The sequence below is a fragment of the Gordionus sp. m RMFG-2023 genome, chromosome 2, assembly GCF_954871325.1.
Source record: "Gordionus sp. m RMFG-2023 chromosome 2, tfGorSpeb1-WG-v2, whole genome shotgun sequence".
NCBI classification, from domain to species: Eukaryota; Metazoa; Nematomorpha; class Gordioida; order Chordodea; family Parachordodidae; genus Gordionus; species Gordionus sp. m RMFG-2023.
The window spans coordinates 38,551,393-38,695,571 of NC_088776.1; the positions used below are offsets into that span (position 1 = coordinate 38,551,393).

The window sequence follows — 144,179 nt, forward strand, 5'->3', positions numbered from 1 at the left end:
ATTGCAAAAATATAAATTAAAGCATTTTTATAAAGTTAAATAAAATAAAATCACTAATTGATGTCATAATTCTAGAATTTGCAAAATATATCCTATCTATTAAATTTTTAAGCCTGGTCCTAGCCACACCCAATTTGGGCTGACTTGCTGGGCTTCCATAAAGGTAACAAATTCTCTACCATACTACTTTGCATATGCATGCACAATTAAGAGTAACTATTGACTTACCAGTTTTTTTTGTCAAGTTTTTTCCCCCATTACCAATATAATGTATATTATAACTAATGTAAGAAAATTTCAATTTTTTTAATTATATTTATTTTATTTTTTCCCCTTTAAAATTTGTAAGCACTCTATCACGAAAACTATGACCAATGAAGAAATTTTAGCTGTTATTGCTCATGAGTTAGGACATTGGAAATACAGTCATACCTTAAAACGGTTTGTTATGGGCCAAGTAAATTTATGTTATTTTGATATTTTTTTAAATGTGACGTTTAACACAAAAATTCCTTAACCTTTTTCCACTTTTGATGTTTTAATTTAGTCCCTTGAGAAAAGCCATATAAGCACATTATACTGTAAATTATATATATATATATATCAAAGTTGTTAAGGAGTGACACTACAGGAGCAGCACTAAACTTTTTCAAAAACACTTGGAGTGCTTCCTTTTAAAAATCAGACAGGAGCTAGCTCTTTTTAAAGATGGAGTGGAGGAGCGCTGCTCCACTGCTCTTTTAAATTTAATGTATAAATTATATTATTTTTTAAATATTAATAAATCTATTTGTTAATTAAAATTTAATAAAAATGAAATATTATTTTATTTAAATTTATGCAATATTAAATGTTGAGCCGAGTCTTATATTGGTTTTTCATCAAATCAGTTAAAATATTAAACATCAAGTTTTTCTTTCTTTTTAAATGAAAATTTCTTCGAAAATCTTGTAGGTCATATTAATATTCATTTTATAGATATATGATACAAGATAGTTTTTGATATTTTCAGACATCATAGAAGAAGAAATCGAAATAAAAAAATAAATTATTTATTTAAATAACTTTATTGCAGATATTCAACTTTATAATGATGAAAATATCATTGCGGCTATTATCCATCCTGCATTCAAATTAAATTAGGATTGGATAAAAAATGCACAATATATGGGACTAAAATACAAATTAATTAATTTTTTAAGAAAACAAATTCCTGATGCAAAATAGTGATGTTAAAAGTTACTTTTGAAACATAACTAGTTACTAGTTACATTTTTACAAAAGTAACTAGTTATTAGTTACAGTTATTTTCAAAAATAACTAGTTACTTACTTTATACATCATTCATATGCGCATTATTTATTTATTGAATGCATTTATTTAATATAAAAAAAATTAGGATAAACAAAGTATAATCAGTTATTTAAAATAATATACAATTTATTTGTATAAAAAAATATCGCAAAATTGAATATTTATATCGAATATAAAAATATATATTTGCATTGAAAAAAAAACATTCATTTTTCATAAAAATTAGAATCTAATAAATGTTTATTTGCTTTTAACAACAAATTAATTTCTAAGTTATTATCTAGGAGACGTGCTCGTTTATCTCCAAAAATGAGCTTAACTAGACTGAACAAGCGCTCTACGGGAGCACTTGATGTTAGAACAACATTATATTTAATAAAAAGTAATTTTTACTTTGGAAAATCGTTATATAAAGAAAAAGTGTTGTTATTAGATTTGATAAAGTTTTCTATAAGTTCATTATCCAGAATATTTTGGCGCTTTAGGCCAAAAAATCCAACTACATCAAGTGATGTTGGTTTTGAGCATGATTCATTTGTCTGGGATTCACTTTGAGGTATTCCTCCTTTTTTGCTTTATTCCTTTCTTGCCTCCAAGGCCAGTCAGTTTTAAATAAAGGGTGAAGAATTGCAGCAATGATGTCATTATCATAAAGATTATTAAACCTATAACATGATATTTTTGTTAGACTTGGTTCTTGTAAGTAATGATTAATAATTTAATATTAAATTCTAAAATAATCTGTCTTTGTTTTTCCTTATACTAAATTAAAAATTTTTTTATTACGTATGATATGAAGTTCCAATGCTTGTTACTTGACGGAAAAAAATATATTGTGCTACATTTGTAAATAAATATAATATTAAAATTTATTACTTGAATTTGCTTACAAAATTATGAAGCCCAGCAGCAATGTAACAATTTAAGAAAATAAAATCAATTTGAACGGGAAATTATAACAATCAGACATTTTCACAAAATTTTAAATTAATAAATTTAATTTAAAAAATAAATTTAATTTAAAATTAATTTATCACAACATATTAAAAATAAAATTAATTATTTGAATATATCTTTAAAAGTAACTAGTTACTTTTGGCAGTTACATTTCAAAAATTATAACTAGTTACAATTTTAAAAATATAACTAGTTACAGTTATTTTTTAGCCAAAATGTAACTAGTTACAGGTAACAAACTACTAGTTCATGGGAACCCAGAAATAATTTGGAAGATTTTTTTGGATTCCATGAAATTGATCATCAGGAAAATAATATATTGGACAAATATTTTTAAATCATAATATCAAAATTACTATTTTTGATAAATAATAAAAAATTTTTTATAAAATACAATACCCCGCTTCCCTATATTGTTCCTATTGAGCTTTTGTTTAGTATTGCTAAACAGGTTAGGGGAGAGTCATGGATGTTTGTTAGATTCAAATTTAGAAAATTTATTACTTTTAAAAGCTAATAAAATATAAATATTTTAATATATCATTATAAATAAAACTTTTTTGATAAAAAAATATTATTTTGTTTTATGTACTTTCTAAAAAAAAGAAAATCAAAGGAGCGGTTATGGAGTGGTCTCCATTATTTGGAGCAGGAGCTAGCTCCTTTTAAAAATTTAGTAGCGGGAGTGGGAGCGAGAAGGTAGAAGCGGGAGCTAGCTACTTTTAAAAAGGAGCGTTATGGTGTGGATAAATTTTATTTACCTTTGCCAGAATTTTTATCCACTTTGTATATATATAGTTATAGCACTCAACCTATGAATTTCAAAAAATTTTGCATTTAAGCTAACTTTAATCATAAAAATTTGAGTTGATTTAAATTTGGTTTAAAATTTTATGCCAATATTGTCTGATTCATAGGGTAGCTATTACATACTAGCAGGCTTGTTAATCGATCTTTTTAAAAGGATCGAATCCCGATCACGATCTATTCAAAAAAGAGATCGAAATTCAGGATCGATTTTTTTTTATAATAAGGATCGCCATCACGATCGATTCCTTTTCTTATTTTATAAATATCTGAAGAAAATTTATACTCGTAAAAATAAATTAAATATAGTGTAAATTTATTGTGATAGAATAATAACAATGCATACAAATATAAAAGTAAATAATACAGAATACTTATCCAATATATACAAATAGTTTACATGTACAACTTAAAAATATATTAAATCTAGTATATAAAAATATTTAATTTTGCGTAAATATACATTTTAAAAAAAAATACTGTATTTATAAAAATAATAAATATATATAATTACAATAAAATATAAGTAATTTTTGTTGTACATAACGGAATTTAAGAAAAATATATAATTTAACAATTCTAGAAATTTAAACAACCAACGACTACATAATACAAAGTATAATAATGGAAATATAATTAGTGCAAATGATTACATGAGGAAGAAGGAGGGGGGTGGTTTAAATATTTAGGGAAATGGAAGAAAATCTAGATTAATCAGGCTCCTCGGGGAACGAACCTATGAAGCATGGGAAATTAGATTTTATAATCTGAATTCCTATGCGTTGACGTAAGTAGACGCCTTCTTTTGGGTCTCCTGATTTTGTTCTTAAGGTTCTGCCAATCTTTTTAATTAGGCTAAGAGCCTGACTTCCAAGAGATGTTAAGGTTGTCATGACAACTGGTACGAATTTATACTCATCTGGAATATCCACATATTTATTTGTGTTAAAATCTTCGGTGTATTTTAAAATGTCTTTATTGATGTTGGAGGGTGAGAGGGGGTCAACGCAGGAGAAATCCCACGCTAGAAATCGGTTATTCTCCCAAGGAATTTGTGTAATTCCATCGGGTCGTCTCCCATCCGTAAAGAGACCTGAGGGTTCTAAAGTGGCAGGAAAGCCTGCTGACTGTTATATATTTATTTATAATCAAAATTATCCTATAAATAATAAAGAAAAAATCTAAATTATTATCATTCAAACAGCAATGGTGTTATATTTTTTGTTATCCTACATTAATAGAATCATCATTTGAATAAAAAATGCTAAGATTTTTCCCCAAAGAAAGTATCAGTTTTACCTATACAATCATTTGAATAAGAATCTGTATGTGGTTGATCTTGCAGTTTCCAAATAGGTAATTAACCTTTTTTTTTACCATCAGTTTTTATGTCAGATTGATACAAGGTCAATTAAGTTTAAATTTTGGCTGAATTATTGCTGCTAATATACTGTACTCACACATTGAAGGAAATGTATATTTAAAAAAAATGATAATTAACATTATTATACGGAACTGAGAAAAGGGGTTCACATTTTTATCTATCACTTCAATTATGTATTTTCATTTAGATCTATAATAGTTAGTAAATACCTAAAATTAGTTTATTTTATTTTTAATTGAATAAATAAAACAAACAAATTCTTAAATATTGTCTATATGGTGGAGGATGCTAAATAATGATGGAGATGAATCCCGGAAAAATAATCCCCGAATTTTTCATGTTTATAAAATTTACTTAAGACCTAATAATATAGGCATATTTTTATTTGCATTATAATGTATACTCATCTTTTTAAGGTTTAGGCAAATTTATATTTTAGAAAAAAATATATTTTATTAATAAGCTAAATTTTTTTAATGACCCTAATTCATTATTTAAAGGTTACTCAGACAGCTTCCATAAAAAATGCTTAAACAAGATAAAATGCTGATGTTCAAAGTAGTACTGGGAAAAAAATACTCGCATAAAATAACCCATGTATTTCTTATTTTCGTATTACTATGGTAATAAATACAATATCCATCCACAATTATGATATTAAGACTGAATTTTATAATAAGATATATTTATATACAAATTTAATTTAGAATCTACACACCATCGTTCAAGTTTAGTTTCATTGGTAGCTACCTCGCATTTTATATTTTTGGTCAATATGGGTGTTTATTTCCAACCAGATTAAAACGATGTTCTATCCTTCACATTGATTATTCGTTTCTTCGGATAGAGTGCTCTAATATCAATGCACAATTCGGCTTGTCTGGGATTGAGAATTACTTGTGACCTCCCTTGATACTCCATTGATATAATTTTTATCGAAATAATCAAGAATATCCTAATTATTGCTCGAAGTAGGCCTATTCAAAAAGAATCGAATAGTGCAAATGAATCGAATAATTTACTATTCGTATGAATAATTAAATCTACTATTTGTATTCGATTCGAATAATTGAAATTAATTTTCTTAATAAAATATATCATACTTAAATATATTGACAAATTTGATTTCAAACAGAAAAATTATTATAATAATCTGATAATAAAAAATATGTAATCAATAATCTGATGATAAAAAAATATGTGTAATCAAGTTATAAACAAAATTAGAATGTATATTATTAATTTAATTCTTAATTCTAAGTCAATTTTTAAGGCAAAGAGTTTATCTTATATTTTCTTCCTTATATGACATGCCATTTTTTGACAACAAATTAGTTCCAACTGAGAAAAGTCGTTCACAAGCAGTTGATGTTCCTTGTATAGATAGGTATTCCCTAGATGTGAATGAAACCTATTATAATGATTAATAAGAGGGGATGTTGTTTCGCCTTTACATTTTATAATGCTCATGAAATGATTGAACAGCCTTTTCACCGTCTTTGTTGATTTGATATTGATTCCATATAATCGCTCTTTTTGTGGGGAAATTTTGTCAACTTCAATATCAAGCATAACTATTTCATCAAGCATTCTCTTCTAACATAATTAGGCTACTAACAATAATTAATTGTAGAAATGTATTATATTTTTATATATCTTTGGTTTGGGTAATTTTTTAATATAATTTATTATGAGAATTAAAAAATAAACTTTTCGTGAGATTCGAAAAATACAGGAAATAAAAATTTAAATATTGCTTTAATTTTCACTTCAGAGATTTTTTTAAATTTGTGTTAGTCTTTTTATAAACACATTATCTGTCAGATTGGAAGGTCATCAAATAGAAATAAATTTTAGATTTATTAAATATTCCGAATAATTTCGAATCGAATAAATAATTATTCGTATTCGGATAAAACAAATAATTTATTATTCATATTCGCAATTATTCGAATTTTTTTTTGAATAAGCCTAGCTCGAAGTAACCAATCTCAGGAATGTCATTGCATTGTCATCTCATATCACATAAGTGAACACATGCTAAGCCGTCCATAACTAGATCTTCTAAATTCTCAAGATTTGAAGGCTTGTGCATTGCCTTATGATACCTTAGAGTTCATTTTATTGACTCTTCCGATAACATGTGCTAATTTTACAACTTCCTCTGCATAAATTTGAAGAGGTCTTGCTAAAGAATCTGCACATCGCTTCTTCATGTTAGATATGGATTTCATTGCTACTAGTCCATCAATATTAGATGGATGAGTATGAGTGTTTTAAGTACCGGGTCTTGATTTTCGAGTGTTGATATAATATTGCTCGGCATTTAAAAGATGAATACTTTGAGCCGAGTCATCTTATCTCTTTAAGCATTTTTTTATGGATGGTATATGAGTCATCTTCAAATACGACTTTTCCAGGTTAGATATATAAATACTATAAAAATAATTTTTTTTGTCTTTATTCAACATATAAAAATGATACAAATTAGAGGTCGACGCGGGCCTAATAGTGGCTATAAAAAAATTTACTCCTACCACTAAAATTTTTTTGACTTGCTCACTCACGAAAGGCAATATTTTGATTCACACCCGAAAATTTACGGTGTTTTTAAATTTTTCAAAACTATTGCTATCATTTTACACTTTTTTAAATTTATTCTATTTATTTCTCTAATTTCATAATCCATATTAATAACAAAAAATAAATACAATATATAAATCTAAATTTATTTAGGAAAGAAGTATGTCGATTTTTTTAAATTTCAATTGTGTACGCCTTTCCTCTGATAAGAGATTGGCTACAGAAAATAACCTTTCACTAGAAGCCGAACTTGTCGGGGCTGACAAAATTACTCGCTAATTTTCTCAAAAAAAGGAAATGAATATTCCTGTTTCCAAAACTTCAAAATATTGTCTTATTTGTCTTATGAGCGATGAATCTTTTAAGATCATCCTCACAGCTTTCATCGGTAGATGTTGATGCTTCATCAGAATCATCTATAAATTCCCTAAATTTTTCATTTAAAATATACGGTCTTTTATGAATATAGAATGAATTAGGATAGTTATAAATGATAATTGGCTTGACCATTTAGAATATACGGTTTTTTATGAGCTTAGGATAAATTAGGAAAGTTATAAATGATAGTTGGCATTGACTTATTTATATCATCTAATTTTATATCTTTACCATTTTTAAGGATGTTTTATATATATATCATCCTTTTCTTCTTCTATTAAAAACTTAAGAGTTTTGAAATTCGGATCTAGCATTAAGCCTACCTTATGTAGGGGCTGCATAATAAATCTTTCTTTTAAAAGAAATCTTGTTCTGTTTTTTTAAGGGTTTGTATTGTATCACGTTAAGAAGGTTAACAAAATTTTACTAATTTTTGTTTCCATAGATAAGCTTCATTTATTGTGGAACGAGAATCTGTACTCAGATTATCAGAGTATTCTTTAAATATTGATAAAATTTTATCTAACTCGCGTATGATGTTGATATCATTGTGGCTAATCTATTTAATTCTTGCTTGCTAAACAAGTACACCTGTATTTCAGAATATGATATTAAGAAACTCTGTATCATGATATATACAGAGTTCCATCTCGTTGTTACATCTTTTTTAAGTAGCTGTAGATAGTTTGAAATATTGTACTATTTTTTGTACACCTATTTATATTTAAGGCTATCTCAGTTAAACAATTGTCGAAAATATAATGCATAATATTATGTAGTATATGGCATATACATGCTAGCGTTTCATCATCTTTGAGTGCACTTATAAGATTTGCTCCCTTATCAGTCACAACCACACATTTATTTTAATAATTTTCTACTTTTATGTATTCCTCTAAAATTTAATTGACTACACTTTTAATATTGACGCTTGTTTTCATTTCTCTTGTGGTCAAAACAAATGTTTTTAATTCAAAATCCTTAATGATAATATGTCCAGTAATGGTTAAAAAACTTCGATTTTTATAGTCATCTTTCCAAAAATCAGTGGTTATTGACAAGTAATTATTATTGATCATGCTTATAAATTTTATCTTAGATTTTTGGAGCTATAATAACGAGAGCTTTCCGACTCACAAGTATATCTTTTATATTTTTTTGTCCATATGTAACATCAACATTTATTAACTCTTGGCCTAGCTTGTTTCACTTTCTGTTGTATTTACAGATCGAAGATCTCTACAAATAAAATATAACTGACTTTTCTGTAAAAAGTTTAAGCAAAATTTAGCAAAAAGTCTCGCGATAAAACACCTAAACATAAAACGAAAGTAGAACTAACGGCATGATACCGGATGTTGTTTATAAAATGAGGAAGATTTTTCGTTTTCAAAAATTATTCTTTCTTAAAAAAGGAACTAAATTAAATTAGAAAATATATTTAAAAAAAACAATTTAAAAAATTAAATTTTCCGTGATTCGCTGGAAATTTTTGTTCACGCCCGGTAAAAATGGCACGTCACGCCTAATAATTTAAAATTTATTCACACTCACGCCGTGACACAATGGGTCACGCGTAATTTCACGGTCCTGCGCCTACCTCTAATACAAATTATGAATATAATTGGAATTAAAGCGTTATTTTAACTGATAAACAATTTTTATTCTGTTGATTAAGAATAATTAAACCTTAATGATTAATAATACGATAAAACATCTTAATAGCTGTTCAAAATAAAAATAATATTTATCTCACCCTTTACCCCCCCCCTTTACGTTACCCAATCCCCATATATTATTATTATAAAGCATTCCTAATAATGGCCACCACTCTTCTATTTTCGATTTAAAGAAGATCTCGTGGAAGAAATCCTATGTTATATGAGAGAATTTCAAAAAGCGTTATCTATAAGCGTCAAATTTGATTAAAAAAATAATATTTTTATGTTAAATTTTTAAGGGGGGGTTTTCCGGGGGGGGGGGGAGTTATCACCTATGGAGATAAATTTTTTTTAAAAAATAATATTTTATTTATATAGTTTTTAAGTAAAAAATGAATTTTTATAAATCCGGCTAAATTGCCAAAATTTGTATTAAATCCAGGATCGTCGATCCTTTGATCTTTATCCTTTGACAACTCCGCATACTAGAATGCAATTCTGGCAAAAATCTCTACATATAAATGTATGTTACAAATAATGAATATTTTAAAGATTAGTTCATGTCCTGGTGCAATTATATATAGATATTATTGTTCAGCAAAGAATCATTTTTCGAATTACTAAGTAATTGACAGAGTTGATTGTTATATTTTATAAGGTTATAATATTCAGAATAACATATTTGTCATACAATAATATAACGTATTTATATTTAATATTAAAAGGTCAGTTAAATAGAATAATTATATAATAGTACATATTATATATATACAAGAATTGAGAAATAAAAGTTGCCATATTTTTGATCATATATTCCAGATATAAAAGTCATAATAAATCACATTTCTAAACAAAAATCATATTTTTTATAAAAATAATAAATATTTGATCAAATTGTGATTTTTGATTAAAATAACATTTTGGAAAAATAGACCCTGGAAGAAAATAATTAACAAATCAAAGTTATTTATAGCTATCATAAATATGAGTTAAGTTTCAATTAGTAGTATTATTTGTCCTTTAAGATTGTACACCTTGATAAATTGTTATCACTGTTTAATATGGATAAATAATAAATGAATTTATATAAATAATTAGCGAATAATTTATAAAATACATTTTACTTCTTTTATGAAGGAATTAAGTATTTTCTAACGAGAAATATAAATAGTTTTCAAATGGAAATAGGAAATATGAGAAGGGAATGAGTGTGATATATCATTCTATGATACAATTTTTAAATGTATATTTTTATTATATATTATAATAACCGAGTTTAAAATATTCGGCTTAGTTTGGGTTTTATAATTTTTGCCTGAGTGGGGTTTATAGAAAATATTATTTTTTGGTTATCTTAAAATATATGGCCCTGAGCGTATACACCACCCTGGCATTAAACCAAGCCTACAGGTCTCTTTATATTATTTATCCATTCATGATATTAAAAATACAAATTTATGATTCATCAATGACATATAATAATACCTAGACTAGAGACCTTCATGGGCCTAGATTTTAGGACCAAGTCTGGCCCAGGCCCATCGTAAAAAAAATTTTTAAACCCAGGCCCGGGCCGGCCCGTTTTTAATATTTAAAAAAATTCCCAAGCCCGCTATAATATTTAAAAAATTTCCCAAGCCCATACAATTATTTTATGTATACTTAACTTATGCTAAAGTAATACTAATAGAAATATAATATTTTATTTAGTAATAATATATATATATAATATTAATAAATGATATAAACAAAATTTTAATTTATATTTTCAAATTATCATTTAAAAATAATATATTATCTACAATTTCGTTATTTAAATTTGTTCTTCTTTCTTCAATAACCCTTCCAATAGTACTGAAATTCCGTTCACTGGAAACATTAGATGCTGGAATTGCATGATTTTTTTGGCTAATCTTGCCAATTTTGGCAAGATTTTTTCATGCTTCTTCCACCAATCTAGGATGCAGTCATCATAGTTGATATCCTCTTCATTTAGCTGAATATCCATATATAAATTAATCTCATCAGCATCCGTCTCATTATGAAGTATTGTATCATCCTCCCATGAAGACATATCCAATAATGAGGATGAAGTTAAAAATATTATATAGCTAAAAAAATTTATAAAGAATATGGTAGCTCTAATAATCCTCGAAGTAGGAATAACATGCACATGCACTTCATCCAGACGCTAACTTGGGAAAATATATGTCATATCGAAAATGTTGGCCATCGTTGGGAACATTTTTGGGAATATTCCTTGATTTTCGCTGTTTCTTTTTTCGCTGTTTCGTGCCCAGGCCGTGGTGTTAAGTTAAGTAAAATTATACCAATTTCAGATTTAAAAAATATATACTCTCCCAAGGTGTATAGGAAATTTGATAAATAACACTAATAAAATCAGAATGATTTGTTATATTTGTCCTATTAAATATCCTTTAAATAAGCTAAATTTGAATTTAAAAATTTAGGCCCAAGCCCTATTGCAAAAATTTCCAACGAACCCAAGCCCAGCCCAGGCCCGCTAGAAAATTTATAATTAGGCCCAAGCCCGGCGATGAAGGTCTCTAACCTAGACTGACATTCATTAAAAGTGTACATCAAATAAAAACAGCTGGGAGCGCCTTTTTGATTACCCATATTATTATTCAAAATTTTTAACGAGAGGCCAATTTATTCCTATGTCTGATGCAAACTTTATTAAAGAATTGCCTAATCATCGAGATAATAGGCAAGTTATCAATTTAATAGTAGTTTTTTATGAGAATAATTACTATATGGGTTATCAAAATGGCGGTCCAGCTGATTTGCATTCAACGACGCTTTCAAATACATTATTATGAATGCATCGTCAGTCTAGATATTATTATAAGTCATTGGGATACATCAAAATATTCTTATAAAAATTGACTTGTTTTTTACAAAACCTGGGAGGTCAATTTAGAAAATTAGATTATATCAATTAATCAGTAGGAAAAAACGAAAAAAAATTCCAGACTTGATAAAATGATTTTTAAAGATCCCTGTCTGGCTTGAAAATTTCTTCAAATCCGGGCCAGGCTTAAAATTTTGACCTCCACGTGGTCTCTGAATATTATATAATAACATAAATATCAAAGGCGATTTTTTTTAAAATAAGTCGCCATTTTGTCAGATTGGTTCAAAAAATTGCTAATATCAATCAATATATTTAAATAAATGAATAATCGATCCGATACGTTAAAAAATATCTGTACTTTTCTAGCAAAATATAAGATTTATGCTACCCAAAGTTAAATAAATATAACATAAAAAACGGGAAACGTCATAATTTATAATGAATTATGTTATTGTTTTATCATTTCATTTTTTTATACAAAAACAAGGCCAACTTTTTCTTCTCATTCCTAGTCTTTTCGTATCTAAACAACAACCAAACATTGTACCAAGCCTTCGGGTTTTATGATCAGAAACCGATTCTGATAGGATTTCTGCTCATACTCAACTGCTTCCTTAAACCTTATGAAATTGTATATAAAATTTATTATTTATTTTAATATATATATATATACTATATGGAAATTTACTTCTTTTTTTCTCCCATCTGATATTTGCTGATCATTTAAGCGGATCCTTTCCAGATGTTTATATTATTAATTTTATCCCCATCTTATTTATTTTATTTAAAGATCATAAAAAAACCCAAACTAAACATATATTGGCGATCCCTATAGAAAATTCTAAAATTTGGTTAAATAAATATTAATCCGACTATTCTTATTTATATTATTAACGGATACGGAATAAAAATCAATTTGATTTAAATCCCGAATTAAATCAACTGATTTTTAAATTTTTTTTAGAAATTATATTCTAAATAGAGAATCATATTTATTAAATTTTTTAAAACTTACTCCATTAATTTATGTTTTAACTTTATCTCATAATTTATTAATTTTTTTGGCAATCCAACTTATTAGAGTTATAAAATCTCTTATTAAATTTAAGTGAATTTCATTAATTTTAAATTATTACTAAGTTAATAAATAGATATATATTGGGAAATTTATCAAATTGGTATTTTGTTTATTTTTCATTTGGATAGGCACCGCCAAATTTATTTATAATTTATATGTGAAAATCGTCATTTTCGGAAAGCATTTGTATTTATATTGTTATGTTGACTTGGCAGTATCTATCATTACCTTGGAAATAAGTATACATACGTAATATCAATTTTTATCTTTAGACCTGGCTCCAACCATTTAGATCTCATCAGTATATCATATTGATATCTTGTATGTATATTGGTCATGTCATATTATATAACCATTATAAGTTGGTTATTTTATCGCCTTTTAGCTGAAGAAACTTTAATTTTTTTATAGTAATTTAAAGTTAATAAAGAAGATATTTTATAATTTCTAATACATTGGATTAATTATACCAGATTTATCCTTTGCTTATTTATTAATTTTTTTATTATATATTTGGATGGGATTTTGATTTAAATATTATTTGATTTTATAACGTCAAAAATGATTTTTGGAATGAAAATAATAATATTATTAGATAAACAAATGTATTTTTATTATAATTTTTAGTAAACTTTAAGATTTATCAAACGTAAAGAAGATTCAGCTCGTATTTATTTATTATCATTCATGATCCGCTATCTTAATTCTAGTTGTGCCCTTTTTGTATACTACTCTATCTTTCCTTAAATTTTCTCATTAAAATCCAAATAAGTCACTTTTTATGATGACTGATCATAAACGAAGTAATATTTTACACCTAAAATAAATTAAGTAAAATCATTTACCACTATTATCTATAATAAAGCGATAGCTTTAATTTTTCCAAGAGTTATAAATTAATATTTAAATTTTTTTAACACGAAATTTTTTTAATAATTCATAGAAATGATTTATCAACATTGAATCATAAAGAATCATGACTATTAACAACTCTTTTACCAATACCCGATCTTAATTGTCAATTGGTTCGGTACCGGGTCTTGTTAAAAAATATTTATTAACTCTTTAATATATAATGTAAATTTTATTTAATAAATATATAATGAAATTTATATAAATATAATTTATCAACAATATTCAATATTTTTTTTATCTAGAAACTATTTTATTTATGAATTTCACATATTTAAAAAAATATGTTTAAAAAAAATTGGATTATTCATTTTTTTAAAAATAAATGCGTTAATAAAAATATAAGAGCTGGTCAAGATTCGGCTATTTTGAAAGAACCGGCCGTATTCAAAGAGGGAAGATCGGGGCCTAGATCCATATTAAATAAGGCAGAATTTTTTTTATTTATAACCACTAATTATAAAAATAAAATCCAATTTTAGAAAGTTTGATTTAAATAATCCTAATTTTGAATTTTTAGAAACAATAAAAAATGTTATTTAAACAATTTAATACCAAAAATTAGCATTTAAAAACAAATTAGCTCATTAATGATGGCTCTTATTTCTTGTATAAATTTTTCAAGCATTTTATAACATATGACCCTATTACCATTAGCAATGTAATATATCAGGTTTTTTAAATATAATTACATATATAAAATCATCAAAGAAATTTAATGTTATTTCAATTACTTTATAAACTTGATTTTTTTGACTGATAATCTTTAAGATAAACAAATTATTACTTGAATTGAAACGTAATTAAAATTTATGAAATATCTCTTAGAAGTTTTCCAGGCCAAATATTCTATGGCTTAAGGCATCAATAGAAGATCAAAACGAAAGTTACCTTGTTTCTTTGATTTTTTTATTAGACCGAGTTTTTCTGATAATAGGAATGGAGAAATCTTCTATTCGACTAGAGCATTTTCTCCTGTGGAAGACTGGGATATTCCAAAAAAATTTTAGCATTGGAATAATAAAATCAGTAGTCATTTGATTTGCATAATGTGATAGAATAGAAATTATCTTCGAAAAATAAAGATAAAAAAATTTTGATATATTTTTTCGCCCAGATGATCAAGCGTTCACACTTGAATCTCTTCCTTATTAATTACAGAATAAGAATCGCCTCTTTTTTCTTCAACGAAATTTCATTACTAATAAGTTTGTAATCACAGGAAGATAGAATTATCTACTAAATTGTTCTCTATATCTTCGTGTCTGACAACACTGCATTGCGATGAAAGTATGAATAGTAGGTTCAAAGAAACAATCCTCATAACTTGATGCATTGTGCAAGGGTTTAAAAAAATTCAACATTTTAGCATCGTTTTATAGGAAATAACAAAAAATAATTAATCTCTTATTCAAAAGCAAATTTCATTACTTTATCCGAAAAAAAAATATTTAAGTTTATACCATATCAGTATTGATAAATAATATTCCTGGCACTTTCTTTCCAGTTAATTTTTTTTATTGTGAATAGATTCTGAAAAAGAATGCTTCTTAATTATAAATATAATTCTCAGATTAAAATTTACATATTTTTTTTGCAAAAAATAGGTGATGGAATTTTTGGAAAACGTTTATTCCCGCAAATGCGAATACGACGCCGATGCCTTTGCTACCCTTCAAGGTTTAGGTCAGGAACTTATAACGGGTTTGCAACAGCTCCATAAAGAAAATCTGAGTTTCCCAACTAACGATAAACTATACTCGACCTGGCATTTTTCCCATCCATCCACTGTCGAAAGGATTAGGACCATCAGATCATTAATCGCAAAAGGAGAAGGATGCAAACCAGTGGAAAGCGGTGAGGCTTACAAAGACCCCTACATCGATTGTTTTGATAAGAAATCGGTTTGATAACAAAAAATGGCCTCCCTTCTATTATAGAGAGGAATTTATTTTGTAATATATATATTTTTATTATTTAAATCTTAAATCTCCCCATCTTTTTGCCTGCCATTATTATTTTAAAAGATTTCACATCTTAGCGACAATGACAATCATTTTCATGGTTCTTTGAGCGCTTTCTCTTTACAGTAAATAATGATGAATAAGGATTTATATTTTTCTGTTTATTATTAGTTCATTTATATTATATAATTTTCGTTTATTATTTTTCCTACTTTCATATAAAAAAATGCTTGTTATATTCGCTATCCTTATCTTTTGTCAAATATGTGAAAAGATTTTTTAACTTTTGTCAAATCAACCATAATTCAGCAATTTATATTGCCTTTGCACATACAATATTATATATATTATTTTATAATCAAGTTTTTTTTCCTCCCATTGCATTCGATATGTTGTTGATACCAAACATACTTAATATTAACAAATAGTTTGTCGAATATTACTTTAGTATATCATTTGTGATATTTTTTTAAATTAATTTATACATATTTTTTTTAATATTGAGAATGTATAATGTTTGAAAATATTTTAATTACAAAAATCTTATAAAGTCTAATTATTATAATTTAATTTTCCATTAATAAAATCAAATTTTGTCCATGTACAAACAAATTTTTTTAAAAATCTTAAATGACCTAGTTTCAGTAAAACTTTCTGTTAATCAGACCTCTACCATTAAAATTTTTACAAAATATGGTCTAAAATATATCCAATCCCCTTAAGTGATCATTACATAAGAGGTTTAACTGTTTTTTTTACAGTTTTTTCAATCTTAAATATGTTCATAAGATAAAAGGTTTTCTCGATAGAACTATTAGTGTCTCTCTCTCTCCTTACTATGCATCATTTTAGTATTAAATATAATTCATTATAAAGATATTATTGCATTTCTTTTGAGATCAAAATGATTGTTTAATACTTAGGATTTTACCAAATTTTATGTTTATTATTTGTAAAAATATTTTTTCACATGTGACCCAATAGAGTTCGCTGTATTTCCTAAATAATGGCCCATACCCTGAATCACCATATTATTTATTTCTTATATGTGATTACAAAAAAAATTGGCTTGGTCGGGATCAAAAAATATAATGGCTTAATCTCACAAACGAGAATAGGTCATGTATTTATTATTCACATCGAACAGAATATAAGTTTTAACTCGGATAAAGACATAATTTTATATTCTAGTTTAATTACAGTTCATGTATTCTTTGCAGGGTTGCATAGTCGAATCAATGTTTTTTAATTAACTTTATTTTGTATATAATAGTAAAATGAATCTAATATTAATTTTATAGTATTTTTTAAAATTCATTGTCATTCAATAACTAATGTTTCTCTCCATGGCAGAGTCTTGTTATGATTTATATTCAATATTATCATTTTCTTTAGTATTTTTATATCAATTTTTCTGTTGTCGAGATCTTCTATCGATATCTGTTTAGGAAATTAATAAACCCAAATTGGCCAATTTCTTTCTGAAGAAGTAGAACTAGGAACTCCTAATAGGCATCTAAAGCAAAGCTTATTCCAATAACTTAAAATCTGATTGTTTTCTATGGAAGTTACTGCTTTCCACATAATTTACTAAACATCATGTTTTTACTTCTGAAATTTATGATATAACTTAATATTTTGAGCATCCCCACCTGTAAAATGCCGAATACTTATATTATATCACACACTTCATTAAATTCATTTCAGATGCCCCCTTTATTATGGGGGGGCCCAATAAATAAATAGCATTGCATGTATTTATATCGTTTTTTCTTTTTTCAAACATATTTTTAATTTTTTTTCCTCAGAAATTTTAGAGTACTTTACCATAGTTAATTGATTGAATTTGACCAACATGCTAACCCTGATTCTTTGGAATTATAAAGTAAAGTTATATTAGATAAATTGCTTCTTTATCAGAGATAAATCGACTCTTTTCTGCCAATACTGCTGGGTATGGGAAAATAACATTGATACTTAAAAAATATGATTAAAAAATATATATAATAGCAACCCTATTTTATTTTATTTCTTTTTTTTAAAAAATCTTTGCAATTATTTCTTCATTTGAATAAATGTATCTAATATGTTAAAATTATGATGAAATAAAATGTAAATTATATTTGAGTTTTTTCTTTTCTGATTGTTATTATTATATTTTTTGAATGGTGTCGTCAGTTATGCTACGTAATCGGCTAATTTTAGCCGACTACAAAACGGCTTAGCCGAGATTTTAGGAAAAAAAATCGGCTATTAATTTATTTTTAGTAAAATTTTTTATTTATTTATTGTTATAATATTTTATTATTATCAACAAATAAACATGATATGATTTAATATTTTTTATTTATATTATGAAATGAAATAGAATTATATTATGAAAATGGATTTATTTATTTGATGTTTTTTTTAATTAATAAAAATAATATGCTGCCAGGCGCGTACGCAGGAATTTGGTCTGGGGGTGGGGGATAATAAATTTTTTTAAGAAATATCATTGGGACTAATAACCTTTCTAATACACAATTTTAAATTAATGTGAATTATAAAAAAATTATATATATAAACTGGCATATAAAACACTATAAAATAAATGTGAATTAAAAAATATTAAACGGATATAAATGGCGGCATTGAAAAACTATAAAATAAATGTGAATTATAAAATATAAAGTGAATATATAACCACCATATGAATCACTTAAATTACCCAAAATAGAAATTTGAATTTTAGCCTAGGAATAATTGTATTTTGTATGTTTCGAGCTAATTTTACAATTATCTCATCCTTGCTTGGCGCTAAATACCTATGAATATTCAAAAGATCCAAACCATGCAATCTACTTTTAGAAGTTTTACTTCATAGGTATGTTTTTCAGAGACTTGCAGGCTCGGCCCCCGGGCCGGACCGTATTTTAATTTTTCTTAAATATACCCGGGTCAGGCCCAAATTCTTTTTAAATAAAAACACCCGGGCTGGGCCTGAAAATTTTTTTAAAAAAAATATCCGGGCCGGGCTATATATTTTAAAACCAAATATTTGAAATCGCCATTATTAGCTATAAAAATCGAAAAAATATAATTAATTTTAGAAAAATTCTGGCCGAGCCTGAAAATTTTTTTTTTAAAAAAAAACCTCGGGCATGGCCGAAAAAAATTTTGAAAAATAAAATCCGGGCCGTGCCTGCAAATAGTATCTCTGCAGGGCTCTGTTATTCTTCTTAAAAAGAGAATGTTCTCTCATTAGTTTACTAATGGGAAGAGTTGCTAATATATTTATAACCATTTTAATACATTGGGAATATAATCTAAAATGTGTTTTAAATAATGCAAAGCATCCATAGCATTTTTTGGGACTATATCAACCATAGTTAATCTTTTAATCATAGTTATTCAGCTAATAAGGCATCATAAGATACTTTAACATCTTCATGATAAAAATTTAATAAATATTTATTTTTTTTCTATCACCATCTGAAAAAGGTTGAAGGCTTTTGTGGAAGTTCTGCAGATTGATAAGTGCTGCTTGATGAATTAAAAACCATTCATTTATTTGGGTTATAAATGTATCTAAGAGTTGGGACATTTGTTTTATAATTCTACTGATCCTATATTAATGTTTTGACGATGAGCTTGCTTGCTGCAAGTCAAGGGGGACAAATATTAAACACGTATAGCTGCCTTTGACTCAACAATAATATATAAAATATGAAATTCTTCATCAACATTATCTTTAATTTCCTTGAGTACTAATAAAATGCTCTCCGCTATTCTCATCTTCTTAATCAAGTCAATGTCATGTTTTTAAAAAGTATTACATAAAATAGTTGTATAATTAAATAATACATTCTAATGAGAAAAAAAATTTGGAATAAGTATTGATCCAATAACTTTCTTGCTTTTGAGGAAATATTTCTTTCAAACCATTATGATATTTCAGTAATAGCATTAATAATCGGCTCTTCTAACTCCATAAAAGCTGTTACTACTGGATGGCGGCGACTCGATCTCGTTGGACAAGCTTGCAATTTCTTTCTCCCTGTTAGACAAGGAGTTTCAGAGATAATTATTATTTGACTAGAAATTTAGATAAATATTACGCCACTAATATTTGAAAATAATAGGTAAATAATATGTCAAGGAAAACTTGAAATCGAAATTAATTGATCAAATAACTTAGTAGATGAAAGTGATAAATAAATGTAATTAAATATATATGAGATAGGAATAAAAATTAACAAATATAAATGTATATTAACAATAATATTTTTGAAAAATATAATCCGGCATCTGCATTTTTTGGCTTTGAGAGAGGGGGGGGGGTAGATTTGCCTCCCCCCGTTGCGTACGCGCCTGTATTCTGCTATTGAAATATTATTTTTGTTACAATTTATTAGTGATTTTCACGCCCAAAATTTTAAGCAAAATATATTTTTTGATGTTTAAAAAGATTTTTGAACATATTTTTTGATTTGATAAGAAATTTGAATCTTCTTAGTAAATAAATCTTTTTGAGAAATTCTTTTGTGAATTTTGCTATAAATAAACTATCTTTGAGGTGAAATCTTTTGTAGTTTTTATATAAAATCATCTATGGAAAATTATCTATTTTTTTTAATTTATTAAAAGAGGTGGTTTTTTCTAAATAATTTTTTTAAAATATTAATAAAACTTTTTTATCTTATTTTCAATGATCTTTTTAAGAAAATTATTTTAATGTGTCAATTGTCATATTCGTTATTTTTTAACATTTTTAAAATTTTTTGTCACAAAAGGGTAAATATTTATATTGTTAAGATGTTAAATTATAAATTCAATGAAGATGTTTGTTGGAAAAATAAAATTATCATAATCGGTATTTTTAAACATATTAGATATTTGACGTAAACGGACTAAAATAAGTATTGTTAACATGTTTAAATAAAACTTCAGTAAAGATGTACCATAGATAAGTGACGATTGTCATAATCGTAAAATATAGATTGTAAACTTGTTGAATTAAAATTTCATGAAGAGGTACCATAGAAAAATAACAATTGCAATAATCGTTATTTTTAAAGTTTTTGAAATTTTTTTGAGAGAAATGGGTTAAAATAAGTATTGCTAACATCCTAGATAAGTAATAATTGTCATAATCGTTATTTTTAGAGTTTTTTGAATTTTTTTGACGCAAATGGGTAAAAATATAAAAATTTCATGAAGATATACCATAGATAAGTGACAATAATCATAATAATTTTTTTTGGCGCAAATGGGTAAAAATATAGATCGTAAACATGTTAAATTAAAATTCATTAAGATGTAGCATAGAAATGTGAAAATTGTCATACTCGTTATTTTTAAAGTTTTATGAATTTTTTTTGTTGCAAATGGGATAAAATATAGATTGTAATCTATTTTTACCATATTTTTATAAAATTCAAAATCTTAACATTAAATTTATAGGATGTTGATTGTATCATATTGGTAAATAATATTCATACGGTTTCTAAGTTCTTTTCATAAAAATCTTACCCTGAATTCAGACTCATCACGATTTTGACGTGAATATACAAATTTTTTTGCTAACTGTGAATGCAGGGTTATAGAACTGCAAGGGCTGTCCGTAGCCCGACCCGAAAAATAAATATTAATATAAATAGCCTAAATAATCATTATAATTTATAACGTCAATTATAAAACCATATTATTTTTTATTTATCACATTTTATCCTTAAAATGTCAGTCAGAATAACATGCCAATTTTATAATTTACAAAACAACCATATGTCAAACTATTTTATGTGAATATATTTTAGTACATTGCATTGCATAGTTAACGATATTATTACACAACCACTTTCATCATATTCTATCAAGTTAAATAAAATATATTTTACTAATATCTATTTAATTAAATAGCCTTATATTTTCATATTAAAAAATTATTTCAATAAATGCCAAATTAAAAAAAATTGGTGAAAGATTAAGAGCAATGAATTTGAAGTAAGGGAAATGCCAATGGCAAATCTGAGGTCTGGAAAAAGTGTTAATTTATATAAAAAACATAAAAAAATATAATTATGTAAGTTGCAATTTTTGCAAATATATATGTTTATAATTCTATAACAATAGGTTATATATTTATACATAAAATATATGATATTATTAAATTATTTTAGGCACAAATCAACTAAAAAGGCATAAATGTGTATGTACAATAGAGAGTAAAAAGAGTCAACAATTGATAGCTTTTACTGATCCCAATAAATTTAAAAGTTTTCCAAATTAAAAAAAAGAATGTACAAAGGTGGTTACCATGTTTTGTGGATGTGATTTGAGATCATTTGATACAATTCATGGGGAAGGCTTTGTTGATTGCTGCCAATATTTTGCCAAAATTGGCTCCATATATGGAAATATTGATGTTAAAAGCATCATTCCAAATCCCACGACAATTTCTAGAAATTTAATAGATGCTGCTGATGGTACACGCAATAAGTTATTTTCGAAATTAAACGCATATATGAAAAAGGGTCGATTAATAATAATGAAACTGGTTAAAATATTTATAATTTTTAAATTCGATTGTATTTTAAATTTTTTATAATATTTTCCACAAATTTAATAAAATGAAACATAATTTATATCTTGATTAGATTATAGCCATCAAATAAACTTTTATTTAAGGCGGCGATGAATAAATATACATAAATTTTTTTTGGTTATTATAATATTCAAACACAGTTCACTGGCCGAGTTGGACTAAAAAATGTGTGTTACTGAAATTTTATTTTACATGTTAGCATTTTAAATTTTTTCCCATTTTCATCAAAATTTTTTTAATAATTTTAAAAATAACGATTATGACAATAGTCACTTTTTTATGGTAAATTTTCATGAAATTTTAATTTAACATGTTTACAGTCGATATTTTTATCCATTTGCGTCAAAATAATCCAAAAAACGTGAAAAATGACAATTGTCACATATCTAGGGTGCATTTTCACTGAAATTTTATTTAAACATGTTTTTAGCCCATTTGCGGCAAAATAATTTAAATAACTTTAAAAATAACGATTATGACAATTGTAACTTTATATGGTACATCTTCATGAAATTTTAATTTAACATGTTTACAGTCTATATTACCCATTTGAGTAAAAAAATTATTCAAAAAACTTTAAAAATAACGATTATGACAACTGTCACTCTAGGGTGCATCTTCACTGAAATTTTATTTTAACATGTTAACAATTTATATTTTTGCCCATTTGGGTCAAAAAAATTCAAATAACTTTAAAAATAGCGATTATGACAATCGTCACTTTAATATGGTATATCTTCATGAAATTTTAATTTACCATATTTACAATCTATATTTTTATCCATTTGAGTCAAAAATTCAAAACCTTTAAAAAAACGATTATGACAATTGTCACTTTTATATGATACATCTTATTTGAAAATATAATTTATCATGTTAAAATATTTTTGCCCATTATCGTCAAAAAATCTAATATGTTTAAAGATACCGATTATGATAAATGCCATTTTTCTAAGGAACATCTTCATTGAATTTATAATTTAACATCTTTACAATATAAATAATATTTTTACCCTTTTGTGTAAAAAAATTCCAAAATTATTAAATAATAACGAATAAGACAACTGTACATTAAAATATTATCCTTAAAAAGATCATATAAAATAACATAAAAAGTTTAATATAAATATTTAAAAAAAATTATTTAGAAAAAACACTTCTTTTAATGTACTTAAAAAAATAGATAATTTTACATAAATGATAAAAAAAAATTATAAAAGATTTCATCTAAGATATTTATTTATAATAAAATTCGCAAAAGAATTCCTCAAAAAAGAAATATTTACAAATAAGATTTAAAATTCTTATCAACTTAAAATATCTTCAAAAATCTTTTTGAACTTCAAATTCAAAAATTTTTTTTGCATAAAATTTTGGGCGTGAAAATCACTAATTGTAACAAAAATAATGTTACAATAGTAGCATATCATATTTTTAGATTAAAAAAACATAAATAAAAAACCCATTTTCATAATATAATCATATTTCATTTCATAATAAAATATAATAAGATTGCTGCCTCTCTTCGAGGGGTTATTATTTTTTTTATGCAATTTTTTTTGTTTACATATGTGATGGGGGAAGGAGTGGGGTAGTCAGTGGCGTACCCAGGATTTTCTTATGGGGGGCCCAAACCTCCCTTATCTGGTCTTCGACCAGCTTTCCTCCGGCCTTCGGCCGGGTCTTATGTTTTAGCTATTCCATTAAATTATTCATAATTTAATAATAATTATATTTCTATTTGTAACTATTATTTGCTAATTCGTGCTAATGGATATTACAAGCCTATTTTTTATTATTTTTAGTTAGGTATATTATATTTAATAAAGTTTTTTAAATGTAAAGTTGAAATAAAGTTTAATGTCATTTTTTTTATAAAATTTGCTTTAAAAACTAGCCTCAGCTTAAATTCTCATACAATATAAGTATAATATAATTTTTTTATTGAAAATACTAATAGTAATAGTGTGTATAAAATATTAATGTTGTTAAACGGCTCGTTTTGAGCCGATTTTTAAAAACGGATAACTCAATATTTTCGCCAGAAAAATATTAACTAAGCCTCAAAATTTCGATACTATATGTCTAGATCTTTGCTCCTTCTATGAGCAAAATTTTCAGGCTTGCATAATATTTTTCTGGATAAATAACTGAGTTAGCCGTTTTTAAAAATCGGCTCAAAACGAGGCGTTTAACAACACTATAAAATATTGACTAGAAAATAATTTAAAAAACAAGTTTTTTTTAAACTTCTTATCATATACAATATTATACAATTTTTATTAAATACTATAATTATAACGTGATTTTTAATTTTAGTGGGAATGTTTCCAATTCATCAAGAATTTTGCTTGTCGTTGGAACCAAATCTCTGTGGATATTTAACAGAGCTAACCCATTTAGCCGAGATTCGGAAGTAGAACTTCATAAATATGTTTTCAACCTTCTTAAGTTGGAAAGTCCTTTCATTCGTACATGTTATAATAGGCAAACATGGTAGAATATAAAACAACTTCAAAATATTAGGAATTTGAGCCAAGGTTTCTTTACATCGATTGAGCGCATCAATAGCATGCTCAGGTAAAATAACTAAACGTAGCAAATATTTATACCACAATTCGAATTCACTGATTAAATTTATTTCAGTATCAATATCATAGGAATAAAATTTTGCTAAATATTTAATTTTACCAATAGTGGCATTAGAAAACGAAGATGGATCATTGGGTATTAAAAATTGAAGATTGCTAAAGACTTGTTTTTTTTATCTAAAAACCGTACTTTTATTTGCGATAAAAAAGTATCTAAGAATGGGATGAAAGTGGATATTTTATAATATTCTTCAGTTGAGCCAATATTTATTTTACATCTCAATAATTTCCCAGGTGCAAGACGATTTAATTAGTGTTATACATACGCGTACGCAGGAATTTGGTCTGGGGGGGGGATAATAAAATTTTTTAAGAAATATTAATGTTTTTTAAAAATATCAAGCATAATTTTACTAGGACTAATAACTATTTCTAATACACAATTTTAAATTAATGTAAAATTATAAAAAAATTATATGTAAAGAATCACTTAAATGACCCAAAATAGAAATTTGAATTTTTTGATCTTTAAAATTTATATATAAAGTATAAAAAATTTAAATGTTAGAAATATAAACTAATACACAAAAAGCTTAGGGAATAATTGTATTTTGTATGTTATTTATTTACAATATAAAATCCAATCTTCTTTGGGATTGAGCTAATTTTTCAATTATCTCATCCTTGCTTGTTGTCAAATGCTTATGAATATTCAAAAGATCCGAACCTTTCAATCTACTTTCAAAAGTTGTACTTCTTGGTATGTTTTTCAGAGACCTGCAGGCCCGGCCCCCGGGCCGGACCGTATGGCCGGGCCCGAAATTTAAAAAAAACACCCGGGCTGAGCCTGAATTTTTTAAAAAAATATCCGGGCCGGACTGTATATTTTAAAACAGCCTATATTTGAAATCGTTATTATTAGCTATAAAAATCAAAAATAAATATAATTTATTTAAAAAAAATCCGGTTCGGGCCTGAAAATTTTATTTTAAAAAAAGCCGGGCCGGGCCTAAAAATTGAGCTTAGCCGAAATCTTTAAAAAAATCCGGGTCGTGCCCTGCAAATGGTACTGCAGGGCTCTGTTATTCTTCTTAAAAAAAGAGAATGTTCTCTCATTAGTTTACTATTAGAAAGAGTTGCTAATATATATAAACCCTTTTAATACATTGGGAATATAATCTAAAATGTGTTTGAAATAATGCAGAGCATCCATAGCATTTTTTGGGACTGTATCAACCATAGTTAATCTTATAAACATAGTTATTCAGCTAATAAAGCACCATAAGATACTTTAACATCTTCATGATAAAAATCCAACAAATATTTTTTTTCTATCACCATCTGAAAAAGGTTGGGAAGGCTTTTATGGAAATAATATTTGCAGATTGGTAAGTGCTGCATAATGAATTAAAAACCATTCATTTATTTGGTTTATAAATGTATTTGTATCAAAGATATACTCTTCTACTGATCCTATGTTAATGTTTTAACTATGAGCTTGCCTTGCTGCAAGTCGAGTGAGACAAATATTAAACACGTATAGCTCTGCTTTTGACTTAACAATAACATATAAAACATGAAATTCTTCATAAAGATTAGCCCTAATTTCCTTGAATTCCAATAAAATGCTCTCCGCTATTCTCATCTTCTTAATCAAGTCATCATGTTTTTGAAAAGTAATACATAAAATAGTTGTGCATTCTAATGAGAAAAAAATTTGGAATAAGCATTGAATCCAATAATTTTCTTGCTTCTAAGGAAAAATTTCTTTCAGGCCATTGTGATATGTCAGTAATAGCAAATAATCGGCTCTTCTAACTCCATAAAAGCTGTTACTGCTTGATGGCGGAGACTCTATCTCGTAGGACAAGGTTGCAATTTCTTTCTCCCTGTTGGACAATTTCAGAATAATTATTATTTGACTAGAAATTTAAAAATGGTAGATAAATATTATGCCACTAAAAATTTGAAAATAATAAGATAATATTACGCCGGAAAACTTGAAATCGAAATTAATTGATAAACTTAGTTATGAATGTGATAATAAATGTAATTAAATATATATTTAATATGAGATAGGAATAAATATTAACAAATATAAATTAATATGTACTGTGTAAATTTAATTCAAAACATTTCCATATTTATTTATTTGAAAATAAAATTATTTGACTTGTAAAAAGTTGTTAAAATAACATATTTATATATTCTTATCAATTTTTACAAGTTAAAATTTTTATTTACAAACGAATTAAAAAATATGGAAATGTTTAAATTAAATCTGCACAACACTCTAAACAAAAATATTTTTGAAAAATATATCCGGCATCTGCATTTTTTGGCTTTGCTGCGTACGCCAATGGTGTTATATCATAAAATTTAGCCTTCGATTCAACGTCTATATAAATATTATGAAAATATTCATCTACATTCATTCTTATTGTATCTACCTGTTCATATATATTTTCCGCCAAATCAATAACCTGAACCAAATCTAAATTTGGTTTTTGTAAATTTCTACAAAGTAGTGAGCTATAGGAAAATAATTTATTGATGCAACTAGCAGCAATAATAAACTCTGATTGATTAATTAAATTCAATGATGATATCGCTTCTGACGACACATTACTTTTTTTCATGCTCAGCCTTATTTAACTTTTGTATTTCTATTTCTTCTGTTCTACAAAATCGAAGTAAAAATAAATATTTAAAAAATTATAGATATTTATTAATAATTAATATTAAAATACTTATTAATTCTAACTTACTAATAATTTTGAATTTAATAAAATAATTAAATATAATAATAAAATAAATTACCATTTGATTTCAATCTCTTTGACTTAAAATTTTTCCATTTTATTAATATTTTTGAATAATGTTAATGTACTCACAAGGAAAGGAAATTTTAATAAAATTTATTTATAAAAAATAAGTTTTATGTTGGAAAATTGATAACGGAACGCTGGCGGACGACTAACCGATGCAGAATTTTTGACTAATTTAGTTTTAGTTGATTTTTAGGAAGCCTAATTAAGTTTATCCAATTTATAAGCTAAGCTTAATTAGGCTTAGGGTATTAGTAGCCGATTACGCAACACTAGGTCAGTCAATCGGAAAATATAAAATTTTATTTATCAAAACGAAATGGTAATAAATGCATTTTAAAAAAAAATTAGATACGAGTATCAAAAAATAGATAATTATTGCAATAAATTATTAAAATATTTAATATTATTTTAAAAGAAAATATGACCTTTTTTTAGTATAAAAGACGAAAAATTATTTAACTAGCTTTTAGAGGGTTATATAATTTGGGTATCATCGGCAATATATAAGAAAACAAATCTTTGTATAAAATATATGGGTCCCATAAAAAGTTCCAGATCGAAGAGGGGAGGGGTCGAAGATTTTTTGATGCATATTTAATATAAATTAAAATGGAATAAATAACTTAGAACGAAAAGAAATGAAGGATCTTTTTTTGTCTTGTTCCAGGAATGGATGTCACCACAGGTCTTGGATTAGACGGGTTTTGATACAACTTTGATTTTCTTTACTTATGAATATTCCATACGCCGAGTACAGATTTTATAGGTATCGTGTTTAACCGATTTTGGATTTGTATTCAAATCTATTAAATTATATTTAAAAAGTTAGCCAGTTAAATTTTTCTAAAAGTAACTTGTAATGGTAACTAATTACATTTCGAAAGTAACTGGCTACATTTAAATTTGATTTATAATTTATTAATATAGTTCAACATTTTAATATAATCTTTTTATTAAGCAATATATGCGATTTACCATTTTAATCAATTTAAATGAAATAAAAAATATACTATAATATATGATTTATTTGCCCTGAAAAAAAATATAATCACAATATAAAAGTTATTTGCATTCTAAAATATAAAATATCAATTATTATTTGAATAAATAGGGGTTAAAAGATGTACTCATTTTTTTCTAAAAATAAGCTTCCTTAGACTAAACACAAACTTTCTTCGGACGCTTTTAATGTTAATGAAACGTTGTATTTAATAAAAAGTAATATTGGGAATAATGAATATGATATATCATTTGAAAGCAACTTGTAAACTTTAATAATACTACATCAACATTATCATTCAATAAAAAGATTCATAAAAACGAATAAGACAACCTATGCTTGTTAAAAAGTCCGACTTGGGTCGATTTTTAAAAACGACCGATTAAGATTTTAGCCAAAATAATATTATGCAAGCCTGGAGGTTTTGCTCATAGATGGCAGAAACGTTTTGACTTCTATTTCCAAATTTCGAGGCTTGCAAATATTATTTTGAGCCAAATCTTAATCGGATCGTTTTTAACATCGACCCGAATGGGGCTTTTTAACAACCTTACTTAAACCCAAAAGCCAACGAACGACGGATCGGATTTTTTCAAACCAAATTCAGATATTTGTGTATTATAGTAGATCTAAATATGTATGTATTATCAACATTTGGAATTATTGTTCTTGATTTTACTGGAACTAAAGATGAATCGTTAATAATTCAAAAAATTATCGTGAATGGAAGGTAACTATTCAAACAAAAGTCGTGAACCATTTGTTATTTGCTGTTTTCATGATTCATAGTACTTCATACTCACGACTATAATTATTCATTGGTAATAGCATTATTCAAAAATCAATCATGATGCGCATCTTTAATTAGCTATTCAATTATCACTAGATAATTCTTATTTTATCCATTTGCTAAAGGACTAGAGGTACCATCCTATATACTAATATCTATTATTTGTTAATTCGAATTGAATAATTAGGATAATATATTATTCGTCAAATAATTTAAAGATTGAATTATTCGTAAAATATGTTTTATAATATTCGTAAATAATAATGTTTGAGAAATGGATTCATATATATATGAAACTCTTCATATTTAAAAATATGATCCTTGTGAAGAAACGAACACATTTTACTTTTATTACCTACTTTTACCATTTTGATGCAGTGATAAACCCAAAATAACCAGTAAGATACTTCAAAACTTGATTCATTATGATTAGGATAATCTATTCTATAATAGGTATTTTTAAGTTTATTTTATCTACCAGGATATTAATTTTCTTCTATACCTTATAAATAGAAAAACATTGTCTTGCTTTTATTTCTATCTGTTATAAAATTTGTCCGTCGTTCATATTTTATCTGAAAAGAATAATTTTTTTACAAATTTGGAATGGAAAAATTAAATTTTCAAATCGAATCATTTTATTATTAGGAATAATGAATTAATTATTCATTCGTACGAAAACGAACAACTCAATTATTCTATTTGAATTTTAGAATTAAATTAGAATAATTCAATTATTCAATTAGTATTTAAGTAGATATGAGAGGCCGAAATTTCAGTTCAGCCTAATAAAATATTTTTTTCGGAAGGAAGAAAAAGGCCCGTACGAATATTTTGCACAAGTTATCGGGCCCGAAAATATTTTCGCCCGGTCCATCCCATGGGTCTGGGTTTCAGACCGCGCCTACCGTCCGCGATAAGAAAATGGGTCGATATATTTGTGAAAACACATGGTATAAATTAAATCCTCGAGAAAGATGAGGTACATTTACGTAATTCGGGAGCATCAATGAATGAAGTAATTATCTTTTCGTGCCGTGTTATTTTTATTCCCTTGTAAAATTATGAAAATAATGAAGATGTAAAAAAATTAAATAATAAATCAATGGTAATGAATTTAAGGCCAAAAAATAAGTTTGAACTACTATAAATTAAAAAATTTAATATTATCTATTAAATGACCAATATTTCTAAAGCATGCTCATAATTTTAATTATCATTTCAATCGAAAAGTCAGTAACACAGACTTAAGAACTTTATAACCTGGATTTCTAGATCGAAATCAAACAAATTTGCAAGATTTTTGCCATACCTATAAACATAGGCGTTGCCAAGATTTTGGCAAGGAGGGAAGCACTATTAGGTGGGTTTCCTCCCCATAAATTTTATTGGATGTTTTAAGTACACTTATTGTCGGCTTTTGGCTATACTAGATTTTTATAAAAATTATTTAGGGTTTTTACTTTTTTTTAGAAAAAGGCTTTATTTCTAAAAATTTTGAATTACAGTCGTTATTTTAAAAGTTATTAATGTTTACTAATTTTTCTTTATAGCGATATACTTACATTGTTGGGGCAGAGAGCGGGGATTTTTATTAGATTAAAATGACATTTACGAGAACAGGCAAATTTCCAATGGGAGGGGAATTTCTCCCTGCCCTCCCCCAATTACGCCCATGGTTATACAAATAAGTTATGAAGATCTCAACTAGGATATAACCTGGCCGATTTTGGTTGATAAAATAAATAGATTCCATTCTTAATCTAAATGCAGCCTGTCCCTTTTTTAAAATTTAATGTAGACCGTCGGGACCGGTTCAATTGTCCTTCACTAACACCACTATTTTTTTTGATTCACAACATATTCACGGGTGAAATAATCAAATAATAAATAATTATATTATTTCTTCCCTAAGTGATATAATGAGGAGTTATATCGATTTTTATTGACACTCCATAACAAAACAAAGGTTTTGTGTAGGAGGGGGGGGGGGGTTTGAAATAGATAATAGAAAAAGAAATATGGAATTTTCTATATTTACAAAATATAACAAAAAATAACAATAATATTAAACATTATAAATATAAAACAAATAAAGGGATCATATTTTTTCTTCTTCTTCTTCTCAGTATAGACAAATTGCTCATCTAAAAGGAAGTCGTTCTAAAGTATAGCTTTAGGACGATTAAAATCAAAATCCCGATATGATCACTCGCACGTCAAATTAAAAAGTGAATATTATTAAATTATAAAATGATGCTATTAACGATAAAAATTTTTTAAATATTATAATAGGCTTTTAAACTGGACAAATTTAACTTAAAATTATTTACTATGTCTAAAATCGATAATTGAGTCTATACTATTTATTTATTTTTATTATAATAACATTCTCGATGCTCTTTATATATAAAAAAATGATTTGAGATTATTGAATAAAGTTTTTTAAAAAAAATGATTATTGAAATGGTTATATAATTTTTACTTTTACGTCAATATTTAAAAATATTATAAATCTAAATAAATTATGAATACTGATATAAAACCACTTATTAAATTTTTTAATTATTATTTCAGTATTTTATAAAATTTAACCAAATTTAAATTTATGAAGAATAAACTTTTCATACCCCTGTAATTCAAATAGAAATTTGGCAATTATTCACTTTGTAGCCCGAACTTTATATTAGGGGAAAAAATAACTATGAATCCATATTCATCGATGTTAAGGAAGATCAATAAATATCTTGAATTATTCATCTAAATATATATAATACTACAATTTAAATGAAAACAGTTATAGGATGTCTAAAACCTGTTTGGACTGTTTTAGGGAAAAAAAACACTTTCGATGATTCTAAAACAAGTAAAATCAATTTTCTTTAATTAGATTGTTTGATGCACCTTTTTTAATTGATACTAGCCCCCCCCCCCACACTTTTTAAAAAAAACTATAATTGAAATTATATTATAAGGTTTAAAAAAATTTATGCTTTCATTGCCCAAAAAGGCAACCTCCCATTTCGATTCAAGCTATCATGCTATCGAGTGTTTTTTATTATCATCATCAAAGATTGGTTATATATAAGATTAAATATGTAAAATTCCCCAGGAAAATTTTTAAAGAAACTGATACTGACAAAAAACACTAAAATATTAAGTATAAATGAAAATGAGATATATAAAATATAAAATAAATATATTGTATAAAAGAGTTTAGAATATTGTATTCATTTTTCTATATCCAAAGCAAACAATCTTATAAAAAGACTAGGTTTAACGAACAAGATAAAGGTTTCATCTGCTTTCTAAAAGTCGTTCTGGTCTTCGGGTCAGACAATTTGAGCAAAATATATTAATTGGACGGCCCTTAAAGTCCCCAATATTTTTAAAGTTTACAATTAGACAAATGTATGTCTTTTTACTTCATATTACGGGCCGGGCGGGTTGGACAACTTGTGCAAAATTATTTTGCGGACCAAGCTAAAATTTTAATTTTTACGGGTGAGTTCGGTTCGGGCTGATATCTTCCACCTAATCACACAATAAGAAAAAGGAGACAAAAGCCAAACTAGAATTTTCTTTTATCTTTGAGTTTGACATATGATTGTCTTCATTTCCTGGCTCTTCCTTTCACAGTCAGGTGAAAAGGAAAACTGATCAATATCATAAAACCGTAATTAGGATTTCTTTCTATCCTTGAGTTTGACATATTATTGATTTCATCTGTTAGCCCTTCAAAACCAAATAAGAAGAACGAATTAAGATCTTTGAGAAATGAAATAATAGTCACGATTGGTATTTTTCGGGGGAGGGGGGGGGGTATGCTCGCTTGACCAGGCCTGACTCAATTATATTTTAATCATGAGAATAATTTAATTAATATCATATTTTTAAGAGCTGCCAGATTATAAATAATGAACAATTAATAATTTTTTGAATTCCCCTATCCTGTGCCTGTAATGCAGTTTCCACTTATTTAAAAATTCTGAGAAAAATTCAATTAATTTTTTTTCAGACTTCATAAAAAATAAGTAGACTATTAACATATCAATTTATAAATAATATAATTTTAATATTTTTATAGTTATCTTCTTTTGAGTAGACTCTAAATCACATCTTGAACATCGAGAATAAAGAAATTAGTCAATCGCAGAATTTTTTCAAAAAATTGATTGGATATTTGCTTTTATAGAAACCGGTTTTCAGACCTTCCTTTTTCTAAATTTCATATCGAGATTTTGAATAAATATCTTAGTTGAAACTTATTTATTAAATTTGTGTTTTTTATGAATATTTTTTATAAATAAATCTTTAACAGCAATACTATTAATACTATAGCAACAGGGTTATTAGATTTTAAGATGTATCATCAATATCATTTAGGGCTATGATTTCAAACTCTTCCATTTTCATAAAATAGACAAGAAAAATTTATAACTTTCAGAAAGTTATTAAAAGGGAGTATATAAAAATTGATTTTAGAAACCATTAAATAAAAAATAACTTAGTTAATATAAATTAATTGTCTTTCTGAATATTACGACTGCATAACCTCACATGAGCTATGAAGGATTAATTTATTTATGTATAATAAAAATTTTAAACTAACTTATAAGATTAAAATTAATTTTGATTATATTATACCGATTTTGAGAAAACATATAGCATAAAAATAATCTGTTTAAAATGATTTAATAAATTTAAATTAATATGTTTATGTATATTCAAGCCAAAAATGACATCCTCTTTGAACACGTTAGTCATTAGTTATCTATTTTAGGATTCTAATATCAACCTATAGACATTAATCAATTATGTTATGAAGCTTTAGCTATAAATGATATCTTAATTTGTATATTCTATAGTGTGGCAAGTGTGAGCTCAAGATGCTTAAAATTTAAGTATGTATATAATATTTTATACAATGCCAGAATTAAGCGAAATGAATTATTTCGAACAAATCAACACAATCATAGCGAATTGTATAAAATCTTGGTTTAGGCTAACATGTTTAACAAAAAGCAGTTTGAGTTGTCAAATAAAATACTGTTTCGCTTTTAGCTCGTGGAGCTAGCGATGCCATGATATTAAAATGATCAAAAGAAGAAAATTTAATCAATCATATTTTTATTTTAAAACAAATATGTATTTTCCTATTTTATAAATAACCTTTTAAAATTGTTTTAATATAAAAATAAATAAATAATCAACAAAATTTATTGCCACTTATTAAAAATGAGTATCTGAGTTCTATAAGGAATTATTAAACTGCCAATATTATACCTGAAATATTTCCGAAACCCTATTCTTTCCATATTAATACGAAATCATCTTTTAAAACGGGGATATAGGGAGAAGATAATTAATTATCCTACCTTCGAATATGTAAAGTATAAAATTAAAAAATAAAACCTCAGTTTATTTGTTATTATTATGGCTAAAATTTTTATAAGTGCCTAATTGATATACTATCCCTGTATCTATCACGCTAAGGGAATTAGTTACAATTGCCTAACAAAATGACTCCAAGTATTACTTCTTTATATATGTAACAAGATAAAAATTTATGTTTTTTTGTTATAATCATTATAAATAACTTCATGCCCTGTAATTATATATTTACATGCCATTTTCACCAAGATTTTCTATTTAACATAGTTGCTGCTCGAGATGACTGGTGCATTCCTTTCGAAAAATTGAAAAATATACGCTGGTTAAGCAGTGGCTCTCAGAGTGTTGTTTTTATAGCAAATTACAAAGGACAAATCGTGGCGATCAAAAAAATAGATGTCTGTTTAAGCAAAATTTCTCAAGGTAAAAAAAAAAGGTCAAAGGATAGTATCAATTGTAGCAAAAATAGCAGCAGGAATTGCATGTTAAGCTCGGAGTTTGGATCGCAAATTATGGAAACGAACCTAAAACAATTGAAACACGCAAATGTCATCAAATTTTAGTAATAAGGCTTCTTTTTATACTTTATAAGAAACCTTTTTGTAATATTTCATCTGAGATTAATCGTTAGCTTAAAAACTATTTATGAACTGATTATTAGACTAGCCTAAAATAATGTCCAACGATAAATTCTTGGCTGGCAAAATATCCTGTGGAATAAAAGTATTCTAATCTTAACCAAATAGCAATTTTATGATTATATAACATTTTATTTCGTAATGCATTTCTAACATATTAAAATTTTACATTCCATATTATATAAGTGTCCTTTATCAGAAACATGTGTCTTTTTTTCAATAAAAAAATGCTTAATTTGGATATATTTTAAGAATTAAAAGAAAATTTGATTTGTGATAAAAGGGTCTATTTAAAAATAGTATTATTATTTTTTGACAATAAAAATTGTTAATTAAGCAGGGACGAGAACCCAACCCAAATCCCTGAACCCGAACCCTCAATGTTTAGCTGAACTCAAACCCTTTTTTAAAATTTCGGGTTCAAGATTCCTTCCTTACTCAAATTTAATGATTTATTATTGATTCTGCAGAAGGTCTCCAACAGGGTGACCCATTAGAATCACTACTTTTTTGCTATACCCTTAAACACCTAATAAGTGGTATTGCTCTCTCATGCAAACTCAATCTACACGTTTGGTACCTTGACGATTGATCGGTGACCATTTCTTCAATCCAGAATTGTCTATATATAATCAACAAACACTTTGATGAACTTAATTTATCCTTAAATATAAATAAATGCGAAATTTATCCTTCTCCGCCTCCATCTTACACCATATTAGATAACTTTAGATTGACACCCTTACAAGATTTCAGTATATTAGGAGCCCCATTGGGAGATGCAAAGGGAGTTTTTAATATTTTAAAGAAGCACCTTCAATCACTATTCCCCAAACTATCGATCTTAAAAAAATTACCCATCCATCAAGCATATTACATTCTCAAAAAGGCCCTTTTAATACCACAAATACAGTATTGTTTAAAAACTTCTGGTGCCTTCTGTTTTGAAATTCTTTTAAAAGAATACGAACAAAAGATACTACAAATGATGACAGAGTTAAACCTCAAACTTGATTCTAACTCATGGCTTCAAGCAACTCTCCCTTGTAAATCTGGAGGACTAGGCCTAAGATCGGCATTAAGTATAGCCCTTGTTTTCTTCATATCATCAACCAAATCAGTAAAAAATATTACCTCGCAAATTATTACCATGGATGAAGATAATTTATTAGATGAAGCCTTACATTGTTGGAATATTAATGTCTTGCCAAACACAGCCCCACCAGATTCAACGAAGCAAAAAGATTGGGATCAAGGATTGGTATCTCGTTCCTTAGCTTATCTCAACTTGAGTGATGATCATCAATATAAATCCCTCTAAGATCACTTAATTTCAACAACTCTGGCCATGAATGGTTAGATTCATATCCCTGCATTTTAAATAACTAGCTAATAGATAACGACTTTTTTTGTTATGCAATCAATTTACGCTTGGGCGTACCTTTCCTAGACCATTATATTTGCATTAAATGCAATCAATCGGCAGACGCGTATGATAGACACGCTCTCCACTGTAAATTTATATCAAAAATCAGCCGACATGATAAAATAAATACAATAATAGCTTCTTTTTTAAATAAAGCCAATTTTCCCTGTATTTTAGAACCGACATCTTTTAGATAAAAAACGCACTGACGGCAAAACAATCGTACTTTTTTTAATGGGAAAGCCTTTAATGTGGGAGTTTAACTGCATTGATCCCATGGCCCAATCTAATAATTCGCATGATCCCCTTAACAAAGCCGAATCTCTAAATAATATAAAATACTCACACCTTGACAACCACTTTGTTCCCATAGCAGCTACATCAACCTGCTCTTTTGGACAAGCGGCATTAGATCTCTTCGAAATAATATCCAAATCAATAAAAAAATTATACCTTTCTCCATTTTATAAACTCAAGCAGAAAATTGCCGTATCTATAATTAGATCTAATTATCAAATATTTAAAACATCATGGCCAAGACCTCGCCACTTGATATTTTTTTTTAAAATGTTTTTTCTTTTTATGAAAATATACATTTGTATCAATCTTTTTTTTAACTTATATTTTATTATATTCTTTATATTATAATGTTAATTTTTGAATAATAAGATTTTATCATATTTGTATATGAATTTTAATAAAAAATTGAATTTTTAATTTAAAAAAAACATTTTTTGATCATTTTTTCGTGTAATTATTTTTGTTATATTTAGTAAATTTTTAAATTGTATTGTAATATATTATAATTATGATGATAAATTATTTTTATGGTGATACTAATTAAAATAAATTTTTTAAAAAAAAATGATGTTTAATAAGTCATTATTTTTCTGGTCTCCGAACCCTGAACCCACCTGAACCAACCAAACCCGACCATTTTTTTAGAAGGAGGGTTCTCGTCCCTGTAATTAAGGTCACTACCTGTCAAAAGTGACCACTTTAAGCAATTGTTATTTTTTGGCAATAAAAATATATATTATTTAAATGTTTTTATGAATTTCAATATATTGAGATAATTTAGATCTTTTTGAGATTAGAGCCTATATAATATTATTTTGTAAATTTCTACTATTATTTTATCATTAATTTGGATAAAATATTTTGTCGTTTCTTCTATTTTAATTTTTTTTATTCTTTACTATCTTTAAAGAATAAAAGTGGTCAAATAATGATTTATTACATTTCATAAAATTTATCGTTTTAAAAAACTCTTCAAAATAATTAAGACACTAAACAAATGTTTTTCAAAAAGAAAACACTATGTTTCTCATAAAATGTGACTACTGACTATGTTTCTGAAAAATGTCACTATAGACAAAAAAAAAACTTTTTATATAAGCGGCTTAATATTATGGATATTAATTAAAGTAATGTCAATTAAAAAATATTCAATTAGTGGTTCTTGTTGGTGGTCCTCCAACTACTGTCTTATAATGGAATATTGCCCGCACGGGCAGTTATTTCAGTTTTTGAGGGAAAGTGAAAATGTTTCAAACACAAAATTTATTAAATGGATTCAACAAATAGCTTCTGGGATGAATTATTTACACGAGAATGGGATTGTCCATAGAGATCTTAAATCTCCAAAGTTTAACATACATTTTCCAAATGTTTTTAATAATTTATTTTCCACAGTATATTAGTTTCACACGACGAAATCTTGAAAATTTCAGATTTCGAAGACTCCAAACATTTTGACAAAATCAATAGCGTTAAAATGTCTTTTACTGGCACTGCTGCTTGGATGGCACCGGAAATTATTCGAAATCAAGCTTGTTCAGAAAAAGTGGATGTTTGGTATATATATATTAATTTGGATTTATAAAATAAGTTATATAATTTTTCAAGAGTATTCATTTCTAACAATTATTTTTGAATATATTAATAGGTCCTATGGAATAGTGATATGGGAACTTCTGACATTAGAGATTCCTTATAGAAACTTAGACACCTCCGCTATCATTTGGGGAGTAGGTAATGGAACTCTCTCATTACCTATACCCACGACATGCTTTCCAGGGATTAAGCTACTTTTGATTCAATGTTGGAATAATTTGCCTAGAAATAGACCATCCTTTAAACAGATCCTAATGCATATAGATATTGCTGCTAATGAAATTAATCGCATGAATTCCACAGAATATCTAAATTTACAAGTTCCTTAATATTAAGTTTTAAAAACTATTTGATTTATCATTTTAGAAATGCTGGAAAGAAGAGGTTATCAATTCAAGTTTAGAAAATGAATATCTTAACAAATCTAAATTTAAACCGTTTGTCATGTTAAATCAACCATATAATACGACGAATAGTAAACCCTCGATGCCCGAAAAATCTATCATTTTCACGCATATCAACACAAATGGTGATAAAGACACAGATTGGATGAATATCAGATATAAAACCAGTTTACTACCAGGGCATCGAACCCTAAAATCACATGCCATGCTCAATAATAGAAGAAAATGTAACTACGAAGAAAATACGTTTTGGAACAAATTATTATCGTCATCAAGTGCTGAGATTAAACATAATAAGTCATCAAGTGCTGAGATTAAACATAATAATTGTGATAATGAAGGATTAAGCTTATTATCTCAGACAAACACAAGGAACTACATGGATGAAATAAAATTCATCGACGAAAACAATGATTGTAACTACCCTAATATTTTCATTAAACCTCCACTATTTAGTTCTTGTAAAAATACATTAAACAAAACAAGCAAAAAAGGTATAATGAATAAAAAACTAAGATATTTTATTAGATCTCTTTATAATATATAATACAGATTTAGAAGAAGAGTACAGGATAAAGCTCAAAATGGCTAACCAATTATATAAAGAGCTTAACGAAATCATGAAATCTTTACACGATATAAATTTGAACATAAAGCAACGTAACGGGAAAGAAGATTCAGGTGTAGATCCAAATTCCTCAACAAATTTAAATAAAAAGTTTACATTTTATAACGAACGCTCTATTCATTCTTCATTAAATAACTTATTTAATAATAAAAACTGGTTTGACAAAAAGAATGATGACAAATTCATATTATCATCCTCACCAACAAATTTTGTTGCTAATATGAATCGACCGAGCCTTGATTTACATAAATTTGATAAGCCCGATAAAAATTTTGTCAGCTCAAAAAGATTATCCCAATCAGAAATATTTGTATTTTCCCTAACTCCTTTGTCACAAATAACGAGCCACTCTAACACTGCTCAAGATCAAATCCACCGTTCGTTAAGATTTCGAATACTTGATAATCCGATTTTTGAAGGAAATCCTAGTAACAATTTAAAATTAAGTTGTCCAGTCAATAAACATCAAAATGGACTAACAAATCGATCCGTTTTTTCAGAGCCAGAAGATATAAACACATTTATAGGAGATAGTATTGATATTTGTGTCCCTAAGAGAAAATTTGAAGTGATGCCGTCATATAATGTACTCCACCCTTATAAATGCAAAATGGATACAACTGATGATACTACCGAATCTCGATATACGACTTCCGATAATAACAGTTCGTCACATATGATAGTTGAATCAAATTTCCCGTTAAATGATGCTGAGGATCTCACAATAGACGATCTTGTATCGAAAGAGTCAAATCCCGTCGCACATCACGTGAGAACGTGTTGTATCAATAACAAATATAATCCAAGCATTATAAGATTTTCCAATATCAATACGGCAACGCGCCATCCATGCAATATGACAAGTGCAGAAGCTAAAAAAACTAAATTATTTGGGATAAAACGTTCCAAGCATAAAATCCCGAAAATGAATTTATTAAAAAACCATGACTAAAAAAATAGGTGCCATAGAATACTAGCAAGAGTAGAGAACAATCTTGGGATCTTTCGAAATATCAATAAGTTTAACGATATTCAAGATTAACCATGGGGTCCAATATTGATTTATATAAAGTAATAAACGCTTTTGGGAAAAAAGTAGAAATGATTTAACTCAGGTATTACACATTTAGCAAAACATCAAATTTGTATTTTTAACTATACAATACAGAAGTTGTATTACATTAAAGAACTTTTAATTGTAATAATTTCTAATAAATATGGTGCAACTTTTTAATATAAATGTTAGATTGAAAAATTTTTTAAATTGTTACTTATTTTTCAACAATCTCTTAAAATTTCCTTAATAATAATTCTTTTTTCTGTTATGTCAAAAATTCCCATATTTTTATTAGTAAATTCATTCCTCACTTTTTATTAGCTTTCATAAAGCTGGATATCGGTTATGGATAGTTAAGATCACGATCTCAGGATTGATTCCAATTTTGGCAAAAGCCTGTAGTCGGTACCTTAATAATGAGAATCTTGATAGATACTTATATATTAATCAATGCTAATCCTTTTAATTTTTCCTTTACTTAAACGTAAAAATAAATAAAATATTAGAAATAAATATTTTTTTAAAACGTATGCTCCAAAATTTTTAGGGCAACAAAAATGGCTCATTAAAAAAATATAATATTTTATCTATTGGCTATGTAATTGTAAAAATCTCAATTCTGATCTTATTTTGATTCAATCTTTTCAAAAGGGATCGTTTAACACTGTGGTTTATATATAAAATAAATTTTGAAAATCAAGGGTAACCCGAAAATTATGTGTCTACAATGAGATAAAAATACTTGGATTACCAAATTCTGTGTTTAAATTTAATTTTATGCATAAATCGTAATTGTAACAAATAAATTTTAAGGCATCAGCCAAACAATAGACCCTGTAATGGGAAAAGGTCTTGCGAATCCGAGCTATTTGTATTTGTTAATCTCTTTTAAATATTAACATTTTAGTTAAACTAAAATTTTATTCTACTATGACTGAGTAACGATAAAACGAATATTTAAGTAATAAAAGGACAACTTTGTAATGATCTATAATAAATTTTTTAATAAAAATGATCAAGAGTGATATCTAATTTATATGGCTGGCACCGTCTAAAATTTAATAATTTAAATACAAACCAGGCAAATTTTAGAAAAATACATAATTTCCAAGTGCTATATTTTAAAATTCTAAAATATGTATTTTTTGAAGTGAGGAGTTATAAAAAAATTAAACCATACAAAATCTTATAGCTTCATAACATAATTATTTGATAATTTTCTTGTGGTAAGGAGGTAGAAATGCCAAGGAGCAGATAATAAAAGGTATAGCCAAAACTTTCATATATACCATATCGAAGCTTCATTTATCATCATACCAAACATGAAAACCATTCTCTTATAAAATAACCAGATTTTAAAAGAAAAATATTTAAAAAAAAATTCTACTAAGAACTTTGAAACCGATAAAACGAGAAAACAGAACCGGTATAATTTCATTAAAATGAGTTGCCGTTTTGTGGTAAATATAATAGTTTAATAAGGGAGACCAGGGTTAAAGAACAACTACATTTTATAATACCTTCATAACTTCTAAAATAATATTTTATTTTACATAAATTATTCGTACAGCTAATGGTCATGAGTGATTTAAAGTTTTCAAGGTGCAAACCAACCTCAAACAATAAGCTAAGTCCTACACATTCATTGTCAATTATAAATTTTTCCTATAATATGTCCTCTCATTTGATTTTTTTCCCGTCTGAATTCTGAAATCTCTGAGAATCGGTGCCAATCTAATTCAAAGTCATGTATCGCTCTTATAAATATATTAGTAAGAATAATATTATGCAAGGCTATGTTTTAATTTTCATAGAAAGACCGAACCTACAGAAAAGAGCTTCATAAAGTAATCTACTCCCTCAACGAAATTTTCCATATTTTGAAAATGGGTTGTAGGCAATTAAAAGCAAATATTGGGACGAGTATTAGCAAAAATAGTCACTTGCTACAACTTATTTATCGAAGTCTACATGTTCCTAAATTATCATTTTAAACAGGTTAAATGCCAATTTTTCAAAAAGAAATGCCCGCCAGCGTACTTGTTATAATTTAATTTTTAGTTATATCGAAGGGCATTTCCTTTTTCGCGTAAAATAAAATTTAATAACTGCAAACTGAACACTTTTAGTCAGGCATTATTTTGCTTGATAATAATACGTTAATTCAGTTTAATTTTTTTTTAAAGATTTGACTTCAACTTAATAAGAAAAACAATAAATAAAATATTTCGGGGAGAGTTTAAGACCCTCAAAAAAGTTTTGTTTATAAAACATTCAGTGCGCTGGTAAATATCATACAAAATATTTGCTTAGTACAAAATACTATAACTTTTAAAATTATTTGTAAGTTGGTCACATTAACTGAATGAGGTTCTAATGACTGGAAAGATGCATCGTTATCATCATTAAAAACCTGATATTTAAACGATAAAATTAGACACATGATTTGTATTTTTTCCCAGGGAGAGGATATATTTACTTGATAGGGCATTATGGGCGTCTACAATGGAGAAATATATATGATCAAGTGATTTGCCAAATTTCGTATATAATGATAAATTTTTGATTTTCAAATAGCTATATCCCATTAATTGTTATTAAATGTGATGTAAAATAAATGACTTGAAATTTTTAATTAATATCCCTAACTATCAACTAACAGATTAATCCTAAACCATCCATACCTTCTAATAAATAACCTACAAAATTTAAATAATCAGCCAAATTTTTTTAATTAATGAATATTATTCTATATTCTTGAAGGTAAAAAATTGCATTCGAGAGATGCGATTGAGGAAGAATTCGCGCGATAGTATTTTGCCCAGCAGCAGATAAATCACAATAAATTTTAAAAATACTATATTCAGCCATTTTAAAGAAATGAATATAAAAAAATTATCATTTGAAATATAAATTTATAAAATGGATCGTATAATGTATGATATAAAATCGATTTTTTCAGGTGGATGTATGTGTGGATATAAATATTATAAAAAATATAATTCAATTTAATGCTTTTTTTAAAAAAAAAAATTAAAAATAAAACCACACCAAATATACCCTAAATCTAGACAAAATCATTAATGACTAAATAAGACTTTATCGACAAATAATTGATTCAATTCAAATCTTTAAAATTTTTCTTTATAAAAAATCATTTGTTTAAAATTTAATAAAATAAGGCATAAAAATAAACATTTAAGTACCGTATTATAATCAATAATATACTGCTGTTCCAAGAGATATCTTATATTGTGCATAATAATATTGGTTTAAATATCCCATATACAAATCAGTCGTTTCCTTTAGATATGATAGCGAGGTATTCATTTTTCTTTTCCGCCCAAAATTTATTCATAAAATCAACTAGTCTATTAGTTTCTTCTATGGTTATAGAATTGAAGAGCGATACTCTAACACCACCTACGGATCGGTGTCCTTTCAAGTAGAGCATATTTTCCTCCTTGGCAGTCCGGTTTAAAAACTCATTTTGCCATTGAGCCTGCCCATTTATGGCGAACGATATATTGATTCTACTACGAAAATGGGAAAAATCTAGTTGATCATCTTTGTTTGATTTATTTAATTCTGGACATAAAAGGCTGTAGAATCCTTGCGTAGAGTCAATTACTTGGTAAATTCGAAAGCTTTTCATGTGAGACACAAGTTGCCAATATGTGCTTCTGAAGAGTAAAGGGGAAAATGTTTTTATTTTTAAATTTAATAAATCGTATAATTTGCGTGGTCTATTATATCCGAAAATTTATTTAAAAATAAATAAATTAGCGCATCCCTGTAACTGTAAGGAGTATAAATCAGTTCATGAAAAATCCGTGGATTAAACAGGATAAGATCGAATTAAGTTTATTTTACTATCAGATTGGATATATTTTGTCGGCCCGGACCTTCAAATAAATTTTAAATTGATTAAGTTTAACAAAAAAAATTTATCGGCTCTATCCAATTTGCAAAACTGATCCTATTCATTTTATTTAAAATTACCAGTAATCATAATTGCCAGACCTCTTAAAATCAAATATTTAATATTCAATTCGTTTTATAAAATAAGAATTATGTAATATGCGATAATAAAAAAGATATTACAGAAAAATAATATGAGCAAGGATATGTATAAATTTTATTTAATTTTAGCCGGGTTCATGTTCGAGTTGATACTAAATACTTAAAAAGGTTTGGTTCGGGTTCATTAAAAAATGGTTAGGGGACCTGATTTAGCTCAAATATTTCTAAAAATCAACAAAAAAAATAGATATCATATTTGAACTTAAATTTCTTTTTATCTTTGATAAAATTTATAAAATATATAAATATCTTTTAACACATATTCACATATAATATTCTATAGTAATATAAAAAAATTGTGTTGTTATATACTTTCAAAAAGTTTATCAATTTTTCAATATTTCTTTGTTATTCATTCGCTATTATACGATTATAATATAATTTCAATAAAAAAGGATCCCATACTGAGTTGTGTGGCTGGAACTGCTAAGACTATCTGTAAAAGTTTTAAATTTCAGATTAGGTGTTATTCATTCCTTTCCAATATTTAAGTATATATTGTTCTGGTGTATTCTATCATGATCCAACATACCAAATACAGGGTTTCCTATTCAAAATAGGAAAAGTTTCAATCATGAAAGGAAAAGGACCGATCATAAATGGAAAAGTTTTTATTTTCTTGTCAATATTCCTTAAATTTTTATTATTTCCTTCTTATTTTATTTCCAAATTTTTGCGATTTCTTTAAGTCATTATTAATATTTATTTTTCTTATTATCTTTTTTCAATTTTGATTCCATTTTTGTCATTTTAAAAATAATTTATATATTTTTCCTGTTATTTTTCTTCACTTCTTCTATTTTTTATTTCATTTTTTAACAATTCTTTCCTCTTCAATATTTTAACTTTTTATGATTTTTTCTCCTTATGTAAATGAAAGACTAGTATTAAAAATAATTACAAAAAAATTATTTACTTGCTCAAAAGTATTGAATGCTTCTTGCATAAATATTAAAAATTTAAATATGATTATATTTTATTAATTTACATATCGTTTGGTATTATAGCTCAAACTTATTTATTTAAACAATTAATTTAATTCAGCAATTATAATTAAATAATTTTATATGCAAAAAATTCTAATAAAAAATTGTCTGGCAATAAGAAATAAAAATTAAGTGAAAATTAAAAATGATTACAAAAAAGAATGATCAAAATGAGAAGAAAAAAAAATTGAGAAAGGATCAGAAAAATAAAGATTAAAAACGACTTAAAGAGATTTAAAAAGTTAAAAATATGTAAAAGAACAATATAAGGAGAAAAAAATCATCAAAAGTCAAAATATTGTTATGTAGGATGAAAAAAGAGGAAAGAATTGTTAAAAAATGGAGTATAAAAGTAAAGAAAAATAACAAGGAAAATTAATAAATTATTTTTAAAATTACAAAAAAATTATCAAAAATAAGAAAAATAATTTGAGAAAAGATATAAAAAATAAGAATTAAAAATATAAAATAAGAAGAAATAGTAAAAATAAATAAAAATCTAAGAAAAAATTGACAAGAATTTTTTTTTTTTTAATAAATAACGATTTTACTTTATTGAATGGGAAATTTCCTTTTTGATTGACACTTTTCCCTTTTTGATTGAACCCCTTTTTTGTTTGACACTTTTTTTTTATCGGATTTCTAGGCCTTTGGGACTTTTTCTTTTTTGATTGACACTTTCCCCTTTTGACTGAATCTTTTACTTTTATAATTGACAAGTTTCCTTTTTTTGAATGGGAAACCCTGTAAGAACATATAATTTTTTTATATATTAATGAATATGTCTTTAAATAAGAAAAATAAATAATTTGACCTAAAAAACAAGTTAGTAAGCTCTAAGGTTTTTTCGCCGTTTTGTTGACCGGTATAATGGCTATCTTTTCTTCTCATTTCTTTCTGCCTAACAACACCTTTCCAATTCATCATTAGAAGATGAATTCAAGTCATTTCTAATTTCAATCTCATCTGCAATATTTAATAATATCAAAATCTCTGCATTCTCATCCAAAAATTAATTAAATGGCATTTCGTCAAAAGCCTCTTCCTACGATATTAGAATTTGGAATATAACAGTCAAATACGGGGCAGAAAGAAATATATTCTGTCAAAGATAATCACGTCCTCTTTTTTCATCTGGTTGTATGGCAAAATTAATGTTGATAGTTTAAATCGCTAAGAGACATTTTAACAAGGTACCAAAAATCGATGTTATGACCCACCTTGCTTGATATCTCTTCAAGCCTTTAACACAATATTAATTTTACTTCAACTCCAACTTAACCATTGTTAAATAATAATCATCATCCGAATTTGTTAAACTTTAACAACTTTTAGTGGAGCACTTTCGAGCATGTTATAGGTAAAACTCCATCTATGACCATACAAGAATAGTTTTTTTTATATTTTTATTAATAAGTCTGGCATTTATTTGTTAATTCCTCATCTTTTATAGCAAGTTGTAGCACTAGGTTAAGTTAAGGCACCAAACTTTTTAATCTATTTGTCCCTAACCCGTTTTTTATATTCGGGTTCAAGCCAAATGAAAAAACGATTCAGGTTTAGAAAGAATTATTCGTTTTATAAAAAACTTAAAACGAATATTCAAATTTGAAAAAGAAAAAATCGAATAATACGAATATAGGTCTAGTAGTAACCGCCCAATAATATAATTAATTATTTATTGAAATCAAGAGTGAATTTTTAAAATATGAAAGACTAACCCACTCATGTTTTCCTTTTCGTTCATAATCTCATAACAGCTGCAATCATCGGGATTTCCGTTGGTGACTGAATGCCCATTCTGGATTTTATTTTGGTGTTTACATCTAAAATCCTTATTTTCTTGGTCCAAAATCCATTCTAAAGTAAGGGCTAATGCGTATATACTGTAAACAGGGGGAGTGTTAGGCAGACTATCGGCCTTAGAGACAACCGCGTAATTCATCACACTGGGAACTGGAAAATATGGAGATTGACTATTGATTAAATCTTTCCTAATTATAACCACCGTAATACCAGCGATACCTATGTTCTTTTGAGCACCTGATAATAATAGATTTTAATATTAATAAAATATATTGCCAATAAAAAAAAATTGGGCCGAAGATTTAATCAACTTGAATCTTCGGTTTTTTTACATTTAACTTAAAATTAACTTTTAATAAGTAAATAATTCCAACAAGAACCCTGTATCTGATCTGTTCTCGTAGTAACAGTCAGCTTGAAACATTTTCAGGGAATTCAGTTTGATTTCGAATAAAATTCACAGTATATTAATTTGTTAATGAAGATTAAACATTGAAATTTAAAAACTTTTTTATATAGAATACTATCTAATATATATAATCTCCATAAACATAACACGATCGTTTTCGTATCTCCCTAATGTATTTTAAATTTAAGGAAACTATATAGTGTAATGTTAATTTTATCTCCATAATCAAAAGACGATCGTTTTCGTATCTCCCCAATGTATTTTAAATTTAAGGAGACTATATAGTGTAATGTTAATTTTTTGCCCTCTACAAGGATCGAACTAGAGCCTCCCGTTTTAAAGGCATATGCTTTACCGTATGCACCAACTTGAATATAAATAAATGTAAAATATTAATTATATATATATTAAAGTTTCACGCATGCACCAATTTGAACATAATTAAATTTAAAATATTAATTATATAGATGTTGAAGGGTATTTATTTAGTTTGTGTGTATGGTATTAAATATACTTTATTAATAAATTTTATATAAATATTAAAATTTAAGAGTAAAAGAGGTAAAATTGTTATATGTATTAGAAATATCAAAATTTAAAAATTTGATGGAAATCATATTGAATAAAATTTAAAATAGAGGTGCTTTAAGATTTTTGAATTTTAAATATGGGTTATAGATTGGTCTGAAAATTTTTGTTGCAGACATAGCCAGGCCTGATCAAAAAACCATGGGTTGAAGGGTAATTATTTAGTTTGTGTGTATGGTATTAAATATACTTTATTAATAAATTTTATATAAATATTAAAATTTAAGAGTAAAAGAGGTAAAATTGTTGCAATGTATACTGTGAGCATGTATTAGAAATATCAAGATTTAAAAATCTAATGGAAATCATATTGGATATAATTTAAAATAGAAGTGCTTTAAGATTATTAAATTTTAAATATGGGTTATAGACTGGTCTGAAATTTTTTTGCAGACATGGCAGGCCTGATCAACCAAGGCCCATGCAACTTTCATATTCTGATTGTATTTTTAAATGCATTGTGACTTTTTATATATTATTTCAGTCCTCAACTATCAAAATTATTATGGTCTTTTGCAAGTTTGAGAAAACCAAGTGCGAGGACCTGGCTTGGAAATTTTTTTAATATTAGGCATAGGTGTAATATTTAACACAGAATATTTATATGGCCCTCAGGTAAAATTTAATTTAAATATATTTTTATTCAAAAAAATAGTATTCACTCTTAGTCTTAATGGGTTGGCCTTGGTTGGGGTGAGCTGGGTTAAAATAGACTAAAAAATAGATATGGTTTTTAGAGATTTACCTATCTCCAGACTTGGAAAAAAAATTTAAATTACTATCGGTTGGCCAGGTTTGAGAAATTTTTTTTATAAAATTATTATAGGTTGGGCTGGGCTTGGAAAATATTTTTATAAATTATATTGGGCTGGGCTTGGGGAAAATTTTGCAAAATTATTATGAGCTTGGACGCTTGAGAATTTTTTTTATTATTAATTATAGGTCAAACATTGGCCCAAAACAAATTTATTTGCAGGCCTGAGCTTGACCTGATCAAAAAACCAAGGCCCACGAAAATCTAAATTTTGATTGTATTTTTAAATTCATTATGATTATTTAAATATTTTATTTCAGTTCTTAACTACCAAAATTATTATGATCTTTCATTGGGCTTGGAAGAACTTTTTATAATTAATATGGCTTTGGACTTTGCCTGGGAATTTTTTTTAATAATAAATATTAGGTATAAGTAATCAGTAATATTAAACAAATAATATTGGTAATATCAAGTAAATGCTTTAAATTTATTTTTACTCAAACCATAGCACTTAGTTTTAATGGATTAAACCTGGCCTGAAGGGATGAGGGGGTAAGAAGAATAAAAATTGGATATTATTTTCAAATAACAGGTAACATGCATAAAAGTAAGAAGAAAATTTTCATTTCACGTCATTTTTGACGGGCTATCTACTAGTAATTATAATAAACAGTTAAAATTTAAGTTTTTCTAATTTTATATTACACATTAAATGAGATTCACTAAAGGCAATAAATAGTATTGTTATGTCAAGCTTAAAAAAAATAAAATTTATGCGCCAAAAGATATATATATTTTTGGAACCCCCGAATACTGCTAATTCACAATACAAATATCGAAAATGAATAGGAAAAAATTACAACCACTTGTGTGGTATAATGTAAAGTGCATTTATTATTTGAAAACAAGTTGATTTTTATTATTTAAATATTAATTAAATACAATCTTTGATTATTCCATGTTTAAAAAAAAAATTATGGTGAAGATTAGTGTTATTTAACGGCTCTATTTGAGCTATTTTTTAAAACTGCTAACTCAATATTTTATCCAGTAAAATATTACGCGAACCTGAAGATTTTTATAATAGATGGCACTGGTCATCAATTAGCGATGTCGAAGTTTAGGCAATATTTATGGTTAAAATATTGAGTTAGTCGTTTTTAAAAATCGGCGCAAATCGAGACGTTTAAGTAGTGAAAATAAATATTAAATATAGTATTTAAGGCAATTTCCCTTTATTTTCGACACAAAAAAAAATTATCATTAAATTTTAATAATATTAAATCGTCGAAATTTTATATTTATAATTAATAACAGATTTAAAATAAGGTGAATTACGCCCGTGTTTATTTCTCAACATTAAAGCACAAGGATTAATCAAAAATATTTGATAATAAAGCTAAATTTGACAAAGGAAAAGTATTTGTAAATCCCTGAAAATAGATTTAGGTTTCGGTATTTATAGTCATGACTATCATTTTAAATTTGTCAAAATGTATGAAGGAATGAGAAGAGCAGGGATCCAAACCGAACCTGAACCGAACCGCGGTCCTGTATTTTTTATCGAACCTAAACCGAACCTAAACCTCTAAAAAATTCCTAGCCGAACCTGAACCGAACCGCTAAAATGCCTCTGAACCGGTTCGAGTCTCATAATTTTATGCTTATAAAATAATGTGTAAGTTATTACTAGTAGTATATTGCAAAAATTTTATATATTCAAATTGTTTTAAAAATTATTATCAATCACATTTGATTGATAAACGTCAGTCATAATTTTTATAAACTTTAATATATTGCCATTTTGCAATATTTTAAGCCTATAAATTATAATGCCTAGAAAAAAATTTAATCTAATATATAAATTATTTACATATAGTATTATAAATGACACATCAAATCTGATATCATACTGGCAATGCCAGCTACCCAAGTTAGTGTGGAAGGATGTTTTTCAACAATTAAATTTATATTATCTCCTTATAGATGTAATTTGAGCGAGACGAATTTTGAAAATATATTAATTGTGCAGCTTAGTAAAAAAATCTAAGTAATTGTTCATATTTAAATTAATCATTGATATATTTATTTGTTATATTTGTGCAATTAATAAAAATGAAGGTTTTTATTTTAATTATGAAATAAAAAAATTTTTTTCCTGATACATAATCCTAATGTAGGTTTGAATACAAATGTGTTCAAACCGGTTTTTAGAGGTTCGAACCGAACCGATATTTTTATTTTTTGCGAACCGAACCTGAACCTTGAACCGTTATTTTTATCCGAACCTGAACCAAACCGATATTCGTTTCGGTTTCGATCCCTGGAGAAGAGTAATTAACAAAAAATTATAGTGGGCGTGGCCGGACATGTCAGAGCAAGGCTCTAGTTCTAATCCACTTTATAAGCTCAACTTATGAACATAAAAAAATAACGAAAAGTGTTAATTTTTAAACCTGCGTATATTAGACCGAACCGGGTCAAATCAATCTTTTTTGTGCATAAATTGGATGACATATCGCACACAATAACGGGTTTTTTATAAGAATATCCCTCACCTTTGTCCTCTTTATTCAAATTTTGTGAGTTTAATAAGTCCGATTTCCGTTTATAAGCTCTTTCTAAAATATCCAAAAAGTTGCCAGATTCATCCATAGTAGCATTGCGCACTGTATGCTGGTCATTTATCTCGAATCCCTCTATAGTTTCGTTAGAACAATAGTAGAAATAAGGTGATTCGGGGTTAATTCTATTAATCAAATATCGTTCTAACAGGGAATCAACGTTATATTTATCGTTAAAAACAGTGATTTTATTATTGTCGTATGATGGAGGTGTTGAAGTTAAAATTTGCTGCAAGCCAGCGTTATCTATAGGAGTTATCAAATTCACGCTGTTAAGGCCCAATAATGATTTAACCTCTTTGGCAGCTTTAGCCGACCATTGCCCAGTAATAAAATAATCAGGAGGAACAAAGGTACCCCCGAAATTAGGATCCTTTTTGATCAGGTTTAATGGGATGGCACTAAATTGAGCTATGATAAGGAGATATGAAAAAAATTTAGAAGTTTAAATAAATTGTTATAGGAAATAATCATTAATTATGGGTTGGGGATGAATTGATTAAGAGAGGGTGCTGGAGCATATGATTAGGAGTCGACTTCAAAAATGGCCAAACCGAGATTTTAGTTGCAAACTTTAACCTTGATAAGTTTTTGCTAAAAAGATAAACAAGACTTAGGAAGATGAAGAATAAAATAAACACGTTTTTCCGGCACGCGCCTTTAGATTAAGCCAAATTTATCGATTAAGAGATACTAGTAATGACTCGTTTACTTTTTCCTAGTAACGACACAAAACAGTGAAGCCTTCATATGTTACCCATACAAGAGAAGTTTTTGGTCAACCTAAGGGGGTTAAGATGGGAGTGACCAACTTTAGAGGTTTCATTATATATATTATAAAATCAAAATTGTGGATAACTGTATTATAGTGCGCACATATTGAACGTTTCAACGCAGGGTTTCACACAAATAATGCATTCGTTTAAATTGGACAGCATTTTTTGTTTTGTTTTAAATTTAGACGTTTCATATTAAAAAAATTAATTAACGCTTCAATTTAAACATAGCTGCATTTACGTTTCTATATTTGCGTTTTGAAACGCTGCGTTGAAACGTTCAATTTTTCGCAATATTAACATATAATTTATATTTTTGAGAAAAAAAACCAAGGTTATTTCATTTATTGAAAAAATGAATGAATAAAATTTACATTTTTTAAAAAAAGAGTTGAATAAACTTTCATGATAAATATAAATTTTATAAAAAAAGTTTTGATGATAAAAATAAAACGGATTTAAAAAATAAACTTTTAGATGATCTAAATAAGAGATCATTTGATTTTTTAATTTATTTTAATCAAAATAGGTCATAATCACTAGCTCACATCAGGTCTATGGCATGTCATATACTTCAGGCCGCTATTTTTAAATAAAAATATAGGTGATCAGCAAATGCCCATTAAAACAAAGTTTATTATTCTTTACCTATGGGGCTATGGTAGGTAAGGAATTTTTAATATATCTAATATAATCGTTATGTCATATTTTGTAAAAAAAATGCAATAGTTGGAATCAAACCTGCAATTGTAGCTCGTTATATAATTTAAAAAAACAATTTGAATATAGTGGATAATAATAAAAGGGCAATAAAAAAAGATACCCATATAAATTGGCTTGTAAAAATAAATAAGACAAATTATAGTAGCTTGTAAAAATAAATAAGGCAAATTATAGAAGAACCCTTGAGGACTTAATGGTCAGCAGTGGTGTCAAATATTCAGTGTTATAGTGAGAATTATGACAAACTAGCAAGAAAAATAATTCTTACTTATTGCTACACGTCCTCAACAGTAATTACTGCCTTATACTTTTGATATATACTTTTTTTAAATTTAATAAAAATATTTAACATCATCAATCTCAATTGTTTTTAAGATTGAAAATATTATAAAATTTAAGGAAACTTAAAATTTCAAATTTGTATTCAGGTTTTTTTAAGAGCCATATTTAATATAATATTATTAAATTAATAAAATATTTTTGTTAATTTTACCAAATTATATCCCGAGGTTCATGTTTCTAAAATAATTATTGGATCTGCCATAAATTATTTTTATAGACCATATTTTTCTAATATTTCCAGAATCTTAAAATATTTTCACATTAGTTACCCCATTTCTTACCACTAATGCATTGTTGGCACAAAATTTAAAGCTTTCATAAAATGTGACAAATAATTTGTTAGCAAAAACAAGAATAAGCCCATGGTGAATAGCTTACCACTATATTATAAAGAAGAAATATGAAACGCTTTTTGCCTTAAAAATTGGCTTGGCATGACAAATTAATATGCATTTTAATTCCGTTAATAACTTGATCGATAGTTTTTCATTCGATTTTATAATTATTTTTCTATTAAAAATTAGATGCAATAAAAATATTTTAAAAAATTCTATATTCGTATGAATTATTATATATTTTTAAAAAACAAATAATTCGAATAGAATATAAATAGCAAATTTTATTATTCATACTAATAGGAATATTCGATTTGTACTCGTTTAAGCCTAGTTTATAGCAATCAAATGAATCAGAATATTACTCCTCAATTGGTTCCATTATAGTTGAGGATGAGTTACTCAAATCCCTTTTTACAGACAGGGTTTAAAAAAATAAAAAACTCCAAGTTAATTAAAAAATCTTCAATTGGTTTCATTAGAGTTACACCTGAATCTTAAACTGTTTTTAAAATTAAAACTTTAAAAAAGTTAAAAATAATCATCCTACTGTAGTGGCGGCCAGATATCTTCAAATAATTTAAAATTATAACGAAAAATCTCCAAGCTTATTTTTTGTTTGATCTCAAAAGTGCTCTTAAAATGGTTGTTTTAGGGTTCTTTTGGCTGATTAGTTTGATTAGGGATTTAGTTTTCGTCCCAAATGAACATTTGAATATTACACTGTCGGTTATGTGTGAATATCTTCAATATTTCTTTTTCCCACTATAACTAATGGATCACAATAAATATTAAATAGACAAAATGCTTTAAACATAATCCCAATTAATGTGTTTCCCCATATGTCCATCAGGCCGTGAATTATTAATAACGGAAGTACCTCGAGGTTCGAGATGTGAAGGAACAGCTGCTTTGAGAAATGAATTTTGGGTAATTTTATTTATTTTCTAGTGCCATATATATATTTATATCAGTTCATGAGACAATGGAGTGGATGCCCTGCTTTCGAATCAACGAGTATACCACATCTTTGAAAATTATATGCAAGGATCCAAACCTAACCTTTAAACAGGTATTTTTTTATCGAACCTGAACTTTTAAGATTTATCCAAACCTGAGCTGAACCGCTAAAAATGCCTGTGAGATTCGAACCTCATGATTTTATGCTTATAAAATAATGTGAAAGTTATTAATAGTATATTGCTAAAATTCAAATTCATAGCTGAATTGTTTTAAAGATTGTTATTAATCCAACACCATTTTATGTTTATTACTATTTTACAACATTTTTAAAATATCTTTATGTTCCTTTTTATATTTAAATTTTAAAAACGCTTATTAATGCCTAGGAATAAATTAAATCCATAAATTATTTACGTATAATATTATATAGAAAGTTTTCTTTAAAGGTATAAACAAAATCTATTATAAAGATCAGAGAATATTAGAAATATTTTAGTTAATTGATGATAACTTAGAATTGGCAAAGTATCAGCTACTCAAGTTAGAGTGGGATATAACATATTGTTAAAACAGAGAAAGGGTGAGGTGAATTAGACAAATTTTTAGAATGAAATGAATAATAGAACTGCCTTTCTATTTATTAAAAATCATTTTTTTATTTCATAACATTGCATATTTTACAAGTTTAAGAAAAGAGAAATAAAATAAATAAAGAGCCACCAAACAATAAAATAATTTTTAAAAATTGGGCTGGTGGGTTAAACAAATTATAGAATGTGGGTAAATGAATTTAAAAAAAAATTATGGCTGGAAGGGGGAGTTAAAAATAAAATATTGGGGGGATAAGCCTGGTTAAAATCCATTCATCAGATTTCTAAACTCAATACTATTTCTTTAAAATTTGTAAAGAAAAGTTTGAAACCATTGGAAAGAAAATGTTGAGAATAGATGAACTGTTGGACAGCAGTGGGGTCATTCCATATCAAATCGATCACTTTACAACCCGACCATCTCAGATTTTGTTAAAATTTGGTATTTAAGTTAAGAAAGTATTGTAAGTGATGAATCCAAAATATTAGAGTCTTAACTCTATTAGAATTGGAGATATAGGGCTTCAAAGTGGGTCAACTTGGTCATTTTTCGAAAAAAATGATTTTTTAAAATTGAGATAACTTTTATATTAGATGCACTATGTATATTTATTATGGCTCATTTTATAGCCCTAAGTAAACTCTTGAACGTATGTTAAATAAAATTAATTTTTAGTTTAAATATTTTTTTTAAATTGCGGTTAAAAATTTGTAATTAATTTTTTAAAATGTTAGACTAAATTTTTTTCAAATTTCAGATATTATGTAAAAGTACCAAGAACTGTTCATATATAATTTCGAGTGGGGCCAAAAATATTAATTAGATAAAATCGCATTTTAAAAAAATCCGCTAGATGGCACAAGAAATTTAAAATATCAATTTTAACATAAAAAGTCATTATAAGAAATTTTTTTTTATTCCATAATATAATATTTGTCGAATAATTAATAATAAGCGTATAATATAAATATTTAAAATAATTTTAATTTCTTTGAAATTAATTGAATTATCGATTTTTCCCAATAATTATATCTGTTACTTTTTTCCTAAAATTTATAATTTTTAAAATTAATTAATTTATGATTTTTTTATCTGTTACTTAATTTATAATTTTTAAAATTAATTAATTTATTAATATTTTATTAAATATGTTTTGTACAAATCCATTGAATCTTCCAAATCACTATTCCGTGAAAGATTTGCGTAAGGTGGCCCTATGGATGACAATGTATCATAAAATTAAGAAAGGAGAATATACTTGTCCTAAGTGTCGCAAATTATTATATAAAAAGAAGAATAGTATTCCAATTTTAGAGGATAGCAATATCCCTACAACTTCAAATAATTTCTTAAACTCCACCGATATAGAAAATGATTATCCAATTAATGACGACAATGCGCAACTCCCTACACTTTTTTTAGAATCCTTAAATTCTACTTTAAATCAAATGGGGCATTCTCCAGTAAAAAAAAAAGAGACTAAGAGAAAAAAAAGAGACTAAGAGAAAAAGGATATCCCAAGAAAAAGCTCAGCAGAATTTCAAAAGCTATTGGGAAAATTCTACAACCAAAGATTAATAAAAATGATAGCGACGATTGGATAATTCATATGAAAAATAATTATCCATTATTGTCTAAAACCCCAAAATATCAATTATTAACAACATTACCTACAAATTGGAGCATTCATAAAATTAAAAAACAATTTAATGCTTCGTTTTATATGATCCGTAATTCAAAATACATTCATAGTCAAAAGGGGATTCTTTCAACTCCTAATCCCAAGGCAGGTAAAACTATAGATCAAAACACAGTTAACGTAGTTAAAAGTTTCTATTTAAATGACGAATATAGTAGATTATTGCCCGGAAAAAAAGATTGCGTTTCTATAATTGAAAATGATGAAAGGATTAACGTTCAAAAAAGGTTAATTCTTAATAATTTAAAAGAAATCTATATAAATGTCAAAACTATCTACCCTACTCTTAAAATCGGATTTTCAAAATTCGCCTCATTGCGCCCTAAAAATTGCATAATGCCAGGTTCAAGTGGCACTCACTCGGTTTGTGTCTGCCTAATCCATCAGAATGTTAAGTTGCTAATAATAGGTAGCAATTTAGCAACTTTGACAAAAAATAGGGATTTTGAGATAAAGACTTACAAAGACATAATTCCAAAAATGATTTACAATCCTCCACTGCCAGCCTGTTATTTTGGCGAATGGAATGTCCTAGGGACCAAGCATTAAGAGCTAAATTAGAAAATTTATTAATTGCACATGATATATACAGGATAACGTTCAAGCAATGGATAACTGTAGATAGAACTAGTTTAGAGACCCTAACACAAACTGCTGACGAATTTCTTAATTACTTATTTGATAAAATATTTATTTTGATTCGCCATTCTTTTATGAACAAAAAAATAGATTCCATCAGAATCTTAAAAACAACTTAGAGCTAGATCATTATTTGGTTATCTGCGATTTTTCTGAAAATTACTCTTTTATACTTCAAGATGAAGTCCAAAGTTATCACTGGGCCACTTCTCAGGTTACCCTACATCCATTTGGTATATATTATAAAGTAAATAATGTATTAAATCATATAAGTTATGTGGCCATATCCGAGTCGCTGGTACATAACACTTGTTTATTTCATTTATTCCAAAAAAAAATGATAAATTTTTTAAAAAATGACTTTTTATCTGAGCCAAAATACATTAATTATTATTCCGATGGGTCCGCGGCGCAATATAAAAATAGGAAAAATTTTATAAATTTGTGTTATCATCAAGTGGACTTCGCCATCCCAGCAGAGTGGCATTTTTTTCCTACTGACCATGGGAAAAATGTTTACGATAGAATAGGGGGAACCGTTAAACGCTTGCCTGCGCGGGCCAGTTTACAACGTCCTTATGAAAATCAAATAAAATCTCCCTATGAATTCTTCAAATTCGCTGAGGAAAATATTAAAAATATTTATTTTTTCTATACATCCCATAAAGAATACCAAGATGAGCAAGAATTTTTAGAGGAACGATTTTCAAGAGCTCTTTCAATATCTGGGACTCAAAAAATTCATGCAGTCTATCCTGTTAATTTATCACAAATAAATACAAAAAAATATTCTAGTGCTATTGAAGTCAAATTAGAAAAATCCAAAATATAAAGCGAAATATTAACTAAAGATATTAAAGGGTATGTTACATGTTTATATGATAATAAATGGTGGTTATCATTTAAAGAAATTTTAAAATTATTTTAAATATATATATTATACGCTTATTATTAATTATTCGATAAATATTATATTATGGAATAAAAAAAATTTCTTAGAATGACTTTTTATGTTAAAATTGATATTTTAAATTTCTTGCGCCATCTAGCGGATTTTTTTAAAATAAGATTTTATCTAATTAATTTTTTTGGCCCCACTTTGAAATTTTATATATGAACAGTTCTTGGTACTCTTTACAAAATATCTGAAATTTGGAAAAAAAAATTTAGTCTAACATTTTAAAAAATTAATTACAAATTTTTAACCGCAATTTAAAAAAAATATTTAAACTAAAAATTAATTTTATTTAACATACGTTCAAGAGTTTACTTAGGGCTATAAAATGAGCCATAATAAATATACATAGTGCATCTAATATAAAAGTTATCTTAATTTTAAAAAATCATTTTTTTCGAAAAATGACCAAGTTGACCCACTTTGAAGCCCTATATCTCCAATTCTAATAGAGTTAAGACTCTAATATTTTGGATTCATCACTTACAATACTTTATTAACTTTAATACCAAATTTTAACAAAATCTGAGATGGTCGGGTTGTAAAGTGATTGATTTGATATGGTGACCCAGTGACAAATTTTAATAAGTAAGGGTTAATTTTAATAAGTATAAGGGTTAGGCCCTGAAACTTGTAAAGTTGAAGGTTGTAAAATAATAATAATTAAATTCATATACAAAAATTACTGATCCTTTATTGTTAGTCCTGACAACATGATCCAAAATACAATTACAATAAATTAATCAAAATTAAAAGTAAAATTATCATTTTAAACATTTTATATCATATTACAACATAAATAATGATCAATTATTTTATAAATTGAATATCTAATATATATAATCTCCATAATCATAAAACGATCGTTTTCGTATCTCCCTAATGTATTTTAAATTTAAGGAGACTATATAAGTAATGTTAATTTTTTGCTCTCTACGAGAATCGAACTCGAGCCTCCCATTTCAAAGGCATATGCTTTACCGCATGCACCAACTTGAATATAAATAAATTTAAAATATTAATTATATACATATCAGAGACCTGCAGAGGTACCATTTGCACGGCCCGGCCCGGTTTTAAATTTTTTAGGCTCGGCCCGGATATTTTAAAAAAAAAATTTTTACGGCCCAGCCCGGATTTAAAAATTTTAGGCTGAGAATTTTTAAAATTATATTCGACCTGGTATATACAAAAATTCACCTATGAGGTATTTTACCATATTTTTCAGCAAGTATTATCGCTTATTATTTAAAAAATACATGTAAAAAGCTAATATTTTGAGAATATTATATTGAATTTATAAAACTGTTATTTATAAAAATGGATATTTTGAGCATATACTATATTTTATATTGCATTTATAAAAATAAAACTAATATTTATAAAAATGGTAATAATATTTTGAGCATATACTATATTTTATATTGCATTTAAAAAAAATAAAACTAATATTTAATTTATAAAAATGGAAAATATTTTGAGAATATAATATATTGTATTTAATTTACTATTTAATTTATAAAATAAAAATAAATCGCTATTTAAAAAAATGCATGTATAATAAATAGTATTTTGAAAATATAATCTAAATGCACAATATTAATATAATTTATTTTATAATATAAATTTTTAACAAAAGAAGATAAAAAATGAAAAATGTTGGATTAAAAACTTTCATGACTCAAGGTAAATATAATAAATGCAATAAATATTTGAAAGTTTGCAAAGTAAAAAACCAGCATGATTGACGAAACCCTATACTCAAGAAAGATATTAAAAATTCACAAATTATCATGAAGAAAGAGAAGCATATCTATCTTTTCAGGTTGAAGATTACTTCTTCTTTCTTCAAGAATTCTCCCAGTAGTGGAAAAATTCTGCTCACAGCTTGCACTTGAAGCAGGAATTGCCAATACCCGTTTTGCCAATTTTGCTAATATTGGAAATTCGCTTTGATGAGCCGCCCACCACTCTAACAAATTATCCACCTTAAATGTTTCATCTATTTTTTTATTTATGTAATTATAATATTCATCATAGGGTATTGACATATTACCAGAAATACTATCGCCCCATTTGCCATAAAAGATTCAGTTTGTTTAACAACAGTCATAATTTGACTGGTCTATGGTATTTCATTTACTTCCTGAGCCTCTTGTAATTTAATATAATCTTTTATATAGTTTTCCGTCATCTTGCGATCTGTCCCTGACAACATACGTAATTGCTTGAATTTGGGACAGAGAAAAAGAGAAATAAAATGATACTGGTGTAAAACAAATTTTTCAATTAAAAAATGCTTTATATTAAGTAAAATCAATTTTATTTCTCCTTTTTCGCTTTGAAAGGTATTACAAACTTCAAGAAGTGATATTCCTTTATTTGATTGTTTTGGTAAAATATATTCTAAAAATTTAGATATGAATTATAAAAAAATATATTAATAATACTTGAATATTGGGGCTTATTTAAGATATTCCTTTATTTGATTGTTTTGGTAAAATATGTTGTAAAAATTTAGATATGAATTATAAAAAAATATATTAATACTTTGAATAAATTTGCAGGAAATTAATAATTAGATCGATCTGTGGGTGTTAGGTAGTGTTTACCATCACCCAATATTATATTAATCATAACTATAATATAATATAATCTTATAACCATTAACTCATAATGTAAAAATTTTTATAAAAAATATTAAGGCCTGGCCCGGATAAATTAAAAAAAAATTTTTTTAGGCTTGGCCCGGATATGTTTAAAACGGGCCGGGCCTGCAGGTCTCTGATATATATTAAAGTTTCACACATGCACCAACTTGAATATAATATAATTTAAAATATTAATTATATAGATGTTGAAGGGTATTTATTTAGTTTGTGTGTATGGTATTAAATATACTTTATTAACCCTTCAATACTTCGGTGGGGTATATGAAACCCCAGGCATGCTAGAAATGATATTGCATAAAAACAGTTAAATATTATTATCTGGATTTTTCAGTAGCTTCATCAAATATATCTTAGAATCAATATTCCAAATTTCATGCATTTCGGTTGAGTAGTTTTTAAGATATAAGCGTGACTGATTGGGGTGTGTGAGACCCCACCAGAGTAAATTCGTAACTTTTTAAGAAATTTTTTTTTAAAAATTTTATAATTATAAATATATACTACTAAATTATAAAATTTATCTAAACAAAATTTAAATATCTTTTATTTTGAATGAGATATATGAAAAGGAAACTGGTGGAGTTATTTTTTTATTTTTTCAACATTTGATTGAATCATTTTTCAAATTATTATAAAATAAATGATTTTTGAAGATTTCCAGCATTTCGTGGTAAATGCCCATTTAGGCAGTACATGCCCAAAAAGCCATCAAAATACGGCATAAAATTATATTCCTTGGTGGATGCCAAAACTTACTATACACTTAATTTAAAGTATATACTGGAAATCAACCAGAGGGGCCTTATAAAATAAGTAATAAACCAGCAGATGTGGTAAATAGATTAATTCTTCCAATATCTGGTTCAAGTCGCAATGTAACCATGGATAATTTGTTTACAAGTTATATTAACAATAGTGGGCACATTAAGGCAAAATAAACCACAAATTCCTAATGATTTTATAATGACAAAGGGAAGGGAAATTTATAATAGTATATTTGGATTTCACAAAGACATCCCATATTATCAAATATCCCCCAAAAAAGGAAAAATGTGATAATGCATTCAACATTGCATCATAATAAAAATGTTGATGATAATAACCTTTTCAAACCTGAAATCATATCATTTTATAATATGACTAAAGGGGGGGGGGGGTCGATATGGTTGACCAAATGATTGGAAATTTTTCAATATCAAGAAAATCTTATCGTTGGCCTTTAACAATTTTTTATACACTTCTAAATATAACAACAATTAATTCTCATATTATATACACAGCAAATACAAAAATATCAATTAGTAGAATTAATTTCATAAAAAAATTAGCTATGGAAATTATTACTCCACATTTAGAATTAAGAAAAGAATGTATTAGATTGCCACGACCCCTGAAAGATTCTATTTATAACATATTAGGCAAGGAACCAAATAAAAATATTAAGCCTTCAATAGAAAGGTGTAGTGTTTGTCCTAGAAAAAGGGATAAAAAAACAAAATATTTTTGTCAAATATGTAAAATAAATTTGTTTAGAACACATGAATGCTTTATGTAATAAATGTTTTACATGTCAAAATTAACATATTTCAATGTCCTGTATTTTTTTTATGTTTGAATGAATCAGTGTAATTTTTTTTTATATTGAAGAATAAAGATCCATGTTATGAATTATCATGATTATATGATATATAAGTTAATTTTTTAATTTAATATTTTAAATTTAAAAAAAGTTGGCTTTTTTAGAAAATTTTGGGACAAATTATATTACTCCTCATCATCTTTTATCTAAACTTAAGAAATAAAAATAAATAATTATTTTATCAGGTTTAAGGTTAGTTCTATCTTATATCCAAATATTAAATCTTAATAATGAATATAACTGGAGATATATGCATTTGAAATTGGGGTCTATTAAACCCCACCCGAGTATAAACGTGATTTTTTTCACCGGAGTATTGAAGGGTTAATAAATTTTATATATATTAAAATTTAAGAGTAAAAGAGGTAAAATTGTTCAATGTATACTGTGAGCATGTATTAGAAATATCAAAATTTAAAAATGTGATGGAAATAATATTGAATAAAATTTAAAATAGAGGTGCTTTAAGATTTTTGAATTTTAAATATGGGTTATAAATTGGTCTGAATTTTTTTTTGCAGACATAGCCAGAACTGATCAAAAAACCATGTGTTGAAGGGTAATTATTTAGTTTGTGTGTATGGTATTAAATATACTTTATTAATAAATTTTATATAAATATTAAAATTTAAGAGTAAAAGAGGTAAAATCATTGCAATGTATACTGTGAGCATGTATTGGAAATATCAAAATTTAAAATGGTTTGTTTAAAAATTAAATTAGGATGAACATATTTTCAGAATGGTACTTAAAACTTAAATTTTTATATCTCATCCTATAAATAAAAATATTGGTTATGGGTATCCCTATTTTATGATTTTTAAAGCTTAGGTAAATTGGGAAGTTTTTTTAAAGGCTATTCATTTTCCCTTCAGGGCAATAAAAGAGCATAAGTGTTGAAAAAGATAAATTAAATAATTATCAAAAATTAAAACTAACCAGTTGCACCTCCTTGCATAAATAAAACTTCATAATTGTTTGGAATATCAAATATAGTTTTGAGGGATTCCTTGGCTCTTTTTACAATTTTTACAAAATATTCTGATCTATGACTAAGCTCAAATATATTGGAACCTGTATTTTGATAATCCAGAAATTCCTTATACATAGTTTGCTTAACCTGAGTAAAGTTTTTTAAAAAATATGGAAATTAGATTAATAACAAGTATATATTGTTAATATTTATTATTTTACTTCATTAGGGATTTTTGAAGGTCCAGCAGAAAAATTTATAATATCTTTGAGCATTATACAATTATTTATAATTTTTATTTAGTTAATCTTATTATGTGGCTTTTTTACCTCTAAATCTTGTTCTGTTATCAAGCTATGAATGTAAAAATAAAATTATATCTAATTCATATCATACTATCGATCTTTTGCACTCAAAAAATGCAGTCCTTAATTTATAGCACAAATGCGGAACTGAAGGATGATTATTTGTCAGGCAATCTTTAGGAGATAGATTAAACTAAAACCAGAACACAATATTAAATATTATCTTTAATGTTTTTTTTTACTTTTTTAACACAATCTGTATTTATTAAGCAATCTTTCAATTCAACACGGATCTGATTACACGCAGGTTTAACTTCAGGTTTCGCATTTTTATTTAATAAATTATTTGATTCATCGATATCGTTTTCGTCGTATTTATATGGATCCATGTATCATTATTATTGTTGAAATAAATAACATATGCAAATAAATAATTTCCCAATGACCTACTTTTATGAATTTTGAATAACAAAATGTTGAATAAAAGGGAAATTTAATAGATAAATAAAAATCAAGTTTTTCCCGGTTAAAAATAGGAATTTTAATAGAAAAGCAAAATTAAAAAGTTACAAAATGAATTGGGAATTTTAATGGAATAGCATGATTAAGAAGTTAAAATAATGTTGAGCGCATCAAACCTGATGCTTCAAAAATGTTCCAAACAAATCAACTAGGCTTTGGTACTAAAGCAGGATGCCAAATAGCTGCCCACTCTCTTATATATATCGAAGATCCTCCTCCAGACGGCATAGTCCGTAAGCTGAATTATAAAAATGCTTTTAATTCTCTATCCAAAAAAATGTTTTGAACAATTCTATGGAAAATTTCTAGTTGGAAGATTTATAATCTTATAGCTCTAGAACCTCTCTCAAATTCTGGGTCTGATGAGGGTATACAACAAGGAGTTTGGGCCCTCTCATATTTAGCTTAGGAATGCATAACCTAATTCATTCTTTAAAAACCCTTTTTAACTTACATAAAGATATGATATCTGGATGATGGCACCATCTGTGGACCTTCCAAAAATATTTTAGCAACGATAGATTATATAGAGCTGAATTCTCTAAAAACATAGGTCTTACTCTAAATAAAGCTAAATCTAAAATATGATTTGAATTCAATTAAGCAGTTTTTCCAAATGTGAGGTTGAGGTGTTCATGGAAAATTTTTTTAAAGGCTTATAAGGACTCACCAAAGCTTTTATCTTTTGAAAGAATATTTATTTTTACCAAGGATTTTACATATTTTTAGATTCTTCCTTTTTTTAAATAATGATATTATTAGTCGTCATGAACTGAACTCTTTAGAAGTATAATAGAAAATATTTAAAATATTAAATTGGAAGATTTTAACTAGGATTTTTCACAATTACCCTGAACTGGGTGGTTTAGATTTATATCCATTAAATCTTATATATTTTTCTTTATTTTTGGCATCGCGTTCGTTGAACAACGCCATCATGATATCTTCTTTCATCACTCTGCAATGATAACCTTTTAAATTAGGTCTCGATGACATGGATATCTTTAGATCTACCTGAATCTGATTTTCCTATAGTTTTAACATATCAATCATTTTTTGAACCTTTAATTAATTAAATACTCTCATCAAACCCCCCTTTAGAATAATTTCAACTATTACAAAATGTTGACTGTACTAGCAGTTATGAGTAGCTGGAAGCAGCGTCTACATGACAGGATTTTCACTAAATGCAAACCCCCTTCAAAAACCTTTGCATCCCCCTAAAAAATTTCGCCACCTTCTGCGGCCGGCATCTGTCTATTATTATTTTCACCTTTTTAATTTATTGATACTCTTTTCAGAGAATTTATTTAGGATAACTTAAATTAATCTATCTCTACTACCAACTATCGATATTTTGTGAATATACAGAATTTATTTTTTAGATAATAATTTCAATTAAAACCTCCATTATTTACAATGAATTAATTATTATGGCATTATGAGCTTGCTGAAATATCTAGAAAGTTTTATTTGGAAAACAATGTGTATGATTGTTTGCAATATATAGATTTGGTCGATGAATTGTATTATAATAATTCTATAATAAAAGTATTAATTTTTACAGCAATAAATTTTGTAACCCGCCAAAAAATTTATCCTACCCCCATTAAAGCAGCCTATCCCCTACCCCTTTCAAAAAATAGGATGAAAACTGTTCCTACCCATCCCGCTCATGTAGACGCTGTCTGGAAGCATTACCAAGTCGTAACCTAGGTAACCTCTTATAAAATGAACAATTATAAGTTGCCATAAATCATGGAATTAAATGTAACATAGTTCAACCACATTCATGCATAAAATATAAAATATTAGTTGATTCCAGAACGAGACATGGTCTTAATTGTATATATAGTCAAGGCATGCAAGACACGCAGCAATTACCGAATGCCAAACATCAAGTTAACTGCTAATTAATCATTAGATAATGGCCTAAACCAGATGGTTTAACTTCTGTGCCTTGGTCTTTAGATAAATCCTTAATTTGGGACTTAAAAATTTAAATTCTGACCCGGTTGAAATAGCCGAGAAAAAAAACAATTAACATATTCGAAATTAACATATTTTCTTTTTTTTACCATTCATTATCTCATTTCTTGAAAATATGTCATGGGGAACTTTAAAATTTTAAAAAATATAGACGGCTGAATAAGAGCTCTTACATCAGAACCCAAAGTATTTTTTTTTAAACAAAATATACAAATTACCATTTTAAAATATAATTATTCATGTTTTTTGGGAACATATAGTCCCACCTGTGTTTATAGAATGAGTTTTTTATTTTTTTTAAATAATTATTTGTATATCATTTCATATATTAGTAAAGATGCAATGAAAAATATTTATTTAATTATATATGTTTTAGATGGTCAACACGACAACAGGACTTTAAATTTAATCATAATGCTGACAACAATACCAGCAGATTTCTTATTTAACATTGACATTAAAATTAAAATCAGCCCTTCCCCTTTCCCTTAAAGTAATTAATTATATGCTCAATTCTGGGGTATAGGCACTTGGCCCAAATCTTTTTATCTTAGCCACTGGACGTTTAAATGACAGTCCAGACTGTTGTGCGTAAAGTAAGAGCGTGCCCATAAATGTGTAGAGGGGTCCTCATTATAATTTCTGTTGAAATTAATTTATTCCAGTCTATTGAACCTTCGACGATGGAGGGTAAAAGCGCTATTAATCACGTAAAAATCATTTGTTTTTCAAAGGGTTAGCATATACCTTATTTTTAAGGTGGGGGAAGGGGGGAGGAGGTTCATAAATATGAAAAATATAATTGAGTTCCTACAAGCTCAGTAATTATATTTAAATATTTTTATTTGTATTTTTTTGTGTTAAGAAAAGGAATTCCCTGGTCTCCAATATGTGGATTCGTATAATTACCTGTAATAAATAGCAATAAATAATACACAACCTGTTGATTCAATTCTTTTTAGATTTGAAATAGATAATAATAAAAATCAAGTAAGTCATGGCCAGATCATTTTTATAGAAAATCATTGATCACCAGTTTTACCCAATAGAAACCTTACATGATTCCGCAAAAAAATAAGGCTATAAAAAATTTAATGAATTAAAAACTATAAAAAAAAACAGTGATAGACTAAAGTAATAATCAGTATAGATTTTATTATAAATTTATTCCAAGATTTATTCAAAAGTCTAATAAAATAAAAATTTTTACAATAACATAATTAATAATCAATTTTAGAATGTTTCTTTTTTTAATAATAAATACAGTTATTACATTTTCTTCAAACATTTTTAAGTCAAATTTCCTCAATAAACCTCTTTGTTAATTTATAGTTTCTTGATGAACAACGTAATATAATATCAATATCTGCTTCACTTACTAGCGCAACTATTTCTATAACTGCTGTTAAACTTTTATGGTCGGAATAATTGAACGATCTCTTAGCTGAGCTGCATATTATCACAAGTTGTCTCGAAAGTTTCAACGAAATATTAATATCCTCCTCTCTTTTATCCAACCATTTCTCTAACCTTGGTATTCTTATAGTTTAATTAACAAGTTGTGAAATCTAGAATTCCTTCCCTTTCGAATGCAAATCACGATTTTGACTTAGTCTCTCATTTCCCTTTCAATCTCATGTTCTACATTTGGTCTGGGTCTATTTTTCTGACATCCATAATTTTGATATAATTTTCTATATCGATATCACACCTGTGCCATTTCATTATATTTTCACCAGGATTTCCCCGATGAATTATTTGTAGTACTACATTCCTTAATTTATTGCTTACTAATCTCCCATTTCATTCTATGATATTACGATCAACAGATAACTCTTTCTGTCGATTATAAAAACTAACAATTTTTTACAATTGCTGAATATGCGTGCTATTTTTAATGTTAAGTCCTGGTTTGACTCTTTTCATAAACTATTTCCCGACAAATGCCTATCATCCAAATTTATCCCTCGAATCTCCAAGGCAGGTTAAGAATCTGATTTTCTTCCACGTCCATTATCGAAAGCCTTGATAATGCATCTGCTATCATATTCTTACTTCCCTTATATTCTATTGTGAAGTCATAAGAAGCCATCTTTCAGGCCCAACAAGGCAAACTATTATTAGAAATTTTTAGATAGATCTCGTATCTCCCCAAATAATCGCTCTAATGGTTTGTGATGAGTTCGAAGTAAGAATTTTCTCCATAAAGAAATGAATGAAATTTTTCAATTTCATAAAAGTGCTCGAAATTATTTATAAATCGGAGCGCAGGGTTTCGATTCTGATAAAATCCGTAACGCGAGTGTGATAGGTTTTTCTTTTCGTCTACTAATTGATGTAATAACACAGTTCCTAATTCTGAATTAGAAATTCCAAAATTATCCACAACTGCGTTGTAAGGAATTAACTTTGCCTTGAATTACAATAATTTTTTAACCACTTCAAAGGATTTTTGTTTCTCTTTCGTCCACTTTCAAGGTAATTTTACCCTCGTTAATTTATATAATGGCTCAGCTTTACTATTTAGATTTAAAAAAAAAAACGCCTATGATAATATACAAGCCCCAAAAAAGTTTAAGGTTGTATATTCTTGGGTTTTGGTGCATTCCGGATTGCCTTCACCTTAATTAAGAATCAAACTTATCAATCACCTCTGCGGATTTTTGACAATTGAACTTTCGTCAACCACACCTTATGACCAGCCGTCTGACAATTTAAATTTTTTTTATGTGATCCTCATCGTTTCGATAGTAATAATACATCATCTAAGTATGCACTGGTCATTTGACAATCTTACAACTTATCCATATATATCTGGAATATACTAACTCCACTTGCCAATCCAAAAGTCATTCGTCGACAAGGAAAATACTCTATATGAGTAGCTATCGTTAGAAACTCCTGAGACACCGATTCTACTTCCATCTGTAAATACGTATCCGTCAGATCTATCAAAGTAAATTTATTACCATCTTCTAAGGTAGGAATAACAATGGTCATACAATAAACACGGATTAAGCCTAACCTTGAAATCAGCGCAAATTCGAATATTGCCATTACTCTTGCGCACATTTACAATTAACATTGACTACGTATGTTACTTGTAATCGAAACAATTTTTGACAATTCTCATAGTCAAAAGTCGGTCTAATTCCATTTCAATTGCATTGCAAAGTAGAAATGGTACCCTACGGCTGGAAACAATCTTGGTACAGTTGTATCCTTTATGAAATGTATTCGCACCCTATATGTCCTATCTTATCATCTAAAATTGCTTCATGTTTAATAACCAATTCTCGAATCTATTGTTAATGCAACATTTTTCTCTGTTAATAGCGAGATTCGATGTTTTAAACTGGTCCAGTGGAACATTCTTAACAAGTTCGCACTTGTTTTATCCTAACTTAATCAGGCATTTTTAAATTGAACGCTTCCATCGATGGTAGTTCGAAAAGAGACACCCTATTAGTGTTCATTATTACCAGATGTAGGGTCCTTGAATCTTAACGTTAACTTGGGTCCCGCCCTTAACATCTAACGAATGGCTGCGGTCATGGACAGGTTTGCAATTTTAGAAGCCCAATACTTGTCAATATATCAACTATGATCAATGACTCCTGCGCATCAGTTTCAAAATTTAACCCATTAATCTTTGCAGTTAGTTTTACTCGATTCTGGAATCTCCTATATTATAAATTTAAAATATTTGATTTACAACAAACAGCATAATGACCAATTTCTCTACATTTGCTGCATGCCGCATTTGTGGTTACATCTTTCTTCTCAGTTATGACTAAACCCATATTAATCAAATTTTATTTTATTATAATGCTTATATCAATAGCAGCATTTCTTCCATGTTATGAAGTATTGCTTATCTTAATTGATAATAAATAAAAATGTTTTCCAGAAAACTGTTTAAATTAATTAAAAATGAGTATACATTAATTTTTTAGAAATGATGATAAATTGATCTTTATAACTGGTCTTACTATTTATCAGAGCCCACTAGGCCCGACCCGGGTATTTAATACCCCGGCCAGGCCAGGGTTAAAAATCTTTATAAAAATAAATACTCGGGCCGGTCGATTTTAAATTGCCATTATTATCTATAAAAATTAAATATATTATAATTTAAAAAAATCCGGGTCGAGCCTGAAGATTTTTTAAAAAAAAAGCCAAGTCTAAAAATATAAAACCAGGGCTGGGCCGAAATTTTTTTTAAAAAATCATGATTGGGCCGAAATTTTTAAAATTCGGGCTTGGTCATGCAAATGGCACATTTGCAAGTCTCTGCTATTTATTAATACATTCATATGTAATGAGACATGATTTTCTCAAAGAAATCTTTAAACAAGCCTAATTATATGAAATATTTGTAAACATACATTTCATTTAAAGCAAGAAGATGGTTTTTATTTTAAAAAAAAATTACTGGATTCAGCCTCATTGAATATAAGAGATAATATTTTTTAGTGCATCCAAATTAATGCTTTTTATGTTATGATTGATTTAAAATGGTATCGGGCAATGGTATACCTTCTATTTTGCATTTTATAGTATTAAAAATAACGCAAATATGTATCGAGCTATTTTTAACAACTCTGTCGAGGTAAAATTAATTTCTTGGCTTAAATTATTTAATAAAATTGAATTTTTACTATGAACAGTTATTTTTCTCTTTCTTTCGCTCTATTAAAACAAGACGTATAACCTAAAAGAAATATATTTTAAAATTAATTTTTAAAAAAAAGTAAAAACATGTTTAAGGCAGTGTTCTGGACTCGAATTGGAATTCAGGAATTTTAAACTCTATTTAGTGGAAATTTTGATAACAGGAACTTAATTGAAAGCCGATTTTCTAAAAGCGGTCCGAATCCGATTGCCCATAAATCGGTCTCTGTTTGGTATGTATTCTCACAATGCCCAACCAAACAATTTTTCGGGTTCAAACCTTGGTTTAAGGTAACTCATATTATTAGGTAACAAACAAATTATATTTTAAAGTTGTTAAACTTAAGCTGTCAAAGTTAATATCTATTATAAAAAATACTATATTAATAAATATTTCATTCAAGTGTATTTTACAATGTTGTGATGTTGATGTAAACAATAATTTATCGAACAATTTCATTAACTAATTTATATAATATATTTTTGACAAAATTTCGGCGAATAATATAGTATCCAATTAGAGGACTTCCAAATCAACATGCCTCATTTCGGGGTGCTTTTTCTAAATGGAAATTTTTAAAATATATATAGATAATAATATAAATAGTTTCCATTAATTATATAATTGTGATCATTAAAAGTAAGTATATTATGAACTATTCCTTATTTATCGCCATAGCTTAAATGGTAAAGTAATATGCATATAAACTTAGGATGCAATGGTTATTATCCAGTTCAGCTGAAAAAAACAAAAAGTCTGGTATGGAAGTAATCCTTATACATAGATTAGCTTCTAATCTTAAAATTGAATAATAACCTTCAATGTTTGTTCTATTCTGTCAATTTCGGCGCCCAATAAATCTACTATATTTTCCCCGTGTTTAAGTAAGAAATTTTCCACCTCGTTGGTGCCTTGCATATTTTGCATTTCCTATAATAGCATATATATGTTAACTCATTCATATGTTATATTAAAGTGGGTAATAATAAAGCTTCTCTGGGGGGGGGGCATAAATTTTAAATATTCATAATCCTATAAACATTCTGTAGATTTAAAATTTCTGACTTAAATTAATTATTTATATAAGGGTATAACTTTTAAAATGGTAAATAGATCTTGAGTATCTAAATAGGCTAAAGTAATTTCCCTACCATCTATATCAACTTCAGCTTTAAATTTTACCAAATTACCGCCCATAGTGGTAGCTTTAACATCATGAACGGCTCTTTATATATAAACAGATATTTATTAATTTTTGAAATATAAATTTGGATTTTTTATTTTAACCTAACCATCACGTCGTTTTCCAGTTCTCTACAAATTTGTTGTTGAGCTTTTAAAGGGATCGATCTAACAAAATCATAATGATATTTTTTAAAAAAATGAATTAGTCGCAATTTGATATATAAGAAAAGGTAGTTTATGATTAAGGTAGGCCAATTTCTGCTGAACCCGATTCCTTAAACATTCAAATTCAAGGATCACCAGAACTCCCCCTTCCCATCGGTAAAAAGTCAATAATCAGAATTCTCTAATCTATCTTAATAAAATAACGCCCCCCCCCCTTCCCTCCATTCTGAAATGGTTTACTTAGTCAGGCAAGAACTATTTATATTTCTCATAAGTAAGGTTGCTTAATATTACGGTTAAAATAGTAAGTAAAAATATCTTTTTGTATTTATGTTTAGTATTTATTTAAATAATTTAGAGAATATTTAGTATTTGTATTTTTTCCTTAAACATTCAAATTCAAGGATCACCAGAACTCCCCCTTCCCATCAGTAAAAAGTCAATAATCAGAATCCTCTAATCTATCTTAATAAAATAACGCCCCCCCCCTCCCCTCCATTCTGAAATGGTTTACTTAGTCAGGCAAGAACTATTTATATTTCCCATAAGTAAGGTTGCTTAGTATTACGGTTAAAATAGTAAGTAAAAATACCTTTTGTATTTTAGAGAATATTTAGTATTTGTATTTTAATATTTATAAAAATATTGCATTTTACGATTTGAAAACCTTTAGTTTTTATTTAAAATTATAAAATAATTATATTTATTAAATATTAATTCTGAGATCCGATTTAAAGAAAAGATTCAAGATCTTATCTGTGTCTTTTCACATCTCCTACATGTCAATTAAACATATTAGACGGCAGGTTCTTCAAAATATCTTCCAAAAGCAATAAGTAAAAGCATAAATTATTTGAAAATACCTGCAAATTTTTCGATAAGATATAATTTACATAGTTTTTAGAAAAAATTAAAATATCCTTGTAAAAATATTATTGGTATACTATAAAAAACCCTGTTTCGAAAAAGTATTCGTCAAATTATTTGTATTAAAAAATTTTTTCAATTTTTTGTGGGTATTTTAATATTTTTTTTAAAAAAAAAACATTTTTGCCCAACCCTGCCCAAAAATAAGCAAAATCGCCAGTCCTTGTTTGGTCCTGAGATCTGCGGTCCTTAAAAAAGCCGGTTCGTCAACAGGTGTGGCCTAATTTAAATTTAAGACCGATAGAAAGGGTCGTTATTCCACCCTAATAATGGCTAAAAAATATCTAAAGTTTTAATAAAATCACGTCTAATACAACTATGTCCAAGAAACGAGATTACACTAATGAATATGTAATCATTTTGTAATATAGTAAGTTGTAAATATTTTTTAATAGATCTAAATTACAAGCCATATTTACGATATTCTTTAAAATTCTATAGAATTAAACTCACTTCCCGACTAGAGCAGCACTATTCGTATAAATAATAAAGCTGGCCACCACTCCCAAAAGAATCCCTATCGATAAAGACCCAATTGCATCGTATATGGGTACTACAACATTTTCTGGAAGGGTGGATAAACTGTTTTCTGTTGCAATGAGGGTTTCGGAACTTAATCCAGCTTTATAATGATGCGAATGGTAGTAATTGAGACTTAAGCATAAAGAGGCGATACTTACACCTATGACGGAAGCCAAATCTTCCAAGAGTAACACATTAACACTCGGGTCTTGTCCGGATAATACTTTTTTGTTCATTTATATTTTTTAAAAATAAAATTTTGTTTATATTTTATAATAGTTTTATGATAGATTTTTTTTTCTTAATTTGTAAGTAAGAAACTATTTTAAATGGTAAGGTGTTTAAAAAAGAATTGTCTATCCCTAATATCCCTCTAAAAAAATGAATAAAACCACAAAGCTTAATATTTCAAATTCATTATAGTAATATTCATTTGGTTTGTATTCTGAAGTAAGAATTTATTTCTAGGAAAAAGTTGGTAGAATCTTATACAAAAAATTTATTAAATACTATATTATAATGTGTCATTTAATTTTAATGGGAAATTTGCCAATTCATCAAGAATTTCTTGTAGTTGGAACCAAATCTCTATGGATATTTAACAGAGCTAACCCATTAAGCCGAGATTCGGAAGTAGTATTTCGTAAATAAGCTTTCAACTTTCTCAAGTTGGAAAAGGCCCTTTCATTCGTACATGTTGTAATAGGCAAACATGCAAGAATATAAAACAACATAAAAATATTTAGAAATTGAGTTAAGGTTTTTTTACACCGATTGAGCTCATCAATAGCATGCTTAGGTAAAATAAATAAACGCAGTAAATATTCTATCACAATGCGAATTCACTGAATTGATTTTAGTATCAATATCATAGAAATAAAATTTTGCTAAATATTTAATTTTACTAATAATGGGATCAGAAAACGAAGAAGGGTCTTTAGGTAATAAAATTTAAAGATTGCTAGGCTTGTTTTTTTTATCTAAAAACCGTACTTTATTTGTGATAAAAATGATCTAAGAATGGGATAAAAATGGATATTTTATAATATTCTTCAGTTGAGTCAACAGTTATATTACATCTCAATAATTGTCTAGGTGTTAGAGGAGGTTTAATTAGTGTTATATCATAAGATTTAGCTTTCGATTCAACGTCTAGATAAATATTATGAAAATATTCATCTACATTCAATATTATAGTATTTACCTGTTCATATACATTTTCCCAAATCATTAACCTGAACCAAATGGTTTTTGTAAATATTTACAAAGTAGTGAGCTATAGGAAAATAATTTATTAATGCAACTAGCAGCAAAGATAAACTCTGATTGATCTATTGAATTTAATAATAATATCGCTTCTGAAGACACATTACTATCTTCAGTGGCGTAGCCAGGATTGATCCATAAGGGGGGGGGGGGGTTTAAAAAATTTTTTAAAGGGCGAAACCCCCAAACCGCATTTTAAAAATTTGCCAATTTTGTGCTTTATTGGTGTCTAACCACTATAGTAGCCAGCATAAATGGAAAAAGTAACAAAATTTTAGCCAACTTTATGATTAATACGCGACTGAAAACATTATTCTGAAAATTTTATCAATGTTTAGTCAATTGTAAATTAATTCAATCAATTCGGTGTAGAAAGAAGAATAAAATCGCCCCCAAACCTCCCATTTTTTATGATCACTCAATATATCTTATTCTATGTTAAAAATAATTATTTTAATTAAATTTTTGCATATAACAAAATTTTGCAGAGAATTTCATTATAGATTTTATTTATTATTTATACAATAAAATAAATTTCAAAATGTATAAATTTTATACAGATTATATTAAAAATTTATTCTAAATAACTATATTTAAAAAAAATAGAATTACAATAAAATATGAGTAATATTCTTGTGCGGCATTTAAAAAAAATCTAATTTAACAATTATAATATAATTAATACAAATGAGTATATTAATAAAACATAAATAATTCTTATTATAGATCCGCAAAAGTAGGAAAATCAGGATCGGGCTGGGTCTGGCCTAATATTTTTTGAAGAAATTCGAGCCGGGTTGGGTCGGGCCTTGGAAATTTTTTTAAATATATCTAAATATATCAAATTTATGTTAAATTTTTTATGTAAAATAAAAATATTTGATTTTATTTATAAAAACTATACGCCATATAATATATATCTTTTATTTTGAGTAATTATAAAAATAAATTTCTATATTAATATAAATTCGGGCCAGACCTACAAAACCTTTTAAAAAAAATTTTGGGTTCGGGCAGGCAAAACTTAAAATAATTTCGTGCAGGGCCGGGCTTGAAAAATTAGGCCCGATGCAGATCACTAATTCTTAGTGCAAATGCAATATTTTTATTAAAAATAGTATAATATATAAATATTATGACTAAGAACTCATTATAATCACGTTTTGAATATAAAAATTTTATGACTAAGATCATATTATAATAATATAGCAATTTTATAATTTGAATTTATAAAGAGAGGACTACTTTTCTCTGAGATTTGACTAATTCATCCAGAATGAAATTTTTATCTAAAATAATCTCCTTATAAATATTTAATATTGCAAATCCATTTAAACGGCTTTCACCGGTGCTATTTCTTAAATAGGTTTTTAACCTTTTCAAAGTTTAAAAAGACCTTTCATTAGTGCAGGTGTTAATCGGTAAGGTAGCTAAAATAAAAAGCAATGTTTTGATATTAGGTAGGGAATCTAAAGTGCAAACATAGAAAGGGCCAGCAAAGCATATTTTGGCCTTAAAGAGTACTCTATTCTGTTAAAATTTTTATACCAAAATTCGACATCACAAAGTAACTTATCATATGATCCTGATAATTCATCAGAATAAAACTCTGAGATTTTCTTAACATCTTCTCGCGTTTAAGTGTATTTAGACTCAACAGGCAAAAGAAAATAAAAGCTGTTTAAAATAAAATTGTGACTAATAAATTTGAAATAAAAATGTATCAATAAAGGGAGTAAAAATATTCATTTTATAAAAATACTCAATCATAGATGCATCAATATTTAAGCGATTGGACTATCTAGAAACTACTCTAGGTTTAAAATTTTTAATCCCAAGCGATCACCTTTACTTTCTCATTATATTTACCAAATTAAATAATTTTTATTTAAAAATTATAAAAAATTAATTAAAATTTTTAAAACTATCTAATTAAGTTTAACAATATAAATTTTATTATTAAATTTATAAATATCTAATTTAACTATGCGAGAAAAAATTTACAATATATTTTTATTGTTATTTAATATTTTACATGTAATTTTTAATATATATTTTTAAACCATGTTATCATTTAAAATTGAAAATTCTTTTGGTTTTTTAAATATATTTCATTTTCATATCGTATATAATTTTATTTATAAATTGAAACCATTTTTTTAAATAAAATTATTTGCAATAAGAAAGAAAAAAAATTTTCTAAAAAATTTAAAAAAAAAAAAATTTTTGGAGGTTATCTATGCCACTTATCTTGCCATTTAGTAATATCATGTAAAGGTATTCTGATCATCTCTTCCAATTCTATAAATGCCGAAACTGAATAATGACGTATAACCATCGTGTAGGGCACATATTTTTTAAGTTTTGATGATGGGTTTCTGGTTCATTCATAGATATAGTTCGATTTAAAACATCTGACGGTTCGGATATTCAAAAAAATCATAAATTTTGAATATAATGGCTAAAAATATATATTTATTTTATTTTATAAGTTAAAATACCCATGGCGTTGCGTATAGAAGGTAGAATACATGAATCGGATATTGCTAATTCAACGAATGAGATGCACAGTGAACATATATAGCGGATGGATATTTTTTTTATATATGTACTATGGCCACCATAACCTTGCCCTCGCATTAAGTTTATATTTAGCTTATATTTCTCTAAATTTAACAAAATAGTTTGGGCGAGGGCTCCCCTCTCATATCCACAACTGATATAAACTGTAAAAATTCTTCTAATATTTGTGTATCACACACAATGTATAATTTTTTATAATCAATAAAATCAAGGAAAGAAAATTTTAATAAATATGTTTTTTAAAAATAAGTTTTATGTTGGAAAATTGATATTCAAATACTTGCAAAATTTTGATTAAGGGTGGGGAAGGGGGGGGTAAAATTTTTATTAAATTGATATTTATTAAAACAATCAAAATTGCGATGAGGGAGGGATTCCCCTCCTCCCATTGGTTACGCTGCTGGTTGTGATGAAAGAGGATTATGCTAATTTGATATTGTACTTATGTTATGCTTAACTATAATTTTTATTTTGTTTATTTTATGTTTTACTTAAGTTGAGTTTAACGATGTGTTGATATTCTAATTTTTATGTTTTTGTTTTATTCCTAATTTTGGAGTATATTATTAAGTTTTATGTTTCGTGGAATTTGGATGAATATGCAAATGTTGATAAAAATATTATAATATATATAATATTCGTTTTTTTATATCAAAAATTATTATTATGCTTTTTCTTAAAATAAAGTTCAATTTTATTTAATTATTTAATATTTAGTTAATTATTTAAATCTTGTTTAAATTTAAATTAATTCATTCAGTCCAGAACAACGACTTTGAAAATTACTTTCGATAGAAACTGAGTTAGGATCAGAACTTAGAATCTTATCCTTAGTAAGGTTATCTTCTACCCCTTAAAATTAAAAAAAACACCAATGTTAATTGAAAATACATGTATCTGTATGTAATAAAATATAGTTTATATAGTGTTTTGCAGATGGTATAATGTTTATAAAATCTCTATCCTGTAAAATTGATTGAAGTATAACAAAAATATAATATAATGCAAAAATATTTACCATAATCTAAAACTGATAATCCTCTTTTGTTTGCGTTTCTACGGACAGAATTTATGGATAAGATCAAAGTAGCCCCTTCAGATATAAATGAACATGCTAAAATCATAAACACCTGTATGCATATTTTATTTATGTTTTTTAAAATATTTATTTTAAAAAATAATATTCGATATTTAAATTAGCTAACTTGAAATGAAAATATAAACCATTCATTTTTTTAAAATTTTATCAAAAATATTGTATTTAAATAAAATCTAATTATATATTTTTCGCCCTAAAAAGCAGGGACCCAAACCGTTATGTATATCGCTAAAGATTATTCTCCGGTTGCTAAAAAAATTTATAACTGTAACAGTTTGGTTGCGCTCCAGTTGATGAATATAAGTGTTCAATTTTATTTATAATCAAATAATATAATTTATCGCGAAAAGTATTCGATTTTAATGGATTAAATCTCTAATTTGTTTTTCCTACAAAATAAGGAAAATAGTCCTACATAATAATTATCACACAACAATTAAGGTTAAATTATTTAACAAAATAGGTAGTTTGAAACGATTTAAAGAATCTATAACTATTCGATTCACTTCTTTTACAATTTTGTTACACCGATTAATTCCATTTTGCCGACTTCGTTTAGGATCCATTGTAGGATCTCTTTCTAAGTCGAAAATTTCACAAAATGATGTGGCCACTCAAAAGCGGTAAAAAATAGAAATGACTAATATATAGAACAATTTAGATATAATAGCTTGTCTGAGATAAACTCATAGACTTATATTAACATAGACTGCTCAACCGCCAATTGAATAATGTATTTAAGACATCGTTCATTTCATCTTGAAAATAGCAGGTTTTCATTATAATATGCTAACCACAAGGTTAAAAAATATTAAATTTCATCAAAAGAACAATTTTTAAAAAGGTAAATAAATATATTTTATGCACATATACTTCGATTTATATGATAACAATCCTTTATCATCAATAATGTAAATTATTTTGCTTAAAGTAAGATTAATATTAAATTTAATCAAAAAACGATAAAACATAAATTATAAAATAAATATTTATATTTTGTAAAAATATATAAATTAGATTTAATAAATACTCCACCTTGCGGAAGTTTTTTAAATATTTTATTTTTTATTATATATTATTATTGTAAAAATTGTTAAATGGATAGAATTAATTTGCTATAGAATATAAATTTTTTCTTAAAGAATATTATTACCTAGCAATTTATAATAATATGCGATTTTAATAATATGCGATTTAAATATAATGAAAGAAATTTTGATAAATATCTAAAATATTTAACCTAATTACTTTTATTATAAAATGGTTATATAATACTAGTAGATAGCTCGTCAAAAATGACGGGGAATGAGAATTTTTTTCTTACTTTTATGATAGTTGTTACCTGATATTTTATTCTTTATAAACCCCCCCCCCCTCCTTCAAACCAGGTTCAATCCATTAAAACTAAGTGTAAATACTATGGTTTGAGTCAAAATATATTTAAAGCTTTTACTAAATAATATCAATATTATTACTAAATAATATCAATATTATTTATTAAATATTACTGATCACCTATGCCTAATATTTAATAAAAAAAAATTCCCAAGGAAGATATCCCATAATAATTTTGAAAAAATTGTTCCAAGCCCAATGAAAGATCATAATAATTTTGTTAGTTGAGAACTGAAATAAAATATTTAAAAAATCATAATGAATTTAAAAATACAATCAAAATCAGATTTTCATGGGCCTTGGTTTTTTGATCAGACCAACTCCAGGCCTACAAAAAAAAATTGTTTTAGGCCACTGTCTGACTCATAGTTAATAATAAAAAATTCCCAAGCATCCAAGCTGATAATAATTTTTCCCAAGTCTAGTCCAACCCATAATAATTAGCCTGGCCAACCCATAGTAATTTTCAAAATTTGTTCACAGCCCTGAAGATAGGTAAATCTCTAAAAACCATCTTTATTTTTTTATTCTTTTTAACCCCTACTTTAGACCAAGGCCAACCCATTAAGACTAAGAGTGAATACTATTTTTTTGAACATGAGCCTTGATTTTTTGATCAGGTCTGGCCATGTCTTGAAAAAAAAAATTTCAGGCCAATGTCTAACCAATATTTAAAATTAAAAAATTTTTAAGCATATGACCATAATAATTTTGAAAATTTTTTCCCAAGTCAGGTCCAAGCCTATATTAATTGTGAAAAATATTTCCCAAGCCCAGAAAACCCCATATTAATTTATTTTTTTCTTGGATCCAGAAAAATAGGTAAAATGTAAGGGGTTCAATAAGAATTAAATCTGTCTAATATGTACATTTTTTTTTACCAATCTATATTATTGGGAAAATTTTTCAAAATAATTTATTATCAAATGAAGGGGAAATATCGGATTTTCTACCCATCATTCAATTGGTTAACTCCCGGCATTTATATGAAATTCATGAATACATATTAAAGTACCATGCCTTTTAAAAATTAGTGAAAATTGTTCATCCTAATTTAAATTTTAAACAGAGAACAACCCTCCAAATAATAAATGATTTATTACTTAGGTACAAAATATAAAATTAAATTTAAGACATTGTTATTAAATTACAATTGAAAAAATAAAAAGAGATTCTAAGTTAACAAATAACAGAAGATTAATTTCAATCATAATCAAATTATATATGTAAAACAAAAAGGTTATACATTTAATCAAAAATTTTATAATAAGTTATATGAATAATATAGAAAACATACAAAACTATGGAATGCATGTAAAAGGAGGCCAAATCTTCAGAAAAGATAAGAGAGTTATTCAGCTGAAGTTGCATCCATAACATGGAATAGCCTATACGATAGCCAATATGGTAATAAATTGCAAAATTTTAGAAATATCAGTTATGCTAACGGCAATTGAGTTGTATTAAATAACAAAACCAAAATCTACTTCCATAATAACAATTTCATTGATTTACCAAGTTGCAAAATTACAGATCTATGATATTTTATAAAAGTGATAATTCATAAAGCATGGCTTTTAATTCAATTCATCCATCATCAAATTAAGGAGAAAATTCTAATTTTTTGTCAAATTTGATGATCTATCAGATAGTCATCATATAAATGTAAATATTTACTTATGCATAAAAATTACCTAATTAAAATATAATTGTATAAAATTCAGATATATCCATTCTACAATAAAATCTTTAATGTAAGAAAATATATTTGATAATTTAAACATTGATATTGTGAAAATCTAAATATTGATCCTCTGATGAAATGGCTAGGCTATATTTTTTGTCTTCTGGTGAGGTATCTTGGGTATTATATAAAATCATCATTAAAAATATCATATAAATCACATGCCATGATAATAATTCCATTGATTTCCCAAATTGCAAAATTATAGACCTATGATTATAGATAGATATAAGATATTATAATAGAATCAAGTAGTAGAGTCCGGCTTCCTATATATCATCTGCCCAAGGGTGAAACCACCAAGTTGGATTAAAAAAAATGATCTTTACTGGGATTCGAACCCAAAGCCAACAGATTTATAAGTGACGCTCTTGCCGATTAGGCCACAGACACTTTTCAAAATTCACGATTTTTAAAATATATATTATAAATAAATTTGTCCAAATAAAAAATAAACAAATTACAAATTTGATACTAAAAATTCTAGTATATATGTAATGGTAGCTTAAATAAATGAATGTTTGATATGGTTTCATATTATTATTGGACCGAACAAGCCATGGTTTAAAAGAATACTATTGGCTATTACGTTGTGACACGGCTTATATATATTAGAGATAGATATTATCATATCCCCAAGGATGAAACCACCAAGTTAGATTAAGAAAAAATAAATCTTTGCTGGGATTCGGAAAAAAAAGACCTTTGCTGGGATTCGAACACAAAGCCATCAGATTTGTAAGCGACACTCTTGCCGATTAGGCCATAGACGCTTTTCAAAATTCACGATTTTTTAAATACTGTGACATGGCTTTTATATATAGTATAAATATAGATTATAGATAGCTAGATATTAACATCTCCCCAAGGATGAAACCACCAAGTTAGATTAAGAAAAAAAATACATTGCTGGGATTCGAACCCAGAGCCATCGAAGTTTGAATTTTAAAGTAGCTACAAACTTTAAATCGTATCTTCTATTTGATTAATTTTGCCAGATTAAGAAAAAAAAACTTTTGCTGGGATTCGAACCTAAGTCCATCAGATTTGTAAGCGATGCTCTTGCCGATTGGGCCAAAGGCACTTTTCAAAATTAACGATTATTTAAATATATATTATAAATTGTGAAAGTGTAACTGTCACAGTGTGACAAGGCTTTTATATATATTATAGATAGATGCTAGTTGCATGATGTGCCACGTAGTGCACGTTTAGATATCATTTATTTTTCAAAATAATATAATGGAAAATAATTAATATTTAAGTATTATGCTTTAATTTCACGAAGTTTTATGTAAAATAAATATATTTGATTAATATAATTCTTTACTGTTCTGATAAACTTTTTTGTAGACACTTTTTAAATATAATTTAAATTTTCTTTTCTAAACATAATATGTATTAAAGGTAATAAAATGAATATAGGATTAGATAATTGTATATAAGTCAAATGTACTTAAATGAGTGATATGCATTACAAAATAAATGTTGCAATGTAATCTTCAAAATGGCAATTAGAGATGTTATTTTTAATATTTGGGCAGTCTATGTTAACATAGGTCTATGGATGATCAACTTAAAAGGGTTTACAGTTTTTAAAAAAATTATAAAAGAAATTTTTTATCTGCGTTTATTTTAATTTTGAAAAAAAAATGATATAATAAGCACTTTGTAATAAATAATTATCTTAAATATTAAAATAGCTTAAAAAATATATTATGTTTTTGATTATAAAATTGCGAGAAATTGCGAAATGATACTCTAAGATTTTGTAAATCTTTCTTATTTTTATATATAGTATATTATAATCAAAACCCAATTTAAGGACTCTACAGTGTGCGGGTCCAAAATAGCGGATATCCCGTGATAAATTGATAAACCGCACCCGAAACAAAATATTCCGACTCCACTGATCAGGCAAGAAACGTACTTCATGTTCAAATAACCGTAACTAAAAATATTTATTCATAGACAGATATTTTATTTTTGGATATATCGCATTCAAGATAAAGTACTAAAAATACATATAAAAGTGGAATAATTTTATATTTAATTTATTTTTAATATTTGACAAGCTTATATCTAGTATGGTAATGCACCAAATATGGCCTTGGCCAAGGGAAAAGAAAAATTAAAATCTCAGAATATTTTTGTTTATCACATAGTTTACACCTAGAGTTATTATAATTGAAAAAAACATATTTTTTTTTATTCTAATGGTCCAGATAGATGGTAATAAAAATCAATGTAAATATCAGATCGGCTTTGTATGAATATCGGAATCATATAAAATTTGCAGATCGGCACAGCTCTCGTTTTTTTAAAATAAAAAAAGCCATCGATTTATAATTCATTTATAATAAATTTAATTTTTTTACGGGTGTAATATATCAGCTTTCTTGTGGGACGCTTTTATTCCAAAGGCCAGAATCAGCTATACAAAAAGAATAATAATAGATTTATGATATATAATTTATCTTGTACATTGTCATAAGAAATAGTATATATATATGAATTATGGTCATAGTGAGTGTCACGGCTCGGTCCTGTTCTGACCAAATCCAACCCGAAAACCAAATTTAACCGTAGTTAAAAAACCGAATTAATTATAATAAACTTGATTTAGGGTATCGGCTAAAGAATGGATAGCTTCCGCGAATAAACTATGTGAGCCCGTATGAATGCAAGCCACGGTTTTGCCGACAAAGTTAAAAAAATTTCTAATTAACAAATGATAATAATAATAATAATAATGAAAATACAATTATGAATATTAAAAAAAATAACTAACTAAAATTTATGGAAAATAATATGACGGCTTTAGTTGGGTAATAGCTGGCCTCAATCAACAAGCGTATACTAAAAATAATCAGCTGAGCATTGAGGCGAATTTAATTAAATCGTGCTTTCTCAAAAACCTCTCAAGGTAAAGGTCATTGCTTTAGACTAAAACTATTCGCCGTTTCTTTTATCAGGCCTACAAATAGAAAAATTACTTAAATATGGCCAAATTCAAAAATCCAGCAACCTTGAGTTTCCTTCTTTTTTCAAAAAAAAATATTTTCTAGCTCTTTTAACACAACAATAAAGAACGGATAAGTGTCTTTGTTCATGTATTATGTAAACCGCGATAAAGTGATTTTTCCATTATACAAGAAACATTATAAATAGCGAACAAGAAGAGAGATTAAAAACCAAGTTTATTTTGCACAAATTTAGGCCTCATGTATAGTAAGTGCGAAAATAGGGTGGCAATGCATCGCGATGTTTAAAATATAAATCAAATAATGGTAAATAGTGGAGCTAATCGATCTTACTCATTATAAATGAGACTTTACCTTGCAATCACAGTTAGCGCGAATTCGTGGCGAAGTATGAAAAATAAGCTGTATTTTGTTGTCATCGCCGCGAATTCGGGCGAAATGTGAATGAGGGGTTAATAATAATATTAAATACTTTCTTAAAATATTTTACATAGTAACCGCTGTCCATATGATGAATGACGTATCCCTGAAAAGGGAGTGAATCGGTTCGTGTGACGTTGTATTCAGAGATAAGAAGGAAGACGTAACGGGCTATTTTTTGGAAATAAGGTGAAAAATAAATTGTGTATACAAATATTCTTTTGCAAGTTTTTTTCATTATAGAATACTAATATAGATTATATATTATATAGAGTAAAAGCTCCATAAAGTGACTATTCAAGATCGATGACGTTAGATCAATATAGAATTGGTTAACATATTTTGTATAGAACACTTTTAATACTATCATTTTAAAATAAGAGTTCCGTTGGTAGTAGCAAGCTAAAGTGATTAGGAAATTGAGGTGGTCATATGCTAAGGTGGACTTGAGGCTTTTATTTGTAGAATTTATTTTAAAATATTTTCTTATAGATTATTTTCCAAAATTAGTTCAGGCTCAAAAAAATAAAATGAATAAATGATTACAATAATAAATAACTAAATTTTAATGAAATTTTGAAAATCATTGGATTTATATAATAAAATTATTTAATAATTAATATGAATGAATAGTGCACATATTACTTTTTTTATTGATGCATTAATATCATTTTGAGAGTTATAATCAGGTGTCATATCAGTTGCGTTTTTGATACCAATCATGCCAAGGTATTTTTTCATGGCCCGTGAGATAGATGTGTATTCTGTAAAAAAAGGCAAAAAAGTGTTATTGAGTCTGTTTAATTTTTTTTTTGTTTTTTAACATGCAGATTTTGATATAAAATTTTCAAATTGAACCCAATTAATCAAAGGAAAAATTATATAATATAATCTTTTAAAAAATATTTCACAAAATTTATTAACAGTTGATAACAAATTTAAAAACTATTGCTTTGAGAGTAAAAGTGTTAGGAAAACATTTGAAATTATCTCTAATAAATATTTCCCCCAAAATTTTATGTTTTATATGATAAAATTCTAGGGATCTCAGAAAAAGATTAATATAGTTTTTTATTGATTAGTGATTGTGCAAGGCATTTGGCAGATAATTTAAAATGTTTTTCTAACACATCAACTCGACCTTTTAAAATGTTTGTTTTTCTTACTTATTAATTTACTTGGCTCAGTTATATACATTTCTTTTCATATTAATATATTTTATTTATATCAAAATAATAAAAATATATCACAGGGGCGCCCATTATATTTTTGGGAGGTTCAAATTTATTTATAAAAAAAATTCGTAATGAATATTTAGGTCAGAATTTGAAATTTATCAGAGTAATCAAAACTTATTAATTTGGAATTAAAAAAATATATACGATTGTAAATTAAAAATGACTAGTAGTTTCGTTAAATATCGAAATCCTTCTCAGCCCATCTTTCATATGATTAATCACCAGCTAAGTGGCCTCTACAAAAAAAAGGGGGGGGGGAACGAAGCAACTTTCTTAAAATTTAAATGGAAGTAGTTTTTTTTTAAATAAATTTTTTACTATTTTAATTATTTTTAATTTTATTTCATTTATTGTTATATTATACCCATCCATAACCAAGGGATTTCTTGTCTTATAAACTTATTTTTTTAATTTCAAAATATGCCAAAAATATTTACCAAAAAAAATACAAATACTTAATTAATAATTGTACACACGGCATAATATAAGAGATGATAAATGGACAGACCATATTAGAAAAATCATGGTTAACCAAATTTTAAAGATATAAAGAAAAGCTTTGAAATAGTAGCTTTAAAAGGCATTTCACAGAATTGGAATAATAGCATGTCAGAATGATGTACTGACAAAATCGCAACGATTTTTAGGATATCGGTAATATTATCTTATTTGTTTAGATTTAAAATTTATTTTATATTTACAAAATCATATAGAGCTATTGTAAAACTTTCTACTTTATGACGCCTTGAGGGCAACTTTTACAAATTTAAAGAATTCTGAAGATCCTGCCACTTCTATCATGGCAAATTCTATAGTTTTTAAATTAGAAAATTTGATTTTGTTTTATCACCTTGTGTTTTGGAGAAAATATTGTTGACAAGCTTGACTTCAAAATTGTAAACCATTTCGAAGGATACAGGGTTTGCAATAATTCAAATTCAATAGTGAAAATATTGCCTGATTAATTTGAGAAGTATAATTTAAATTATTGTCTTGTATTATTTTTTAATTCTAATAGATAATAACACTTAAATTTTTGAATGTTTTTTCAAAGGCACAAGATTTTATGAAGGGGAGAAATCTACCTTTTGATTTTGAAAAATTATAATCCAAAGAGGAGAGGAATATATATATATATATATCTTCATAATTAAATATAATATTTAAAATTAGATTTAAAACAAGTGTGTTTGATGCTGCAATTGATTTGCTCATTATACAGTTAAATGAAGGATTAAATGACGAATCGATGAAATTTTTAAATCAAACATCATTTTTTACACCAAAGGGAATGACGGAAATGACATTCGTTAAGAATGATATTGAGAATATCTGAAAATTTTACCAGTTAAATTCAAATCAAGTTTTTGAAAAAATGTCTAAGTTTCGAAATATTTATATTTAGTTATAATAGGGGATGTAATTATTACACATGACGACATAGAGGTTAAAGTATCTAAAAAAATTTCAGATTCTAAAAATTGTAAGTTTTTATTAAAATATTTATTAATACATTATTTAGCTTCTTCTTCTGATGATGATGATTCTGAGACTTATAATTCAGACTGGAAAAACTATTCGTTTATTTTACCTTATGGTTTACTTTATAATTTTTCTGCTTTCCCTAATTTATCAATTTTATATAAATATTTACCAACCATTCCTACTACCTCATGTACTGTCGAAAGGGTCATGAGTAAGATTAAATCAATTAAAACAAGACTTCACACATGAAAGATCCGTTTCTTAATAATTTAACCATTTTATCAATGGAACAAAATTTATTTAAACAATTAATTATTGTTTAAATTAACTTTCGTTCCCTCTTCCCCTAATTTGTTTAAATTATTAATTAAAAAATAATATATATTTTTTTTACATTTTTATTTATATTATGTATTAAAGATTGATGCAATAAAAAGTATTCTTGTAATTTATATTTGAGGTTGGGAGTCAAAAAATTAAACTGTTTGGAGAAGAAGGGAGGGAGTATTCTGTTTCCATCGATTAGAAAATGTAGGGGCCACTGACAAGTAATAAAATAGTATACTTAATATCTGCATTTGAAAAGTTCAGCAGTTATATATATGGCCGGCTGTATTTATTGAAGATATTTCATATGAACTTGAGTCTAGTGCTTCCATACTTTAAAAATAACTAAGTAAAAAATTTTAAGAGCGAGAAAATGCATTACTATATTTTTCTTTATATTACTAGAAAATACATTACTATATTTTTCATTATCTTAGTAGAACACAACTGTATACTAGGTGTTGATAATGTAACTAGGAGAAGAGGATAATAAATTTATACTACGATTGTCCTGTTTCAATGAATAATATGATTAAACCAAAATAAACAATTTATACCTCTCATCATAAAATGTGTTATCAGATAACAATAAGAAATCAGATGAATATTGTATAAGTAAGTGGTTGATAAAAAATATAAGCCTCAATAAATTATTGTATATTTGAATTTATACATATTTATGATCTAGTTGTGACCAAAGAAATGTTTTTGAACCATAAGATATAATAATAACCTTAAATATCTAAAATAATATCTAATTTGCCTTTTTAAAATAGTTTTATCAATCGTATTCATATGAAAATAAAATAGGTGTTTAGGATTTAATAAATATTCAAGGATATTAAAAAAAATAAAATAAATTAAAATGTAAATATTTTTATAAACATATATTATCATTTTAGGAAATGGAAAAAGGATATAGATATTTAAAAAAACAATATAATTATTACACAATTTACATATAATAATTTTTCCAGGAAGAGTGGAGCCTGTGTCCCTTTTTATGGTAACCCGTGATATATGACGTTACTAGGAAAACGCAATTGGGGGCAGAACCCCGTAAAAATTTTACAAAAAATAAAAATCTTGAAGTAAAAATAAAAAAATATTGATATATAAATTTTTTAAATTAGAGCACCATTGTGCCCCGGCAAATAAAAAGCAGGTCTTCAAACTAAGCCCAAAGCTATGAATTAGGTTTAGAACCTGAACCCTTTCTGACATTCCTTGTGAACCCAAGCCGAACCCTTTTAGGGACAATTGGGTTAGTACTAAAAAAAAATTTAATAAAAAAATGTTGAAATTAAATATTATTTTGTGATATTATAATGTATCTTGCTTTAGTATAATTTAATTAAAATATTATACTTAAAAAGTCTTTCTTTTATTTAAATTTTGAAAAAATTAAAATATTTAAAATTTGATTGACATTTTTTGCCAGAACCTATTCTGCCGATCCCATCTTGAAACAAGCCTGGTTCATGATTTTTGATCTGATTTTGAACCCAACCTGAATCAGGCCAAAAAATTTCGTGAGTTCAAAGCCCTGCTGAAAAATCCTATGATGTCCTTGATATTAAATGTAGGGGAGATTTGGAATCTTTAAATTTTATATTGTTAACTAAGTAAATTAAAAAAAACTAATTTAAAAATGTACTCTAGCATGTGTAGAATACCTACCCTATAAATTTCAAACAATGTCCACCAAAAACCTTTGTGTATTTTATAATTTAGATTTTTAAAAAAAATTATATAAAAATTGATATAAGGCAAAATTGTCTGAAATTTACACTTTTGGCACCTCTACACATGCTGAAATACATATTCGGTCAGATCAGATCTTATAAATTAAAAATCACCCTCAGTAAATGATTAAGAATAGAGAAATTCGGAATCCCAATGGATTCCATATCCCAATACAACATATATAATTATTAAATATTAATTATAATTTGTTATTGCTATATATTATATATTTCATTAAATCAGATAGATCTAGTGTTGTAACTGTTTTTCCTTTCTCTCATTTCAATTTTTCTAACACGCAATTATTATAGTTTATTAATTTGGATATTGTTTATATTTTAATTTAATAGATTAGCATAAGCATGGATATTATTATTTCATCATCATCTGATTCTGAAAATTTAAAATCAGATGAATTAACATTACCATAGCCCAAATATGATAAATATTTTACAGTAACATCCTATATTGAAGGAACTAATTAAATACTTACAAATGTAAAATGTGCCCAAAAATTATATTTCAAAATCTTCAAGCTTCAATTTACGAGATTTGATTCAAATATAAATTATTTTATTTTATATAATATAACTATCATTAAATTTGAACAAAAAATGTTTTGGGCTACTTGACGCCAACAATAACAATAGTTATTTTAAATTAAAAAAATTAGTGGCCTAGAAGTATTAAATGGGATTAATAAAAGGTATTAAACCTATCGCCATCAAATTATACATATATTTTATTTTTTTAAAGATTTGAACATAATATGAAGATCAATAAGTTATTTCTGCAATTATACATTCAGTATTCAAGCTTCAATGGCCATGGATAAAACTTCCACAGAACAAACATATAAAAAATAAACTTATAGTGTTATTGAAAAAATGCATTGAAAACCCTAGAAATAATTTAATGCAAGAACTGATATCTCGAGATATCCTTTTTTGACGAGGAAGTAGAGGATGGATTGGAGGAGGATAACTTATCTTAATTTTTTGAAGCAAAGGATAAAACAATAAATGTTTTTAATAAATTCTCATGTTAAAAGAGTTGTTTATTAAGTATAATCCCGCAATCCCCTCGTCTGCCCCTATAGAGCGCGTTTTTAAAAGCGTTCCTGTCTATCAGATGAAAATTTTTAAAATAATTGTTAATAAAAATTAATAAGAAAACTTTTTTATAAATAAAAATATCTTTTTATTCTCTATATTATATTGTATTTATAATTATATTATATTATAAAAATATATTATTTTTTAACAGGTCTAATATACTGTGTCAAAAAATAAGACATTTATTTATATTAAATTAAATTTAAAAAAGATTATTTGTTATTAAGGAGATATGATAGATGTATAGTAAAAAATGTGAAAGTGAGGAGAGGAATGTAAATCATCATCGACCAATTATAGGAGATCTCACTTTTAAAGGCGCTAGGATCACTAAAAGAAAGTTTGCGCCAAGGCTGAAGGTTTGGAAATTGAAAGAGGAGAGTGCTAGAAGTCAATTCAATATGACATTGGCGATAAGGAAGGCGGAGGTGGCACAAGTATCTGGGGTAAATGACAAGTGGGAAGCCATGAAGAGAGCTTGGGTGATGACAATTGAGGAGGTATGGATGGACAAAAAGGCCGCCTAGACATAAGGAGACTTGGTGGTGGAATCCGGAGGTAGCAAAATCTGTGAATGAGAAACGGAGGTGCTTCAAAGAATGGTATAATAGTGAAGAAAATAGTGATAACGATATTTACAAGATGGCGAAAAGAAATGCTAAGAAATTAATAGCAAAGACGCAAGAAGAAAAAAGGCAGGAGTTTACTGAAGAAATGGAATGCGCTGAAGGAATGGGAAATGTGGTTCGAATGGCAAAGCAGATGGCAAAAAAGAGGCAGGATGTGGTAGGTGTTAAATGTTTGAAAAATATGGAAGGAAAAATAGTGATTGATAGTAATGGTATTAAGAAAACCTAGAAAATCTACATGGAAGAACTTTTGAACGAAGAAAATGAATGGGATAATAATGTTAGTTGTGCAAAGGTAGAAGGCCCAGGGTATAAATTTGGCAAGGACGAAATAAAAAGAGCAGTGAAAAAAAAAGAAAAAAGGGAAGGTATCGGGTTGAACGATGGTGGTATAGAGATGTTTATCTGATAATTTAGGGATTGAAAATTGTCACAAAAAGAACTATTCCCGAGGACTGGCAAAGAAGTATAATTATCCTAGTATACAAGGGAAAAGATCCTTTATATTGGGGGTCTTACAGAGCTATTAAACTCTTGGAACATGCAATGAAAGTATTTGAGAGGGTGTTAGAGAAGCGGATAAGGGAACAAACTAAAAATGATGAAATGCAGTTTAGTTTTACATCTGTGAAAAGCACGACAGATGCAATTTTTGTGGTGAGACAAATATAGAAGTAACTTGCGAAGGAAAAGAAGCTATATTATGCGTTTGTTGATTTGGAGAAATCATTTGATAGGGTTCTGCCGAGGCTACTAGATAAACCTTGAGAAAATCGGGTGTGGAGGAATGGTTGGTTATCGCAATGATGGCAATGTATGTGGGAGCACAAACAGCAGTAAGAACGGATTACGGTGATAGTGAAAGCTTTGAGGTGAAGGTAGGACTTCATCAACGTGCTGAGTCCATTATTATTTATCTTAGTAATGGATGTGGTGGCTAGAGAGAAATGCGTGAAGGACTTCCCTGGGAGTTATTATATGCAGATGACTGTATTAATGGCAAACAGTGAGTAGGAATTGAAGGAAAAAATTAGTAAAGGAAGATGACTATGGAAGTAAAAGGCCTGAAAATGAATGTATCAAAGACAAAGGTGATGTTGATGGGGAAAATCTAAAGATGGAGGAATCCGGTAAGTGCCCTTGTGGTGTATGTAAGAAAGGAGTTGCTAGAAATTCAATCCAATGCACCAGATACCAAAAATGAGTACATAATAGATATAGCGGGAAAAAAGGAAGTTTGATGTTAGCAAGAATGACCTTTATTTGTAGAACAAGCATGAAAGGGATACATTATAATGATAATGTATAAAATGATGGTCTGGGTATTGGCAATGGGTTAACCCAGAAAAAGTGGATAGGTTTTGTTATTTGAGTGATATGCTAAACGCAGATGGTGGTGTAGATTCTACCGTTGTTGCAAGGGTCAGACAAGCTTGTAAGAAGTTCAGAGAGATGTCGTCTATTCTTACAAATAAAAAAGTTTCTCTGATGTTAAAGGGGAAAGTTTACATAAGCTGTGTGAGGAGTTGTTTAGTTAATGGCAGCGAAACATGGGCAATAAAAGCAACTCACGAAGCCAAATTAGAAAGAACAGAGATGAGGATGATTAAATGGATGTGTGGGGTATCTCCGAGAGAGAGAAAACTAGCAAGGAATTGCGAGCAAGATTGGGTATAGAAATGATTGGAGTGGTAATGCGACAAAATAGACTAAGATGGTTTGGGCATGTGGAACGTATGACAAAAGATGACTAGATAAAGAGATGCATCTTGATGAAGTAGGAGGATCAAGACCTAGAGGAAGGCCCAAGATGATGTGAACAAATGTGATAGCGGCAGATATGAAAAGCATAAATCTTACAAATATTGATGCTCAGGACCGTCAAAAATGGAAAAGAAAAAGCAGAGGGAAAACTGGCCTACCCGTGTAAACCTGGAAATCGCCATACGGAAAAGAAGAAGAAATTAAATTTAAAAAAAATTTATCATAAAATTTTGAACGAACGTGAATGCGTGTTCCTTTTTTTTGAAAGTGAACGTGTTCGATTTTTGTCACAATGAATGTTGAACGCGTTCGATTTTTTTAGAAATGTTTACAGCACTAGATAGATCTCATAATTTTCAAAAAAAGTGGTATACAAAAGGAATCCAAACCAAAACTTTAAACTGATATTAACTGTTATTATTATAGAATATTGACCGAACCCAGAGACCTGAAGAGGTCAAAATGTCTGGCCCAGTCCAGATTAAAACATAAATTCTATTTTCAAACCTGACCCATAATTTTCTTAAAATTTTTTTGACCCACCCCAGATTTTTATAAAATTCAGCCTAGCCCCAATTTTTAATTTTTAAGCCCAGCCCAGTCCCGATTTTTAAAATCTTACCTTATTTTGACCTGTGCAAGACTGAGTCCCAGACCTGCAGATCTCTTAAACTAAACCATTAATAATGTTGTCCCCTGAAACTGAACCTCTAAAATGTTTGTGAGTTTAACAAATATTAATAATCTATTTTGATTGGTAAGTTAATTTTAAACATTTTTCTACTATTTAATGGTGCTAGCTATGAAAGATAACATGAAGAAGTTAACTCAACATGTATTTCTCCTTATAGATCTAATCTAAAAGAAGAGACTTTTGAAAATATTTTAATTATAAATTGAACAATTTTATTTTTTAGATAATTGAAATAGTAATAAAATTAAAAATGTGGTTCTCTTGTTTTTTTTTCATAAACCAAACCTAAGCTATAAATAATTCTATTAATCTGAATCTAACTGAGTCCATATTCATTATGGTTTGATCGTATGCTTATTAATTGATTAATAAACATAATTTAAATTACTGTGAAAATCAAATTTTTTATAATTTTCTTCCCGGCGTTTGAGTATTTCTTTTGTTAAATTCTCATGATTACCCCATACTTGCATTGCTCTAAAAATAATAAATAATTGTATAATTATACTTAATATATTATAAAATAATTCTTCTATGAGTAACACATGAACCCTAGGCCTTATGAACATTTGGCTAGGCTGTAATAAAATATACTATTATTAAGTTGGCAAAATAATCTTAAATAAAAAAAAGATTAATATTTTTTATTTTCAATATGTTTAATTGGTTTTTATATAAAAATAAAAATGTAGATTTATTTATTCTCTAATTTCGTGATGTGTTTAAAACTAAAATCTTTTTGAATTTCAAAAAAATTATAAAATTAATTTAGCTAAATTTTAAATTCCTTTTTCGATATTTGACACAAATAATATCTTTGAAAAATATTTAGTTTCAATAACAATATATTCCTATAAATTAAATATTTCATATTGATAAGATATATAAAAAATATATAACCTTCTCTCAATGTCTGCCCTAAGATAAACATTGATCTTACGGTATTCATATGGGCTTCTTCTTTGAAAAACAGGCAAATTTTCTAAATCCCTAATATAAGTTCTGTATTTTTCAAAGATATTATAGTAAATTAACTTAGGTTTTAAAAGATATTCACTCATTGCCCTTAGTGCTGTAAGGAAATTCCTATCAGTGTATGTCTGATTATAATCAATAGAAGGCTTTTTCTTACTTTTAGGTAAAACTATATAAACTATTTATAAAAAAACCAATGATTATTATAAACCTTTAACAATGGTCTCTACTGGTTTTGAAGCTATTGGTGGTGTTGTAGGAGTTATTGATTTTTTTTCGCACAAAAATCTTAAGACTATATTTATATGATTATTTTTAGGTTTATTAATATGATTTTTATATAAATATTGCAACAAACTATAGCAATAATGCTTCTGCATCTCAAAAAAATTTAAATCATATGTTAGCTTTAATGAATGGGGAAATATTCAATTTCACTTAATACCTAAACCCCAACCGGTTGGTATATATTACTCAATAACTATTAAAATTGATATATCAAAAAGCTTTCTGTAGTCAGGACAAAATTTTAGGGGTGGGGAAAGGGGGATCGGTAAAAAAATATAACAAAAAAAGTTTGAAAAAAGAAAAATAATCAAAGTAATAAAAAATCGATTCAATTCAAATAAGAAGTAGCAAAAAAATAATCAAAAACATTAAGAGTATGCCAAATCAAACTTTAATTATTAATAAATTAAGAGGAATAAAGATTGCTAAGAAAAAATAATCCATTACAGTAGGTGTATTTTACAGAGAAACTTTTTCAGAGAAAGCAAAAATAGAGAATGCACTTATAGAGAAAACAATTATAGAGAATGCTGTTTATAGAGAATAATTTTTAAAGAAAGTTTTATATAGAGATTGATGTTTATAGAGATGCACATCTAGGAAAAACTATTATAGAGAATTTCGTTTATAGAGAATAATTTTATGGAGAACAATTTTATTGAGAATGATTTTACAGATAATGATTTTATAGAGAATGATTTTATAGTGAATGTATTTTATAGAGAATGTATTTTATAGAGAATTATTTTATAAAGAATTTTATTTAAATAATATGATTATTTTATAAAAAATATTATATCTATATAATATATAATAATTTTGTGTAATTATTACTGAGGCTCTGCATGGGCATAGGGGGAAAAAAATAATAGCATTTGAAATAATATTAAATATTAGAGTTACCTTATATAAGCGAATAATTTGGTAGTTTTTATTGTAAGAAAATTATTAAAACGGCACAGATTGTTTGATTATCTTTACCAGGGGCGTCGCTAGCCTTTTGAATCTCAGGGGGCCAGCTAAAAAAAATTTATGGAGGGCAAGCCCCCCATACTTCCAAATTTGCGGGCCTTTGGCCCGCTTTTGCCTGGCCTTCGGCCTGATTTTATAATAATATATTATACATTTTTAAAATATGCTAACTCTAGACAATTATTCTAAATTTCATATTTTGTTATTTATAATATTTTGCATACAAAATAAACTAGCATATAAATAATTAAAACAATACAAACCATTTCTAAAAATAATATTTTTTAATACAAAATCTATTTATTACAGTATAAAATATTTTCTATTGCTGATATAAAAAAATTTTGCGTAAAAAATTACAAGTGATAAAAAGATTAATTATTTCACACATATACCTCAATTGATAATGGTTTTTAAAAACCGCATAAGGCTATATAATTCTAGCAAGTTACATTGACAAAAGGTCATGAAACTAATAAAACTTCTGTTACCATTTTAGACAATGTTTTATAGAATGGAAAGGAAAAATTTATAGGCCTAACCAAATCAACAATTCTTGTAGAAGAGAATATAAACGATAATCAAAATCATAAAACTATATGGTGGTTAGAGTTTTCTCTTAAATGACATGATGGAAGTTAGATAAGTAATTAAGAAAAAAATTGTGAGATATTAAATTTCTAAAAGATTATCTTCCATTTTTAATGATATATAAACAGCTACACAGTTGACCATTATTGCTTATAAAATATGCAATCATTTACTCTCGGCAGCTATAATAATTATCTTAAATTACATAGCCACGCAAATAATAGATGCTGGTTAATTTGAAGTCATAGCTATGACACTCACTATATTAACTTATATCAGAATTTATTATGCTAGATAAATTGATAAAACAAAAACACTAAAGATCTTTAGAAGACATTATGCAAATGTATTGAAGCCTTATGTTATTTACAAGGCAGGGATGTCATATTAGAAATGAAACATTTTAACTATAAAATAAGAACCAGAATGATATGATATGATAAAAGAAATTAATTAAGATTTTATATATTATTGTCGCACCACCTATACTTGATATATTATATCTTAAAATAGTAGTGTATTAATATCAAAAATATACTAGTATTAAAAATTTAACTCGAAACTGTTTTTCAAATAAGAAAAAAAAATAGCTTTCCTAAAAACACGTAAAAAAGAGAAGAAAAGTTATCTAATTTATTACAACCATTCTAGAATAAATGATAAGATGTTAAATTTTAAAAAATATTTCTAAATAAATAGATGGCGTTAAATATTTGAAAACAATATATTACTTATATTTATTATCAAAAGCATTTATTAGTAAAATTTATTAAATATTAACTGTAATATATTATATAACTGTCAAATACGTCTTTAAAAGTGGTATTTAACCTAATATTTTATAACCAATTATATCTAATAGAGGATTATAAACTATATGTTTACTGACTTTTTATAAATAAATCTTTTATACTTATTTGGATTTGGACGTTGAAAATAATTTTAAGAAGAGGCGTGGTAATTAAATTTAAATATTAATAATATAGTTGATTATTGATTTTGAACTCGGCTAATTACAATATTAAATTTTTTAATTTTAAATTAATATTTATTTAATTAAGGTTATATAATAATTTAAATAATAGAAGTCAATTAAGCTTCAACTGTTAATGCTAAATTAATATTTAGTGAGTGATATTGATATTAACACAGAATATGATTGCGAGATGACAAAGTGAACATATAATTTATATGTATAATCTAATCTAATAATTAAAATAGTATTCATTTAATAAAAAATTAGATAGTTTTATTAATTTTTAAATAATAAAATTAAATCTATATATTACTCAATAGAATTATAAAAGGAATCGTTCAGGGGGCAATTAAAAATGATTTATTTTTAGTTCAAGGGGATATTAAGGAGCAATTTTTAAAAAAAATTTTCTTCAGGGGGCTATTCAAATTTTTCACGGGGCTCGAGCCCCTGCGTTCCCCCTCCTAGCGACGCCACTGATCTTTACACAAGGTTCAGTTATTAGCTATCTTTTTTAAATATAACTAGTCACTAATTACAATTTTTTCATAAGTAACTAACAATAATTGCCTCATAAAACATTAATAGAACGCACATTGAGATAAAAATTAAGTTTACATCATTATATGGCATTAGAATATTAAGAATTTAAATGTAAAATTGACATAATAATACAAAACTATATTTTCGAATATCAGAAATTTTTATAATCTAATATAAGAAAAAATTTTAGAAAGTTATAATTATATTAGTGTATAGAAGATAATAGATTCAGGACTAGCCAGATCAATTAAACTACGTTAAATCGAATATAATATAATGTATTTATATATTAATATATAATAAGTATTCATTGGGTAAGATTTAAATCTTCTGTGGAATATAGAAAAATTATTACAAATTGATTTATTATTTAATTATATTTATTAAGATATATATAAATTAAGTAACTAGTTACTTTGGGAAGTTACTTTCTAAAAATGTAGCCAGCTACAGTTACGATTTTTGTAACGAGTTATAGTTTTTTTTTTAATTTAACAACACTAACGTATAAATTTTCATTTATAAGCTTTTTTTATCTTCAGCATGATTTATTTTATTTCTTATTTCTCCTAAAAAATTTAAATTATAGATGTGACGGATAATCCATTCTTTGTTAAAAGATATTTATCACGAAGCGATAAACCTTAATCATACAATACCTCAATGTGGTATATCAAAATATTTTTATGGATGATAGACTTTGAATTAGAAGCGTTATCTGCTTTTAAACAGTTGTTTCCACTGACTGCAATGTGCGGGTGCCTGTTTAATATGTAGCAATGCATATGGCGCACTGTTCAAAAAATCCGCTAATTTGCAATGCATACAAAACACAAGCAAATTTTATGTCACTTGCATATGTACCAGTTGACGATGTAATTCATGGATTCTAGGATTATGTGCCTCTGAATTCTATCAAGATAGGGATATTCTGGCCCCCTTCATATAATAATTTGAAGAGGCGTGGATTAGAAAAATGATAGCGATGGAGAGGAGGTCGACAATATGTGAAAGGGGGGATATTTTTTACCAGATGTTAAAACAAAATAAAATGATACTATTATATTTTTATTTTAATCATACTTAAACATTAAAATATGTTAAAAAAATATTAAACAACTTTTTTAAATGTCACACTTACATAAAAAAAAATTTTTATAAAAAAATATAAAAAGTTTTGTCATCACATATTTTCTTTTACTTAGTTAACGATATTTTATGTAGAATAATTTTAAATATAATGATAAATTATTCATTTAAGTTGTAAGATCTTAGTCAGAATCTTTTATTTCTGAAAATAGTTTTTTTCTTTCACTTTATTTTATCATATTTGAGACATAACTTTAATTTAATATTTTATTCAATTCGTATATGTAATACATATAATTATATATAATAAGAAATATATTCGTAATTACACTAATACATGAATATTAATTAATAAAATATGAAATATTTAATGATAGTTCATAGTCATAAATTGCTTGCTTAAGTAGTACCTATAAATATTAAAAAATGTTAATCGTAATTTATTATATAATTAGATTACTTTAGTCAAGAGGTAGTCCACGATAGCCCAGCTCCAAATAATGTTGCATATGATTATAGAAATTTGTAAAATCATATGGAATAAATTGATTCATTATTTGATTAATATTATTTATTATATGTTCCCTTGTACTTGGTCTGGGAATTAATGACCTGTACTTGTTTTTGAAAACCCCGAAAAAATTTTCAATTGGGTTTAATTGTGGTGAGTATGGGGGAAGATATTCAATTCTCTCTTTATAGTCATCAATTAGATGACTTTTATGTATTGACGCATTGTCCATAACTAATATGGCATCTGGTGGTAATATACTAATAATATCCATTAATGAATTTCGGAATAACATACCATTATATGATCCTTCGATTATTTTATAATGTATAACTCCACAAATTCCTATAGTGCAAAGTACACTTACATTTTTCCCTTTTGAGGGTGGCACCTTTATTGATGGTCTAACGTTGAGTGGTGCCCAAGCATAGACAGGTACAACATGAAAATTGATGCCTGTTTCGTCGAGAAAATAGAGTCTTTCTCTGGAGATGTTCAGCAATTTGCGGCAATACACCTGTCGAATATTGATAGCTCCTGGTGTATTCCTGCGATCTGGTTCTTTCCCAGCTCTTATTTTGGACCATCGGATGTTTTTAATATATTTCCTTATAGTTACAATATTTTTTGGAGAACCAGAGAGCAAATTCTCAATTATATCCTTCACCGTGAAGGTATTATTGTCGATTAGCAAATCCATAATTTGCCTTTCAATATTTGCTGTGTCTTTAATTTTTCTCCCCCTTTGTTTAAGCGAGAATTCCTTTAGGGGCTCACCAATAATTTCTGGGAATGTATCCCGTTTTATTTTATGTATTGATGCCTTCGACATATTAACAAATTTAGCAATGTCCTTAACCTTCATCTGTTCTTCCTCTGGCATTGCTAATATTTTCATTACCATTTCAATTTTATCTTTGTTCCAACAATTGTATGTTCTTTTGGGTTTAGGAATGGATGATATTTGAGAATGATTTATATTTTCATTAATAGTTGCTAAAGAATTATTATTTGCAGAAATGTTAGAATGTGATTGATAATTTTCCATATCATTCCCATCTGAGATTGGCAAAGAATAATTTACAGAAGTACTTGAGAGTAAAGGAGATGTATTATAAAGAATGTGGTCTATATTAAACATTATAAGATTTAAAATTTAATTAATATTAAATTAAATGTACAAAAATATTAAATTACGTAAATGATATGTGAATAAATATGTTTTTTTTAAAAAGTTTTTTTTTTAAAAAAAGTTGTTTAAAATTTTTTTAACATAGATTAATGTTTAAGTATGATTAAAATAAAAATATAATAGTATCCTTTTATTTTGTTTTAACATCTGGTGAAAAATATCCCCCTCTTCACTGTAGAAGGCTGGCATCGAAGTTTTTCGTCTCATTAAGTTCCCTTCATCCAACGATCTGGAAATTTATAAAGAGTTAGTAATTATATTTTAATATAAATTTTATAACTTTTTCATTTTTAGCTCTCAAAGACAAAGATACTGGGAATTGTTACAAATTGGAACAATATTCTTTAGGACTATTGGCTCCACTGTAAAAGAAAGAATATAGCGAAAGATCCAAAAGGATTTTTCTAATTGTTAAAGATTTTCATTCAAGATCCATGCTAGATTATTTAAGAGCTTTATCCCACAATATTTAAATATTTAATTTAATCTTGGTATATTATTTATACTATGTTTATTTGGATTTATTATGAATAAAAATTTATTTTATATTTCGAAATGAATATTGCTAAGCTCTTATTTAGTATATTATCTAGATTTATCTTATAAAAACTTCATAGTATTAATCATATTCTTTAAATAAAATTCTTCATAAAATGCATTCTCTATAAAAACATTCTCTATAAAATACATTCTCTATAAAATCATTCACTATAAAATACATTCTCTATAAAATAATTCTCTATAAAATCATTCACTGTAAAATCGTTCTTTATAAAATCATTCTCTGTAAAATCATCCTCTATATACGACATTCTCTATAAATGATGTTATCTACAATTGTTATCTTATCTCTATAAAAATTTCTCTGTAATATACATTCTCTATATAATAATTCTCTATAAACGACATTCTCTATCATTGTTTTCTCTGTAAAAGCTTCTCTATAATTGTTTTAGGTTTCCGGGATACCATATAAGGTCTACGAATATTGTGTGTAAATAGCGAGGTTAAAAACAAAATAGGGATGTTTTTTTTATCTTTACGCCGAATTCATTACTAGAGAAGAATGATTAATTATGATAAATTATATTTATTGCTTGATTCATTCGAATTCATTAGAAGGAAAATGTAGAAACTTTTAATTTAGATGAAATAAATTTTTTGCTTTAATTTTTTCAACTAATATAAAACCCCAAATACAGTAGTCGGCCCCGTGATATCCCCAGAGTGCGAAGCAATCCGTTCCTTTGTTGTATTTATAATTAGGATGAAATCCGCATTAAACCTGCGATCTCTTTACACTCCCTATCCCCTTTATGAAATTATTACCAAAATTGAAAATATTTAGAAAAAAAGAATTTTAGCAAAAGAGTGCAAAATTAAAATGATGTAATTATCCATATCTCCATAATAATCAAGACTAGAGCCCTTTAATAAAGTTTGGGGAAAAAAATTATATCCTTTATAAATGAAATCTTGTTTACTATATCTTGGCTAATAATAAATATAAAAAGGATATATTGAAACATTTTGTAAAACTGAAAAAGATAAATTAATAACAAATTTTCTTTACAATATCAATTTTGAGATAATGTAAATTACTCGGCAGGTTTTTTGAAAAGATTTTTACGTTGTAGGGTCTGGCAATAAAAAAAATTTCTATGATTTATTCGGAATGGCCAGTAATAACTTCTCTACGAAAGTCATAAATTTGCCTGATTGTAAATTTTAACAAAATTGTGAAATTCTATCCAGGCCCGTAAATTTATATTCTACAAGTTGTCAAGCCCCATCCAAAAATCTTTTTACCAGGCTTTCGGGCTTTCGGGGCCAACCTCTAATGCCAATAATATACTTACCGCATCCAGTTTAGGAAATTAGTTCGCTAAAATGCTTTGATATAGTATCTAAAAATGATTATTAGTTTGATTAACTTTTGGCCTTTAATTTTTTTATTTATTTATTGCTTAATATAATTAAATTCCAAGCTTTAATTAATGCCTATTTTAGAAGTCAGCACAGCCCGACTCGAAGACCTAAAGGACCTAACCGGGAAAAAATATTCATGTCGAGCCTGACAAATTGTTTAAGATATTTTTACGAGTCTATCCTGGCCAAAGTTTGAAAACTGTAAGCTGATAACTAGGTAAATTAATACATTGTAAAAACTTAATTGTATAGATACGTTTTTAGATAATTTATCGGCATCTTTTTGAATGTTAAAAAATCTCTATAAATATAAACGAATAACATTTAGAAATTCAATCCTCACTATAAGTACTCTATAATCAGACTAAACTTATTTATTTTAAAGTAAAATATCATTAAATATTCACAAAAAAAACTATTCTCTATCATGACAATTATATGCAATCCTAACGTCAGGATAAATGTATTGTACATTCAAAAATCTGTAAACAATTTAGGATATTCCATGACTTCGGAAATCTCGATCGGTTTTTCGTTCGGGATGTATTTGAAATTTCGTAAATCTAATGGGCCAGTACACGGTCTGAAATCTGGCAAAATTGTTTTGCGATAAACGTTCATCCAATTTATGTTATCGAACCATGGATGGTGTACAACATCCCTGGCATCAAATTCCAAGACTCCCAACCTTAAAAATGGATTCACTTGAAGAAGATTTTTTATAATATCAGCCACTTTGGACCCAGCTAAATATTTAGGGATTTTGTAGTTACCTTTCAAAATGTTTGACATTGTATTTTCGCTACTGGTACCTAACATCATGAACCCACCACCTGGACCGATTCCTGGGCCTGTAGGAGAAAATGGTGCAGTGCCAGTTGTCATTTCATAAATTAATACTCCTAAACCCCACCAGTCAACTTCTTTACCATAACCGCTTTTGTTAGATATGACTTCTGGAGCCATGTAATCCGGTGTTCCACAGAAAGTAAAAGTCCTATTTTTCACACGTTTGGTGAATCCGAAATCTACAATTTTGATATAACCGCGATGATCTAATAAAATATTTTCTGGTTTCAGATCTCGGTAAGCGAGATCCAGAGTGTGTAGATATTCGAGAGAAAGTACGACTTGACAAGCGTAAAATTTGGATAAACTTTCGCTGAATCTACCTATTTTTCTGAGGTGATAATACATTTCCCCTCCGGATATTAGTTGCAATACTAAATAAAGATTTGAGCTATCCTATATAAAAAAAATAGTTTATACTATATAAATATTTGATACAATATCGATTTAAATAAATATATAATATTAATATGTAACATATAATTAACCTGGAAGGAATATATAAGTTTATTTAGGAATGGAAAATCGATAGCAGACAAAATTTTCTTTTCCATATTCACTTGCTGAATCTGCTGCTTTTTAACTATACTACTTTTTTTGAGCATTTTTATCGCGTATGATTTACCTGTACTTTTATATATTACGTGTACAACCCGGCCGAAAGAACCTTGGCCCAATGTTCTCTTCAAATAAAAATCTTCTAGTTTTCCTATGGGGGAAGGTATATGCTTATTCCATTTGTCTTCAAACTCTCCCTTAGCTCTTCTCAAGATTTTTTGATAGAGATTTTCGTCGATGCGCCTGTCCAATTTAGCCAGAAGAATTGCCGAACTATGAGTCACCAAAGGGGTTTCTTGGTATGCTTGCTAAAATGTTTGATTATATCAAAATATTATTATATTCTTATATCTTGTTTCCCATTCTATTTAAGGCTATCTAAACTTGATCAAATATTTTAAAATAATTCTAGTAAATTTCCAAAATAAATGACCAAATAGATAGAGGTATGCTAGTTTATTTTATAAAAATAAAAGTAAGCAAATTTCTTATTGTTATTTTTACATCTAAAAATTTTAGTGCTTAAAAATTACAAACTGTATTCAAGCTAGGACAATTATATTTTAAAGCATTAGAATTAAAACAAAAGAAAATTAAGTCTGGAATTTAGTCTAAAAAGAAGGTATTTATCAATACAATAAAAGAAATGAGTTTTAAAAAAGATATAAACAAGAAAGTTAATGTTAAAATAATTTTTTATATTAATGACTTAAAAATATAAAATAATAGTTTAGCTCTGTTACAATAAACTCGACTTGGACAATAAACTTCATTCACTCATAAGACAATTTTCATTCCTGGTTCAAAATAGCGAGTGTATATAAAACCTATTTTACTTAACTTTACATTTATTCGAAATAACCCTGTATTCACAGTTAACGCGAAATACACAAAAATACAGTGCATTTGCTAAGTGTGAATGAGGGATAAGTTGACTATTTTATATTTTTATTAATTTTAAGTAAATTTAATTATTCATAAATTACAACTTAATTTTTCTTTTTTATAAATAGCACATAGAAAATTTAAAATACATACATGATATCAATTTTGTAACTATAGACTGGTTGGGTCTCATCAGTATAGCATAGCTACTCTATTAAATTCGCTTAAAATTTAAAAAAGAGATTTTATGATCTCTAATACGCTGAATTGCTAAAAAATAAAATTTGAACAAAATTACCACGTACATTATGCAACATTTAATTAAGTTGACTATTCTTTAATAATGCTCGAAAAACTTTGTATTACGTTTTAAATTTTTTTTTTATTTACATTTAAATTAGGAACGGATTTATTTGCAAACAAGGGTGTCGCTATTATTAAATTGCTATTGGTAGATGCAAATTGTGGATTGGAAGGCGTGGGTGCATATAAATCCGAAGAATGAATATCGGTATCTGCAGTGGCATAATTTGTTCTGGTTGTATTGTTATTATATTTTCTATTTCTATTTATTATATGATCAATCCAATTTTTCTGAGTCTGGTCTACCGGCATCTCCAAACCTTTTTATATACTAAGATTTCATATTTAACTAAAAATAACTATTCTTACGATTTTATTAAAGTAAATTATAAATTAAGTTAAGTTAAGAAAAAAAAACTAATCACTATTTAAAATTTTTATATGATTAACATTAAATGTGGAATAATCGGTGTATTAATTTTGGTTATGCAATGTAAAATTATGATGAATGATGTCATTTATACGATCATTCATTAAATATATTTTATTTTATTATCATGATGATTATTATTTATTATTCTTTTTTTTGTATATCTGGTTTCACTAAATCTGGTGATCAGATCTTTCAACATTTCAAGAATTTTCTTTTATCAATTATATTAATTTTGATATATATTTTTGTTATTATATGTTTTTATTAACCCTTTCATTATCTTATAAATAATAAAAACTTCTAATAGAAGACCCGTAACAGTCACCCATGCTTGCTTGGGACTAAGATTCGCCGAATTATTTTGGAGTGCTATTTGTAATAGAAGGATTTCGTATTAGTTATTGAGGTCACAAAAAATGAGGTCTAAAGAAACAAACTAATTTTTTAAGGAGGTATATCAAATAACAAAATGATAATTGCCAAAACAAAGTAAAGAATAATATCTAAAACTTATGTTATCACTGGGAAAGGGGAGCAAAAGGTTAGTATTTTGTATTTTCACACAAAATTTTCGAACAACAAATTATAGATTTATATGTAATCAAATCCCTCATCTACAAAAGAAAAAAAGTATAGCACTCTATCATTAATACATAATTATGTGAAGTATCCTATTTTTACCATTTTAAAACGTACCCAGGGTAAAATGGGTGAGAAACAGGGTATGTGGCTAAATAAAATTGAACATAACTTATTTGATTTCTTTAAAAAATATTGGAATTTTGACATTACTTTAATGTTATTAAAAAGCCATATTAGGGTCTATTTTTTTAAAACGACTTGATTAAGATTTCTGCCTTCTCTGAACAAAATCTCCAGTTAACATAATATTATTTTGACTAAAACCTTAATCGGGCAGCTTTTAAAAATCAAACCAAAGAGGGTTTTTTAAAGGCAATACATCCATTCACCCCTTTCAAATATAAACTAATAAACGAGAATGTATAAGATATCAAAAATTTCCTAAAACTTCACTTCAAATAACACAAACTATTTATTAATATTCCTTTTGCTCAATATCTTTTATATGGTGTAATATTTGTAAATTATCTTTTTACAGCTTTGATAAGATGGTGCAATTTAATCGTTTCACCCATAATAACTTTACCCCAAGGTAATAAATACTATGCAAATTATTATTCCCTGATTTGAAACTATAAATTTTCGATAAAATAGCTATGAAAGTAACATGTATGCAAATTGTTAAATTATGAGCCTTAATATATTTTGCTAAAGGCAAACTAGAAGGTGATTTTTATAATTTTGGGGTAAATACCGGTTTTTTATCAAAATAGGTCAAACTAGGAAAGTTTTTCATAAGATGAACATGGGTAATAAATTAGATATAAAAATACACCTTTACAACAAATTTAAGGTTTTTATACTCAAGGGTTAAAAAGTTATTTGCGTTAACATTGATATCGCGTCAATCACTTTTTACCCCGTTCTCCTGTGATAAATAGCCTTATAGACACCGCAATCTCTATTTTGATTCTTTTAGTAAATTCACGACATATTCACTTTTCTCTTATAAATAAAATATTGAATCACATCACTAAAAAATCTACATTTCTCACTCGTTCATAATTAAAAGTAGAAGATATATTTCAATAAATTTTTATCTTAAATATTGAGATTAAGAAAAAAAAATGGCATTATCTATTCAATACAATTTGTTTATTGACTGGTAAAACTGATTTGTGAATTATACTAATCAAGCATTACATATTGGCTCACCCAGGTATTCAATGCTTTTATAATTTTATTTCTAGTATGATACCAATCCTGACCATTTTTGCCATTAATGTGCTTTTTATAACTATCTTCCAAATTAAGGCAGTCGCCAAACTAATGAAGCCCCCTCCCCCCATTAAAAATTGCCTCTTTTCGTAAATAATATTTTATGCTAATAAACATTTTCCCCGTACACACCCCCAAGCCCAACCCCCTCTCTGCAAAAAATGCTTTATGAAAGAATTTGAATGAAAAATTAGTATAAGTTAGTAATTTTTAAAAATAACGACTATAATTCAAATTTTTAGAAAAGAGGTATTTTTATTTTTTTTAAAAAGTGAAGATCCAAAATTTTTTTTATCTAAACCTAATAGAGCCAAAGGCCTTAAGTAATAAACGAACCTAAAGATCAATAAAAAAATTAATGGAGGAAACCCCAATCTAATGGTGCTTTCCCTTCCCTCACAAAATCCTGAATAAGGTTATGGGTTGAAGCACTAAAATATACTAAATACGCATAATTATTAATATAAATTTCTGAGTTAATGCTTCTAGATGTTTGGCTGCCTACATGCCTAAGGTGTGCCGTCATCGTTTTTATAATTTGGAACTTTTATATTCTTTGTTCTGTCATGAAATTTTGACAATTTTTTTCTTAATTTACCAATATTTTTTTCCCTTTAAACTATCTAACAAACAGAATAAGCAATAAAATGTACTAAAAAAAGCCCAATACTTAATGGTTTGATATAAGTTTCAGAATCAGTGTTCTTAGAAACTTGGTGCACTTCGCAACATCATAGTTTTCATTTTATTTATAATAGTTTCTTTTTTGTGGTTCCCAAAATTGATAGATTCTATATTTTCCATTCTAGCTTGATGCCAAATTTAGCAATTTTTTCTTATTTTGCTAGTAAATTTTTTCTTTATATTACCTTTAAAAAATGGATTAAAATAATATAAAGCATTCAACATTTATAGACGGAAAATCAATAAGATCTAGTCACAATTTCTCATGGGGGACCCGATCAAGGCAGTGCAAATGGGGGTTTGTAAAAATTATATCCCCTCCCCCTTTTTGGTATATCCTGATGCCACTGGGGTAGGTAGTTATGAAAACGCTATCGTCATTTGAATGAAATTAAAGGTAGTGTAAGAGGAGGGGGATTATTTTAATTTTGAGTTTTCTTTTAATGGTGGGTTAAAAAAAATTGGGAGGGAGTGGGGTGGGAGGTGTAAAGGGGCAATATTGTTATGGGCTTAAGGGAGTCTAGGAGTTCCTGCCGACTAAAGTTTGTATATTTGGTAAGAGATAGATTTATGTACCTAACATAATATTATAAAACATATATACCATGTTAAAATTATTTGCTTCAATCATCTTATATCCATATATATTTCGACAATCATTTTTGAACTCTCATTTCCGCTCATTTAATTTAAACAATATTCTGTGACTTGCATTTTATAAACAAAAAATTTTCCAGCCTAACTAGTGTTTCAAAAATTGATTTTAGGACCCATACTGCAGGTCTTATAACATATGAGAATATATTATAAAAAAGATCCACGAAATTTATAAAAGTGATTTATATTTGTTTATCAAAGATTTATATTTGTTTATAAAAATATTATTATTTTTATATACATTTGTTTTTCATTTTAAAATTCCTTTCACATCTTTATCGATATTTAATTAAGAATGTACTATATATAATTTTTTATACTACTATACTATATATACTATGCACATAATATAAAACATTTCTCGTCCTTTTTTTTCGCAACACAAAACATAATGCCAAAAAATCATATTAATATACAAGAGTTATAAAATAAAAATCTTTGACCTGCTTTCGGAATGATATTGTTATAAAATAAAATGAATTATAATTAGATCTTACAATGTAAAATCTATAAAATATAGTTGCATTATTGGGAAGAGATAAAAAAAATAAACTTTGTTACCATTACCTGGAGCTGAATTTGATATTATTTAGAGATGTTAAAAAATGCATCTATCCCAAATCCTACTGGTAATTAAGCATATGATATTGAGCGTCCGCGTATATAATGTAATGACATTGAATTATTTACTTTGGGAATTTGTTTCATTTTTAGATCGTAAACACCTCTTATGATATTTAATTCTAATAAAATGACAATATAAAAAGATTTATTTTTAAATTTAAATTTAAAATCCAAATCATTATTGTAATGGCTTATTATTTTATTTTGCTTCTTAATTTTTAATAAATTAGGCGTTTTAAAAAGAAGATATAGGAGATAAAAAAAAATATTTTAAACTCCCATTTTTCTCAGGGTAATAAAAATATATTAAAAATTAAAATAAATTGTCATCATAAACACGAATTTAAAAGCTTTTAGTTTAAGGAAAAAAAGGAATATGCAGTAAATATAAACAGTTTAAAAATTATTTTCACAATCTTAAAAGCCTTTTTATTGGCCAATCTAGATTTAAATTATATGTCTTTAAATTAAAAGATAATTATATTATTCAATTTTTTTTTATTACTCTTCATCTTTTAATTATCTTTAAATATACAATAAATTTAAATTAACCAAGCAATCACTCTGTCTGATCTAAATTCTGAATAAAATAAAACCTCTAAATATGACAACCTTTCTATATTGATTACCTCTGAGTCCTAAGACGGTAATAAAATCAAAACTATTTGATGATTCTAAACAAATGATATCCCATCTTGTTCCCTTTGCATGTGTACTTTTATATTACATAAAATCTATTATTTAATAAGTGTTTGTTGTAATACATTTTTATCCTTACCATAATATTAATTTTTGATACAAAGAGAGGGAAGCAGTCGTACACTGGTAAGGTTTTATCCATGTAGGAATTTCTACATCATCCTATTCCAATGTCCCTCTGAATTTTGCTTACCCCTACCAATTCTAAATTAGCAAAAAAAAGAAAATCAAAACTGCCCACCTCTAATTTTATTCAAATAAACTACTTATCCTTCCTTCCTCAATTTTATGGTAGAATTCCGTGTACCTAATATGGTTTTTTCGAGAACTAAAAAAATTTATCATTTGAATATAAAAATGGGCATATTATATTTATAAAAAAAATTTATTTATGCTGCCATAAAAACCTGTTTCAATAATTTATAAACTGGAAACCTAATGAAAAAGTTTTAAAAATTTAACAAATATATTATAGCAATATTTTTATATTTTTTTTTATTAGCACGTTGGTCATAGACCTGCCCAAAGGTGAGCGTACGTGAATTATGAAGGCCCATCTTTCATATAATTATGCCAATTTTCTTACTCAAGGATACCAACAAACCTTGTAACTCAGATATGCAGTATATGAGGGTGCGACTACACCCGAAATTTATATATGTTAGTAATGAGTATAGCAAAGAGAGAAAAGAATATAAGAATAAAAAAAAGTCCTTCTTTTAAAAATTTATTATTTATTTCATATATTTTATTTGTAAATATTAAATTTATATAATTGTTTTTTTTAAAAAAAAATTTATTTTATAAGTATTAGATTAATATTAATTGTATAATAATTAGATTTAAGGGTCAAGTAATAATTTATATTAGGATTTATAATTAAAGAAATATAAGATAATTTAAGATATAATTTAAATAATGAAATTACCATTACCATCACATCAACAGTCGTTCGTTAGATATTTTTTTTATTATAAATGGTTTATTCCGATAAAGTTTTTAATTAAATTTTTTGATATTTTAGATGGGGCTTCGAATAGAAAGATGTTTTTTGTGAGCCTAAACACGAATTCGATTTCAAACCCCTAATGAGTTTGGTTGGGGTCTCTAATGTTTTTAAATGTAAATTCCTTTTTATTTAAAATTATAAAACATTACAAATTTATACAAAAATTCATTATAAAAATATATAATTTAATTTATAATGAAAAAAAAAATTATATAATCATGTTACATATTTCTTATCAGCGTCTTTAGACCTTTTAGTTTGCTGGTACTCAAAATAGAAATCTTTATAAAAATAAAAAACCAATATTTTTTTTCTTCCAATTATACTTTTCAAATTTTTTCTCCAATTGTAGGGGAAACTAAGGCTATCGCACCTGGAGTAATTCCAAACAGCCTTCGCATTTAAAAATTCTTTGTCTTTGAGACTTTAAATTTATAACTAACATAGGTCTCATTATATGTTTAATTTGTAAAAAAATTCCGCTTTGGACTCATTGGAAAAATTTTTAAGCAAAAAAAAACGCCTTTTATTAACTAAAAGTTAAAAAAAAATTCTTGAAAGATGAAGCTCCATCATATTTTGGAGAGCTTTCTTAAAAAATTTTAAAATAGGAGAGATCGGGGCTATTTGGGACATTTGATTTAAAGTGCCATAAAATTGTGATAATAAGACATTTCGTAAAAATAATTAAGCTATAATTTCATTATGTTTGACTCAAGTATATTTATTCTCCTACGGTAAATACGAGACCTTTTTCGACAAAACCCATGGTATTTTCAGGCAAATGTTTTTTTAGCTTGATTTTAATGGAAAATAATTTTAAAATCGACAAATTATATAATAAACTTTATTAGTTAAACTCTTCAATATTATATAAAAACTAAAGTTTACAATTGTTGATTTATGAATTGATATGATGTCTGATATGTTTCTAATAGATAATTTGTTCTCGTGCATTTTTAAAATTTAAATCTGTAATATTGTTACACTATTATTATTTCCCTTCATTAATAAAAATTTCATCGCCTAGGGATATCCAAATAGTTGAAAGTGATTCAGACAATGATGTTAATGAAATGGAAGATACCAGGGAAGAAAATGTTCTTAATAGCTATAATACAAATTTCCCATTCCCTAGATTTAAAAATTTTTTTAAAATAAATATAAAAACCAAAACTGGCTTCAAATTTATTTGTTTAAAATGTAAAAAAAATATTTCCTCAAATCAATCCAGTTATAACCTCAAGAAACACCAAAAGGTAAATTGTCATTTTTACATTCAAATATTATTTATTTTATAAGACTGTTCATGCCAATAGTTTTAAGGAAATGGAGAAACATCTAAATAATTTTGGTATAGGCGACTCTACATCCAAAAAGACTAATTCAATTCAAACCAAATTAATTAATAATACAAATACCAATATTTCTCAGAAATTGGCTGATAAAGTTATTGTTGATTTTATAATTGATACAGTTAAGCCAATGTCCTTGGTTGATAATCCATCATTTACCATGATGATTAAAACTCTATCCCCTGGTACAACAATTTTATGTCGCCAGACACTAATGAATAAAATAGCAGATAACTTTAAAGTGATGAAAGATGCTCTAATAGTAGAGTTATCAGAGATATCATATATATGTACCACGGCAGATAGTTATACACATAACACTAAGTAAAAACTTATAAAATGCAACAAATTACCAAAAATATTTATTTTTATTGCATAAATTTTTTTATATCAAAACTAACTATATTTTAATATTTATAAATGTTGATTTTTATATTACTATACAATAACATTATAAGCAAAAATAAAACAAATTTGTTTCTAAATTTTTTTTATAAAAAGTAGCTTAAAATGGAGCTTGAGTTACTTTTAAAAAATAGTATCTAACAGTGCGCTACTTTTTTTGACAAATAGCGATAGCGGTAGCGAGATACTTTTAAAAGTAACGATTAACAACTCTGATAAAAGGGTATTTATGACGATTTAATAAATTTTTAATTAAATAAAATATTATACATAACCCTTAAAACTAGTTTTTTAATGATTTGGGTTTTCAAAAATTGAATGATATTTTAAAAATTAAACTGTCATTTTTAAACCCGAACACACCCTGACTGAACCTATTTTTGCCACGCCCACCTAGAACCAAACTGGTTTCAAGACTTTGATCAAATTTTAACGAACATATTGGCCAAAAAAAGTTCACTGGTTTGAAGCCCTGGTTTTACACAAAGCCTTATGTAAACATAATATTTAAAAAGTATTGTAAATTTAAAAATTTGAATGTATCATTGTAAATGGCTCGTAAAAACCCCTTCAAACTATCCGTAGACCTTATATTAATTTTTTATTCGAAATATATAATTATTAATATATTATTATAGTTTTTATATCCTATTCATTTAGGGTGTTGATTTATGGATTTAATATTTAGGAATTAACTTCCTCCCTCACAAATGCATAGTTACAGTCCTTTATTTAAACATAATAAGAATTTGAATAACAAGAAAAATGTGATAGCCATTTATAATATTTAAAAAAAATGTCATTCTTTATAAATAATTTCTGGAATATAATCCAAAAAAATTCTCACGACAATTGTTTAAGGAATTTTTTTTCATCTTTTAAACATCTTAATCATTTTTACAAACTAAAATATTATATTCTGAAATATTTTTATATATTTCAAAAAAAAATAAAGCCCTAAAAAAGCACGTTTTATAATTGATTTTTCATTATAACCCTATTTTTGTAAGAAGAATAAAAAGGACCAATTTATATAATAATAAATATATATACATATTGGAAATATAATATTTTATTTTATATGAAAAATTGGTTATATTAATATTTGTCAAATAGATTTTTAGAATAATACATGTTATATACACATATATTTTTTTATTTTTGTAGGATAGGAGAGACCGGCGGTAAGTAACCATTAAGGTTGACTGGTTTTATAGTTTCCGTTAAATAGGACTGGGCCTGAGAATAATAAAAAAATAGAAAACCGAAGGGGTTACATTTATTTCCCGCAATTCTAATGAGATAAATATGAAAAGAAATTATTAAAATTGAAAAAAAAAAAGATAATTAAAGAATGACAGGAAATAAAATTATTTTAAAAAAAAGAAATCAAATATAGGGATAAAAAGCGAAAAAGTTTTATTAAAAATGAGAGATAAAAAATAAAAGAGGAGATGATATATAAATAAATTCAAAATATAAAATTAAAGCGAGATCGTAAAATATAAGAAAGAAAATTTAAGACAACTAAAATATAATTATAGAAAAATGCCAATAAAGTGCCATTTACAGACTGATTTAAAATGACAAGAATTCTGGTGCGTAGTCAGCGAAGAGAAGAATCCCTCTCCCCTAGTATTCAAAAAGTGCATTTTTATTGTGAATTGCAAAGTATTTTATTATTTTAAACTTTAACAAAATGTCAAAATTAATATATATTTTATTTTCCCTTGTAATTAATATTTTTCCCACCAAAATTCAAAGTATATTTTCGTACATTTTTTGAAAATGAACTGATTAAACAAACAAATCGTGTCAATAGTAAACTAAATTAAGAATAACTATAAAATAAAAATTTGAAGACATTTTTGCCACAAATCGAACTATATATGATTCATGAAATGTCTCCATCCTATTTAAAAATTAATATACCTAGAAATCTTTCTGATGATAAATTTTGATATTGAAATTTATATATTTAGTTCAATTCTATTCAAAGGGTATAAATGTATCTGAATGCCAATTAATTTCATAAATTAAATCTTGTTATGAAAGATCAATTTTAGTAGCAAAAAAATTCATGAAAACATTGCATATTTTATAAAATATTTTGGCGTTTTTGCTAAATATACTAATTTATTGTATATCAGTGGCGTCACTAGCCTTTACAATAAGCTCAAAAAAAAATTTTGAATTATTTTCAAAATTAACTTTTTTTGAGCTAACATTATCATTACCTTCTTTTTTTAGCTGATATTATCAAATTACATTTGGTATAACAAACATTTAAAATTTTGACGAGTTTCTTTATATTTTTTTAGGGTGCTCAAGTCCCCCCCCCTTTTAGTGACACTACTGCTGTATATGACAATAATACCAATTGTTAAAAACACAAATGGCAGGACCTTTTCTTCATTACGGAGTATAAAACCTACCTCAGAAGTACTACATCATAAAATTGATTGAGTGAACTAGCTCTATTCAATATAAGAGACTGGTGCTATCTAATCCAACAGGTAGGGCAAAAAGGCAAAACTGCTTTAAGTTTTTTATCTTTAGGGCTAATTGGTTAAAATTTAGTCAAAAAATGTATTTCTTCACACACTATATACTGTATGTTAATTTGTTAATGGGGACCTCTTATTCAAAAAATATTGATCAAAAACCATTTTTTAGCCATTTTTAACTACCTTTTTAAAGTATTATTTTTAAATTTTATAAACTGTATTGCTCAATGTCTAGGCTATGTATTAAACTTCGTCCAAAGTTTTAGCTGATCTAGAAATGTTTCTATAGTCATTTGAGCTAACTCACTACCTCGGAAACTTAAGGGGGTAAAATGACAAATAAAAGAGCATTCATTAAATTGCATTGAAAAAAATTATTAAAATCTAAAAATGGTAAAAAAAAAAATTCGGAATTGAATAATGTGAGCCAAAAGTTATAAATATAATAAATAACAATCGGCACATTCAGGTTGTGCTAGTAATGATCCATTTTATGTGCCCCTATTAGGAAGATTAATTTTTTAAAAATATTTATCATTTGTAAATAAAATGTGTTCATTATAACATTAAAAATTAAAAATTTTGTGTTTTATGTGTTGAATTTTATATTTGCCATCTTATCCCAAGAGTCTTGCCATCTTATCCAGGGTCGTCAATAATAAAAAACACTACATATACTCATTGGCGTACGCAGTGGAGGGGGGGGGCAGGGAGACAACCCCACCCCCCTTCCAAAGCCAAAAAATGCAGATGCCGGATATATTTTTCAAAAATATTATTGTTTATATTATATATTTGTTAATATTTATTCCTATCTCATATTAAATATATATTTAATTACATATCATATTCATTTATTAAGTTATTTTATCAATTAATTTCGATTTCAAGTTTTCATTGGCGTAATATTTACCTATTATTTTCAAATTTCTAGTGGCATAATATTTATCCACCATTTTATATTTCTAGTCAAATAATAATTTTCTGAAACTCCTTGTCCACCAGGGAGAAAGAAAGTGCAAGCTTGTCCAACGAGATGGAATCTCCGCCATCAAGCAGTAACAACTTTTATGGAGTTAGAAAAACCGATTATTAAATTACTGAAATATCACAATGGCTTGAAAGAAATATTTCCTCAGAAGCAAGAAAATTATTAAATTCAATACTTATTTCAATTTTTTTTTCTCATTAGAATGTATTATTTAATTATACAACTATTTTATGTAAAATTTTCAAAAACATGGCATTGACTTGATTAAGAAGATGAGAATAGCGGAGAGCATTTTATTAGAACTCAAGGAAATTAGGGCTAATGTTGATGAAGAATTTCAATTTTATATGTTATTGTTGAGTCAAAAGGAGAGCTATACGTGTTTAATATTTGTCTCACTCGATTTGCAGCAAGGCAAGCTCATAGTCAAAACATTAGTATAAGATCAATAGAAAAGTATTATAAAACTATAATTCAAATAAATGAATGGTTTTTAATTCATCATGCAGCACTTACCAATCTGCAGATATTATTTCCACAAAAGCCTTCCCAATCTTTTTCAGATGGTGATAGAAAAAAAAATAATATTTGTTTGATGCCTTATTAGCTGAATAACTATGTTTAAAAGATTAACTAAGATATAGTCCCAAAAAATGCTATGGATACTTTGTATAATTTCAAACACATTTTAGATTTTATTCCCAATGTATTAAAATTTATATATATATATTAGCAACTCTTCCCATTAGTAAACTAATGAGAGAACATTCTCTTTTTTAAGAAGAATAACAGAGCCCCGCAGAGATACAATTTGCAGGGCACATCCTGGATTTTTTTTCAAAATTTTATTTCGGCCCGGCCTGGGTTTTTTTTAAAGAAATTTTTAGGCTTGGCCTGGTTTTTTTTAAATTAAATTTTTCAGGCCAGGCCAGGATATTTTTAAATAAATTATATTTATTTTTGATTTTTATAGCTAATTTCAAATATTAAGTTTTAAAATATATAGCCGGGCCCGGATAATTTTTTTTTAAAAATTCAGGCCCGGCCTGGGTGTTTTTTTTTTAAAAAATTTACGCCCCGGGTATTTTTTTTAAAAAAAATTCAGGCCCTGCCCAGGTGTATTTAAAAAATTAAAATACGGTCCGGTCCGAGAACCGGGCCTGCAGTTCTCTGAAAACATACCTAAGAAGTACAACTTATGAAAGTGGATTGAATGGTTTGGATCTTTTAAATATTTATAGGCATTTGACGCCAAGCAAGGATGAGTAATTAAAAAATTAGCTCAATCCCAAAGAAGATTCGATTTTACATTGTAAATATAATACAAAATACAATTATTCTTAAGAAACTTTTTGTGTATTAATATTTATATTTCCAACATTAAGCCCACAGTATATAAGGTAGAAAGAAATCTCTAGTTTTTTGTAGTCTAATGATGTGGCTATCCATTGATGTAATTAGTTTTATTTTCTAAGATAAAATTAAAATTTTATCGCAAAAAAAACACCTGCCGTATAGACCCGCCACCCCCTCCCCTAGATAGAGATTTAGTCCCCAATGCAGAAAAACTTATATAATAACTGGTGCAATCACAAAGAAGATTAAATTTCCATTTATGAACAATATTTTGATTAGCTATCAACATATAATGTTTAATTCTATATTTTATTGTTACATACCGGTTTATTGCATAGCTATAATATTTTTTTGTATTTTATAACATTTTATTAGTTATGTTTGGAGTTCATTTTTTAATATATATATTATAAATTTTTAATGTTCCCCAGAAATTTATTTCAATATTAAAAAATTCCCGCCTCCTCCAGTAAAAATTTCCGGGCTAAGAACCTCCTTGAATCAAAATAATTGATACAAATAATTTTTTAAAATATATACATATAATAATTAACGATTTTCCACTTGCAAATGGGAATTTTCCTTTTCGTATGAGAAACGTTTCCTTTTTCGCTTTAAATTTTATTTTCCTATTTGTCTTTTTCCTATTTCATTAGGACCTTTTCTTATTGATCGGACTTTGCTTTTTGATTGGGAAATTCTGTATTTGTAAGTTGTTTTAACCTGCTATCACATATTGAGATAATCAATTTTTTATTCATTGATTTCTAATTTCATCACAAATTTTCATGTTCTTGTAAACACCACCCCCCCACGCCTAAATAATGAGAAGACTCCTTGCAATTATTTATAAATATACATCTATAAAAATAAAAATGCATAGGAAAAACAAAACCTTCTTTTTATCAATTAAAATATTTTTAAAAAATTGGAATTATCATAACACGAGGTACTAACGAAATTATATTAATTTATTTATTTATAATATCATAATACGTAATAAATATATGTAGCTTGAATTGAAAAGCAGCATTCTTATCTTATCTTATCTTATTAAATTATTTTTATATATAACAAATATTTTTCTGCCAATCATAGGTAATAAAATTAAGAATATTAAAATTCGATAAATAAATAGAAAATGATAGACATTTTTTTAAAATATTTTTTTTATTACTTTTGATTTTTATTTATATTGGTATTGTAATTGCGTTCGTATTATATTAACAGGCGCGTACGCAGGAATTTGGTCTGGGGGGCGGGGGGGGGGGGATAATAAATTTTTAAAGAAATATTATTGCTTTTAAAAATATCAAGCATAAATTTATTAGGACTAATAACTATTCCTAATACACAATTTTAAATTAATGTGAATTATAAAAAAATTATATGTAAAGAATCACTTAAATAACCCAAAATAGAAATTTGAATTTTTTGAGCCTTTATACAAAAAGTTTCTTAATTGTATTTTGTATAATATATCTTTACAATGTAAAATCCAATCTTCGTTGGGATTGAGCTAATTTTTCAATTATCTCAACCTTGCTTGTCGTCAAAAGCCTATGAATATTCAAAAGATCCAAACCTTTCAATCTACTTTAAGATGTTGTACTTCTTGGTATGTTTTTCAGAGACCTGCAGGCCCGGCCCCTGGGCTGGACAGTATTTTAATTTTTTTAAATATACCCGGGCCGGCAGAAATTTTTTAAAAAACGGGCCGGGCCTGAATTTTTTAAAAAAAACACCCAAGCCTGGCCTGAATTATTTTTTAAAAAAACACGCCAGGCTATTTTTAAAAACAGCCTATATTTGAAATCGTTATTATTAGCTATAAAAATCAAAAATAAATATAATTTATTTTTAAAAAATCGGGCCGGGCCTGAAAATTTTATTTTAAAAAAAGCCGGGCCGGGCCTGAAAATTTTTTAAAAAAAACCCAGGCCGGGCCGTAAAAAATCTTTAAAATCCGGGCCGTGCCCTGCAAATGGTACTTCTGCAGGCCTCTGTTATTCTTCTTAAAAAAGAGAATGTTCTCTCATTAGTTTACTAATGGGAAGAGTTTATAAACCCTTTTAATACATTGGGAATTTAATCTAAAATGTGTTTGAAATAATGCAGAGCATCCATAGCATTTATAGTTAATCTTATAAACATAGTTCTAGTAAGGCATCATAAAATACTTTAACATCTTCATAATAAAAATCTAACAAGTATTTTTTTTTCTATCACCATCTGAAAAAGGTTGGGAAGTCTTTTGTGGAAGTAATATTTGCAGATTAGTAAGGGCTGCATGATGAATTAAAAATTCATTAATTTGGGTTATAAATGTATCTGTATCTACGATATACTCTTCTACTGATCCTATATTAATGTTTTAACTATGAGCTTGCCTTGCTACAAGTCGAGGGAGGCGAATATTAAACACGTATAGCTCTGCTTTTGACTCAATAATAAAATATAAAATATGAAATTCTTCTCAACATTAGCCCTAATTTCCTTGAGTTCTGATAAAATGGTCTCCGCTATTCTCATCTTCTTAATCAATATCATGTTTTTGAAAAGTAATACTTAAAGTAGTTGTATAATTAAATAATACATTCTAATGAGAAATAAAATTTGGAATAAGCATTGAATCCAATAATTTTCTTGCTTCTGAGGAAATATTTCTTTCAGCGCATTGTGATATTTCAGTAATAGCAAATAATTGGCTCTTCTAACTCCTTAAAATCTGTTACTGCTTGATGGCAGATACTCTATCTGGTTGGACAAGGTTGCAATTTCTTTTTCCCTGTTGGACCAGAAGTTTCAGAAATAATTATTATTTGACTAGAAATTTGAAAATGGTAGATAAATATTACGCCACTAAAAATGGGAAAAATATAAAGTAAATATTACGCCGGAAAACTTGAAATAAAAATTAATTGATAAAATAACTTATGAATGTGATAATAAATGTAATTAAATATATATTTAATATGAGATACGAATAAATATTAACAAATATAAATTAATATAAACAATAATATTTTTGAAAAATATATCCGGCATCTGCATTTTTTGGCTTTGGGGGGGGGGGGGGGGAATTTGTCCCTCTGCCCCTCCCCCGCTGCGTACGCCAATGTATATTAACATTAAATATTGTTCTGGAATAGATTCTGCTCTTTAGGGAACAATAAGATTTCCGGAAAAGAAGACTTCCCATGTAAACTAAAGTATCCAACATTTGAAAAAATCGGGCTACTTTTGAAATTTAGAGAAGCCTGATTATTAGAGATTAATTAATAAAGTTTTTGGATTTTTACCTTAGATTTAATCAAAAATTTATTATAATTTTCTGATTTTTGATGTAATAGTTAGTAAGTGTCAAGATATACACTTTGGCATGATAATAGATACAAAAGTAAGTTCACTAATAATTACTTTAGGCCATCATTTTCTTTAAGGATGCCCAAATTCAAATATAATCTTATCGTAACTACAAAAATTTCCGACGAAGGGTAAAATATTTATTAAATGTAGAGTAAAATCAATTATTTGTGTTCGTTGTGCTAATAATGATAATTGGGAGTGAAGCGCTAAAAATAATCTTACCCTAAACCCAAGTGCGCATCGAATTTGTTTAAATCTCATTAAGTTAGAAAAACTAAATTTAGTGTAAAGGTAACGCCCAGTAACGGAGGGTGAAACTCCCCAGCCGTTTTTGAATGTTATGGCCAATCGTATAAAAATTATTAAAACAAACTATTATAAAATTGTCTGGCCTTTTTATAGGATTTTGGAAAAAGAAAGAAGGACCTACATAAAGGGAGTTAAGTAAGACAATAAATAAATTGATGGCCACGTGTAGAAGCGTCGCTGTATTTTATTTATTTCTAAACTTTAATAAATAATACTTTATATTCTTATATAGCAAATGCACTAAATTATAAATTAAATCCCTATTAAAAAAATTATTATTATATTATTAATTTTTTTTTTATAAAAGATAAATATATTTATATTAATTTTTTTTTCGGAAGAAGTTTAAAAAAAATAAAATAAAATCAGAAAAAAAAAATAATTAAATTAAAATTAAATAATAATTTGTGTTTTTTTTGTTCACCTAAATTGAAATTTAATTATATTAGGCACGAAATCATAATATTATAAATTAATTTCCGATTTTATTATTAATATATATTAAATTAAAACCCTAAGCCAGGGCCAAGAAAATCTAGAAAAAGATCTCTAAGTTAATTAAGAGTAAAAAGAACAAATTTACATATTTCTTTGTTAATTTAATTATATTTGTTAATTGGAAAATAATTAATTGATTCTAATAGTATATCAATCCATATATTAATTAAAAAATTTAATTCCGAGCAATTAAATCGCATTCAAACCTAGAAGCCACCCACCTTCCATTTAGTAGCGTATATATATTATAAATGCACGCACATACACCTTCTGACAAGCGGAAAAGTTTAAATTGAAAATAAGGAATTGATCATTAATTAATTAATAATGACATCATGAATAATAGTAATAATAATCTGGACAATAATAATCATATCAAAGATTGTCAATTAAAAAATATCGATAATACAAAATTATTTTTACCTGTAGTCGCCGAAAATAGTATTACTAATTGTGATTCTTATATAAATTCAAGTAAAATAATTTTTATAAATTAACTATATATTTTTAAAAATTTTTTTATTTATTTTAAATTATACTTCTCAAAATGAATGGGCAATAACTTTTTTTTTCTTGAAATATATTTTTGATTATTAAATTGAATTAACTTCTTTTTTTTATTAAATTAAAATTTAATTTAATTTGTGAATTTTTTAATTTAATTTTAAATAAAATTATTTTATTCAAATTTTAATTTTTTTTTTTTTAATTTTTTTTAAAAATATGTTGTTTTTGTTTAAATTAAAAGGGATTTTAAAAAAACATATTGCAAATTATTGCAAATTTTTTCTTAAAAAGAATAAAAATTATTATTTTATTGAATTATAAATTAAATCTTTAAAAGAATATATTTATTATTTTTGAAAAAGTTTATTAAAATTATTAATTGGTTATAATTGAGAATAGAATCCTGACTAGGATTCTTTTTAGAATATAATTATTTTTATGTTCTATCGAAGAAAAATTTTAATAAGTTAATTTTATCATTTAAATATATATTATTATAAATATATAACAAGTTGTAATAATTTATTATATTTATATATGTATATAAAATAATTTTTGATCAAATTAAGAACTAATCTAAAAACTTATATAAATATATAATAAATTTTCTTTTATGTTTTTTACATAAACAATAGGATAAAAATATATAATAAATAATATTCACTTTATTATATAAATTAAATTAGCGACATTTTGTTTCTTCTTTTAAAAGCAGCCTCAAAATCATTGAAAGCATATTTTAAAATAATTACCAAAATTTAAATGGCGTAATAGAATCCTGTCACAAATTAAGTTAGAAAATAATAAATAAAAGCAAAATTCTAAAAATGAATATTCATTAGTATAACAACAATGTATGTATATTGAATTAAATCATATAAAGTATATGTTTTAAAAAAGATAAATATCCAATGAATATCATCAATTTAAAAAAAATTATATATATTGATAAAAAAAAAATTTGGCAGGAGAGAAGAGGACAGATGATCAAGAATTGTACTGATATATATACTTGCTAATTGATATTCTAATGTTATATGTATTTATTTAATCAGACCTTTCTAGACCTTCCAAGGACGTGGGCCAGGCGCGGACGCATGAATTCGCTATGGGGGTGGGAGGGGGGGTAAAAAATTTTAAAATTAATTTAGAATTTATTTAAGAATACCTTAAGTTTCAGAAATTTAAAGACTAGTGACTATAAAATATCAAATATTAAATATATATAATTGCCTGATTAATCACTATAAAATAGATGTCTCAAAAAATAATTTTGTAAACAGGGGCGGACTGGCCATTAGATCCGTTGGGAATTTTGGCCGCGAGAAAATGCCGATTTTTGAGACCGATCATGATATCTCTATGATTTGAATATCACATTCCTTGAGACATTGCCATGTTCTTTTCTTTGTTTTTTTTCTTCAAATGAAGTGAAAACGTTTCCGTTTGAGTAGAGTGAAAACTAAGTTTTGATTAATTTATTATATTATATTTTTATTCATTGATTTATTGTATAGAAATAATATAGCTACATTTCTTGTTCTTAATTCATTGAAATCAAATAAAATCCAGGTCGGTGAATCAGATAAAAGGATGGATGCTTGGGTGAAACAAAATAATTCATCAGAAGGCTGCAAAAAATAGGTGAGATAATGTGGTGGGCAAATTAAAAAGCCCTTATATGGATATATGGTAAAAAGAGCTTGCTCTCTATAACGATAAAGGCACTTGTATTTAAATAGATAATAAATAATTTGAGATAAAAACTTGATAATTTATGTAAATTTAAGACTCTAAGTACAGCTATAATATATTTGGAAATTTTTAAAATAATGGGGCCACTGTCATATCTTCAAACCAAATAATTAGGTACTTTGTCAGCATGGAAAATGAAAGAAGATGCTAAATCTTCTGTATCATCCGATTCAAAATAAAGCAATCAAATATATCCACATTTAAATGAAACATTTTCATATTTATAGCTTCCGGAGAGTATCTGAGTATAAAATGCTCTGTAAAAAGATCGAATAGGACGAGCGAAGAGAATATAGAGTGACAAATGCTAAGATGAACATCCTCAAGAATCGATTGATCTTTATAGGTTCGAACTATTTCGTCCTGTAGGTGATCAAATTATAAACAACTTGTCGGAACTACTTTCTGCGAATTGAGAGCTTATCTTGAATGTGCAATATTTGCATCCAAGACATTTTGATGAAATAAATAGTAAAGGTATTTTTGAAAAGGCCTTGGAAAAACTGGCACAATTGACATGTATAATGAGTGTTAAATTTCATAACGAATTATGTTCATTTGCCAGTGTATTCAAAGATTTGGTAGCAGAATTAAATGAAACGGACGATGATATCGCATGTACAAGTGAGGAGTCAAATGAAGAAGATGGAATATTAATGATAATAAATCAGAGTGCGTTAATAAATGTAACAAGTGTTTAATATGCGTGTATGAAATTCTAAAAAGATACAATATGCATACAAGTGACACTAATTTATTTTTGGCATATGAATACATTTTAACTTTATCATTTAAGCAAGTTAATTGCGAGAAAGCATTTAGTAAGTTAAAAATTATAAAGCTGAGAGCTAATATTGACCAAGAAAAATTAGAAGCGTTTTTAATGATGTCATTTGAACGAGAACTATTAGCGTAGATTAAACTAGAAGATATTCCTGTATATTTGCGCAAAGGTTCAAAGTTAATGAGAGATTTATTAACGTAAAAATTATATATTTTCTTAATTCTTTTATTAGAATCTTATTAATATTATTTACAATGGTGCCTGATTTTATAAAAGTGCAGCAATTTTAATCTCTGTAATATTGTGTAACTGCAATAGTTTTATATTTATAATTAATTGTTTTAATATATTGAGTATGCATTTTTTTTATATTTAACATGTGATGTATGATTTGATAGTGCAATATCGTTGTAAATCTAATATAGAATGTATATTTTCAATGAATATTATTTTATATAGGTAATGAATATGATTTTAGATGTGCATTTTTTTAAAATAAAATATATGATCATCGTATAATACTATTCTTTTTTTTTACTAAAAATATAAAACGTTTGAACTTATTTTCAAAAAATAAGAAGTAATAAAAATCATGTAAATCAAAGAAGCCATTTAAGAGAACCCGGTCGAAGACCGGGCAAAAGCGGACCGAAGTCCCGCAAAATGGGGGTATGGGGGCGAAGCCCCCATATAAAGAGGCCGCTATAAAAAATGCCCACGAGGCCTAGCGTCGCCAGTCCGCCCCTGTTTGTAAACAAAATATAAATTTTTTAAGTGTTTAAAATTTGATATATATAAATAATTATAGAAAAAATATAGAAATATAAATTACTGCATAAAAATATTCTTAAGATTATTGCATTTATAAGGACTTACAAATTATATTCATGAAAAAAAATTATGGTTGTAATTAAGAAACATATGATAAATTTATAATGGAAATAAATTCAATCTTCTTTTGATTTCATAAGTGCTAGGTGTCAACCAATTCCATATGTATTAAGAAGGTGTCGATAGCCTCAATTTGAGCCTATTTTAAAAAACGGCTAGCTTAATATTCTATCTAGAAATATATTACGCAATGAAGATTTAACTCATAGATAGCACAAAGGTTTGTAACATCTATTAGATTTCGAGACTTAGGCAATATTTTTCTAGCTAAAATGTTGATTTAGCCGCTTATAAAAGTCATCTTAAATCGAATCCTTTAACAACACTACTTCTCAGGCCTGTTTTTATTCTTGTTATATAATTAATTATTCATAGAAGGATATACTAATGGGTTGAAGGGCCAAAATATTAAATTTAATATATTAGGAAAATAGTCTAAAATTTATTTGAAATTATGCGAAGCATCTATAGCATTTTTTGGAACATTATCAACCATATTTAACCTTTTATGCCATAGTTTGCTTTCAAGTTAGTAATGCATCATGGGTTAAATAAATGGGCGCCCTGTTAACTTTTTCCAAAAATGGACGGGTTAGCGTTCTCGTTAAAACTCGCCCATTGCAGATCTAGATAAAAACCCTTATGGTAGCACTTATTTTAATTTTGGTTTTTCATTTTTTTTTATTTTCAATTACTTTTCTTTCAAATTATTACCTATAGTGATTTATTGTATAAAATTTTTGGAAAAAGGAGGTGGAAGTTTGTAGTAGGAATTCTTTTGTTCGGTAAAAATAATATTTACGACAATAGGAGCTAATTTTGGAAAAGACCCCCTTCCCACCAGCTATCATTTTGCCACAATATATTTTTTACATAATATGATTGAGTAAAATTTAAAGTTACAAAGGCCAGAGACAATGAAAGGGGAAATAATTGGTAATGGTTTTGTTAGATGTATAAATACAAATAGAATAAAATGTTTTGATTTTTGATTCTGTTTTTATCCGGGAGAAATTTATAGGATTGATAACATTTCTTAATACATGACTCTCAATTTTTCCATGAATTTATATTGATAACTATATATATAATTACTTTTAATTTTTTTATTTATAATACATTGAACGTTAAAAGTAAAACATATATACGTAATTTAAAAATATCATGTAAACTATTTGTAAATTAAAATCTAATTTTGTTCAGAACTAAATAATTTTTTAAAATTTAAATTATCCGTTTAGATAATGTTTTCAATGCTAAAATATATATTTACCCAGAACCTTCATTGGGTCTAGCTGAGTTACTGATGCTTTTAATCATATTTAAAAGACAGTATTAAAATAGAATGTAGGACAAAATAGAATGTAGGACGGAAAACAAATCAATATATAGGTAACATAGCTAGTTTACACGACATCCTTCCAATGGTGTACGCAGCGGGGGGGGGGAGGGGGGTCAGCAAATCCCCCACCCCCAAAGCCACAAAATCTAGACACCAGCTAAAATATTTTTCAAAAATATTACTGGTTACTACATCATATTGTGTATATATATATATTCCAATTTAAAATTAATCACATTTACTGCAGAAATAAATATACTCCTGATTTATTCTATGAATTAAAATCGATTTCAAACTCTCCTTGGCGTTATATTTATCTACCAATTTAAAATTTTTCTAATCGAAACTTTTCTACTGCAAAACTTAAGTAAAATATTTTAAAAAAATGACATCAATATGATTGAGACTATGAGAATAGCTATAAGCATTATATTGGAACTTAAGGAGTGTACCGATATTAAAATAACCTGTTTATAAATATGTACTGTACATCTTAGAATTAGCACTATAGGCAGCTAATTTTTTATGCATAAAATCTTGGAATATCGATATAAAACTAAAACTAGATATAAAATAAAATTTTATAAGGAGGCGTCAGAATTAGCAGATCAAAAATTTGTTCTGGATCGGATCGGAAAAAAATTGTTAAAAACCGATCCACAAAATAGGCACATTTCATTTGTCGATGCTGACTTTTCATTAAAATATTTTTATTTGATAAATTAAAAGTTTTGTTAACATTCCAAGATGGTCATGCATTAAAAATTTACTGCTTGTCATATGGCAATTCTGAGATATACACATTTATAACCATGTCATTTTAATATCGGCAAAAATATCCGCACAGCCCTAGCGAAATTCATAAATTATTACATTGTTGAGTCAAAAGCTGAGCTCATTTATTTATATACCACAACTCGCAGCAAGACAAGCCTATTGTTCCAATATTAATATAGAGTCAACAGATGAATACCATTGAATACATCTCTTTATCCCCCTCTTGGCTATTTTTATAACTAAAATGAATGAAAAGTTCTTAATTAATCAGGCAGCACTCACAAATCTGCAAATATTTTTACCACAGAATCCTTCCAAATCTATTTCAAATCTTGATAAAGTTAAATTAAATATTTGGCCGATTTTTATTGTAAGAATGTTAAAATATCCCATTAGCACAAAGTATTTTATGAAAGGTTAATATGGTTGATAATTTTCTAAAAATGCTATACAATGGTGGAGCCAGTATTTATCCATGAAAAGTATTAAGCTTAGAGTGGAAAATCCTATGAGGCTGGGAAATAGGGATTTCAGGATTTCTATCTGCAGTATTTGTCGAGGGACCCAAACTCTATTTCCTTCGGCCTTCAGCCGGGTCTAAAATATTATATATTAATTTTTTGGTAGTTATCTTTATATCATCTTTCTTAAAGTTGGCTGAACAATTGGAAATACTAATTCTTAAATTTGCCAATATTTTGTGCTTTATTATAGTTTCTAACAGCTTAAGCCCACATAAATGGAAAAATATTAATAACAAAATTTTGGCTAAATTTATGATTAATAGACGACTGAAAGCATTATTGTGAAAATTTTATCAATGTTTAGTGTTCAACTGTAAATTGATTCCTTCCATTAGGTGTAGAAAGAAAAAAATTAGCTCCCCAAACCTCCCATTTTTTATGATCACTCAATATATCTAATTCTATGTTAAAAATAATTATTTAAATTAAATTTTTTCATATAACAAAATTTTACAGAGAATTTCATTGTAGATTTTATTTATTATTAAAAACTTTAGTATAAATAACATCCCTTTATTAACTATTATTTCTTCTAATGCTAATATTAATACAAATGATTATATTATCAAAATATAAATAACTCTTATTGCAAATGCAATTATTATATAAAAATATATAAATATTATGACTAAAAATTTATTAAAATTAAGTTTTGCATATAAAAATTTTATGACTAAGAACATATCATAATCATATTGCAATTTTATGATTTGAATTTATAAAAGAGGTCTATTTTTCTCTGAGATTTGGCTTATTATCTAGAATCAATTTTATCTAGAATAAGCTCATTATAAATATTTAATAGGGCTAATCCATTTAAACGGTTTTCACCGGTGCTATTTCTTAAATAGGTTTTTAACCTCTTCAAAGTTGAAAAAGACCTTTCATTAGTCAGATACTAATCGGTAAGGTAGCTAAAATAAAAAAACAATGTTTTGTTATTAGGCAGGAAATCTAAAATGCAATTACACATGTCTGCAAAGCATTTTTTGGTCTCAAAGGGTACTTTATTCTGTTAAGATTTTTACGTCAAAATTCGACATTACAAAGTAACTTTTCATACGATCCTAATATATCATCAGAGTAAAACTCTGAGATTTTCTTTATATCCTTTAGCGTTTCAAGTGTAATCAACAATTCAGACTCAACCGGCAAAAGAAAATAAAAGCTTGCTGTTTATCTTTACCAAATTAAACAATTTTTCTTTTAATTAAAAATTATAAAAAATTAATTAAAATTTTTAAAACTATCTAATTTGTTTTAACAATATAAATTATATTATTAAATTTATAATTGTTTTTCAAAAAATAACTTTCGAGATATGCAGATCATATTTTTTATCCGTTGTCGGCTCTACTATGCCAGAAAACAATATATATTTATATCCCCCCTCCCTCCCCGTTATTTAATATATTAGTTCATATAATTTTTAATTTAAACCATGTGATCATTTAAAATTGAAAATTATTATTTGTTTTTTTAAATATATTTCATTTTAATATCGTACATATTATTTTATTTCTGTTCATAAATTATTCGCAATAAAAAACAATTTTTTAAATTTTTTTTCGGAGGTTATAAGGGGTACCAAACAACTTTAAGACTAAATATATAAAATTTATTATATATTTTTCTACCAATGAAAGAACATTTCCTTCTTTAACAATAAATACCTGCCCGAGAAGTGGTGTTGTTAAATGGCTCGATTTGAACCTATTTTTAAAAACAATATTGTCTAAGCCTTGATATTTTGTTAATAGATGTCCAAATCTTTGTGCCATCTATAAGCAAAATCTTCAGGTTTGCGTAATATTTTTCTGGTTAATATATTAAGTTAACCGCTTTAAAAAAATTGGCTCTAATTGAGCCATTTATCAGCCTTACTAAGAAGTACTACCTCTGAAAATAGTTTGGATGGTGTTAGCCTTTTTTAATATACATGGGGAGTTAACACCAAGCACTGATGAAATCATTGAAAAATTAACTCAATCCCAAGAATATTGAATTTTACATTATAAATTTATAATATGCTTCCTAATTAAATTTTTTTACCAATTTTCGATACATCATATTCTTTTTCATGATAAATATTTTGGATTTATACTAATGCAATAATTCCTTTTTATGCATTAATCTATATTTCCAATATTTTTTTAAAATATAATTTAAATTTATAGATCAAGTTTTAAATGCTTAAAAAGTTTATACTTTTTTACAGAGTTCTTTTTCGAGACATTTAATTTATAATGATTCATCCGATTATATACATTTAATATATAAAAATTAATTTATATTTGAATTTGTGTATAAATTGTCAATATTTTAGCATCACTAGTAGAGTTGTTAACTGGCTCAATTTGTGCCGATTTTTAAAAACGGTTAAGATTTTGCCAGAAAAATATTGCCTAAGCATTGAGATTTCGCTAATAGATGTTCAACCTTTGTGCCATCCGTAAGCAAAATCTTTAGGCATGCGTTGAATTTTTTTTAAAAATCGGCTCAAATCTAGCCGTTAAACAACACTAGTCACTAGTCTTAATAAATTTGTAATACTTAAGATATTCATAAATAAGTCTTAGAATAAATTTTATGAATAAATTTAATTACACCCCCCCCCACCACACACACACACAACAATTCTTGCGTACGCGCCTGCACCTTCATAAAAAGAATGTTTTTAAAATGGAAAATTCTGAGGGCATAACTTTGCCAGAATAACAGATTTCAGTATGACAAATGTAAATATTATTTTAATTTTTATTCTGTATATGGAATATAGAAAGGTCCTAACAATATTATATTTAAGAGGTAGATATTTTGATTTTACAATAATCTTTAATTGAATCTAATCATAGGTGTCAACGGGGGGGAGGCAAGGGAAAATTCATCTCCTCAAATATTTGCCCTCGTAAATAACTTTTTAAGCTATTAAAAATTTTCTCCTTATATACCAACCCCTTCCCCACCCCTCTCTCTCCAAAAATTTCAAAAAATACATCACTATAAACAAGAATCTGAAAGAAAAATTAGTTAAAATTAATTCTTTTTTAAAATGATGACTCTAAATTCAAAATTTTTAGAAAAAACATTTATATATAAAGTTAAGGAAAAATATAACAACTTTGTTCATAAAGAGACTTCGATTTTATTTTATAAAATATTATTTTGTGTAGTAGATAAAATTTGTAGTCTTCGATAAATTATAAAATAAGAGTTCATTTATAACCCAATTGGCTTTTGAGCTTAAGCTAATATTTTCGCCCCTTTATATCATCCCCTATTAATAATCATTATCACATACTCAAAAATACATTGTTTATATTTATTCATTAGGAAACACACCATTATCTGAATCCACTCACAACTACACATCTGATAATCGTTATTATTATGAATCAAATATTAAAGGAGACAAATATAAAATTCCTCATGGAGCTTCAACATTTAACTATAACAACAGTAATAAAATAAACAATAATTACAGCGGAAATCATTTTTTAAATTTTCCCTCTAACATTTATAAATCTAATTGCAATTCTTGGCAAACTTATGCGACTTATAATGATCGATTTAATATTTATGATGAAATCAAAAACTTTAATCATTGTATAGGCCCAAATTATTATAACGAAAATACTCAAATAAATAATTACGATGGATATTACAATGCTGAAAAGGAAAGTCTGAGTGCCGAAAATGTGTTATACAACCCAAATTCTTCTTACGATTTTATAAATTGTTACAAAGGTATATGCAATGGTCAAGAAACGATTGACCCTCTAACATCAAACAATGAAATATACAATCAAACATCATTAAAAACAGATAACTGCAAGCATTATGAAGAGGAAACAATAAAATATCAGGATGCTAAAAATGATGGAGAAAACAGCGAATACTCATCCAATATTCCAGATGAACTTTCGAAAGAACTCATTGGTGAGAACTTTGATAACCATAGACAAATTGTTAATAATAATACAAACAATTTATCAACTGCAAATGCCCATTGTAACATAAGTAGCGACATTATATCTATGTTACCAGTAACTTCGACAGATTCAAAAGCAAAATTTAAATTAACATCATCCATAAACTGCGGTAATATAGTTCAAATAAATCATACAAAGCATGTTGAACAAACTAAACTTACATCTTACATCAAGGACTATAGGGAATATAATAAGGAACATAGCGAATATATTAAAAATATAGATACCACAAATAAAATATTTATGGCGGAATCTACTTTGAGCTCGGATTCGACAAAATCTACTTCACAGAGTATGCTAAGTCATACCTCCAACAACTGCTTTGGCGCAAATGCTAAGATCAAACGTCATAGAACCCGCTTTACACCTGCGCAGTTAAATGAACTGGAAAGAAATTTTAATAAAACTCATTATCCAGATATTTTTATGAGGGAAGAAATAGCGCTTAGGGTTGGACTTACGGAATCCAGGGTTCAAGTATACTTACTCACATTTATGAAATAATTTTTTAAAACAATGTATATATTCATGTAATTAAAATAGATTTTTATTTATACGGAACACCATAATAGTCACATTCTAAAATGATACTTAAAATTGATTAAAATAATAGTAATCTACATAATGACCAATTGCTGATGTAGCATAGTGGGGTTGAAGTATATTAAATATAAGTGAAAGCCAGATTTTGGCTAGGGCTGTCGCTTTAAAGGTATAAGGTTACATTTCACAATTTTCAAATTTGTTTTTAGATATACTATATTATTTATCTATAAAACATATATATGGGGTAGGATTATCTTCAAAATAAAAAAATAGTATATATATATATATATATTTAAATATTTTTTTAGTATATGACTAGTTACCGACACCTTGAGCTGTAACAATAGCCATATATATACGATCATTTATAATTATAAATTAACCTTGTAAATTTGGTCTTAAAATATTCTATTTTTAGTCAATAATAATAATTAGCCGTTTAAATACACGATAATCAAATGATAGCGATTATTTGAATTTTAAATTTTAAGCATGATAATATTTCATTTTTATAATTGGGGTCATAGTTTTAGTTATATCGTATAGTATATAAAATATTTTAATTGTTTTTTTTCAGGGCTGTGAGCCCGAACTCTGAACCAAAACCCTTCGAATCCGGATATCTTACTGAACAAAACCATTAATCTTTTTTTTATATAAATTTTAATTAATTTATTTATTTTTTTTAATTATAAAAAATTTGAACAAAATTTAAAAATATATATTAAAAAAATAACAAGTAAAATAATTATTAATTTAAAAAAACATTAAATATTTATATTTTCAACATTTCAAACAGTTTTTATGAAAATCATTTTTCATTTTTAAAATCTTCCGACACCGGACTCTGAACCGGAACCTGGTTCAGAGTTTTCTATTAAACCCAAACCTGAACCCTTTTTTTAGCAGGAGAATTCATAGTCCTGGTTTTTTTGAGCTAGATTTATACCATAATAGATAGAAATACTATATACTCAATACCTACTTTTCTAATCATGTTGTCTTTAACCAGATACATTCAAATTTTTAAAATTATTAATCTGTGAAATTAAAGCTTAATGAACCGAGAGAATTTCTATTTCTCCCCCAAAAAATGTAGGTACATATATACCTTTGAATACTATTATGGTTCTTAGTTGCTTGGAAATTTAGATCAAGATAATTTTTTTAAATGGAATTTTTAGCAATTGTATGGTACACATTTATTAATTAAGTATAAATATGATTTTATACAAACTCGTTATATTTTAGTCTTTCTGATTGGGTTTAAAATATCCGGAAATGCTAACTTGTAAAGATGTTATAATTAATATAATATAAACTTTAACATCAGCATTTCCATTTTTTAATACATATAAGGCACTCCATTTCTAAGGCGATGATATGTTAGATCCTGTTTTTTTGAATATGGGCAAAATGAAAATCGATTAACTTGTTGTCAGTGTTGCCACTTGCCTGTTTAATTATTACAATAGAATAATAATGTCTATACCATAACTTCATTTGTCAAATAACTCATCGATGTATTTAATTCCTCATATTATCTCAAAGAGATAAATTTCTTATGTAACCTACCATAATTAAATAGATCGATATTTCGAACCCATTATAATATATAATGTTACGTAATTATACCTCAATAATAAAGTTATAATGTTTAATTTTTAGGTATGGTTTCAGAATAGAAGAGCTAAATGGAAGAAACGGAAAAAATACCAAGCTAATAAATCAATAATTAACCAAAATAACCAACCTCATAGCAATGTCAACAAAGACACGACCAATCCATCATTTTCATCTGAAAACAAAGATCAAAATTTTAACTTAAACATTTTGTCTCCCGTACAATCATTATGCGTACTATCCTCCTTAGCTATTCCTAGGGGAATCAACGAAAGTGAAAACCATGATTGTTCTAATAACCCAGTCGTTTGTCAAGTCATTCAATCTAATTCATCGGAATATTTATTGCCGAATAAGAACATCGAAACATCCTCAGATAATAACTATAGACTCCCCACCAGCAGTGCCAACTACAACACAACAAATCACCATCATAAGGGTTCAAATAATAAAAAAATAAAAAATAGTGATACATTAGCACCTTTTTCGTATACTAAAGATTATGGTAGTGGTTATGATAATCTATCCAGCAAATGTTTAAAAAATTTAATGATCAAGGAAACGAACAGAAAAATTAATAATATCAATTTTTCGAATGCAAATGATTGGTCCACAAATAACAGCCCTAATTATAACGATCAATATTCGATCAATAAATTTTCAACCATAAACAAAGTGCATATTTATAACTACAATAATATCATCATGGGTAATAATGATAACCTACCGAAAGATTATGATGAACGTGATAAAGAATCTTTGTTGTATCATAATTTCCCTTTGTATACCTCACTCACCGGGACGTTTAACGAACATTCGTTTCCCTCATTACAGGATAAAGATTCATTAATGTATTCCGACATCATTGACTCAAATGCTTTAATACCTAATAATACCAAAAAAAATAATATGGTTTCGAGCCATTCGACGGATAGATTAGGTAATTCCGATTTTTTAAATCATTTATCGACCGAAAATCATACCTTCAATCAAATTACATCTTTACCTTACAATAGCTCCAAGTATTATCCTAATAACTTTTATGGATGTTTTGACCCCACTACCCGGATTTATAACAATTGTCCGTCATTTAATTTTGATAAATACCCTAATAATAACAAGATAACAGGAGAAACGTACTCGAAAGATTATTTAAATATTTCGTGTCCAACTCATTATGGTCAAAATTACCCAAGTGGCAAAATGGACGATATGTCTAGTCAGGTGGACCCTTATTTTTATTACAATCAGTTTTCTACATACCATCCTAATTTTATCCCTAACAACTATAACAACTTTGACTCTCAATACTTTGCACCATTGCCTAAATATTACCCATTGGTTACTCCTTATACTTCGAATATATAATTATAATGTATTAAGAAAGTTACCGTGCAATTTATCCCTTTTGTTTTTATTATCTTAATATTTATTAATATTCCTTTTTTTCGGAATAAAATCTATTAAATTTTTTTTTGATGATTTGAATATATGAATTATATTATTTAAACAGATAGTTATTTATTCTGCTTTCCAAGCATCGATGTTCTTGGGTGTCGCCTTTGCAATTCAAGAAAGGGTTATGCACATCCCTTGAATATTTTTTAGATTTTAGAGCCTATAATTTATTTTTTAACCTTTTTTAGCATTTTTTTAAATGAATACCTTACATTTTTGCCATTTCAAATTATTAATTATAAAAACTTTTGATCTAAATTTGATTTTTGTTAATCGCCATTATTTTTCTTAGGGTTTATATCAGGGGTTCGAACCGAACCGAACCGCAAAACCGGAATGAACCGTTATGATTTTCTGAACCGTAACCTTAACCGAACCGTTATGAAGAAAATATTAAAAGAGCGAACCGAACCGTTATAAATATTTTGAACCGGTTTAAACCGGTTCAAAACGGTTTTAAAAATAATTAATTTTAAATTATTAACCTAAATTTAAAATTTTAATTTTCCTGAAGTATATCAAAAACTTAATTCGTTAAAATTAGATATAGCAACTAGATATGATAGGTCCATATTGGGGATCAATATTCAATTTATAAATAACGGAAAAATAAAATTAAGGACTCTATGCATGAAAGTGATTAAAGAACGACACACATCAGAATATCTTAAAAAAATTATTCTAGATGTTCTAAAAGAATATGAAATAAAAATTGAGCAGATTTACACAATAACCACCGATAATGCAGCAAATATGATTAAGTTAATTAAGCTATTAATACTACACGATGAAGAAGATGATGAAGATGATGACCTTAACGATTATTTAATTAATGATGATTTAAATAATAATGATATAGATAATGACGATTTAAATAATAATGATATAATTCATGATGAAAATAAAGAACTTTTTAATATTGAAAATATTAATCTTGCACCAAATGCCAGATCCATATTAATAGGTATTAGATGTGCTTCACATACATTTCAATTAGCAATTAATGATTGCATTAAAAATTCAAATGAAATTGTCATTATAAATAAAGCAAGAAACATCTGCAAAAAAATAAGAAATCAGACAACAATGGGTATTCTCTCAAAATTAAATTTGAAAAAACCACTAATAGATTGTTGCACAAGATGGAACTCTATCTATTTAATGTTGGAGAGATTACTAGAGTTAAAAAGCTTTTGCCAAGAAATATCGCTCCAAAGCGATCGCGAAAAATGTTTATCAGAGAATGAATGGAAAATAATTAGTGACATATTAAAAGCTTTATATCCAGCTTATGTTTTGACAAAATATTTACAAAGTGAACAATTGACAATGGGCGATTTTTATGCTGCGTGGATCAAATGTCTCATGCAAACGAGTAAAGTAGACACTCCATTTGCCAGAATTTTTCTACGATGAAAGCACGAGAAATAAATTTCAAAAATGAAGTTTTTTGCTCTGCTATTTATCTCGACCCTAGATATAATGTATTTTTAACTTTTGAAGAAAGAGAGATCGCCAGAAAACATCTTTGTAAAACTTGGAACTTGATACAAAATCTAAATAATCAGAATATTGAAATTCTAAATACTATGCCTACGTGTTCGTATTCGAAGGATAATTTAGATGATGATTTTGAAGATTTATTAAAGTCGCATGAAAGTCTTAATAAGAATAATTCTCAGGGCATCGAAAATTATAATAAATGTATAGAAATAGAATATATAATTCGTTCATTTGATAATATAGAGAGATTAGAAAAAGATACTAATCTTTTGAATTATTGGGAAAATGTAAAGAATAGTATGCCAGAACTTTATAAGTTAGCTATAACTGTGCTAGCAGTTTCAGTTACGCAGGTCTCCGTAGAAAGAGCATTTTCAAGCCTTAAGTTTATACTCTCTGCCCAGAGAACTAAATTAAATCCTGAAATATTAAAAATATTTTAGTTATCCGTTCGAATTCTCTTTTTAAACCTAAATAGTTTAGTATACATATTATTTTATTCATTATTGTATTTACGCATGTTTGTTTTTATCTTATTTATTTATAAAATAAAAAAAAACTAATTTGTCTAATTTATATTTCCTAAATTTAATAAAAATATCTATTAGATTATCATGGATAAATTAAATAAGAAATTATAAACTAAAAAGATTTTTCTCTAAAATTAATATATACATGGTTAATGATTAATTTTTTTAAAAATTAAATTTATAAAAACCGGAACAAACCGAAAAGAACCGTTATAAATTATAAACCGAACCGAACCGATATGATTTTTTTTAAAAAACCGAAATGGAACAAAACCTTTATAAAATTTTAAACTAAAAACCGGAACGAACCGAACCGTTATACTAAACGGTTCGAAACCCTGGTTTATATTACATACATAAAATTTATCTTTTTTAAATGGCTTAATAGTTGAGAGGTAATCATCTTACTTGCAATGCAACAATTATAAAGATGGCCAATAACAAATACAGAACAATTTTTATGTTTCAAACTAATTTTTATCAAAGGCAGACACCCCCCCCCACCCCTAGTTAAATCAAACCGAGAATTTAGGTCTTTTTAAGCACATAGATATCTGTTAGGTTTCATAAGATGGGGTGGGGGGGGGTGCACGTTTAATATAATTGGTTTCTGCAAAAAAATTACCTAATCAACAAAAAGAAATTATGCCCTGTTGGGGTTCATGTTTCGCTAAAAAAATTATTTTGTTATTTTGGAACGTTCTGGAACGTGTTTCTAAAAAATTATGATTTTGTTTCTATTTTATTAATCAACAAATTAATTTTTATCAATACATATAAATCAGTTAACTTCTAAGCATTTATATGCTCTCTATCTAATAAAAGTTATATCTACGTTGTGTTAATTCAAATTTTTGCCAAAAACTGTATCATCTAATTTAGAGAACCTTTATTAGCAAAACCTTTATCGCGAATGTTGTTTATTGCGAAGAAACTTTGGGAAAGGAAATATCATAAAAATTCTGCAAAATATTTACAGCGAACAATATCGTAAACTCCCTATCGCGCCTATATTTTCGCGAAATCTAAACCACGGACATATTGCATTTTAGCAAAACCTTTATTGAGACTGCATTAAGCGAATTTTTGAGCGCGAACTCTTAATAGGTAATGTTTTGCCATGAATATATTCCCATAAAGTCATTATCGTGAGAGCATTACCAAGAAACAATGAATATTGCTAATGCATTTATAAAGGAAACAACATATTTAATAATAATTTATCCAAATATGTTCTTACATCATTTGCGCAAAATGTTTTACGAATATTTTGTTACTTATTGGCTACTGAGTTAATAAGAGTTGGCTTCAATGGGACTTTTTCTGATATGATGAAAAATAGCTTAGCAATTTTTCCTAATCTCTTTAACTCATGGTAGTAATTATGGAGAGGATATTTCGCGCCAATTTTTGTGTTAATAAATTTATTCCCCTCTCCCCTGTATATAAATTTTAAAAATGCACTTTATACAATTAAAAGTAAAATCTTTGTAAATATATCTAAAATATCCAGAATCTTTCCTTACTTACTCAGGATTAAAAATACTGGAAACTAAGAATTTTTCCTAATTATCTGAGATTTGTTTTAAAAAATCGTAAACAATTTATAAGTAAAAATTTTAATTTTTTCAGAATTTTTTATATTGAATTTTCCTAGTTAATTTTTAAAATTATTGTGTAAATAAGAAAAGTAAATTTAATTTGTTTAAAATCTGTTATTTCTCTAGAAAATTATTCCTTTATCCGAGCCCCGGGAATTTAAACGGGTTGCAAATGACTTTATATTTAATAAATTTAAATTATTAAAATATTATAAACCTGAAATGTATTTTATATATAACATCTAATACGCATAGGCGTCTACTTCATATAAATGGCGGGGCTCTGGCCTCCATTAAAAATTTTTGTTGGGGCTGTGCCTCCATAAAAAATAGATTAATCAATCAAAGATATATTACTTAAATATTCTTTAGATATCAAAAATTGCAGAAGTTAATGTTATGATGTAGCCTCCATCGTTAGTGTAAAGATTTCTAGTTTACAAACATGTTCATAATGAAGAATCTAGAACAATTTATATACATTGTGAAGGTCATACACTGAAACTTGTTTTACAAGATTCTATTAACATTAATGCAAAAATTTGCGATTTTGTAGTATTAACGAAAGATTTATTATCTTTTGTTCGTAATTCTCCCAAACGCAAGAAAATATTTCGTTCCATCCAAGATGAAAATGATAGTTCAGCCTCTTTAAAGCCATTATGCCCTACATCCTGGTGAATGCGAATAATGTCCTTAAAATGAATAGATAGCAATTATGAAATAATCGAAAACCTTTATTACAAATAATAAATACATTTCGCAGTGAGGTTGATAAAGAGAAAAAGTTTATTGCACCAAATACAAATTTGAAAACTTTTTATTTCTTAATGATGATAATAATATTTGAGAGAGAATAGTCTTAAATGCTAAAATTAAAAGTTCTTCATTACATATTCAAAATATTAAATATAAAATAAAAAATAAAAATCTCATCAAAGTTTTAGATGTAAAACTACAAGAAGATAGTTTAGATAAGTTTTTGAGAGAAGTTAATTTAAGGGCAAGGAAATTAAATTTAGTGGAGCACATTTTAAAGTGACAGGAAAAAAAACTCTTTAAGATTCGAATGAGTTTTTTATATCGTCCTTTCCTTCCATGTCAGTTACAGAATATTATAGGCCACTTTTTTATGAATACAATTGCAAATATAAAAAATTTTCAGCAAACCATAGATTTTTTAATTAATATGGAAAAATTTGCTATTCAAAAATTTGATGGAATGTTTCAATATCTATGGAGATGATTTTGAAATGGAAAGTCAAATACTTCATAGAGATTATATAATAAACTCTTTAGATGACGTCACAACCATATTAAAAGAACAAAATAAGAAAAAAATTATTTCTATTTTTTCAGAGTATGTAAAGTTTATTAAAATGCTATTAACTGTTCCCGTAAGTACTACTTTAAAACAATCATTTTCAGGATTAACATGTCTTAAATCATATTTACGTTCTGCGATGAAACAGTAATGACTTTGAAATTTTAAATGTTAATAAAGAAAAAGCAAAAGAACCTGATTGAAATGTGATAATAATGAATATTTTTTAAATAAAAATATTAACATTTATTATATTATATCCTTCATTAAAAAAAATATATCAATTATTATCTGTAATTTATATTATAAAAACTTGAAAGGAAATAAAAAATGATACTTTACAAAATTAAAATTACAAGCTTTTTTATGATATTTTTTTTTACAATTAATTAAAATTTGATTAGGTTTTTTTCAAGTTCTATTTAAAATAGATTTCAGCCTTCATAGACATTTTTTTTCTATTTTAAAACAATTTTCATGGAATTCATGCACATACTTTTACATGTCTTCCATTATTACTTTTTACATAATTCCCAACTTTCTAATATAATAGTGCTCTAATTCATTTGAAGTTTTGACCACCCCATTCTGGCTTCTTTCTGTATTTAAATAAATAAAAATAAAGTTCTGGTCAATAAAATTTCAAGTAATTGCCTAATACTAAGATTATTATTATACAACCTTTATCTTCATCTCTAATATCCTCCTTACTTTAATTCTAATCTCTTGATGGCTCAATGAAAATTTGTTTAATAGTCTTTATTCCCCAATAGTGATTAAATAAATATATTATATAAATAATTATAAGATTTATACTTTATAATTGTAAAATAATATAAGATATTATTGATTCGATACTTGTTTGAGTTCCCTGTGTTTTAATATTTGGAACAAGAACACAAATAAATTTTTAGACAAAACATAAGCGTAACCAAGATCTTGGTAAGGGAAGATGGGGGGGGGGCACTATTATGTGGGTTTTCCACATGAATTTTATTGGAGATCTGCCCACTTATTGTAAGCCTTTCGCTATATTAGATTTTTATAAAAATACTTTGTTTCACTTTTTTTTATAAAAATTCTTTTTTCTAAAAACTTTGAATTATAGT

General features: G+C 26.6%; 6 protein-coding genes across 10 annotated transcripts in view; 3 read left to right on the forward strand and 3 right to left on the reverse strand.

Moving 5' to 3' along the window:
* Positions 1–16,332, forward strand: part of LOC135925455 (CAAX prenyl protease 1 homolog) — an 18,269-nt gene extending 1,937 nt beyond the window's left edge. Inside the window, exons 8-11 of one of the 2 annotated variants that reach the window (XM_065460782.1) lie at positions 113–163; positions 350–457; positions 12,450–12,593; positions 15,560–16,332. In XM_065460782.1, coding sequence (XP_065316854.1) covers positions 113–163; positions 350–457; positions 12,450–12,593; positions 15,560–15,862 — 606 coding nt within the window. In that variant the 3' untranslated portion in view covers positions 15,863–16,332. The remainder of the gene's footprint in view (positions 1–112; positions 164–349; positions 458–12,449; positions 12,594–15,559) is intronic. The other variant, XM_065460783.1, reaches the window with a different exon arrangement.
* A 22,270-nt stretch (positions 16,333–38,602) lies between these two features.
* Positions 38,603–41,052, forward strand: LOC135924316 (probable serine/threonine-protein kinase DDB_G0276181). The gene is made up of 5 exons (XM_065459370.1): positions 38,603–38,820; positions 38,868–39,029; positions 39,121–39,388; positions 39,435–39,966; positions 40,025–41,052. The coding sequence occupies exons 1-5, from the start codon at positions 38,603–38,605 to the stop codon at positions 41,050–41,052; spliced, it is 2,208 nt and encodes a 735-aa protein (XP_065315442.1).
* A 3,015-nt stretch (positions 41,053–44,067) lies between these two features.
* Positions 44,068–65,437, reverse strand: LOC135925432 (phosphoserine aminotransferase-like). 4 transcript variants are annotated; one of them, XM_065460745.1, is made up of 9 exons: positions 65,265–65,436; positions 65,114–65,215; positions 65,047–65,071; positions 64,939–64,982; positions 64,684–64,864; positions 52,243–52,821; positions 47,948–48,269; positions 46,778–46,970; positions 44,897–45,062 (listed from the first exon to the last, which is right to left on the reverse strand). In XM_065460745.1, the coding sequence occupies exons 1-9, from the start codon at positions 65,409–65,411 to the stop codon at positions 45,033–45,035; spliced, it is 1,623 nt and encodes a 540-aa protein (XP_065316817.1). In that variant the 5' UTR covers positions 65,412–65,436; the 3' UTR covers positions 44,897–45,032. The 4 variants fall into 4 exon arrangements, with proteins under 4 accessions (XP_065316815.1, XP_065316817.1, XP_065316818.1 ...); XM_065460744.1 differs by lacking the exon at positions 44,897–45,062 and adding an exon at positions 45,584–45,787 and having other exon boundaries at positions 65,265–65,437; XM_065460743.1 differs by lacking the exons at positions 44,897–45,062; positions 46,778–46,970 and adding an exon at positions 44,068–44,840 and having other exon boundaries at positions 65,265–65,430.
* Positions 65,438–72,611: 7,174 nt separating this feature from the next.
* Positions 72,612–96,817, reverse strand: LOC135923684 (proton-coupled zinc antiporter SLC30A9, mitochondrial-like). Its single transcript, XM_065458573.1, has 15 exons — positions 96,683–96,817; positions 96,532–96,640; positions 96,397–96,486; positions 95,885–95,973; positions 87,144–87,262; positions 86,569–86,669; positions 85,712–85,814; positions 85,473–85,528; positions 84,910–85,045; positions 79,875–79,986; positions 74,939–75,230; positions 73,496–73,558; positions 73,304–73,433; positions 73,025–73,138; positions 72,612–72,769 (listed from the first exon to the last, which is right to left on the reverse strand). Exons 2-15 carry the CDS (start codon positions 96,555–96,557, stop codon positions 72,725–72,727), a joined length of 1,476 nt encoding a protein of 491 aa, XP_065314645.1. The 5' UTR covers positions 96,558–96,640; positions 96,683–96,817; the 3' UTR covers positions 72,612–72,724.
* Positions 96,818–105,036: 8,219 nt separating this feature from the next.
* LOC135924317 (cAMP-dependent protein kinase catalytic subunit 1-like) lies at positions 105,037–125,214 on the reverse strand. Its single transcript, XM_065459371.1, has 4 exons — positions 125,173–125,214; positions 107,245–107,477; positions 105,900–106,277; positions 105,037–105,807 (listed from the first exon to the last, which is right to left on the reverse strand). The coding sequence occupies exons 2-4, from the start codon at positions 107,467–107,469 to the stop codon at positions 105,037–105,039; spliced, it is 1,374 nt and encodes a 457-aa protein (XP_065315443.1). The 5' UTR covers positions 107,470–107,477; positions 125,173–125,214.
* Positions 125,215–126,699: 1,485 nt separating this feature from the next.
* Positions 126,700–142,427, forward strand: LOC135924318 (putative uncharacterized protein DDB_G0282133). The gene is made up of 6 exons (XM_065459372.1): positions 126,700–126,847; positions 133,827–134,962; positions 136,700–137,995; positions 138,833–139,076; positions 139,242–139,487; positions 142,303–142,427. The coding sequence occupies exons 1-6, from the start codon at positions 126,700–126,702 to the stop codon at positions 142,425–142,427; spliced, it is 3,195 nt and encodes a 1,064-aa protein (XP_065315444.1).
* The last annotated feature ends 1,752 nt before the right edge of the window (positions 142,428–144,179 follow it).

Coding starts and splice junctions, on each gene's coding strand:
- LOC135923684 (XM_065458573.1), bottom strand. CDS start 96,557: ATGAGTGAATATCTTTTAAAACCTAA. Junction 79,987..84,909: donor CTGTAGAGTCCTTAAATTGG/GTTTTGATTATA, acceptor ATATGCATACAG/GTGTTTATGATTTTAGCATG. Junction 73,434..73,495: donor GAAAACGACGTGATGGTTAG/GTTAAAATAAAA, acceptor TTATATATAAAG/AGCCGTTCATGATGTTAAAG.
- LOC135925432 (XM_065460743.1), bottom strand. CDS start 65,411: ATGGATCCATATAAATACGACGAAAACGATATCGATGAATCAAATAAT. Junction 64,865..64,938: donor CTTCAAAAATCCCTAATGAA/GTAAAATAATAA, acceptor AACTTTACTCAG/GTTAAGCAAACTATGTATAA. Junction 48,270..52,242: donor GTTCGGTCTAATATACGCAG/GTTTAAAAATTA, acceptor TATTATTATCAG/GTGCTCAAAAGAACATAGGT.
- LOC135924318 (XM_065459372.1), top strand. CDS start 126,700: ATGAGTGTTAAATTTCATAACGAATTATGTTCATTTGCCAGTGTATTC. Junction 126,848..133,826: donor ATTAATGATAATAAATCAGA/GTGCGTTAATAA, acceptor TTTATTCATTAG/GAAACACACCATTATCTGAA. Junction 137,996..138,832: donor TGCCTAAATATTACCCATTG/GTTACTCCTTAT, acceptor AAAATTGAGCAG/ATTTACACAATAACCACCGA.
- LOC135924317 (XM_065459371.1), bottom strand. CDS start 107,469: ATGCCGGTAGACCAGACTCAGAAAAATTGGATTGATCATATAATAAAT. Junction 106,278..107,244: donor AATCCGTTCCTAATTTAAAT/GTAAATAAAAAA, acceptor CAAACATTTTAG/CAAGCATACCAAGAAACCCC. Junction 105,808..105,899: donor AACTTATATATTCCTTCCAG/GTTAATTATATG, acceptor TTTTTTATATAG/GATAGCTCAAATCTTTATTT.
- LOC135924316 (XM_065459370.1), top strand. CDS start 38,603: ATGTCAATTAAAAAATATTCAATTAGTGGTTCTTGTTGGTGGTCCTCC. Junction 38,821..38,867: donor AGAGATCTTAAATCTCCAAA/GTTTAACATACA, acceptor TATTTTCCACAG/TATATTAGTTTCACACGACG. Junction 39,030..39,120: donor TCAGAAAAAGTGGATGTTTG/GTATATATATAT, acceptor ATATATTAATAG/GTCCTATGGAATAGTGATAT.